This window comes from Lontra canadensis, unplaced genomic scaffold (assembly GCF_010015895.1).
Source record: "Lontra canadensis isolate GAN:19392208 unplaced genomic scaffold, GSC_riverotter_1.0 scaffold61, whole genome shotgun sequence".
Classification (NCBI taxonomy): domain Eukaryota; kingdom Metazoa; phylum Chordata; class Mammalia; order Carnivora; family Mustelidae; genus Lontra; species Lontra canadensis.
The window spans coordinates 2,504,355-2,626,250 of NW_022631055.1; the positions used below are offsets into that span (position 1 = coordinate 2,504,355).

A 121,896-nucleotide genomic window follows, 5' to 3' on the forward strand; every position below is an offset into this window, starting at 1 on the left:
ATAAAATCGTAAAAATAGAGAACAGTTTAGTAATTTCCAGGGATTAGAGACATGGAAAGGGTCAGGGAAGTGAATGTCAGTATAAGGGCAACAGGAGGGACCCTTGTGGTGTGGAAGTGCTAACATCTTGCCTGACTGCATCAGTGTAAATATCCTGATTATTATACTGTACTACAGATGGTCCCCATGCTGCAAGATGATACCAATTTTGGGAAACTGGGTAAAAGGTACAAGGGATATCTCTGTATTATTTCCTGCAACTACATGTGAATCTACAATTACTCAAAATAAAAAATGAACTTAAAAAACAAACAAGGCAACAACTTGAAAACTAAATTACTTAGGTTATGAGTCCAGAAAAGCAGCCCATTCCCTATGGATGGGGATGAGCTGACACTACTACCATCATTATCATCAATATGCATAGATACATGACTATTTGTAATCTGGTTTCAATTTATCTTCTTGTCTCCTCTCTTGCCTTATCCACATTTCCTGTGCTCCTACCATACTGTTACAATATTGAACAAAATTATAATTAAAATACCTGTAGAATGAGTTGTTTAATGTCTGTCCCACTAGACAGTGAGCTCCACAATACCAGCAATCACATAGAAAATGGATTTTTTAGGAAAAAACATTTATATTAAATTTTAAGTTGTTATTTCTAGTATGTAAATCCCTTTGTCTCCTTGAACTTGCTTACATCTCTCTCTCTCTCTCTCTCTCCTGTGTGCGACATACACACAGCCTTCTATGAATGATTCGTTGTATAGAAATTGTGGAAAATAAGGGAAAAAGCTACATTCCATGTTTAGATTAAAGCAGTACTGAAAGAGGAACAATAGAAGCCTCGGGACAAGATGATCACTTGACAGAACTAGCTTATCAGAAACAAAAGTTTAGAGGTGGGAGTTACTATAAAAACCTAATCTCCCATCCTCCAAAACTGGCAGAACAACTGGGTGAGGCACTGAATTTTTCAGTCTACAGAAGGCAGTTTCAATTAGTTTCATCTAGAGATTTTGAGAGGTAGGGAGATCCCAGCCGACATTTGGTTATAATTTTAATTTATCTACTTAACTAAATGTCAACCCACTAGATAAGTGAACTCCTTGAGGACAAGTACTGTGTCATTCATCTTATGATCTCAAACTTGGCACTCAGGAGGCATTCAACAATGTTTATTAAATTAATGAATATATAATTCACCCTGGAAAATTAGGGGTTTGATATATTACCCCTCTTACGAGTCTGTAAATTTCAAAAGAGATTCTGCTTAGTACAAAGAAACATTGCAAAGGGTAGCATTTCAAGCATAAACTATAGTGTGAGTGCCTTGCTGGTTATTCAAATTATTCATGCAGACAATTCCATTCTCTGCTTATGAGCAAGGCCTTTTCTATTTATATATATAAAAACTGGGGGTAGGTGGAAAAGAGTGTGTATCCTCTTTGTGCATTGGTTATTATCTCTCCACTGCCTCTAATTTCTTCAACCACTGTTAAAAAACACATCTCTACTGTATTTGATTAGAGAGAAGCTGTGGCCTCCTACATTATTCATAGTTTGTCAAAAAGAAGAAACACAAAGAGCTTCAGTTGTGCTGAAAAACTCTTTGCATTTAAATATCAAATAGGCATTTTCTAAATAATAATATAATAATTTTTTTAAAGATTTTATTTATTTATTTGACAGAGAGAGATCACAAGTAGGCAGAGAGAGAGAGACAGAGGGAAGCAGGCTCCCTGCTGAGCAGAGAGCCCGATACGGGGCTCGATCCCAGGACCCTGCGATCATGACCTGAGCCGAAGGCAGCGGCTTAACCCGCTGAGCCACCCAGGCGCCCCTAATATAATAATTTTTAATCCTTAAATAAATATAGCTTGGATAGGCATCACCAATGGCCATGTATGTGATATGAGGATTCTAAAAAAGCTCTTAATCATCCACAGTTACTCCCTTTTGCTCCAAATGATGTCTAATAATTTAGAGTTAGAAGTTCATTCCTTAAGGGTCTCCAGTTCCAGCAGTATAGCCGCCTGAGCTAATGCAGAAGCCCTAGATAGACACGCTGCATTAAACATAACAAGTGATAACAATAGATGAGCTCACACACAGAAAAGGAAAATCTCTAGATCCAGAAACAAAGAGGAAAGGAAAGCCAGAGCGATAACTGTGTGAGTTAATTCTGCATCAATTTTGGGGCAGTTTTATTTGATCTTGAAACAGCAAGTGACTTGGGTTTTAGTAACTACTCAGGGAAAGAAGGGAGTTGGAAATAAAATACTGGAAAAAACAAAACAAAACAGAATTCTCTAAGGGCTGAATTCCCAGGCCCGTAACTTATATAGGATAGAAATTCAAATTTACACTAGCTGAAAAACGAACATAAATATTGATTGGTACTGGGCCTGTGCTATTTCTGTGGATCTGGTGCAAGCAAACAAGCAAAATGCTCTGGGTCACAGGGGATTTACACAGAAACAGAAAGCCATGTGAAGATAGTATCATAATATAAAACATTGTAAAACACAACCAAATGAAATGCCATGAACAAAAGTCAACAAACACATAACACCCCTAAAAATCTAAAATAACAGAAAGGATTATCTAAATATTATTGTCTAGGGGTGCCTGGGTGGCTCAGTCCGATAGGTGTCTGCCTTTGCTCAGGTCATGATCCTGGGGTCCTGGGAGTGAGCCCCATGCTGGGCTCCCTGCTTGGTGGGGAGTCTGCTTCTCCCTCTCCCTCTACCCCTCCCCCCACTTACGCTCTCTCTTTCTCTCTCAAGTATATAAATAAAATAAAAATAAAAATAATTGTCTAAAACAGGGACGCCTGGGTGGCTCAGTTGGTTAAGCAGCTGCCTTCGGCTCAGGTCATGATCCCACCATCCTGGGATCGAGTCCCACATCGGGCTCCTTGCTTGGCGGGGAGCCTGCTTCTCCCTCTGCCTCTGTCTGCCTGTGCTCTCTCTCTCTCTCTCTCTGACAAATAAATAAATAAATAAAATCTTAAAAAAAAAAATAATTGTCTAAAACAATTAAATAAACACATCTAAAATCATTAAAGAAGTCATTGAAACCATAAAGAACAAAAGTCAATGAAAATAGAATAGCAGGTTTGAAAAGGAACAAAATAGAACTTCTAAAATTAAAAAAAATAATCATTAGAATTAGAAGCTCAATGGACAGGTTAAACAGATCAGATGCAGAGTAGCAAAGAATTCTGTGAATTAAAATAGGTCTCATAAAGTTATCCAGAATGAGGTAAAGAAATGAAGACTTGCAAAATGGAGGTAACAAATACAGAGATAAGAATGAGAAGCTATAACATATGTATAATGGGAATTCTACAAAGAGAGAAGAGAAACAGAAAAATTATGAACAGATAATAGCCAAAAATTTTGCATGATTGATGAATGATATGAATCTTTTCATTTAAGAAACATAAATCCCCTGCAAGATAAAAAATGTCTACATCTAGTTATGTCATAGTAAAATGGCAAAATGCCTAACAGAGACTGTACAGCAGTAATCATAGAAAAATTCATTGCTTTAGCTGTGATTTCCTCTTTAGTAAAAAATGAATTCTAAATATACTCTAATGAAGTAAAGTGGATGCCATGCTGCATAAGAAGGGCTTTTGGACGAAAACTCCAAAACTTAAAAATCATATAGGCGGGGCACCTGGGTGGCTCAGTTGGTTGAGCATCTGACCCTTGGTTTCAGGTCAGGTCATGATCTCAGGATCGTGAGATTGAGAATCTGCTTGAGATTCTTTCCGTCTCCTTCTGCCCCTCCCCTGCTTGAAAGTATTTCTCTCAAATAAATATAAATAAATAAATAAAAACAAATAAAGTCTCTCTCAAATAAATAAATAAATAAATAAAGTCTTTTTAAAAAATCATATAGGAACTATGGGGTGCCTGGTTGGATTGTTAGGTAGATCATGTAACTCTTGATCTCAGGGTTTTGAGTTCGAGCCCCATGTTGGGCATAGAGCCTATTTAAAAAAAATCATATAGGAACTAGGGTAAAAACCTCTTATTTCTCAGGTCCAATATTCTTGTGTCTTTAGTAACTGTAATACAGCAGGAGTTTGGACATTTGATTATATTAGAATGAATCATTCTAATACAACTCAAATACTTCTAAAGGCAGGAAACTAACAACCTGTCATTTTTTCTTACTACTAAGTGGATTATCAAGTAGTGAACCAAAGATGTAAATATTTGATTGGTAATTATCCCCAGCAGTTCCTCTAGCCTGAGGAGAAAGCTCTGTCTTCAGAATATTTTCCATGAAGGGCTACTGCACTTGCCAGGAATGGCGATTTTAGTCAGCCTTCTGGAGGGGTCTGATAAGATGCCAATGTCTCCCTCAGGGTCTGACTGAAAGTATAATGTGTTGTTATCTTTTGGTGGAGTATCCTGAGCTCTAAAAGATTTAAAAAAAAATGTTTGGGAGTTAGTCTGAGAAGAGAAAATTAACCCCAGGCTTTGGGTTACTATCTCCAATGATGAGTAGACTAGGCCCCCCAGAGAAACTTAAGTTCTCCCAACTTTCTCACCTGAAGAGATTTCACTAGTGTTTTCCATTAAGCCTCACAAAGAGACCTTGTCTTTCTTGTTCTGATAATGCTTTTGAACTTTCCAATTCCCACGTTCATTTCCAGGGGAACTGACATCATTGGAAGGGCCTCTTTGAAATCTTCAATCCAAATATTCCAGATCCCTTGCTCAAGCTAATCCTTTCACATTGCTCTTGTATGTCATCAGGATCTGAGTCCCTTGACTTCTCTATCAGCCCTCTTCTCTCTTCATTTAGACTTCAACCAATTTTGACAGTAACCACTCTCTTTTAAATATTTTCAACCCAGGGGCGACTGGGTGGCTCAGTGGGTTAAGCCGCTGCCTTCGGCTCAGGTCATGATCTCAGGGTCCTGGGATCGAGCCCCGCGTCGGGCTCTCTGCTCAGCAGGGAGCCTGCTTCCTCCTCTCTCTCTGCCTGCCTCTCTGCCTGCTTTGTGATCTCTCTCTGTCAAATAAATAAATAAAATATTTTAAAAATATATATATTTTTTCAACCCAGGGGCGCCTTGGTGGCTCAGTGAGTTAAAGCCTCTACCTTTGGCTGAGGGCATGATCGCAGGGTCCTGGGATTGAGCCCCACATCGGGCTCTCCGCTCAGCAGGGAGTCTGCTTCCCCCACCCCCTCTCTGCCTGCCTCTCTGCCCACTTGGGACCTCTTTTTTTATTAAAAATAAAATCTTTATAAAAAAATATTTTCAACCCAAATGATCTCTACTTAGAAAAGAGAATTCAGTGAGATATTGTAGGTAAAGCACTTGCTGAGAGAAGTGCTCAACAGTGGTAGCTAACACCATTACCTTCACTACCACCAACATATATTCTTATTCTTTTCTCAGTGTATTATACGAGACTGCATGGCATATAATCCTGGGCTGCTAAACATTATTGGGTTAAATCACGAAATTGTTCACACAGATGACAATAAAATTCATGCTTCCAGACTTAACTGATAAGTAATTGGTTCTCTAATGAGTTTTCTGAATTTTGAGACTACTCTACTCTAATTTGAGACTACTCTAAACCTTCTCCAATCTCCTCAAATCTCCTTTGCCCCACCTCCTCCCATCATTCTTATGCTCGTATTTGACAGAAAAAGAAATTAAGAAAGAGAGAAAGAATCAGAAAGAACTTCTCCAACCTCCAGTCACCAAATCTGCAAACCTTTCTGCCTTTGTGCTTTCCTCCCCTGCCTTTCTCCTCTGACAATGGAAGCACAGTCTGGTTTTTTGCTAGAGGCCAATTACTCCACATTCCCTCCCACTCTCTGTCATCCTCACCCACGTTATCTTCAACCTTACTCCATTGGCTCCTCCTCATTAATATTTAAAACATATCCCGTCTTCAAAATTTCCTTTTTATTCCAGCCTCCTCCTTACATCTTTTTCTTCCCACCCAAACTTAAAAAAAAAAAAAAAAAAAAAGATTGTCCGCTTTTACTGCCTGTAGTTATTTACTTTTTCCCATTGTCATTGTAATCTGGTTTCCAGTGTAGATCTCCTGAAACTGTTGTTATCTGTTTTATCAGTAACTCCCATAAATTCTCCTCAGGTCTCATCTCATTTGACTGGTCAACCACTTTTGGCACATTGATTATTTCCTCCATCTGAAACACTCCATCTTTAGGAATACCCACCTTCCTAGAATTCCTACTTCTCTTGACTGCTTCTCATGAGTATTCTTTGTGGTCTCTCCGCTCTCTATCCATCCTTGAATATGGTACTCCTGAGAGTTTGGTCAAGGGCCCTATTCTTTTTGTACTTTTAAACTAATTACATAAAGGCCCTTAGACTGAAGTGGCTCTAACGTCTTTGTCCAAAATCTGTGTCAAAACTTCAAGGTTATGAAATCTAAATACCAAAGTCAACCAGTCACAAACAGCCAATTGGGTTTAAAGCTATGGCCAATCCAGGGGGGCGCCTTGGTGACTCAGTGGGTTAAAGCCTCTGCCTTCAGCTCGGGTCATGATCCCAGGGTCCTGGGATTGAGCCCTGAGTGAGGCTCTCTGGTTGGAAGAGTCTGCTTCCTCCTCTCTCTCTGCCTTCTTCTCTGCCTACTTGTGATCTCTCTCTCTGTCAAATAAATAAATAAAATCTTAAAAAAAAAAATAGCTATGGCCAATCCAATAATCTCCTTTCTTTGTCTCCACACCTTCTCTACTTAAGTCTTTCCCTGGCTCCTGTCAGGGTTCCTAACCACTTCTGGTTTGGCCCTGCCCAATTCCAATAGATTTTTACTCAATAAACTCTTCAAATTGCTATTAAGTCTCAGTTATCTTTTAACAATAGTCTGTATCAGGGGAGCCTGGGTGGCTCAGTGGGTTAAGTCTCTGCCTTTGGCTCAGGTCATGATCTCAGGGTCCTGGGATCAATCTCCGCATCCCCTCTCTCTCTCTCTGCCTGCCTCTCTGCCTACTTGTGATCTCTCTCTCTCTGTCAAATTAAAAAAAAAAAAAAAAAAGACAATAGCCTGTATTTTCCTGATCCATATATCACTTTTCCATCCTTTAGGGATTCAGCCTCCAAATCTGTTTCTGCTATCTCCAAGAAGGACTTCATTATCTATCCAGCTTCTCAAACCAGAAATCTGAACTCATCCTGTTTCTTCCCATTGTCTCACTCTTCATGTTCAATCAGCTACGAAGCCTAGGCCATTCTTCTTACTGCAAGAGTTCTCAAATTATTTCAACTATCATCCATGCCATCGGTAGCTTCTTAAAGGGTCACAGCTTCTTAAAGGGTGCTCCAGTTTCCAACTCGAGTCTGTTTTAATTTACTCTCTACATAAAGTCAGAGTGATTCTTCGAAAATGTAAATTATATCATGCTGTTCCTATGCCTAAATTGTTTCAGAGGTTTTTGTTGCTTTTAGGTTTGAAGTTCTAAAAACGCCCTAGTATTCCTTTCTAGGTTTCAATCCTGTGCTCCTCTTCCAAGCAATATGCAGCCATTCAGAACTTTGAATTCCCAGAGTTCATGCTTGCAGCCTCTAAGATTTTCCTTCAGCTAAACTATACCTTTGCACTCAACTCCTTTTACCTCAACTTTATGTATCATGTCTAGGAAGCTACTTGACACCCCTCCAGTTTGAAATAAACCTTTAGGTGTTCCCAAGGCATCCTGTACTTATCCAGCAATTAAGACTATTGTCTTTTAACTGCTTATTCCCTGGACTAAAGCTCCAGTTGACTGCAAAACCCTGGAGGGCAGAAACCACTTGCTCTTCTCATCTCAAGGGCCAAAAAGGAGCGTCTGACACACAAAATAGTAGTTCACTTAGTATGTGTTAAATGATTAACTATTCACTTTTTTGGAATGAGGGCGGCCCGAAGAATACCAGAAAGTGGAGGGCTTAAAGGTGTCTGAGCAAACAAATCGATAAGTAACAAGTGAGATGGATACAGAGTACCTAGGTTTTTCCACACACTCAGGGTGGGGGACTAGGCCCACTGCCTTGTCGGAAAGCACCGCGACTACCGGCAGCCGCAGGGAGTGCGCGACCCCAAGCGAGAAAGGACAATAGCTTGGAATTCCGCCTCGTGTTTCCGGTGGGGCAGCCTCGCGCTCCGCGGGTGAGGCCCGGGGGTGGGGGCTCCGAGCCGGCCCCACCGCGAGGGAGGCGCGGCCCGCTGGGCTCCCACCGCCGCTCCCACCGCCGCTCCCACCGCCGCCGCCGCCGCAGCCGCCACCACCTCCTCCGACGCCGTCGCTCCGCCCCGCCCCGCCCCGGAAGTGACTTGAGGCTCGTCCGGAACCTGCGGGCACGGCTGCTGCAGCGTCACCAGCCGAGCCGGTGCGGGGCGGGCGGAGCGGCCGCTGCCGCCGCCAACGAACCGGGATCGCGCGGGGGCCAGCAGCGCGCAGGCCAGGGGAGGGGGCCCAGCGGTCGGGCCGAGGGCGACGGGCCGCCGGCGGGCGCGGGGCGACGACGACGCGGAGGAGGCGGAGCCCGGAGAGGGGTGGGGGTCGGGGTCGGGGAGGGTTAGGGTGGGAGGGGGTGGGGGGGGTGTCCCTAGGCTCATGGAGCCGGCCGAACGGGCGGACGGAAGGGATCCCCCGGAGCCCGGTGGGCGTCCCGGCCCGGACCCGCGGGGCTTCGTCCCTCAGAAGGAGATCGTCTACAACAAGCTGCTGCCCTATGCCGAGCGGCTGGACGCCGAGTCAGACTTGCAGCTGGCCCAGATCAAAAGCAACCTGGGCCGGGCCGTGCAGCTCCAAGAGCTGTGGCCCGGGGGCCTTTTCTGGACCAGGAAACTCTCCACGTAAGTATGTACGGGCCTGTAGGGTGGGCGGGGGTGGGGTGGGGAGCAAAGGCTCGGGGGTGGGGGGCGTCCGGGGTGGGGGGAGGTGGCTCTTTGTCCGTACCGGACCGCTGGACTCAACTCTTCCCTGACTCTAGCCAGTGGTCCGGGAGCATTAGTCTGAGAATCGCGACAAGAACCCTGCCACTTTCCTGCCGGACCTCCTCGGTCCTTACGAGCCCTCTACGTCCTCCTCAGCTGCCTTTCCCCCAAGGATTCGGGTTGTTTTCTTCCGACCTGCGGGGCCCTGGGGAGCCTGAGGGTACCGGGCTCCCAGGGAAAGAGGTGAGCGGTCCCCCAAAGGTCCTCCTTGGACCTTTAAAGATTTATGGGGGAGCAACTATTGACTTTTCCTGGTGCTTGCTCCGGCTTTTCCTCTACGGTCTCCGCCTCTTCGTATCCCTCAATTCATGTCTCGTAACTTTCTGAATGGGTAGGAGGCCGTAGGGAACTTGTAGGTTCTGCTTTTTTGGGCCTGCTCAGTCTTTGTGGCTTTGATTGAAATTGGTTTAAAATAAGCCCTTACCACATTCTCGGGCTGTATACGAGACGTTAATGTTAAGAATGTTGAGTCTTAGAACCTCCGGGAAGTGTGTTTCTCTAGTTGTGACATTTCCTTTGGAAATGTGCAACCCTAAGGAAAATAAAGAGAGCTGTCAGATTGTCTAGGGCATTATGAATACCTGGCTTGTGTTAGTTTTTGAGTCTCTCAGATGAATATAGATGACCTAAATCAGTTTCAGTTGTTGTATTATTCTTTTATTACTGTTACTGGTTTTTGTTTGTTTGTTTGTTTGTTTTTGCACAAACACCTGGCAGACTTTAGTGCCACTGAAAGTAAGGGGAAAAGAAGTAAAAATACAGTCTGGGAAGAAAGGTAGAGACTATATATATCCATTTATGTCCAAATAACCAGCAAGGTGGGCATCTTCACTGTGTCAGACGTACTTTTTAAGAAAGTTGTGCTATATCTTGTTTGGTTAACTGTACACAAAATCTGGTAACATTGTATGTTCATGCATGTGGGTATGGATGATAAACACACAAGACATAAGTTACCTCTCCAGTGTTTACCCAAATTTGCTGAGTGAACTGGGTGATGACTCAGGGTTTTGTAATGCAATAGTCTTCTCAACATTTCCTCACAGGATGATTCTTATCTGCCAGTCATTAGGGAGCCTCTGACAAATTTCTCATCTCCTCTTGACGGTGGTGGTGGGGGTAGTAATACCTTTTTAATGAAGACAAAACTAAAACACTTAATTTACCCTTTTCAAAGAGTGACATAAAATATCAAGGTTAACAGCTCTTCCCTGATTAGAGAATGGAGAAGTTTGTGTATTTAGGATTAATAGGAGACTTTGGGAAAAAAAGAAATGCAACCGGGGGAAGAACCACTTTCAGTCAAAACAGAAATGTTTTATAATTGATTAACATCAAATGATATTTCAAGTGAACCTCCTATGTGTTTGTGTTACTTAGGCACAATAAAAATAAAGTTATTTTGTTAGTTCCAGTAATTCCTGTATTTCAATCACTCTTGTTAGATTTACCAGAGAATAACCATTTTGGAGGACACAGCTTTTAAGATTTTTTTTTTTTTTTTGGACAGAGAGAGATAGAGCGGAGAGAGAGATCACAAGCAGGCAGAGAGGCAGGCAAAGAGAAAGGAGGGGCAGGCCACCCACTGAGCAGAGAGCCCAATGTGGGGCTCGATCCCAGGACCCCGAGATCATGACCCTAGCCGAAGGCAGAGGCTTAACCCATTGAGCCACCCAGGCGCCCCAGGACACAGCTTTTAAATGCACAGTGTATAAGTATACCAATGTGTGAATGCATATCTGGCTTGGATTTCTGAATCTGGAATCTACACAGATTTAAGCATTGTTTTCTGACATATTACTAAGCTTGGCAAATTAGCACCTAGAGTTGGATTATTTTTGGCTTATTAAGTATAAGTAGCTTTTACCTAGAAATGGCTAAAAATACAGTGGAGATAGTCCTTGGTGTTGAGGCTAGATTGCAGTTAATAAGTCTTATTAGCCTGTGAACCCCGAACCATTCAGTGCTGTCAGAATTTTATTTTGGAACAGTGGTTAAATGCTGCAAACTGGGGCACCTGGTTGGCTCAGTGGGTTAAGGCCTCTGCCTTCGGCTCGGCTCGGGTCGTGATCTCAGGGTCCGGGGATGGAGCCCCGTATTGGGCTCTCTGCTCGGCGGGGAGCCTGCTTCCCCTTCTCTCTCTGCCTGCTTGTGATCTTTGTCTGTCAAATAAATAAATAAACTTAAAAAAAAATGCTGCAAACTGATTCTCAGCATCGCACTATGAGACATTTTGAACTTAGTGGGACATGTTGTGATCTTGGTTGTATGGTTTTTTTTTTCCTAAGTCATGTTAAGGTGACCTGTTTATAGTTGCACTTGTTTTTTAATGAGCCTTGTGTGTTGCACAAGTTTACATCTAAATGATGCCAAAACATGTGATGACAGCTGTCAATTACCTGAGTAGTGATCATATTTAGCACTTTATAGAAGAATGGAAAGTAGTAATGAAAATAAAATCTAACTTCTACCAGTAGCTATGTGACTGTGGGAAGGTTCCTTTAATCGTGTGTTTCCATATTCTTGTGAAAGAAATGAGGGGGTTGGACTAAGTAATTCCTGAGAAACATTCCTGGTCTGTGACTTTATTTTTTATCCTGTAGAGCCTCAAATAGGCCAGTGTGTATCTTTCTGCAAGGACTATTTGAGCAGCTTGTAAGGAAATAGTTGTATATATAGATCAAGCCCGTTCCTAAAGAAGACCAGAGTGTAAATGCTGTTCAGAGGCACTGGGACTGGATCCGGACCAGAAGTGTACACCCCTATTCTGGGCATCACAGGTCTGTGTTGGGTAGAGTTCTGGTTTGGGGATACTCAGGCTCCACCTCCCTTTTTTTTTTACTTTTTACTTCACTTAGGGTACTTACATCATTCCGTTTTGATCCATTTCCGAGACAGTGGGTCTGTGTAACATCTCTGTGAAGAAAGGTTAATTCTGTATGCTTTAAAAATTGGCCCTGTGGTAAAATACAAGCTCTCTTGTATGGACAAGCTAAAGTATTAGAGACATTATGTGAGGTAATAACAGAGGAAATATTTTTAAGAAGCAGGGAAACAAATTGGGAGAAGAGAGGCACAAACCTAATGGTCTTTGGGAAACACAGTAAAGACAGTTTCCTGGACTCGAAGTGAAAGATGTTGATGGATAACTGGTATGGTCCATGTAGAGAATGACGGAGTTGAAGAAGGATAATCCTGAAACTTGCTTTTTTTCCCCTTGTCTCTCTGGACCTTTCATGTGAGGTAGTGAGGTCTAGTTTAAAGACCTCAGTTGTTTATACCTGGCTTTGCTGTGAACATTCTTACCATATTGGTCTTGTTTAACCTCTCTCAGCTTTAGGGTCCTCTTTTGAAAAGTGGGAGGAGTGTAGACTTTTTGTGGTTTTTCAAACTTAAAACTTATCCATGGATTGTTCTATAAAAGCAAAATCTTAAACCTGGTATTGGGCTCCTTGGACAGGATAAAGTTGCACTGATTTTTTTTCTTTCTTTCTTTTTAACAGTTCACTGATCATATAACTCCCTAAAGTCTGCTCAGGGCTCTGAAACATACTGTTTGAAAAATCATTGAGTTAGTCCCAAAGGGCCTTTCTACCTTTCTGTTCCTTTAAAATGATCTGGAGGAGGGAAAACAAGTGAATAGCCTACTATTTCCTACAAGTTTACCCCATCCATAATGCTTTCTTTCTTTCATGTTTCTTTCTTTCTTTCTTTCTTTCTTTCTTTTTTTTAAGCAGAATTTTGATTTTAGTGAAGGATGTGCACTTGGTATATTATGAAACAAATTTAAATGTCTTATTTGTTATAATGAAATGTTATATTCTGTGCTGTTTTATTACAATGAAATGACTCTATTATACTGACAAATCATTTCATTTGCTAATTAAACTGTAACTTCCTTGTTTAATTATTATTAAGAACATGATTAGCCTTCCTGGATAGGAATTGGATTATCCCAGTTGAAACCGCATAATGTTTTTAATTAGATTACATAACCACCGGAAACTTAAGTTTAGTCAAGATATGAATTATCAAATACACTGAACTTCTTTTGTGGAAAGTAATAATCTGACCACAAGAGCACCCATATTTGTATCATCTCTGTGTTGGGGGAGAAAGTAGAAAATGCTAACCACTGAATCTCAGCTATTAACATGATATACTTATTTGGATATCTAATGTTTAAGTGTTGAAAATGTGAAGTACACGATAAATAGAAGTGCTTTTTACTTGTAAAAAGTCTTGAAATCTTGACAGATTACCACATTGATCAGTGAGCACCAGTTAGGGAAAATAGTGGAAAAGTTTGCCCTTTGTTATTATATGACCCCACTCAAAACAGGAACTAGAATTTCTTTGTTGAATTGATTTGAAAGCTGATTTTCCATAGAAAAAGCAAAGTAAGTTAATTAAATTATTTTGGGGGACATAAATTTTTCTGACAGAGTTGTATAACAGCACAATAAACTGTCCTTCACATTTCTTTCTTTCTTTCTTTTAAAGATTTTATTTATTTATTTGACAGACAGATCACAAGTAGGCAGAGAGGCAGGCAGAGAGAGAGGGAGGGTGCGGGCTCCCTGCTGAGTAGAGAGTGCAATGTGGGGCTTGACTCCAGGACCCTGAGATCACCACCTGAGCTGAATGCAGAGGCTTTGACCCACTGAGCCACCCAGGCACCCCTATTTCTTTTTTTTTTTTTTTTTTTCTTTAAATTAACTAACTTTAGTTTTTAGAGCAGCTTTAGGTTCAGAGCAAAATTGAGCAGATAATACAGATATCCCCTGTACCTACATATGTACACATTTAATTTTTCATAGCAATGTCAAATTTAGATATTTTATATATGTATATTTGAGGCCCTTCCCATTTTTCAAACACCTTTTTAGTTTCTTTCTTGTCTTACTTTCATTCATTCTTTCTTTCTTTTTTTCTTTTTCAAGTAGTTGCCATGAATGATTTGGGGTTTGAACTCATGACTTAGATTAAGAGTCACATCCTCCATTGACTGAGCCAGTCAGACTTCCCTCAAGAACCACTCTTAGTCATTCTTTTAAAACACCTTGTCAATTTCTTCTCACTATAACTAGTGAGGATGTTTTTGGAGAATTTCATTTGTCAATATATATGATTTGAATAGTTTTTGAATACTTTTTAAATTTATTTTGCTTTAAACATTTTTTTTCATGGAACATAGCAAACATGTACAAGGGAAGACAGTAGTCTAGTATCTAGTTCAGGTACCCATAATCTGTCTTCAATTATCAACTCAAGACCAGTCATGTTCCTTCCACTCCCGTGCACCCCCCCCCCGCATTGTGTTTGAAGCATATTACTCCATTCATAAGTGCTTCCAGTATGTATCTGCAAAGGAAAAGGAATTAAACCAAAAAAGTCAATACTGATGCCATTCTCAGGCTTAGGAAAATGAACAATCCAACATCACTTTGATCAATCTCTTGAAATTCTACTTGCAGAATTTGTGGTTTTAATTCTGAGTTTCCATTTGCATTGTTTTGTCTAAGGTTTACTGCAGACAGACACCATGGACAATGATTTATAATACAGCTTATTAATGAACATTTGTGTATTTTGGCATCTTTCTTCTCCCCCTCTTAATTGTGGAGACATAGAAACCGTCCTGGGGCAACCAGGACTTCCTTGAATTCTCCCATTTTAAAAACAAAGATACTGAGGTTCTTATTAGGTTAATAATACATAGTTGGATGCAAAGGAGTAGCGGCAGGAGTCTTGAACAAGTATTTTCTGAGTGCTTTGTCAGGGGCAGGCACTGGTTTTGGCCCTTGGGATATGTTAGTGAAAGATTTCTGCCCTCTTGGGAAGTTCCAGTGCTTTTCTCTAAGCACACATTTTTGTTCTTTAAGGACAGCCTTGGCAAGTATTAGCTCCATCAAGAAACTTGAGGAAAGAAAATATGAATTCTAAGTGCATTACTTAAAAAAATTTTTTTCTGACCAGTATGTTTTAATGCCCTAAATGGAGGCACTGAGAAGGGCAGTTAGGGGAAAAAAATTAGTGAAACAGTACTGTTTCTTGTTCAGAAATGTGAATGCATCATTTGAAAACAATTTTCCCAAGTGGTCTTGCTCCAGTAAATTGTCTTTGAAGTACATGTTCTTGACTGAAGTAAAATGGGAGGCAGTTTCTTGGTTTTTTAAGGGATACTTATTTATTTATTAGTAAATAAGGGTACAACTTCTTCACCCATTTTCTCATTTTGAAACCTGGGTGTTAACTTTTCTGTTAAATGAAACATTTCTAGTGAATCTTCTCTCACTGCTCTCCTTTTCTCCTTTTTAATACAAAATCCAAATCTGTTTTTTTCTAACCTGTGTAGAAAATTAGATCAAAATCTCATACAGTGTGAATGGCAAGCTGAGAACAGGGTAATAAAAGCAACAACAAGCAAACAACAACCAAAAAAACCTTTAATATTCATTGACACGGCCACTGGAATGTTAAAAGCAGCACATACTATAAATATTCCCATTTGGAATCTTGAGGTTGGCTACTTCCATATTCGGCCTACACTCAGCATTTCTTCCCTTTTAGTGCACTCTCTTGATCCCTTGTTAGTGCTTTCGTAGTCTTTGTGTATTATCTTCCCTCTACTGGTGAGCCTTCTTGAGGTCAGTGTCCTTTATGTTTACTTCCTTTTCTCCTCTCCCGGTATTTACTACAGCAGTACAGCAGTGTGTATACATTCCTTTGTACTCAGTAATATTGTAATTAATTTTTTTGTTCTTTGTAAACTAAAGCGTTATGGAATTCTAAGAAATTACTACTTACACAGTCAAAATGGAGAAAACAAATATGGGATGAGATCTAGTTTAACATGGGATTCAAAAGAAAGTTACATATTTAGTAAAAGAAACGGAGGGAAGGAACACTTTGGTTAAAGAGGAGAATGGTGTGTTTCATAATCAAAAGTGGGAGTCTGGGGGAGTGGGTTTAGCAAAGTTAATTAGAGAAGAAAGCAGATTATATTGGTTGCATTGATGAGTTTGAGACTTTGTTTAAAAATAAATCTGTAATAATTGTTATGTTTAAATATTTAATACTAAATAATTTAGAGTGTAGTTAATACAGTTTTTGAATAGGTGAACCATACAGTTTTGGTAATGATCATCACCTTTTTATGCTAGTTTGACTTTTTTTTTTTCCCCCAAAATAATTAGACCCTACATTTTAGAATCTAAAAATAAAGAGGTGCCTGGCTGGTTCAATTAGAAGAGCCTGCAATTAATTCTTGATCTCAGGGTTGTGAGTTCGAGCCCCACATTAGGTGTAGAGATTACCTAAAAAGAAAAAAAAGCTTAAAAAAAATCAAAATATGGTAAATATTTTTCCCTTCCCATGAAAAAAAAGTAACACTATTGCAGCTGTGAAATGGGTTTGAGAATAGTATTGTAGTTCAAATAAATTGGAAACTGCTTAAGAATTATTAAAAATGCTTTCTAATCTCCTAATGGTAGGTACTCTAAAAGAAATGTGTTAGTCATCTTTGGGCTCTCAAGTATGAGTATTTCATCTTGTTTTGTGACATGCTTCTTTTTTAAACCAAAGATGAAATAGAAGCTTTTAGAGTAAGAAACTTTATGAATGCAATCTTTTTGCATTAGAGTGTTTATATTTTGGGCAGATTCCTAAAGAGTTTAGTTATGAAGGAAGGTGGGTTACTTCCAGACATCCCAGTAAGTAAAATATTGTCAAATTTCTGCCAACATATACCAAACAGAGGTCTCTATTTTGTGTGTGGCAGGAAAACAGTTATTTAACAAATTCTGGAATGATTTAAAATGTGATTTTTTTAAAAGATTTTACTTATTTATTTGACAGAGAGAGGGATCACAAGTAGGCAGAGAGGCAGGCAGAAAGAGGGGGAAGCAGGCTCCCCGCTGAGCAGAGAGCCCAATGCAGGGCTTGATCCCAGGACCCTGAGATCATGACCTGAGCCGAAGGCAGAGGCTTAACCCACTGAGCCACCCAGACATCCCTAAAATGTGTTTGTTTTTTTTTAATCATAATTAAAGGGGCACCTGGGTGGCTCAGTGGGTTAAAGCCTCTGCCTTCGGCTCAAGTCGTGATCCCAGGGTTCTGGGGTCGAGTCCCGCATCGGACTCCCTGCTCAGTGGGGAGACTGCTTCCTCCTCTCTCTCTGCCTGCCTCTCTGCCTACTTGTGATTTCTGTCAAATAAATAAATAAATAATCTAAAAAAAATAAAAATAAAAAATAAAATCATAATTAAATAGGCAAGTATCTTAAAACTTTTTTTTTTTTGTAGTTTGTATGGCCTCACAATTTTTCATTTGTATGTTCACTCATTAGTGCTTAATAGAGAATTTTTCATTTGTGGGTTATGACCAAAGGGTTGTGAAATCATTTTAGTTTTTTCTTTTGAGGGGTTTGTTTGTTAGTAAACTAAATTAGAATTATTAGAGTAAACTTAGAAGTAATAAGGGTGAATGTTTATGATCTTAATTTCAGGTTTTTATATGAGCTTTTTTTTTTTCCAGTTTTATACATGTTTATGTATGTACTGGTTTATATATTTATAACAGTGGATTGTGGCTCCCAAAATATGAAAGCTACTGATTTTACAGGTTTCTGTAATTCAGATCATCGGGTCAACACCTACACCTTGAGCCACAAAGATAAAAGGGGTAAAAATGAAAAGTTGCAACAGTTTTAAAAAATCAGTCAACTGGGAGATCTTATAGGAGAGCATTAGTTAATAGATTACTGAATGAGTGGCATAGATACGACCTACCATATGTTAAGGCCTCAGAGTGTGCCAGCACTAAGCTAATGACTTTACATTCATTATTTCACTTAATTTTCACAAACAACCCTATGAATTGTAGGTACGTTTGTTATCCCAGTTTTACCCTTGAAGAAATGAAACTTAGTGAGGTAATGTATTAGCTGATTTGTTTGATGACCACAGGGCTTTCTCTTAACCATGTGTCCCAGAGGAAGCAAACTCCCCAGGCTGTGTAGCCTGGGAAGACTACCTGGAGAAGAACTGCACCTGAGTCTTGAGGTGGAATTTGGTTAGGTAAGCAAGAATTTTGAGAAAGCCATTTAACATGGGGAACAGAGATTTGAACAAGTTGACCCCATAACTGTTAAAGTAGGTGCTTGGAGCATTATACTGAAAGACTGAAGTTATCTGTGTCCCTCTAGGCTTTATGCTCCAGGAGCATTTGTTACTTTCCATTCCCTTTTGCCATGTCTGGCTCTTAACTGACATTCAGTAAAGCATTTCAAGAGATGAGTGCCCCTTGTCCATGACTCCAGAGAGAAGCAACTGGGAAAAGAAGAGAGGGATCATTATTAGATATTAATAGTGAATGTCTGTATTACTCCAGAAATTGTCATGTCAGTTTTAATAAGTCATAAAGAATATAACTTGGAAATACAATATGCTGAAGCTCTGGTGAGAATGTTTAGCCTGTGGTATAGATCGGATAAAGAGAAGAGTGTGTACCTCAGACCTCCTTGTCTATTTAGAGCCTTCTATCAGAAATACTATACTTGGTAAAGATAATAGACCTGTTTTATAGTGTGTTTCGGAAACCTTACTCAATATTTTAAGGCCAGTTTGCTTAATTTGGTAAAATATTTATTGTTTAAAGATTTTTTTTTTCTTTTAAAGATAGAACTAGTTCTCCTGAGCTCTTTTTAATTACAAAAGCCAGTATATTTCTCAAGAAATACATTTGGTCAGCCAAAAAAATGTTTCTCAGAACACCCACCTTGTTTCAGTCTTTGGTTAGAGTTGAGGGTTACATATGTATGTAGGCATGTCCCTGTCATCCTTACCTGTCAGTCATCTAAAGAAATATAATAATGTATACATGTATAACTCCAGTAAGAAATAGAATGTGGAAAACACTCAAGTTTGGTATAAGCTATTAAAGGACAGAGAGGACAGAGATAGCAATTTTGGTTGGGAATGAAGGAAGACTCTGAGAAAGAGGAAGACTTAAAGGATAGCTAGGCTTCTAAGGATATGAACAACTAATTCACAAGAAAATATATAGTAAGCAAATATCTTAAGGTATATTTAGACTCATAACTAAAGAAATATTATTTGAAGCAGATTATATTTTTAATGATTTAAATCGTTTTTAAACTGTATCTGTACTCCAGTCAGTCTGCAAAGGTGCAGTGGTTCTCAAATGTAGTGAAACATCCGGGAAGCATACAAACAACTGGTCCTTGGGGCTCCACTGTAGATCAGTTAAATCAGAATGTCTTTCTTGTACATTAGTCAGTTATTCACCACCGTAGCCTTGTGAGGAAACCAAGGCTTTACAAATAGATTAAATGACTTGCCCAAGGGACTGGCCTAGAGCACTTTGAATTCTCTGCAAATTTGTAGAACCTTGCTGCTCCTGCTGGCTTGGCTGTTGTGTTGAAATCAATAAATATTCTGGCTTTTCAAAGTTGATTATAATGTTGGGAGTTGCAAAGTAATCTAGAGCATAGCAACATAAGATATTCTCCGCTTTAGATAAGTCCTAATTTGCCTTTCGTCCGTATCAGCAGGCACTTGGAATTGATATCCTTTATTGTTTTTTGTTTTGTTTTGTGATGGTGTATTCCTTTTCTTGATCCTCCTCTTGACCTCTTTGGAAGTGAAATGAAATAGTAAGGAACATTCTCTTGGTTGTGTCTTTTTGTCACAGAAGAATGCTGTTTTTGCTCTTCCTCTCCCTACACCTGTCTCCTGTGCCTGTTCCTGCCTCTTTCCTCAAATGGCTCAGATTTTCTTGACCCTCGGTTGCTTATTCAGAGTCATGACGGCTTTCTAATCTTTGAAGATTCAGTTCAGTGGACACTCATCTATGATGAAACATTGGTTTAAAAAAAAAATCACAAAACTCTACTTCATTTGTCTCCCTTATTTCTATATATTTCATTTTCCAGTACATATTTCGTCACATCTAGAAAGGCATTTTGAATACATGGGTTATTGAGTGAAAAGAGAAAGGGGGATTTATGAGAAAAGCCTACATTTTATCTGTTCATTCACTCTTCCTAGTAATGAGAAGCTGTATCTGCATTTTTAATATGTGTTACGATGAAGGAGTTAGTCCCGTAATCAAGTCAAGGTAATTAATTCCTGATCTTCTGGCTTTCTCCACACATTTTGCCTTTTTAAATTTTTTCATTGGTGATATCTTAGGAACAGAAGGGAAAGACAGTAAAGTGAGGAGGAAGATTGGTTTTGTTTTGTTTTGTTTTGTTTTGTTCTGGTTAGAGGGAAGAGTCTTTTTAGGTATCTCATTGACAAGTATTTTAAAGCAAATAAAATGACCATGACCATTGTCAGGTATGAAGACATAGTTTTAAAAATTCTTATGTCTCACCATTTATTCAGATATTTTTACATTTTAGTACAGTTTTATTGTTTTAAAATGTAATTCCTATACATTTCTCTTAGAGAAATTTCCTTTTTTTAAAGATTTTATTTATTTATCTGAGAGAGAGAATGAGCAGGGGGCTGGAGAAGAGGGACAGGGAGAAACAAACTCCCTACTGAGCAGGGAGCCCCATATAGGGCTCATTTCCAGGACCCTGAGACCATGACCTGAACCAGAGTCAGACACTTAACCAACTGAGCCACTCAGGGGCCCTCTTTCAGAGAAATTTCTAATTAATCTTTTTGTTGATATTATGAATGGACAGTTTACCTCCATTCACCACTATTTTTAATCTGGTTACTGTAAGGAAGGCTGTCGATTTCAAGAAACATAGTCCATGGCTTTTCTTATTCAGTCTAAAAGTGGGATTTTTTGTTGCTGATTTTAGATGTTTTAGGGAAAATCATAGCATTGATGACAGCATTGTTTTACCCTTCCTGAAACAGTTACCCCTATTTGTGTTTCCTAGTTTGCTCTTTAATCCCTAGATTCAGAATAATGCTAAGTAATAATAGTAAGAATAGTCATTATTGTCTTGAATCTGGTTTTAAAGGGTGTGCCTTTAAAGGTTTTTGGTTTTAAAAGGAAGTGCTTCTTAGAGGGGGAATGCCCTAAATCAGATATTGGCTATTGAATTTTTAAGACTGTGTGTTTTTAAATAATTTGGTTTCTTTTTGTTATACTGTGTTAATATTTTCTAATTTATATTTTATTATAATTAGACTTTTTGTCCAGAATAGTGTCCATATTAGAATTAAGTGAGTTTGTGACCAGTTTTCTAGGTATTCCATAGAAGATTAAAAAGAGGGCACCGTTTCTGTAATCTCAGTTTTTGTCTTTTAAAGTCAGCTTTATTAATTATATAATTTTAATTACTTTTAGTTGAAGTCTGATTGAAATGTTAGAGACATACAGTCATTGATTTTGTTGCTGCTATTCAGCACATAAAATTTCATTTTCTTTATCAAGACTAGTTATCAGGTATATGGTATACTTGTATCAGGAGACACATGATCCCTGGCTCTCTTTTGGTGATGTTAATAGCCATTGTACATTCTTTAGAGATTTCAAAATGGTTCTTTGCTTATTAGCTGAAATTCTCTAAAAAACTTTTATACCTGAACTATTGTTTACCTTGAGGTACAATTCCTGTAGAAGCCAGGATAAATGTTTCATTGGTTCTCTTTATTTACCAGTTGTGTGGGTTTTTTTTTTTAAGATTTATTAATTTTAGAGTGAGAGGGGGAGGAGAGCACGTGCCCATGCAAGCAGGGGGAGGGCAGAAGGAGAGAATCTCAAGCAGACTCCCAGCTGAGCATGGGCTCCTTGGAGGGAGTGCTGAATCTGACCGCTGAGATTACAACCTGAGCTGAAATCCAGAGTCCGAGGCTTAACGCATTGAGCCACCCAGGCACCCTGTTTACCAGTTTTTAAGATAATGACTTGGTTCGATACCATTCTTCAAGAGCATCACCTGTGGGGTTTTCTTTTGTTTGTATTTAATATTTTTTAGTTTCATTATGAACTCAGTGGATTTAAACATACATTACAGTCAGTTACCATGGTTCATGCTCTGATGTCATTTTTGGTTAGTGAGAACCATACAACTTGACTCCTGTGCTGTTTTAAGTAGGACTTTAGTAATCTTTGATAAGGGCTGTTTTTATTAAGGGAAACGTAGAAATGCAGAAATACTCATTACCTGATCTTAAACATTGTATTTTATAACAGAAATTTGATATGAAATGTTTTTACATGTTAATTCTAATTACAAAAATAATGCCTTCTTACTTTAGAAAGTTAGAATAAACAAAGTTATATAGGAGAACATGAAAATCATTCTGTTTTACCACATAGAGGTAATGTGTTACGGTGTTTATTTTATCTTTTAATCTTAATGTATGATTATGTATTTTTCTCTGGTTATATTCATATATGTTTTGTATCCTGCTTTTTTTAAAAAAAAAAAAAATAGTTTATTGGGGCACCAGGGTGGCTTAGTTAGTTAAGCGTCTGCCTTCAGCTCAGGTCATGATCCCAGGGTCCTAGGATTAATCCCCACATTGCTCTCCTTCCATGTTCTCTCTTTTAAATAAATAAATCAATCTTAAAAAACAAGAAAGATTTCATTTATTTGAGAGAGAGAATGTGAGCAGGGCAGAGGGAAAGGGAAAAGCAGGCTCCCTGCTCTCAGTGTTTGGTCCCAGGACCCCCAGATCATGACCTGACACAAAGGCAGACACTGAACCTGCTGAGCCACCCAGGTGCCCCTTGTGTCCTGCTTTTTTTCTTTATATGACATTTCATTTCATATCCACTAAAGTTCCTTAAAACCATAATTTTAAGTGACTACATTTTATCTAAAGGCATAAACTACAATTTAACAAACTATTCTCTTACGTCAGCTTCCTTTTCTTTTCCCCCAGGAGAATTTTACTGCACATGTGGGTTGGCATTATGACTTTGATTTTCTAGGTTATTACTTAGGACGTACTGCTAGATGTGGGTTATTTTGTTTTGTTTTGTTTTCCCTTAAGATTTATTTATTTATTAGAGAAGAGAGCACGAACAAGGCTGGGGGAGGGGCAGAGGAAGAGGGAGAGGATCTCAAGCAGACTCCCTACTGAGTGCGAAGCCAAAATCCAGAAGCAGATGCTCAACACTCAACTGACTGAGCCACCCAGGCAGCCCTAGATGTAGAATTTTTTAAAAGCGATTGAGTGCAGCATGGGGTTTCTTGCTCACTGGGGAGCCTGCTTCTCCCTCTGCTCCTCCCCCTGCTTGTGCTCTCTTTCTCTCTCTCTCTCTCTCTCTCTCTCAAATAAATAAAGTCTTTCAAAAAAATTTATAAGTGTTTTAAATGAATATAGTTAAACTCTGGTATTTAAATTTTATAGGTAAAATTTCTTTTTTTTTTTTTTGTCTTTTGACTAGGACTACCCAAAATAAAGCATTTACTTAAGATTAAATGTCATTACTAAATGTTGTACATGTTTTATAATTACAAATAGTCTTAAAGTTCTGAAATGATGTTAATTTTACTTGATTGATGGATACAGTTAGAACCTTAGAAACCCAGTGATTGCCTTGAAGAAAAATAACTGGTGAATGCCAGAGCTTGTATTGAAAACCAGTATTTTTAGCCTCTCGTCAAGCTCTAATTCTTAGTTCATTTCAGTAATGTATAATTTTATATTACTTTAAACTTCTTATAATGAATACTAAACTATGTTCAGGATGTATAGTAGAAAAAACCTTGACAGTATTCCATGCTTTATTAAATAACTTATTATTTATTAAATAACTACTGTTCCTGGTATGCTACTGCCTTTCTTTCCTTGAGATTAAAAATTAAAGCATTTGATTAATACACTGTAAGGTTGGGAGGAGGAAGGAAGCAGGTAAAAAGTGCTTTCGTATTATCTTTCATAGTTTTTCACTCCTGTGGGAGGATGGAACATAATAACATCATCTGTATATTTTGGATAATTTAAGAAATATTCTGTTTAAAAGATCAATCATGATTGTTACCAAGGTTTTCAAGTAATTTGAGATATCTAATAGTAATTTTTAGTTCTAAAACTTGAAGTGAAAATTAATTGGAAAAAGAAAAGATTATCTCTTAATATGGTTAAAAGTAGGATTTTTGAACATAAATATACAGAAAAACCAACTGGAGTAATTATTGAAAAATGAAGGTTCTTAGTCTCCACCCTGAGTATTTTTTTTAATTTCCTTTTTTTTTTTTTTTTAATTTTATTGCATTTCACGCTCCTGGTATTTTAATGGTCTAGATTTAAGATGGAACTCAGGGATATGCATTTTAAACAGTCTAATAGACATTTACTAGGTAATATCAAGGCACTTTTTCCAAAGTGGATATACGAGTTTATACACCCACATTCACATATGAAAGGTCCAGTTGTTCTACATTCTCACCCAAACCAGATACTATTAGGCTTTTTAGTTTTAGCCAGTCTGGTGGGTGTGAAGTGGTACCTTACTGTTGTTTTTAATTTGCTTTTACTGGTGAGTAAGGGTGTTGAGTATCTTTACATATGCTTATTAGTCATCTGTATGTTGTCTTCTCAGAAATGCCTACCTGTGGAGTCTTTTGTGTCTTTGGGGCGCCTGGGTGGCTCAGTGGGTTAAAGCCTCTGCCTTTGGCTCAGGTCGCGATCCCAGGGTCCTGGGTTCAAGCTCCGCATCGGGCTCTCTGCTCAGTGGGGAGCCTTCTTCCCCCGCACCCCCCCCCGCCTCTGCCTGCCTCTCTGCCTGCTTGTGATCTCTGTCAAATAAATAAATAAAATCTTTTAAAAAATAAAATTAAATGGGTTGTCTTTTACTGATTTGAAGGAGTCCTTATGTAATTGGGAGTTCTCAGGTGGTTGTATCTAAATATCAGATTGGGCTTTTCACTTTTTTTTTTTTTTTTTTAAGATTTTATTTAGGGCTCGCTTCAGCAGCACATACACTATGATTTTATTTATTTATTTGAGTGAGAGCTAGAGAGAGAGAACACACAGAGGGAGAGGGAGAAAGAGAAGCAGGCTCCCCACTGAGCAGGCAGCCAGTGTGGGACTTGATCCCAGTCCCCTGGGACCATGACCTGAGCCAAAAGCAGATGCTTAACTGACTGAGCCACCCAGGTGCCCCCTGAATTTCTCAATTTTTATGAAAAACAATTATTAATTTTCTTCTTGTACTTTTGTGCTCTTCAGAACGAATTTTTCTTGGACTGCATTTTGAGAAATGCTGAGACAAGAACCACTTTCTGGTTGACAAGAACTGTTTCCTGGTTGACAGGGAAAATAGGTTTCTTTCTGAGTAATCCCCTAACATCTCTAGTTTTGTCAGCAGTTCTACCTCCTCTAGGAATCCCCCTGTTGGTCTCTTCCTTTCATAATACTAAATTTGAGGCTCTGAATTTTGTGTTCCTAATGTTAAGCATATAGTTGTCTTTCTACTGCAATAAATGCAATGGACTGTAGCTAAGTTATTTCGGTGGCTTAGAGCCATGTTTCCCCACTTTTTCCCCCAGAAGTATCCTAGCCACAGAGGAGAGTAAGTACAGAACCCCAGGGGCATCCCCAGTCCTGGCTAGACCTGAAGTAGCCACTGAAAACAAAGGATGGCTCTTTGAACTCTGCTCCGTGTAGTTTTTAGGAGTAGTTTGCTTTCATTTGAAAGTAGCATAGATCCTTTTACTTCAGAATTTAGAGTGAACTTGAGGGGAGGCTGCACCACATTTATTCAGCATCTTCAAATACCTCTGGTAGCCCTGGGCTTAGGGTTTTTATATATTGCCTTCGCTATTCCATTTGCTTTACCAGCCCACTGTAGTTAAGAAACTTGCATGGTGATTACTGGCAGAAGCAAAACAGTATCTCGCTTTCATTGCTCTGCTGTCTGTACTATGGGGTCACAGGATACTAAGGTGAAATCATGGGATTGTATCTTGAAACAACAGAAAAGAGCTGAATGAATAAATAAATACACAACAGTGTGAGAAAATGAAAAAGTTTTTATGTTTTTAGTGGACCAAGAATTTTGAGGAATTTATGGAAAGGAAAAGCAGTTAGATATCCTAATTTTAGAAGTTAAGCATTCATTTTGATCCTAGCTATTGGAGAAGTGCTAAAGACCATATAAGGAATATTAATTTTCTGTTGGTTTATATATTTGTCTGTAAAATGATTATTTCTCAAGGGATTTTATGATTTTTAAGTGTCCACTAATTTGTTCTAAGTAAGTTTTTGGTTACTTAAGTTTTTGTTACTTATGTATCCTCAAAATAGTCTATAATTAGTCATTCTTTTTGGGACACCTTTTCCTTTACTTAAAGTTGATGTTTTTGATTACCTTGGTTATCTAAAGTTAAAAAAACTGAAAGCGTACAACTTCGAGGTAAAATACTATATGATTTTTGATAGTAACTTAATTTTACTATAACTATGAGTTAACTCGCAAACATATGGTATTATGAGTTATGTAACTTGGTGTATTGTTTGAGGATTCTAAGCAAACCATTCTTTCTTCAGAGATTCTGTGGTTAAACAGTAAACTTTTATATATCTGTACTCTCTTGTTCTCTTTTATTCTTTATATTGTGATATGCTGTTTTTAAGTAGTTTTAGGAGTTATATATAAACAGATCATTCTCTTGAATGAGCTCTTGCTTAATAAAAGGAAGGGAGCAGGGGAACACCTTTCAGGGTGACTAATGACCAAAAGAGAGTGAATACCAAACAGCAATAAGACAACAGTATTGTAATTGGTCATTGACTCTTGATGAGAATTCAGTTATAATTATAAGCCTTTTGTTAATTAAATTAATATTGGTAGTCTTAATTAAAATAGAATAATTTTTCCTACATAATGAGTAGATACATAAAATGCTTAACATCAAGGACATTTGAGATTAAGGTGTCACAGTACACATTTTTTATTGTGGCAAAAACATAAATTTACTCTTAACAGTGTTTTTTTAAATGTACAGTACAGTATTATTAGAGATATGTACATTGTTGTACTACAGATCTTCAGAACTTTTTCATCTTAACATGACTGAAATCCCATACTCCTTGAATAACTGGTTTCCTTGTGTCCCCCACCTCCACTTGTCCTTGGCAACTACTGTTCCACTTTTTGTTTCAGTGAGTTTGGTTATTTTTGATACTGCATATAAGTGGAATCATGCAGTATTTGTCTTTTGTGATTGGCTAATTTCACATGCATGTATATGCATATACAAATACACACTGCATTTTGTTTATTCATTTATCCATTGATGGACATCCATGTTGCTTTTATACTTTGGCTATTATGAATAATGCTGCAATGAATATGGGTATGTCACCATACTTATTTTTAAAGGCTATATTGGCTTTTTTTGTTGCAGATATATTCGACTTTATGGGAGAAAATTTAGCAAAGAAGATCATGTTCTTTTTATCAAGTTATTGTACGAGCTGGTATCAATTCCGAAACTGGAAATCAGCATGATGCAGGGATTTGCCCGCCTCTTGATCAACTTGTTAAAGTAAGTAAATTTCCTGTGATTTCTCCTAACAGTTTTTGGTTTGTTTCTTCAAGGTTTTAGGCAACACAAGCTAAGTGTTCTTTGGTAAGAAGACCGAAGTCCCAAATTGCCAGTTTGCAAAGAGGTTGTAGAAAATTTTATCATAAGTTTAAGCCATATGTGTTAATTAATTAAAATTCTGTCTCCTCTGTGAGGCCTTCTGTTTTGTAGCACACATGGAAACATACGTCACCTGTTGTTCGTTTCCACTAGTTCTCTTCCGTTTTATATGTGCTAAGATCCTAGAGGAGTCATGAATCATTTATTCTTTACTCCTAGGTACCCAGCACAATGCTGGAAACATTAAATGCTTCATAGATAACATGGGAGAATAGGAAATTCATTGGCACAAATTTAAATCCCCCTTTTACCTGGTGCTCTTTGAGGTTTCAGCAGCAATAAGAATTTGATGCATTATTTTTCCTACTGCTGCATTCTACCAGTGAGTTGCTGTGGGTAGGGGCAGCAAGGCCCACCAGGATGACAGTAGCATTTAACAACTGTCCTTGCTGTGTAGTAGGTGTAATATATAAGTATTGAGTATATAAGTATACTCATATATGTTTACTTTTTTTTTGATTAGGAAAAAGGAACTTCTTTCAAGAGATGATTTGGAGTTACCTTGGAGACCACTTTATGACATGGTAGAACGAATATTATATTCCAAGACAGAACATCTAGGATTAAATTGGTTTCCTAAGTAAGTTTCCTTTTATAGTACTTCTTTGGGAACACTTGGGGGCTTTTAGAATTTGGTCATAATTGAGAAATAATTGGGTTATTTGAGATAAGCAAATATACATTTCATTGTGCTCATTTCTTTGTAACTTGACTCTTAAAATAATTTATTGCCCTCTTTAAATTATACCTGAAATTTCACTTAAGAATTTCCTACCAGGATATCTGACGGTTAACATTACCATAGTGGCCAAAAACAGCAGATTTTTGTTTGAAATCTAGTGTTTTATCATTGAAAGTAATGCACATTTGGCGTTCATCATTACATATTCACATGTGTTTTAATTCTTTAAGTAAAATGAATGCCTCAAGGAGAGGAGCTTGGCATATTCCAGAGGGTGTCCACATACCAGATAAAGAAACATTAGTTTTAGTGACTGTTCATGGAATGCAAGCTATTCACATGCATGGCTTCTTGGTTTAGACACACTAGAATGTAATGTTTAGACATACTAGGATTGTGAATGTCTGGCTGATTATAACTTCTTTTATGTACATCCTAACTCTTCCAGATCTCTAATTCTGGTACGTCCTGTATTCTGAGTTTACAGAGTACAGTATGATGATCTGTCCTTTTTGGTAAATAGTGATTTTAGACTTGACTGCGAAGTATCATTTCTCCCTGTTAACAAGGCTTTATCTAGTTGTGATCTAGCTCTTAATTTTTAGTCTTAGCATATTTGTCTTAAAATACTTTTAAACTTTGACTCATCTGGTTAAGTGTCTGACTTTTGAACTTAGGGCCATGGTTTCAAGCCTTGCATTGGGCTACTTCAAGAAAACAAAAAAACCCATTTTTTCTTTTTTTTAACTTCAGACATGTTTATTATAATCTTACACAGTTTACATAAATTTGCACTTGTATTTATTTGGGTTCAGTTATAACATAGCGTAATAAAAATCTAAGCACTAGGGGCACCTGGGTGGCTCAGTGGGTTAAGTAAGCCTCTGCCTTCAGCTCAGGTCATGATCTCAGGGTCCTGGGATCGAGCCCCACATCAGGCTCTCTGCTCAGCAGGGAGCCTGCTTCCCCCCGCTCTCTCTGCCTGCCTCTCTGCCTACTTGTGATTCCTCTCTCTCTGTCAAATAAATACAATCTTTAAAAAAAAAAAATCCAAGCACTGGTCTTCTGAAATAAAGCAGCCACTCACCATTCAGCAAACACATGATTTATTTTGTATAAAAGGGTTAAGTTTACTAGCGTTTAAGTACATGATTACGCTTTCTTTGTATGCAGAAATATACATCTCTCCCACTATACAAGAAAACTCTAATTAAAGAGTTCACAGGCTTTTAACACACACACACACACACACACACACACACAGCATTCATTAGGCTTGCATCAAAACAAAAGGGTCATTTCTGGCCGAAAGACTTCATTTAAGTAACTGAACACTGGATTCTTCTGGTGTTCACGTTCCACCTTTGAAAAAAGGCAAAGTCTCTTTAAATTGGCAGATTCCTTAGGATTTTAGTGTTTTCACTCCCCATGGTGAAAATAGTATATAAAGAAAATCTTACAACTGCAGAAAGGGCATTTAAAAGTCTTTTTCATAAATAACTAATATCACAGTCCAGGTCAGAGAGTACCCTGGGGAAGATGGTCTTAGTTTTCTTTCCACTTTTAAAAAATGTCCATTCAACTTGTTGTTTTCACTGTGAAATGGTTGAAAAATAAGTTCAGGGGGTGCCTGGGTGGCTCATTCCGTTAAGCGTCTGCCCGCATCTGGTGTCACGATCTCAGCATCGTAATCTCTTAAGTCTGCTTCTCCTTCTGCCGCTTCCTGTCTCGTGTGCACAGATGGTCTCACTGTCTCCCTCTCTCTCTAAATAAATACATGAAATCTTAGAAAAATAAGTAGTTCAGTGTCTTAAAAGAATGAATCCTGTGGATTTGTTGTTATGCAAAGAAAAGGAAAGTCATGAACACCGTGTAATTCAGCCGCAGAGCGCTTTGCTGTCGTTTGACATTAATTCAGAAGGGAATTCAGAAGCATACAAGGACAGGATGCTGATGCCCATGTTTAGGGTGGTCATTGGTGCCCTGGATGCCTGGCTTTGCCCAGGTCACTAGTGGTATGGGCTGACAATAGTGGGGTGCAAGTACAGGGTAATGTGCAGGTCCAAGGTATCTTGTTGCAGGGTTTTCATCTTGCTCATCTTCTTGTTCTGGGGATGCTTGGGCACTAGCTCCATGAGTTTGGAATAGCAGTCATGTTGTACAGCAGGCTCAGCGTGTCCTCCACCAAGGCATTGCTCCAGGAGATGACCTGGCTGTGGTCTAAAAGACTTGTTTTTCTAATGGGCCTCACTGGACTAAAGGCTTTCATGCTGATGCGTGGGGAAGGAGAGCAGGAGGGAGCCAGCTGCCCAGGAGCTCATGCCTCAGCACCTGTGGAGCTTCCTGAGCTTCCTGTGCTCCGCACCAGGCTGGACTCAGAGTCTTCTTCCTTTCAGTAAGTAGGCTCTACAACTCGGTCCTTGAACCCACATCACTGAGATAACACCTGAGTTGAAATCAAGAGTCCGAGGCTTAACCGGCTGATCCACCCAGGCGCCCCTAAGAAAAATCTCCTAAACTATTTGTGATTGAGGTTTATGTTTAGGGAAGTTTCTACAATTTTCTTCAATTTACCTCTCCTCTCATTACCTAGAGTTGTTTGTCATACACACATGAACTCATTCCCTGAAGAGCACCATTTTATATACTTCCGTTATTTTCCTTTCTTTTTTATAAATTAAGTCCTTTAAGATTTATTTCTGTGATTTTTCTATCTCAATTCTAGGCATGTTTTCATTATTTCATGACTTCTTGTAGTCTCCTCAGTTCAATTCTTTTAATCCTGATCATTTCTCAGGCTTCACTGAAGTCAGCAGCCTTTGTTACACCCTTACCATTGAATTTTTTGAAAATGACTGCAGATGGCAGGGTGGCAGACTTCAAAAGATTCTTAGGTCATAAGTAAATAGTGAAATGATATAAATGAAAAGATTTTTTTTTTTAAAGATTTTATCTATCCATTTGACAGAGATCACAAGTAGGTGGAGAGGCAGGCAGAGAGGGAAGCAGACTCCCTACCGAGCAGAGAGCCTGACACGGGGCTCAGTCCCAGGACCCTGAGACCACGACCTGAGCCAAAGGCAGAGGCTTAACCCACTGAGCCACCCAGGTGCCCCTGAATGAAAAGAATTTTTAAAAAATGACTGTAGATCATTCTGAATTTAGCTCCTAATTGGTTTTTCCACAGTGATCACAAATAGAGTGGTAAGAGATCATTTCTTTCCTGAAGATTTTATGGGATTAGAACAAGGAAACCCATTTCAACCATAAAAAGAGCAAAATTCACCATGAAGCTAAAGGGTATATCTTCAAATATATTTTTACAAATATTTATTATGAAAACCCAAAATTTAGCATGAAAGTATTGTGGTGAAGCTTCCTTTTGAGTATTAATTCTGCTGGAGGAAACATGGCATGGACTAGATTGATTGGGCCTTCTTAAAATATGAGGCCATTTAGGCTTTGACTGGAATCACTGTCTTATAGATTTCAGGGACCTTTTAATTGTGTTCAAAATAAGTTATCTTTTTTTTTTAAGATTTTATTTATTTTTTTTTTAATTTATTTGATAGAGAAATCACAAGTAGGCAGAGAGACAGGCAGGGGCGGGGGAAAGCAGGCTCCCCGCTGAGCAGAGAGCCTGATGCGGGGATCAATCCCAGGACCCTGAGATCATGATCTGAGCTGAAAGCAGATGCATAACGCTAAGCCACCCAGGCGCCCCAATAAGTTATCTTTTTGAAATTTTCCTGGCTGATTTTGACTGCTTCAGAAAATCTTTGGTGAATGCTAGGAGAGAGAAGGCAGTTTCTTCAATAATTTCTTCTTCAGTAAGTCCTTTACTTGCTTTTTTATAATCACGTGTCTTACTTCCTGCCCTGAGGTGTACCTTTACAAGGCAACTGGTTCCTTTTAAGTCCTGCATGGTCACTAATACATATCTATGTCTTTCTTCTTTCCTGGAAATTTTTGTCAGAGCTTATCATTGTTAGTGTCAGTGCTTATAGTTCTCCCCTGCATCTTGATACTCTGCTTATTACCATGTCTTTTCCTGAAGCATGTCATCATTCTTGCTCTCATGGAAACCTTCTTCCTTAGAAGTTTCACTATGGCTGTTCCTGGTCTTTTGAAGAAACATCGTGTCTTTGCTGAAATCTTTGCTAGGTTTAAAGCAGGCATCACCCCCTTTTGTATTGTGTAGTTATTCTCAAATGAAATTTGTAAGTAATATAATTTACCTATATACTTTATCCACACTCAGTGACAAAAATAAATATAAATAATGTCTTTTTAAAATTTAAATTAAATTAATTAACATATAATTTGTTATGGGTTTCAGAGGTAGAGGTCAGTGATTCATCAGTGTTATATAATACCCAGTGCTCATTACATCATGTGCCCTCCTTAATGTCACATCACCCAGTTACCCCATCCCCCCACCCAGCTCCCCTCCAACAACTGTCACTTTGTTTTCAATGATTAAGAGTCTCTTATAGTTTGTCTCCCTGTCTGATTTCATTTTGTTTTTTTTTCCTTTCTTCCCCAATGATCCCCTGTTTTGTTTCTTAAATTCCACATATGAGTGAGATCATATGATAATTATCTTTCTCTGCTCAACTTATTCTGCTTAGCATAATACCCTCTAGTTCCATCCACATAATTGCAAATAGCAAGATTTCCCTTTTTTGATGGTTGAGTAGTATTCCATTATATACATATATATCACATCATCTTTATCCATTCTGTCAGTGGACATCTGGGCTCTTTCCATAGTTTGGCTATTGTGGACATTGCTGCTCTAAACATTGGGGTGCATATGCCCTTTCGGATCACTACATTTGTAACTTTAGGGTAAATATCCAGTAGCACAATTGCTGGGTCATAGGGTAGCTCTATTTAGCTCTATTTTCAACTTTGTGAAGGACTTCCATACTGTTTTCCAGAGCAGCTGCACCAGCTTGCATTCCCACCAACAGTGTAAGAGGGTTACCATTTTTCCATATCCTCGGCCACATCTGTTGTTTCCTGACTTGTTAATTTTAGCCATTTTGAATGTTGCAAGGTGGTATCTCATTGTGGTTTTGATTTGTATTTCCCTGATGACAGGTGATGTGGAGCATTTTTTCATGTGTCTGTTGGCCATCTGGATGTCTTCTTTGGAGAAATCTCAGTTCATGTCTTCTGCCCATTTCTTGATTGGATTATTTATTCTTTGGGTGTTGCGTTTGATGAGTTTTTTATAGATTTTTGGATACTAGCCCTTTATCTGATATGTCATTTGCAAGTATCTTCTTGCATTCTGTCGGTTGTCTTTTGGTTTTTCTGACTGTTTCCTTTACTGTGCAAAAGTTTTTTATCTTGATAAAGTCCCAGAAGTTCATTTTTGCCTTTGTAGATGAGACGTGTCTAGCAAGAAGTTGCTGCAGCTGACTTCACAAAGGTTGCTGCCTATGTTCTCCTCTAGGATTTTGATGGATTCCTATCTCACAGTTAGGTCTTTCATCCGTTGGTATGGTATAAAGAAATGGTCCAGTTTCATTTTTCTGCATGTGGCTGTCGAATTTTCCCAACACCCTTTGTTGAAGAGACTGTCTTTTTTACCATTGGACATTCTTTCCTGCTTTGTCGAAGATTAGTTGACCATAGAGTTGAGGGTCTATTTTTGGTTCCATTGATCTGTGTGTCTGTTTTCGTGTCAGTACCATACTGTCTTGATTGTTACAGCTTTGTAATAGAGCTTGAAGTCCAGAATTGTGATGCCAGTGGTTTTGGTTTTTCTTTTTCAACATTCCTGTGGCTACTTGGGGTCTTTTCTGGTTCTGTGCAAATTTTAGCATAATTTGTTCCAGTTCTGTGAAAAAAGTTGATGGTATTTTGATAGGGATTGCATTGAATGTGTAGATTACTGTAGGTAGCATACACATTTTAAGAATATTTGTTCTTCCAATCTATGAGTATGGAACATTTTTCCATTTCTTGGTGTCTTCATCAGTTAATTTCATGAGTTTCTATAGTTTTCTGAGTAAAGATTCTTTGCCTCTTTGGTTAGGTTTATTCATGGGTATCTTACGGTTTTGGGGACATTTGTAAATGGGATTGACTCTTTAATTTCTTTCTTCTGCCTCGTTGATGTGTAGAAATGCAAATGATTTCTGTGCCTTGATTTTATATCCTGCCAGTTTACTGGCTTCCTGTAAGAGTTCTAGCAATTTTGGGGTGGAGTCTTTTGGGGTTTCCACCTAAAGTATCATGTCATCTGGGAAGAGTGAGACTGACTTCTTTGCTGATTCAGATGCCTTTTATTTCTTTTTGTTGTCTGATTGCTGAGGCTAGGACTTCTAGTACTATGTTAACAATAGTGGTAATAGTGAACATCCCTGCCATGTTCCTAACATTAGGGGAAAAGCTCTCAGTTCCACTGAGAATATTTCCTGCGGGCTTTTCATATATGGCTTTTATGGTATTGAGGTATGTTCCCTCTGTCCCTGCACTAGTTTTCATCCTGAAAGGATACTGTACTTAGTAAAATGTTTTTTCTGCATCTGTTAAGAGGATCACATGGTTCTCATCCTTTCTTTTATTAATGTGTTGTATCACATTGATTGATTTGTGGCTGTTGAACCAACCTTGCAGCCCAGGAATAAATCCCACTGGGTTGTGGTGAATAATCCTTTTAATGTACTGTTGGATCCTATTGGCTAGAATTTTGGTGAGAATTTTTGCACTTATGTTCATCAGGGATATATTGGTCTATAATTCTTCTTTTTGGTGGGGTCTTTGTCTGGTTTTGGGATCAGGGTAATGCTGACCTCATAGAAAGAGTTTGGAAGTTTTCCTTCCATTTCTGTTTTCTGAAACAGCTTCAGAAGAATAGGCATTAGTTCTTTAAATGTTTAGTAGAATTCCCCTTGGAAGCCATGTGGCCCTGGGCTCTTGTTTGTTGGGAGATTTTTGACTACTTCTTCAGTTTTCTTGCTGGTTTTGGTCTGTTCAAGTTTTCTATTTCTTCCTGTTTCAGTTTTGATAGTTTATACATCTCTAGGAATACATCCATTTCTTCCAGGTGGCCTAATTTGTTGGCATATAGTTGCTCATAATATGTTCTTATAATTGTTTGTATTTCTTTGGTGTTGGTTGTGATCTCTCCTCTTTCTTTCATGATTTTATTTATTTGGGTCTCTTTTCTTTTTGTTAAGTCAGGCCAGAGGTTTATCAGTCTTAACTTATTCTTTCAAAGAACCAGCTTCTAGTTTCATAGATATGTTCTACTGTACTTTTGGTTTCTATATCATTGATTTCTGCTCTAATCTTTATTAATTCTCTTCTCCTGCTGGATTTAGGCTTTATTTGCTGTTCTTTGTCCAGCTCCTTTAGGTGTAAGGTTAAGTTGTGTATTTGAGACCTTTCTTATTTCCTTTTTTTTTTTTTTAAGATTTTTATTTATTTATTTGACAGACAGAGATCACAAGTAGGCAGAGAGGCAGGCAGAGAGAGAGAGAGGAGGAAACAGGCTCCCTGCTGAGCAGAGAGCCTGATGCGGGGCTCGATTCCAGGACCCTGGGATCATGACCCAAGCTGAAGGCAGAGGCTTTAACTCACTGAGCCACCCAGGCGCCCCGAGACCTTTCTTATTTCTTGAGAAAGGCTGTATTGCTATATACTTCCCTTTTGACCGCCTTTGTTGCATCCCAAAATTGAACAGTTGTGTTTTCCTTTTCATTTGTTCCCATGAATTTTTAAAAATTCCTTAATTTCCTGGTTTACCCATTCATTCTTTAGTAGGATACTCTTTAACCTCCATGTATTTGAGTTCTTTTCAAATTTCCTCTTGTGATTGAGTTCAAGTTTCAGAGCATTATGGTTCGAAAATATGCAGGGAATAATCCCAGTCACTTGGTACCGGTTGAGATCTGATTTGTGACCCATATGTGATCTATTATGGAGAATGTTCCATGTGTACTTGAGAAGAATGTATGTATTCTGTTGCTTTAGGATGGAATATTCTGAATATATCTGTGAAGTCTACCTTGTCCAGTGTGGCATTCACAGTCCTTGTTTCCTTGTTGATCTTCTGCTTAGATGATCTGTCCATTGCAGTGAATGGGGTGTTATGTTCCCTACTATTATTGTATTATTATTGATGTATTTCTTTATTTTTGTTATTAATTGGTTTATATAATTGACTGCTCCCATGTTAGGGGCATAAATATTTACAATTGTTAGATCTTCTTATTGGATAGACTCTTTATGATGTAGTGCCCGTCCTCATCTCTTATTACAGTCTTTGGTTTAAAAATCTAATTTGTCTGATATAAGAATTGCCACCCAAGGTTTCTTTTAATGTCCATTAGCATGGTACATGGTTTTCTACCCCTTCACTTTAAACCTGGAGGGGTTTGGGGGTCTAAAAGGAGTCTCTTGCAGACAGCATATTTTTTAACATTTTTTAAAGGTATTTTTTATTTATTTGACAGATAGAGATCACAAGTAGGCAGAGAGGCAGGCAGAGAGAGAGAGGAGGAAGCAGGCTCCCCGCTGAGCAGAGAGCCCAACGCGAGGCTCGATCCCAGGACCCTGGGACCATTACCTGAGCCAAAGGCAGACTCTTTAACCCACTGAGCCACCCAGGCACCCCATTGAAAACAGCTGGTGGTCCTGCTTTTTTATCTAGTCTGATTCCCTGTGTCCTTTGATTGTGCCGTTATAGACCATTTTTTAAATTAAATATTTTATTTACTTATTTGAGAGAGAGAGACACACACACACACACATAGTACCAGAGATAATGAGAGAGAACATGAGCATGGAAGAGAGGGAAAAGCAGGCTCCCCACTGGGCAGGGATCCTGACGTGGAGCTTGATCTCAGGACTCTGGGATCATGACCTGAGCTAAAGGCAGAGGCTTAACCAACTGAGCCACCTAGGTGCCACCATTTAGTCCATTTACATTCAGAGTAATTATTGAAAGATATGAATTTAGTGCCATTCTGTTATCTGTATCTCACTGTTTCTGTATGTTGTCTCTGTTCCTTTGTAGTCTATTTACTTTTGTGCTATCTCTACTTAGAGGATCCCTTTTAATATTTCCTATAGGGCTGGTTTAGTAACACAAATTGTTTCAGTTCTTATTTGTCTTGGAAGTTTTTTGTTTTTGTTTTTGTTTTAAAGATGTTATTTATTTATCAGAGGGAGAGAGAGAGTGAGCATGAGCAGAGGGAGAAGTAGGCTCCTCGCCGAGCTGGGAGCCTGGTACGGGACTCAATTCCATGACCCCGGGATCATGACCTGAGCTGAAGGCAGACGCTCAACCCACTGAGCCACCCGGGTGTCCCTGACCTGGAAGTTTTTTATCTCTCCTATTTTGAAAGACATCCTAGCTGGATAAAGTATTAGTTGTGCATTTTCTCATTTAGCATCTTGAATGTATGATACATGTCTTTTCTGGCTTGCCAGGTCTCTGTGGACAATTATGCTGGCAGTGTAATGTTTCTACCCTTATAGGTTATAGCCGTTTTGTCCCTGGGCTGCTTTTAGGATGTTCTCTTTGTCTCTGAGATTTGCGAGTTTCACTGTAATATCTTGATGTGTTGACCTATTTTATTGATTCTGAGGGGGTTTCTCTGTGCCTCCTGGATTTGTTTGCCTGTTTCCTTCCCCAGATTAGAGAAGGTCTTAGCTATAATTTTGCTCCAGTATGCCTTCTGTCTGCACCGCGCCCCCCACCATCTTCTGGGATCCCAGTTATTCTAATATTGTTTGCTTAATGGCATCACTTATCTCTCATTCTCTCCTCATAATCCAGTAGTTGTTTGTCTCTCTTTTTCTCAGCTTCTTTATTCTCCATCATTTGGTCTTCTATATCATTAATTCTTTCTTTGGCCTCATTTATCCTAGCAGGTAGAGCATCCATTTTTTTATTGCATCTCATTAGTAGCCTTTTTTATTTTGACTTGATTAGATTTTAGTTCTTTTATTTCTCCAAAAAGGGATTCTCTGGTGTCTTCTAGGCTTTTTTCAAGCCCGGCTAGTATCTTTATAATTGTTACTCTGAACTCTTGTTCTAACATCTTACTTATGTCGATACTGATTAGGTCCCTGGCAGTCAGCACTGACCCTTCTCCTTTTTGAGTTGAGTTTTTCCATCTTGTCATTCTGTCCACAGAAGAATAGATGAGTGAGAGAACAGAATACTAAAATGGCAAAACGACCCCAGAGAAATACAAGCTAAAGAAATCAGAAGAGATGCGAAACTGAAGAAAATAAAATAAACAACCAAAAAAGAGAATATTATCAGACAGGTGAACAGAGCAGTACACTGGATCCCATCTGTATTTTACAGGTCCCTTTGTTTGAAAACTAGATCCCAAAATTGTAAAGAAAGAAAACCTTATATTTATACAAATATAAGATTAAATACATTGAAGGGATTAGACCTTAACTCTAAAGATGAAAATTTAAAAACAACAAAACAGGAAAAAAAAAACGTAAATAAGAATACGATTAGACAGGTGAAGAGAACAGAGTTGTACACTAGATTTTGGGTATACTTTAATCTGTTAGAATAAACTGCATCCCAAAATTATAAAGAAAAAAACTTACATATATGCAAAAATAAAATTAAATATAATGAAAGGATTGAATGGAACTATAAAAATGAAAATTAATAAAGATTTTAACAAGAGTTGATAAAATAAGAAATTGATTGAAAAGGGAAAGAAATTGTGAAGGACTGAAGAATCGTGGGGGAAAAAACATGAATTCTATGTGCTGTATTCCCTTAGTGCTGGAGTTTTGCAGTTCTCATTGATTGGTAAACTTGGTCTTGGCTGGATGTTCTTGCTGACCTTCTGGGGGAGGGGCCTCTTGCCTTAATTCTCAGATGTCTTTCCCCGATGTGGAAGTGCACTGCGCTTGTCAGAGGGCCAGGCCAAATAATCTGCTCAGGTGTGCTCTATGTGTCTTTTGTTCCCTGAAGGCTTTCTACGCAGCTTCAGGGATGAGAATGAACATGACAACTTCCCGATCTCCAGCCTGGGGGCAGAGAGCTTGTGGCCCCACTTCTCATTGAGACCTTAGAGAAAAGCAGTCAGTCACTCCTATCTCCCTGGTCTCAGTCCACATCCATTCCCCCCCCCAGCCTGTGACCAAGCATTTCTAAGGCACATGACTCTGTTTTGAGTCGCCAAATCCTGTAGACTCCTGTGGTGTGCTCCCATGCTGCTGCTCCCAGGGAAGGAAGGGGGATCTCCCCAGTTGTGCTGCTTGTTGGGCCCCTGCTCAGAGAGCTGTGGCCCCACTGTGCGCAGTTCATGGTTTATGGCAACCCGAGTTGAGAGCCTCCTCTTGGGCTTACTCTCTGCAGCTGGCTTCCCAGCTCTGATACTTGGGAGCTCTAACTCAATAGGCACCCCCAATCTTTCTGTGACCCTGAGGGTCCTGAGACCACACTGTCCCACTTGGGATTCCACCCCCACTTTACTGCCTGACTGCTTTTCAGACTGGGATGTCCCTCATCAGAGCAGACTTCTCAAAGTTCTGATTTTGTGCTCTGCTGCTCTGTCACTTTCCAGTAGCTGGCTGTTGGAGACTCCCTCCCCCTGCATTTTATCTTGCCATATATCACCTCAGATTCACTTTTCCACACCTCCCACCTTGCAGAAAGTGGTTGCTTTTCTATTTGTAGAGTTACAGCTATTCTTTTCTTAGATCTCCAGTTGAGTTCACAGGTTGTTTAGAATGATTTGATAGCTATCTAGCTGAATTTCTGGGACCAAAGGAAACTAAGGTCTCCTCTGCCACTGCCATCTTGGACTCCATAAATATAAATAATGTCTAACCATAAAATGTTCCCATAATGGGATGGTAGTTTATTATAAAACAAATGTATTTCAAACATGCAGGCAGCATTACACTAAAGATTCAAAATGGTGTTCAGATTTTGCTTCTACTTATGAGTAAGTTTAAATTTTAAGATGGTCAAAATACATTTTGTGTAAGACATACAAAAAAATAAAAACATTATGAGTAGATATTAAAATAAAAACTTAGTAGGACTCCTGGGTGGCTCAGTCAGTCAAGCATCTGCCTTCAGCTCAGGTCATAATCCTAGGGTTCTAGGATCAAGTCCAACATCAGGTTTGTTGTTCAGTGGGGAGCCTGCTTCTCACTCTGCCTGCTGGTCCCCATGCTTGTGTGCTCTCGCTCTCTCTCTCTGACAAATAAATAAAATCTTTTTTTTTTTTTTTAAAGATTTTATTTGTTTATTTGACGGAGAGAGACACAGTGAGAGAGGGAACACAACAAGGGGGAGAGGGAGAGGGAGAAGCAGGCTTCATGTCAAGCAGGGAGCCTGATGCGGGGCTTGATCCCAGGACCCGGGGATCATGACCTGAGCTGAGGACAGATACTTAACCACTGAAGCACCCAGCCACCCCTACAATCTTTAAAAAAAAAACCCAGAAACCCAGTGCTAGGATAAAGAACAATAGGTATGACTTACTTAAATATGATAAAAAAGAGGGAAGTTTTAATTTTTAGAGTACTAAGCTGGAGGAAAGGAAGTATTATATTCTTGCAGATAAACTGACTTTATCTATAATATAGTGTCACAGTAATCTTTTATGAAATGATATGGAATGCAGTATTTACTTAGTATCACAGAACATTATTTTTGAACATTGTTACATGTGAAAGGAATAGAGGCAAAGGAAGAATTGGGGGGAAAAACATTGACATATCAAGTCAGAGAGAATTTGTGCAGTGGCCTTCTGGGGACAGAATCCATAAGATTGAAAACTAACAAGCAATAAATTAATAATGTCAGTGTCTAATTTTTGCAACATAAATTGCCTTTTGTGTCATACCAGGAAGGATGATAGTAACATGAAGCATTCTAACAACAAAATTACTAATGAAATTCTGTGATAGTGCTTGTTTTATGTCTGCTTATTGCCAGTGTAATGACAGTTGGTTCTAGACTATTGAAATAGTCTTCAGTCTTGGGGTGGTTGGGTGGCTCAGTTGGTTAAGTGTCTGCCTTTAGTTCAGGTCATGATCTCGGGTCATGAGATTGAGCCCCACATGGGTCTCCTGGCTCCCTGGCTCAACATCTGCTTGAGGTTCTCTCTCTCCCTCTGCCTCTCCAACCCCCTCAAACTACCTTGTATGTTTGGTCTTTCTCAAATAAATGAATAAATCTTTTTTTTAAAAACTGCAAAAAATACTTAATGGTAAAGCACTTCACTTTTAGTGTCAAAATTCTTTCACCTGTATGTAGTTGTACAGTTACATTTGAACATCTTGTACAATTTTTTGTTATGTGTGGCTATTCCATGAATTGTGGGATATCTAATATACTGGGATCACTAAAGTTTCATTGAGTCCTCCCCAATAATTACGATCATTAAAAATGTCCTATACAGGGGAGCCCGACTGGCTCAGTTGGTTGAGCGGCTGCCTTCAGCTCAGGTCATGATCCCAGGGTCCTGGAATCGAGCCCTGCACTGGGCTCCCTGCTCAGTGGGGAGCCTGCTTCTTCCTCTCCTCTGTCTCGTAGCTCGTGCTGTCACTCTCTCTCCATCTCAAATAAATAAATAAAATCTTAAAAAAAAAAAAAGTACCCCATACATTTCCAAAATGTTCCTCCATGTAGTTACAGCCACATAGATTTGCCACCACTTACCTTGTATCCCTGCAATCTAAAGTTGTCTGCCTCATTACTCAGTCCCTCATGTTTTCTTTCTATGCTCTTGTCTTTCCTTTTTTCCCCTGTTTTAAATTCTATAAGACCTGGGTCTTCTAGCTTCCAAATTAGTGTGTTTTTTTTCCTGTACTAATAACTATCAATCAAGCTGTCCACTTAATACCCCCTTCTCTTTCCTCAAGGCTCTCAAGTGTTTCTTTCTTTCTTTTTTTTTTTTTTTAAAGATTTTATTTATTTCTTTGACAGAGATCACAAGTAGGCAGAGAGGCAGGCGGTGGGGGTGGGCAGGCTCCCCGCTAAGTGGGAGAGCCTGAGGTGGGGCTCGATCCCAGGACCCCTGGGATCACAACGAGCGCCGAAGGCAGGCTTAACCCTGAGCCACCCAGGCGTCCCTCTCAAGTGTTTCTTAAAGCATTCTGGTGTGAGAAGTTTCTTGGAAATTTCACGTTATTTTAAACATTCATATCTTTATTGGGCTTATTAAGTAATGTTTTCATAAGTAAAAATTTTTCTTCTCTGTATCTGTTGACTAAAATTGTTGCTTCAGGAAGATGAACTCTATTGGGTCAGTGGCTTGGAGTGCTCACACCCAGGGCTGTGTGCCTCTGCTGGAGTACTCATTGTGAAGTGCAGCTCTGTTGATGCAGACTCTTTTTTAAAAACAATGTGTTGTTCAGTTTAAACGGATCACAAAGAATCCTGATGATCTAGAACCACTCTTGAAGGGGCTCTTGCTTGGTGAGAGACAGCCCTGTAGGACAAAGTTAGAAACTTAATGTCTCTGTAAAAAAAATTAAAAATTGTACTTAAAACATTTGTCAGGTTTGTAATTCTTTGTTCTTTTGTAATCTTTTTACTGTTATCAGATATTTACCACCTTTTGAAAGGAGTACCTGTTATCTTATTTCCATTCAGGTCAGGCTATGTATAGTTATAAAAATTCACCTTTGAAGGTTATCTGATTCTTTGGTTCTTGGAATTTTTTCATCACAGTTGCCTTGTTTTTAAAATCAGAGAAATCTAGTAGTCTTATTAGTTTTTATGCAGAAATCTTAGAGAGGGGTGCCTGGGTGGCTCATTTGGTTATGTGTTTACCTTTGGTTCAGGTTATGATCTCAGGGTCCTGGGATTGAGCCCCTTGTCAGGTTTCTGTTTAGCAGGGAGTTTACCTCTCCCTCTCAATCTCCCTCTGTGTGCGCTTTCTCTCTCTCTCAAATAAATAAAATCTTTAAGAAGAGAGAGAGAGGGCGAAAGAAAGAAAGAAAAACTTTAGAGAAATCAGTTGGCGAGTCAGCCATACATACAGCAATACTTCTTAGTTTTCGTTCCTCTGAGCTATTCTGTGTCCGCTGAATTTCTAATAGGGAATCATTTTGAACATTTTAAAATTTACTCTTCTACTTAAGTTTCTATTTAGTTAAAAAAAGGGGGGGGGAATGCCTGGGTGGCTCAGTGGGTTAAGTGTCTGCCTTCCGCTCAGGTTATGATCCTCATAAATAATAATAATAATAATAAATTTATTATTATAAATAATAAATATTTATTATTTACTATATAAATAATAAATATTAAATTTATTATTTATTTAAAATAATAAATATTTTTAAATAAATATTTATTTATTTAAAATAATAAATAAAAATAAAAATTTTAAGCGTTTCTATTTAGTGTACAAGTATAGCAAGTGTTTATAATCAAGGGATAAAGTTACAACTTCACAAACATTTTATTTCAGAAAACCCCTGAAAATCCTTCAATATGGCATGTTTTTGGCATTGGTATTTTGCTTTGAGTATTTTCATCTTAGATGTATTCTGACTCATTTTGAAACAGTTTTGTCAGCTGACTGCATGTGTTCATACTATTTTTAGATTACTATTTTTATAATCAAAAGTGAAAGGTTGCTTCATTTGTTAACTGTCTTTCAAGTCTTAAACTCATGTGCCTTATGTGTTTGTCTTTATTTGAAAGTACAGCTTAGGGTGCCTTGCATTTCAACATGATTTTAAAAGCTGTTTCTGTATCTTTGAGCAAGGATTATTTAACTTTCTTCTTTCCTTTCTCCTTTTCCCTTATCTTCCTCCCTCTTTTACTTCTTCTTTCTCCTTTTATGCCTCAGGGGCAAGAGACATTTTTCACTCTTCTCTTTTCCTGGGTTCTACTAGAGAAACAAACTTAGGGTTTTATTTTGTTTTGTTTTGTTTTTTTTGTAATAAAAAAGACAGTTGGAAAGGAGGTAGTTTGAACTTCATAACAACATAAGAATCACTTCTTGTTTATGTTAAGTAAGAAGCATTTAAATGTTAGGGGTCTAGTTTTATTTCCTAAAATGATGTCCTATCCACTTAAATTGGGGTGGCATATTCCAAGTTCCCAATGAAGACTGTTGATAATAACAATATGTGAAGGAATTATGCATAGATCAGCTTTTACAGATGGGCATGAACAATTCATATTTGAATTGGTATGTATATATTTGTTGAATTTTGTCACTGTCAGTTTGCCTTTTGTGAGTTGTTTGATGTTAACGGTTTACATATTTGCATCATGAGCAGTTTGGGCCTAGATAACTCAATTTACTTTTTTAAAAAATAATTTTTTAAGATCTGTTTTTCTCAATATATCGTTCTCTAAGGGGATCATAGAGTATTAAACATTTTCATTTATCATATTAATCTGCCTTTGGAGAAGCTTGATTATTTCCCTTTTCTGGTACTTGTTCTTGATGGTATTTGTTTCTCATTTGATCTGACAAAGGACTTTGATTTGGTATTCTTATCCCTAAGATATAGCTAATCCTTTGTTCCCCGTTTAACACATGAAAGTGACATGTTCTTACTCTGCTGGGGGTTCTTGACTCATGTGCCTACATTTCTAAGCTTAAGTTACATCAGCTCAAGAATGATCTCTAGCCACAGAATTTAACATAATGAAATGATGAAAGTGATTTCTCTGAGGATCTGTTGAAATTAAAATAGTTTATAGTTATTTTATTAATAACCCATGATTATTAATAAGGTAAATGGTGTGATTTTTTTTTAACATATAATGATTTGTTTGCCCCAGGGGTACAGGTTTGTGAATCATCAGTCTTACACAATTCACAGCACTCACCATAACATGTATCCTCCCCAGTGTCCATATCCCAGCCACTCTGTCCCTCCCCCCGCGTCCGCAACCTTCATTTTGTTTCCTGAGATTAAGAATTTTTTATGGTTTGTCTCCCTCCCTGGTCCCATCTTGTTTCATTTTTTTCCCTCTCTTCCCCCACTACCCCCTGCCCTGCCTCTCAAATTCCTCATATCAGAGAGATCATATAATAATTGTGTTTCTCTGACTTACTTCTCTTACCATAATACCCTCTAGTTCCATCCACATTATTGCAAATAGCAAGACTGAGTTTTTTTGGATGGCTGCATAGTATGCCATTGTGTATATGTACCACATCTTCTTTATCCATTCACCTGTTGATGGACATCTAGGTTCTTTCCGTAGTTTGACTGTTACGGACATTGCTGCTATAAACATTCAGGTGCACATGCCCCTTCGGATCACTACATTTGTATCTTCAGGGTGAATACCCAGTAGTGCAATTGCTGGGTCATAGGGTAGCTCTATTATCAACTTTTTTGAGGAAACTTCATGCTGTTTTCCAGACTGGCTGCACCAGCTTTGATGGAGTGATTTTTAACATGTTATCTGAGGGACATTCTATTTGCTCTTTTAAAAATGCCACTTTCACTTTTATTTGGAAATGTGAAAATAGGTAGTCAGTTTTTATTAATGACTTTGGTAGTGTTTCTCCCAAAAGTTGTATCTGTGTTATAATGATCTTTCTTTGGAAACTGCTCTGTTTTTGTTTTGTGTTTTTTTTTTAAAGATTTTATTTATTTATTTGACAGACAGAGATCACAAGTAGGCAGAGAGGCAGGCAGAGAGAGAGGAGGAAGCAGGCAGGCTCCCTGCTGAGCAGAGAGCCCGATATGGGGCTCGATTCCAGGACCCTGGGATCACGACCTGAGCCAAAGGCAGAGGCTTTAACCCACTGAGCCACCCAGGCGCCCCTAGAAACTGCTCTTTTTAAAGCTTTTTTTTTTTTTTTAAAGATTTTATTTATTTATTTAACAGAGAGATATCACAAGCAGGCCGGTGGCGGGGGGGAGGAAGCAGCCTCCTCGCTAAGCAGAGAGCCCAATGCAGGGCTCGATCCCAGGACCCTGAGATCATGACCTGAGCCGAAGGCAGAGGCTTAACCCACTGAGCCACCCAGGAGCCCCTTTTTATAGCATTTTTTAAAACTACTTAGTGCACACTTACCAGGCTTATTATCACTTTCAGCAGTTATGTATGTTCTTTTTACCTGAGTGATCAGGATTATTACAACTTCTTAACACTAGCCATGGATGCATACTTTTTCTGAAAGTAGTTATAATGAAAAATCAATGTTAATGCTACTTCAGTGATGAACGTATTATACTTTACTTAAACCTTTCTTATGGTAGAATTATCTTGACCCTAGTTTCTTATAAAGTGGCTGTGAAAAATAAGTACTGGCTGATTTAACTATGCAGTATTAGGTTGTGAAAAATTAGATACAAGGTGCATCGTGTTGGTGAACTGATGGTTGTGCTTGTTTAGATACAGAGAAAGCAGGTAAAACTGAGATTTGGGGATGAAATGAAGTACATTCTTAAGAAAGAAAATATCATGTAGGTAATTACCATGAAGTTACAAGGAAGTTAAGGCAGAGGTTATATAGAATATTTCACTGTTGTAGTTTCCCTGGTCATTTATAAAAAAAAGCAAATATAATTCTGAAGCTAAAACTTAGTTCAAGAGTTGTCAGGTGAAGCTGAAAGTACTTCTGGCAATGAGTGAGCAGTCCATACTACTTTCATTTCGAATATATCATTTGCTGTATATTTCTCTGGTTGAGAAGTGAATATTGCCCTGATAATTAGGTAAGACCAAGGAGGTAGCACGCATAAACCTCCAGGTTTATTTAAGTCTCCTATCTCAGTAACTGGTGTAACTGGAGGCTAAGGTTTTTGGCTTCCCTCAAACTTCTCTGCTACATATTTGGTATTTACTTATGTCATCATACAGCGTAAGGAAATTGTGGCCCAGAGAGGAAAAGTCCCACAAAGTCATTTGTTGAAACTGGGACAAGAGTTCAAGAGGTACAAGAACTTAGTTTCTGCCCTAATAAATGGGGTGGAAATTGGGGGAAGAATTTCCTATGTTGATGTGATTTCCTAAATCATAAATTAATAAGTGTTGAGAGACAGTAAAATAATTGTGAAAGCAAAATGAGCACAAAATATTAGTTCTTAAGGAGATTGAATTTGTTTTGGATAGTATGAAATAATAATTATAGTTAACAATTTTTATGCTTAATTCTGGGCCAGGTAACTGTTTTCCTTACATTATCTCATTTAATTTTTGTAACAGCCTTCTGAGAGGTAGGTACTATTACTATTACATAGATGGAAAAACTGAGGTTATAATGTTGAACTGAAAGTAAGTAGCAGAATTGGAAATCAAATTTATATCTATCTGACTCTAAGCCCAAGTTGTGAACTGTTGCATGATATACTTATGGCTTTCTTTTCAACTTAACATGCCTTTTCTAAGAGGAAGTAGGGTATGAGAAAACCCATCCAAAGCTTATTCCTTCTGTAGATCCCTTTTGATTTTTTTAAGTGTTTTGAATTGTAATCACTTTAGTATTGTAAATTTCCAACAATTGGGAAAGTACATAGTGATTATTCACTCCCTCTAAAAATTATTGAAATATAGTCCAGTAGCATCTAGCCTTAACCTTTTATTTTATTTTTAAACAGAAACATTGTTCCCTTCATCTTGAGAGATTACAAGAATCACAAAAGGTCACTATACAGATATCACAGGTTAGAGAGATTGTACCCTTTTCTGGATAAAGAGCATAAATCCATTGGCACAGGCCTTATATATAAGGAGGGGTTGAAATTGACTTTATTTAGATGAACTAAAGCACATTCCTACATGCCCTATTCCTCTAATGAGTGAAGTGACAGCTATGAAGTATTATAATTAACTTCCTGTTCTTTTGAAGAGTGAAGGGAACTGGAGAAGATAGTAGCTCTGCAGCCTTTTGACTGCTTCCTAGAATCATTTTTTACTTTATATGAAAGTTTGTTGGTAGAATAGAAAAGTTACCAGTGAAAACAGCAGGTTTTCTGTGTTGTACTCTCAAACGAGTTGCCACAGAAACAGTAAAATAAATGTAAAGTTCACATGGACACAGACTTTAGAAACTGGTAGAAGTACAGATCTTCTGCTTATTTCCTTGGACACAAAGTTTGCAATTTTAGACTTATCTTTTAAATCTGCATTTAAGTTGATCTATTATTTAGTTTGGAACTAGATGGTTCTTCAAACCTTGGCTATAAGTTGTTTCTAAATGGGGTTCTTCAGACCAAACGAAAAGAAGATCCAAAGATCTGTGCTCTTTGTTGCTCTGATAGAAAATGTTTATTGTGTATTATAAATTAATAAATATAAATATGCATAAATATATATATGAACATAGAGCCTTTTTTAAAAAAAGATTTTATTTATTTATTTGACAGACAGAGATCACAAGTAGGCAGAGAGGCAGGCATAGAGAGAGAGGGAAGCAGGCTCCCTGATGAGCAAAGAGCCCGATGCAGGGCTCGATCCCAGGACCCTGAGATCACAACCTGAGCCAAAGGCAGAGGCTTTAACCCACTGAGTCACCCAGGTGCCCCAACATAGAGCCTTTTAAAAGTACTTTGGAAATACCTGGAAGTAAAAATCATAGTTGTGGTCTTCAGGGAGTTTAAATGTAGTTGGAGAGAAGTTTACTCCTTTTTTAACCAGGCACTTAGATGTTCTCTAAACTAATTGTTTTTCAGTTGCTTAACTTTTTTATGAGAGAAGGTAGACTCGCTCCCTCATAATCAGAGAAAATGTCCCATGTCTGTCTGGCCATATGGTCATCTTTTTTATTTTAGAATTATCTCATGTGTTGTAGTCTGGCTTCCTCCTCAGTTAATTTTTTTCAGACTAGTTTTGAAATTAAAGAGGATTTCTCATAATAAAATCATAGTTTTTCCTCTTGGTTGTATAATCAATTACTTGTGCTGAGTTTGGTTTGTGTTATTCCTTGGAATTTCTTTACAGATAGTTCTTAAGTTTTCAGAGAAGTTGGATAGACTCTGGACTTAACAATTTCAAGAAGCTTAATGAGAAAGCATCAGGTGGAAGCACTGCCTGGAAGATACCCTTTTCTCTCATAATTTTTTTTCTTGAGATTTGGGGACTTATTTTATTTACTTGTATACATCATACTGTTAAGTAGTCACACATTTATCTTAAAATTCCAGTCCAAAATTACCTTATGCCCATTGTTTTACTTGCATTTTATCTCTTTTGACTGTGATCTAATTAATTTAAATATTCCATTCTGGCCATGTATGTTTAAACCAGTACACAATGGTCTTTTCATTTAGACAAACATTTATTTAAATCCATATACAAATACTTACATTGTTTTCTTTTTTTTTTAATCCTTTTTCTTTTTTAAGATTTTATTTATTTATTTGACAGAGAGAGAGCGCACAAGTAGGCAGAGGGGCAGGCAGAGGGAGAGGGAAAAACAGGCTCTCCACTGAGCAGGGAGCCCCATGTGGGGCTCAATCCCAGGACCCTGGGATCATGACCTGAGCCGAAGGCAGTTGCTTAACTGACTGCGCCACCCAGGCGCCCCCTTACATTACGTTGTTTTCTTAAATTCACTTGAACCACCTACAAAGTTGGAAAATAAGTTATAGCTTTTTAATGTTACTCAACTAACTTTCTAAGTAGCTGGTCAAAAAGATGGCTCTTGGTATTTTTGATAATTGTTGCTGGCAGGAAAGTAACCTTGTAGGGTTATAGAACTCTCACCATTGGTTACAGAAAACTAGTTTCTGGCAGTTGCTGATATAAGCACACCAGATTTTGTCTGCGGTTTGTGTTTCGATATAAATACACTTTAATAAAAATAAAAATTAGTTTTTGAAATTTTAAGTCACTGAGCATACTTCTTGATGTGCTGTTAAGTGTGATCATTGCTGCCTACTTTGTTAAGATTGAAAATGATTTGTCGTTTTCCCAGTCTTCTTTCCTTTAGTTTAGAACAGAGAATGAGCAAACCGAGGGCAAAGAAAAGGGTAGATTGAAGCGTTTAGGTAGTTAATCTTTAAAAGTTCTGTCTGTATGAAAGAGAAGGGTTAGTTATTGCATGTACACAGATAATCTTTAAATGTGTGAGTATTTCTTAGAGATATTTATTAATTGGATTAGGTGCATTTTCAAAATAAACCAACCTAATTTATCAAATGGCTTTTTCCCCTAGTTCTGTAGAAAATGTTCTCAAAACACTCGTGAAAAGCTGCCGACCGTAAGTAGCTTCTCAATTTATAAAACCTCTTTATTTCTCTGGGCTTTTCCCTATTCCTAGTATGCTTTGAAGAGGAAATTAAAGGTATAAATTGTTTCTAACATTGTGATGTTAGTCACTGGGCACAGTATATCATACTCTTGAACTGAATTATTCAGATTTCATTTATAAATTAAAAAATTTTTAAGTGGTGTGGGCGTCAGTTACTTATTATGAAGTTAGAATGCCATAATTTATATATAATTGTCTTTATTTGAAAGATTTTCCTGGAATATCATTAGATCAAAAATATTTTCCAAAATGAGCATTATAGGTATTGTAGTAAAATGTGAATAATAACAAGAAGGTGTGCAGACTTTTTAAAAAATATCTTCTCTTTCAGTAGAATATACAGAAATAGTCCATATTCTGATGTTTAAAGATAATATGGGTTGAATTTAGTTTTAATGACTTAAAGTCCAATTCTATGGACTTGAGGCACCTGGCTAGCTAAGTCAGTAGTGCATGGATTCTTGATCTTGAAATTAGGAATTTGAGCCCCATGTTGAGCATAGAGCTTAATGAAATAAATAAAAACCCAGTTCTATGGACTTGAGCTATTATTAGGCTGTTCTAAGACTGCTTATCCTGCTGTGTATGGATGCAGTGAATTCCTTTTGAATGGAGATTTCTATTTTATCATATTCTTATAATATGAGTTAAAATTATAAATGGTTTTATAAATCAAGTATTTGTTGCTGACCTACTATATTCTTGGGCAAATGTATTTTTAGGATATAGTTTCCCTTTTAAGATTGAGGCTTAAGACTTAACCTGAGTCATAAGCCACCAATGAGCCATGTCATTTCGTGCTGCGCAGTGACCTCTTGGCATGTGTTTCCTCACTGGAAACTGAAACTTCATCGTCACTGGGGTACTTAGTGGTTTTTAGGTTCTTGGGTAATTCATAGAACCCAAGGCTAACAGTTGACTCTGAAAAATTAGGAAGGAGAATTGATATATGAGATATTTAAAGTCTGTGTTTTTTTTTTTTTTAATTATTCCAGCTGGTGACTTAATGACCTGGTACATTGATGCTTGATGAATCCAAAGAAGTATTACTAGAAATGTAGTTTTATTTTTCACATTAATGAATGAAGTGTGATTCTAATTAATACAGATGGACAGAGATATAATTGTATTAATAATGTGACATGTAGCCCAAACCTACAGGTGTATTTGAAAGGGTTCCCTCACTTTTATTTGGCCATGCCCAAATCCGAATTTGTCATGTGCTTTTTTTGTTATTTTAAACCTCCTTAGTGGGTATTTGGTAATTATACATGGGTCCTCGTTTTCCATTTACTTCTGTTTTGTGTGTGGATGTACACTTCAGATTTCCATTTTGTGAATATTCTGCACCCCAGAATGTACTCTCCTGCCCATTTCATAGACTTACAGAATGTTTGCACCTGTAGGACCAGACTATCTAGACTAGTCAGTTCTTATATATAAGAGAGCTCTATGGTACAGTGAGAGTAAATGGTTGATCCAAATAAGCCTGGGCTAATGTTCTCTTTCTCATTTCACTGATTATCCCTTTCTTATATAGACTGGATTCTCTGTGACTAGATTTTTTTCATATTGCTATTATATAGCACACGGGAGAAAAAAAATACAACCACCATGTATAAATTTGTAGGTAATTTAAGTGATTTTGTATTTTATGAGTTATATCAGCTTTATAGCATTTTTCAAAGTCCTATAGACAAGAAGAAAATTTACATTTTAGTGTGACGGGTATTTATTTTTGAGTTGCACAAGTGTGTTTAAGTTTACTTGACATTTGTAGTGTAGATTGTACCTTATGAAATCCATTCCCTATCTCCCTTTTTTGGTCATATGTTGGTCATCTGTTGATGATGGAGACCTTTTAGCCAATGATCAGATAAATAAATACTTTCTTTTTTATTAGATACTTTCCAGCAGATGCCACAGCTGAGATGCTAGAAGAATGGCGGCCTTTGATGTGCCCTTTTGATGTAACAATGCAAAAGGCCATAACTTATTTTGAAATATTTCTTCCTACCTCCCTTCCTCCAGAACTTCATCATAAAGGTTTTAAGTAAGTATATCTATCTATCTCTCTATCTGTCTTGACAAATTATAGAATAGAACAAGAAGTGGAGATATGTAAGCCAACTCATAAAGCAATAAATAAGTAAACAAAAATTGACTAACTCAACCATTGTGTTGATTACACTTGAAGTGTGTGGAGGCTGAAAGTTAAACGTAAGATTGTAAATGAGGAGCGAATAATGCTTGCATGTCAAACCAAATATGAGGGCTTAATGGGGCACCTGGCTGGCTCAGTTGGTGAAGCATGTGGTTCTTCATCTTGGGTTTGTGAGTTTGAGCCCCTTGTTGGGTATAGAGATGACTTAAAAGAAAAAGACTTAAAAGCTAAAGGCTTTAATTTAAGAACTCAAGAGAGAAAAAATAAAAAATACAAAAAGAAGTAGAAAATATCAGTAAATAGGCAATGGTAAGAAATGTTAAATTGTGTGGCATTTAGGGAAAGGAAAAGTGTTTTCCGAAAACTTGGTTTTATTCATCACTTGTTTTTCTTAGGTCTTTTGTAGAATTCTTTTTCTCTACTCATTCTAGTCTTTGCACTGTTTTCAAGAACTGTTTTCTCTAGATGACTCTCTAGATGACTCTTAAGTATATAGCAAATCCTAGAATGAAAATATTTAGGGGATCCTGGGTATCTCAGTCAGTTAAACGTCTTGACTCTTGATTTGTGCTCAGGGTTGTGATCTCAGGGTGTGAGATTGAGCCCTGTGCTGGGTTCCACCCTGGGTTTGGAGCCTGCTTAAGATTCTTTCTCCCTCTGCCCCTCCTCCCCTGTGCTCTCTCTCTCAAAAAAAGAAAGGAAAAAATAAAGTAGGACTTCTTAAAAACACAAAAAGTGCCAGGACCATGCATGACCCAAGGAGAAACTAAGAGAAACTAAGAGTTGGGCACTAACCACTGAGCCACCCAAGTGCCTCTAACAATGAAGTGTAGAGGTTTGATGAGATGACTCTAGCATAAATATATAGCAAGGGGAATATTCAGACAGAAGTAGTCATTTGTTCCATTCAGTAACATTCAGTATTATTTTTTCTAGGTTGTGTAGTTATCAGTAAGAATAATAGATTAAAAAATGCAAAGGATACCTGGCTTTGAACCACTTTCTATAAATCACTTGCTATTCATAACAACATTTTTCTTCTTCAGACTTTGGTTTGATGAATTAATTGGCCTTTGGGTTTCAGTGCAAAATCTCCCACAGTGGGAGGGGGTGAGTATCCTATTTTTTCCTTCTTTGCTATCAGATCATTTGATAAGTAACCTCAGTTGCTTAGAATTGGCTTTTAGCAATGTTGTAATTGTTTTTTTAAAATTCGGTTTGCTGTTTCTAACAGAAATAGACACTTCTTTTGGTTTTATTGATACCTAGAAGCATGTGCATGTATTATGAAATGTATGAAATGTAAGACTGTTGTTTCCTATTATCACTAGCATGTTGCTAGACACATAGTAGATGTTTCCTAAATGCTTATTAGATTAAAATTTCTTCTGTTTTCTTTGTGGATGATGCTTTGTCATTTCCCTTTTAATAAGCATTTTAGCTGCATTTGATTTTAAATGGGTGACAAGAAATGAGAATTCAGAGATTTTTAAAAAATGAGTCATAAACCGTATATTAAGTTGTGCTAATGATGGCAGCTGAGAACCAGAAATGGATAGGGGATATGACTGTGACACTTAATAACAAGTGTATTTACTTAACTCTTTCTTTATTTGTTTACTTTCAGCAACTAGTAAATCTCTTTGCTCGATTGGCTACAGATAATATAGGGTACATAGATTGGGATCCGTATGTACCAAAGGTAATTAAGAACTTTTGAGCATACAACATACAGTAACACTGATAGCACTTACTGTGTCTTTAAGTAGTGTGTTTTGTATGCTAATCCCTATAGTATTTCTTGACCACTAGTAAAAACATAACAGTTTATCAGGGTAGATCATTTATTTTCAAAAACTAATTGCATCATGTAAAGGTAATTATAAATGTGTGATTTTTTTCTTGCCTATATAGGACATGAAATAGAAGTTTCAGAGTGAGTAATTTAGAAAGTACTAAGTATATTATTCAGGGTATCTTATATTCATACCTTTCAACAGAGTTTGGGTATTGTATTTGATTGCTATTCTAGAGTGTTCTCTACTTTTTAGATCACATTTTCCTAGAGTTAATAAAGCTAGGGTGTCTCTAGGTGCAGTGTTCTTAACATTGCAGCTTCCAGATTGTTTCTCCTGCAGTAGGTTCCGGAGGGCTGGCATGGGGCATCCAGGTGATTCTGATGCACATGCTGACAGTAGAGCAGGGCTGGAGAGCAGCAGCAAATACTCTGCTTACCTTTGCTGTGCTGTCCAGTAGAAACTAAGGAGGAAAAGTTATTTTCTTCCACTGTTGGGCTCCCTGTTACTAATGACAGATTTTAAATATAAATTCAATTATATTAAAATGCAATTATTAGGGGCGCCTGGGTGGCTCAGTCGGTTAAGCATCTGCCTTAGGCTCAGATCATGGTCTCCAGGATCCTGGGATGGAGCCCTGTGGCGGGCTCTCTGCTTGTGGGGGAGCCTATTTCCTCTTCTTCTGCCTGCTGCTCCATCTGCTTGTGCGCTCTCTCTCTCTCTCTCTCTCTCTCCCCCTCTCTAAGAAGTAAGTAAAATCTTAAAAAAAAAAAACAAAAACAACAAATAAATAAAAATAAAATACAGTTATTAAATGAGAGATGAAAATGCAAATTCCTGGGGAAACATCAGTGATAGAATTTTGAAAAGGAAAGTAATCCATTAGAAGATAGGTATTTGCATTTTGTATTTTCTTGGCATGGAATGAGAGTGTAGGAAAAATAGTTTTATATGCATTTAGAGAAACAGGGGTCAAAATATTTCATGTTTAACTGTACTTACCTACTTTTTACCTTTTTATGTTTAAACTGTATCTCAGTTGTTTGCTTGTGGGTACATGGATACAGCTGCTTCTCACCCACCCCTTTTTTACCTCAGTGTCGTTTGAAAGAAAGTAAATAGGGACGCCTGGCTGGCTCAGTCATTAGAGCATGCAGCTCTCGATACCTGGGTTTTGAGTTCGAGCCCCATGTTGGGTATAGATATTACTTAAATAAATAAATTTTTAAAAAATGAATAAAATTAAAAAATAAAAAAATTTTAAAAAGTAGGTATTTCTATGTAATTTTTATGGAATAAAGCTACCAAATGCTTAATTTTATTGGTAATTTTGCTTAAAACTTGATCCAGTGAGAATATATCCAATAATAATAATATGTATAACACTTCAGTTATTTAAAGAGTTACTTGATACTTATAAATATTTGTCCTTAGTTCTTTTTTTCTTTTTAAAGATATTTACGAGAATTCTGAGAAGCTTGAACCTCCCAGTGGGAAGCAGTCAAGTGTTAGTCCCAAGATTTTTAACAAATGCTTATGATATAGGACATGCTGTGATATGGATCACCGCTATGATGGTTTGTAACACCTTAGTTCATCTAAATTCTTTGTTAACTATACGGAAATTCTGTATAATCACATAAGGCTATATTAGTATCTTAGTTGGTCATTTGAGTCTTGGCTATTTTCTGATGTAGTAAGCTAATGTTTATCAGACCCAGCACGTAGAAAAACACACTATTTCTCTAGCCAGTGGTTCTTAACAATGGAGTCAAAGTTTAGAGTTTTGAGAGATTCAGAGTGGATAGCAGTCTTACAGGTCAAGAACCAGACTTACAAATGAAAGGTCAAATTGATAATGAAAATCGTGGAATTAGAATTTTGCATATGCTCGGTACGAATGCATTCAGTTTCGAAGATCACACTGAACACAAAGCTTATTAAACAAATGAAGTAATCTTGGTGATGGGAGAAGTATGGATGATTATTGACATCCTTGAAAGGAAGTAAAAATACACCTGCATGCTTGGGTTTCAGTGTCAACTTGCAGATAGGAATATTAGAACAATTTTATACTATGATTTTCTGGATTGTCATTTATTTTGTTTCTACTGCTGTCCCTTTTTAAAATTATTATTCTGTGTTTGGTATTTTCTCCCAGGTTATATTGTTTAGTTGGTTTTTTTTCTGTGGAAAAGGCAGGATGGTTGTGAGAAGTTCAGTTCTTAAATACTATTTTTAGATTAAAAAAAAAGAAATTCATTCTCCATTCTTCCTGTGTTTTTGCCCTTTCATTGTTAAACAGGGAAAATCACATTTTCTTTCTTATACCCCATAAGAGCAAAAACATTTGGATATTTACTGTCTTACATAAGCAATGAGTTGGAATTCATTTTTTAGAAGCCACAGAATTATATCATGATTAATATTAGCTTATTTTCGTTAATATTGCTGTTCTTTCTCACACAGTTTTTCCCATTGACAGTTTCATTTTGTATTAAATATGAATATTGAATATAATGAATTTTAATTATTTATAAATTTATAAATATACATTAAAATGCTAATTACTATGTTAAAATATTGACATTTTTGTTGGGTTTTTTTTGCTATGGAATTACTCTCTTTATTAGTCGACCTGTTCTCTACTGGGAATAGGTACATTGATTTCATTTGAGCAGGAAGACATGTTCTTAATGTAACTCAACAGTCTACTTTAGGTCTTTGCTCTTTCTTGAAAGATCATCCTGAAGGGCACCTGGGTGGCTCAGTTGTTAAAGCATTTGCCTGTGGCTCAGGTCATGATCCCAGAGACCTGGGATCGAGCCATGCATTGGGCTCCCTTGTCAGTGGAGAGCCTGCTTCTCCCATCCCTCTGCTGCTCCCCCTGCTTGTTCTCTTTCTCTCTGTCAAATAAATAAAATCCTTAAGAAAAAAAGAAAGATCATGAGAAATGGAAGATTTTAAAACTAAATTGTAGTTCTTTAGGGCTATCAAACTTGGTAAGATAAATGATAAATTTTTTTCTTCATTTTTTTCCACCAGGTTGTATTCTTGTTTGGTGTATTTGTTTTGGTAATAGATTAAGAAAAATTTTTCTTTTGAGTCAAAATGTGGACAAATATAACAGATTTAATAATTTGAAACATTTAGGAGTAAAAATAAAATATTTGAATGTATTTATGTAAATCTCACTTCTTCATTTCCTACATTAAGAAAGTCACTTCTTAAATCCTTTAAGGAATGTTTTTTATGCCTGATTTACCAGTCTTGGTTAACCATTTTAAAACAGTCTTAATGACAGAAGTTATTTCACTGCAGAAGACTAAAATATGCTGATACTCTAAACTGAAAGATCTCTTCACTTATCTAATTTGGTGTCAGTTGTCCTTATTTTTAGTAGAGTGTTTTAAATGGAAGATTGTAGGAAGTTCACTGGGGAATTGTTTTTGACTCTTACATTGGGGTAGAATTGGTTTTTGTCAGCAGAATGGATGTGTACCACATTAGGGAGGTATGTGTAGGCTTGGGCCTATTGATTCCTTCAGTTTTCCAGTGTACTGTGGGTACTGATATTTTGTACTTTTATTTGAATAGGGTGGACCAAGTAAACTAGTGCAAAAACACTTGTCTGGTTTGTTTAATAGCATCACATCTTTTTACCATCCCTCAAATAATGGGCGCTGGCTGGTGAGTATATTCATTTTTCATTGTAGAGTTTGGAAATTTTTAAAGATATGGTCACACATTTCTTTAAAAAAAAAAAAAAACGGTTACACATTACCTATTGTATAAAACCTATAATACATTTTTTGTTCTTCATATAAATTTGGCTATATATAGGTTCAAATTAAGTTACCATGTTCATAGAACATAAAAATAAATGGAGATAATACAGGTCCAATAACTGGTGACAAAATGTCACATTCTGGCAAAAGAAAGGAAAGTCAGTTGTGGTTTCTGTTTTTTTGTTTTTTTTCCACATTGCCTGGTTAAAATGGTTTTTCCTGTAATGGAAAATTCATCTGGTGTTGGAAATTAAAATTGATGTTTGAAACGCATTTTTATTATCCGTAATTTAATTGATAATAGCATTTTATTCTAGGTAGTTATGCCATTTATGTCTTTATAATAGATTGTAAGAGTGTTATTTTAAGAATCTTTATTTGGAGACTAGTAAGGAACCATAAATATCTGTGTGGGAAAGAGAACCTACCTTGGACTTTCTGCTTCTGTGTCCCCAGAACAAGTTAATGAAACTACTTCAGCGGTTGCCAAACAATGTTGTTAGAAGATTGCATCGTGAAAGATACAAGAAGCCTTCTTGGTTAACTCCTGTGCCTGATAGCCATAAGCTTACTGATCAAGATGTTACAGACTTTGTACGATGCATTATTCAACCTGTCCTCTTGGCTATGTTTAGCAAAACTGGTAGTTTAGAAGCAGCCCAGGCTCTGCAGAATCTTGCACTCATGAGACCTGAGTTAGTAATACCCCCTGTACTTGAAAGGTAAGTGGAGTTTTACATGTTTGGTTGAAGCCTCAGCTGTGGCTGCAGCTGTTCTGGTTATCCCTTCCTTCTACTCTTCTGTTCTGCATGGTTTTCTTTTGTGGCTTCTGTTTTGCTTTCTCAGTGCTTATTCTGGTTCCTTATAGGAGAAGCAAGGCATTTTAATGTACTGATTGGTAACTTGATAAAGGTTTACTGGAGATAAAAGAAAATTGACACAAAATGGATAAAATATTTTTGGATTATTTTTACTCATAAATTATGGGGGGCCTGGCAGGCTTACTCGGTGGAGCATGTAACTTTTGATCTTGGGGTTGTGAGTTTGAGCCCCATGTGGGGTGTAGAGATACTAAAAAATAAGATCTTAAAAAAAATAAGATCTTAAAAAATTAATTAATAAGCTAATTAATTAAGCTCTGGCTGCTTTTACATCAAAATGTATCACTAAATATTGAGAAGTGATTTTGGATGTCTTTTATTTCTTAGACGCAGTGATAGAGAAGAAAATTTGACTTTCTTTATTATTTTAATATATGCATAATCTCATTATTATTATTTCCAGAGTGAATTTTATTGCATTCATTTTGTTTCATATGTTGAACTAGTAACAAAGGTAATTTTCCCTTTGCCGAGTTACTGTCACAATATAGGCCTTCTGTGCTTATATAATATTACCTAAGCTTTCTGTTAACTCCTCTGCTGCCTGAACTTGAGCTTTATGATTTCTCTCTTAATGTCTTACTCAAAAATAGAAGAAGAATGTTAGTTTTTAGGGCCCGGAAGGGTCTAACAGTTTGAGTTCCATAAAACAGATTTGTCGAAGATCCTTAGTGACAATGTAAGTTGACAGCCTATTTTCTGACTTAAAATTAAAATGGGATAATTGGGCACATTTGCTTGCAGTTAGATATCCTGCCAAAGGTCTTGACCAAAATAGGGCTCCATTATTTATAAATTTGAGTTGCTCATCTTATCTTGCCCTGTCCTCATTGCCATAAATACTCAAGTTAAGCTGTACCTCATTTTCCAAACCTCTCCCTTTCTGTGTGCACTTTGTGGGCACAGAAACTTTTCCAGCACAGATAATTAGGAAATAAAATGGGGAAGTTAGGCAGTTTCTATGGTCTGAACCCCCAGTATTCTTTGCTCTTTGGCCTTCATGTGGTAGCAGAAGCTAACAGTTCAGTGGCAGGTCTGTTGATGTTGCTTGTTGAGGAGAGACTTGCCTCTAAGGAGAGACTTCATTTTCTTGCATAGCTAAAATTTTGAAGATTGGAGTGTTTTCATAATTCTTGGCTTTCCCAAAACATAATTGTTTTGCCTTATTTTAATGTTTTCCAGCTGATAAATTTTGAATAGAGAGATATTTTTTTTAGTAGAAGAAACAAAGCTTACAAATACAAGTAAATGATGAATCATGAACTCTACCTCTGACTAATAGTACACTGTATGTTAATTAATTGAATTTCAATGAAGTTAAATTTAAAAGAATAAATACAAGTAAAATTATCCATCATGTTTTTCTTTAGTTTTCAATTTGGGGACAAATTTAATAGCATATTAAATGATACATGCTTGGCCAAGAGAAGTATTTTGAAGGTTTTTTTTTTTCTTTTTATGAAAGCAAAAGTCCTTTGGGGGCACCAAGGTGGCTCCATCGTTTAAGAGTCTGACTCAGGTCACAATCTCAGGGTCATAAGATGGAGCCCTGCCTTAGGCTTCCTGCTTGGTGGGGAGTCTGCATATGATTCTCTCTGTCTCTCCTCTCTCTCTCTCTCGCTCTCGCTCTCTTTCTGTCCCTCCCTCTCCCCCTTTCCCTCACCATCTGCCTTTCCCCTATGTGCCTGTGCTCTCTCTCTTCTTTAAAAAAAAAAGCAAAAGTCCTTTAAAAAGTAAAAATGGAGAAAATAAATTTTAGGTCCTGAATATGTATCCCCTAAGGACAGCCTCTGTTAAAGAGCTGGTTTGCTTTCTTTACCTTCTAAAGCCTTGGTTGTTTTTTTTTTAATTGTGATTATAAATACTCTTTTTTTCCTACTTAAAATGAAATTTCTCTTATTTTTTCTGCATAAGAGAAAATTAAAATGACGACATTTTAGATTTTTTTTTCTTCCTATAGAACAGATTCTTAAAAATGAAATTGTGTGAATGTTCTTGTCTTGGTGATCAAAGATTGTATTTGTATTATTCTCCCTTGTTTATTAAATCAGGAATCTTTGCATATGTTTCTAGAGCTGATGTCTAATTTTAAAATACCAGTCCTTTTTAAAGTGTAAAATAGGAGAAATTTCAGCATTTTAGTAAAGATTGTTTTTCCTGTAAAAGGGAAGAATAGGATAGTTGTCACTTGTTATTCCTGAGTTCTAATTAATTGCTGACCATTAGAATCAGTCATTGGAATGTGGAGGTGGATTCAGATGGCTGAAATAATGCAAAATCTGCCAGTTCATGTTCTTTTTCACTGTGGAATTTGCATGGAGAAAGGTGGTGAGGGGATGGGGGTTAGGGAAACCCGTGCCTTTCCTTTATGTGTGTGATTCTGTTAACCTTGAGAAAACAGGTATTCATTCAAAATATTCTACTAGCTACCAGCCTTAAGCTAACAGTTTATGAATTTGGTAGATTTAATGTATTGTGCATGTTTATCTGTAATGGAACTGTCTTTTGTTTTTTTGTTTTTTAATTGTGTTTTAAACTGTAGAACGTATCCTGCACTAGAGACTTTAACAGAACCTCACCAGCTCACAGCTACTTTAAGTTGTGTAATTGGAGTAGCCCGAAGTTTGGTATCAGGGGGCAAGTGGTTTCCTGAAGGTCCAACACACATGCTACCTCTGTTGATGAGAGCATTGCCTGGGGTGGATCCAAATGACTTTAGTAAATGCATGGTAAGCATATTTATTATTCTGTTTTGTGTCTGAGTTTTAATTGTGTGAATAGGCATCCTTTCAAGTTCTGTTCAGACTTTTTAGAACATCATTCAATGTAAATTTGCTAAGTTTAGATCTGTGGATGGTTAGTTGATCTATATGTCATCCTTTGTAAAGTAATTTGCCATAACCTGGATACGTTTAATGATCGTAAGATATTTTTGAAGCTCGTTATGTATTGACTATTTTCCTTAAGCAAAAACCTTAAAAATCTTAGCGTATGATTATTCGTACTTCCCTCTGTCTACACTGGTGACAGGAGGCATGATAAAAGCTGCTGGGTGCAAAATGCCAGGTCCCATTTCATACACACATCTCTTGACTTAAGAGTTGCTCACCTTCCCTCTTGCCCAGTCTCTTGCTTTTGCTTCAGTGTATTCTGTTAATGTTACATTTTAAGGTGGGGTTGGGGGGAGTAACTTTTCCTTGACAAAAGGTTGGAGAACGTTGTGCTTAAACCTAATAAATAACTATGAAAATAAACTTAGTATAACTTAATTACTAAAGTAACAGCTACTTAATTATGAAGAACCTTAAAATATTCAATTTTAGGTGAAAAATTTCCAGAAAGTCTATTGTGGGATTTCCCTCAAAATAATTTATTTGGGGGTTGCCTGTGTGGCTCAGTGGGTTAAGCCTCTGCCTTCGGCTCAGGTCATGATTCCAGGGTCCTGGGATCGAGCCCCGCATTGGGCTCTCTGCTCAGCGGGGAGCCTGCTTCCCCCTCTCTCTCTGCCTGCCTCTCTGCCTCCTTGTGATCTCTCTCTCACTGCCAAATAAGTAAATACAATTAAGAAAAAAAAAGCTTTATAACAAAAATTAATAATTCATTTGGGCACTTTATTGTAGCTTATGGTATACTTGTATTTTTGAACTATAGTTAACATAATTAATGTTAAATTTTTTGCATTTTCCCACAGATCACATTCCAGTTTATAGCAACATTTTCCACTCTGGTGCCTTTAGTAGATTGTTCATCTGTACTACAAGAAAGAAATGACCTCACAGAAGTAAGGATGCTTTCTACTTGTAAAAGGATTGATTAACTGAGTTGTAACTCTTATTGTAAATGCATAGTAATATTTAATAATTTAAATACTAGTAGTTTAAAATGACTCTTTTGTGACTAAAATGATATAAGTAGAGGACCAGGTCATTGGTAAGGTAGTCTGGCAGAGCACCCACCAAAGGATATAGATCAAAAATAGGTTATTTTTGTAAACAAGTGATATCTAGAGGTGTATTTACATTTTTGTCACTTCTAATTTTTTGTTAAGTGGAGATAGTGGTGGTTTATTGTTTGTTGGTTGGTTGATTTGGTTTGGTTTCGGTTTTGGTTTTTCTGGTTTTTTGAATTTAGGAATAAATTCATTGAGGGGATTGATACCTAATGAACAGACATTTTCTTCATTACAGACTGGTTCTTTTAGAATTATTTTCTTTATTGTAAGCATGTTTCTATTTTTGTTATTTGGATGTTCAGATAGTAGGAGAGAATCCTGTATACATACACCAGAAACTTGGAAACTAGTTGATAAAGATGGCTCTGTGGCTTCTGGTTTTGGCCCTTATAAAATATGTTAATTACTTTGGTTCCTGGAAAGTAGTAGATTGAGTTATTCTAAATTGATGCACAGTTATGGTGCTATTTCTCACCATACTCAGTATAATAATAGAGTGTTAAATCTATTTTATAGACCATAATTGAGTTTTAATCGTCCTGAGAAAAATTCAAAGACTATTTTTAATTTTTTTCCACATTGAAATATCATAGGTGGAACGAGAACTTTGTTCAGCCACAGCTGAATTTGAGGATTTTGTCTTACAGTTTATGGACCGGTGAGTATGTACCCCAGACCTGCCCTTTGTTAGACATTCAGAGAGATGACTGTCCTGTCCCAGCAACTTATAGCCTGTACATAGCCACCGTCCCAGGACTGAACACCTCAAGTTATAAGACAATTGATAGTGAGCCATGCCCAAATGGTGGAATAGCTATCATTTGAATAGTCAGGACAGTGAAGACTTACGTAATCATCAAAAACATGAAACTAGTTTTTAGTTGCTAAACTTATACTTTCTTTGGATTGTTTAGATGTTTTGGACTTATAGAAAGTAGCACATTGGAGCAAACAAGAGAAGAGACGGAAACTGAGAAAATGACTCACTTGGAGAGTTTGGTTGAATTAGGTCTGTCTTCTACATTTAGTACAATCCTCACACAGTGTTCCAAAGAAATATTTATGGTAAGAGTCGCATTGCTACAAAAAATTAAATCCCAGTCTTGTAGGTTTATTTGTGTGTTTCAAAAACTGAAGTTTCTTTAGGTATTATACCATTTATCCTTTTTCTCATACTAAATTTTGAGAAAGATAAGCAGTGGATTCTCATTATATTCGCAAATTTTGTATTTGCAAATTCATCTGCTTGCTAAAATTTATTTGTAATCCCCAAATCAGTACTCGTGGTGCTCTTGTGTAGATGTGTAAATGTGGTAAAAAAATGTGAGGTACACATGTTCGGCTGAGGTGGAATAACGTAACGCTCTGCCTTCTTGTTTCAGCTCTGATGTAATCATGCTTTTGTGTCTATTTAGTGCCAGGCACTAAAGTAACCCAGGTGCCTGAAAGTAACGTGTTTTAGATAAGCTTTATTCAGGCATGAGTTATAGTGCTGTTGGCTGAGTTCCATGTTAATGAGTTAACAATATATATTAAATGCACATAAAACGAAATTATAAAATTTTATCAGTGGATGAAAATGTAAGCAGAGGGGCGCCTGGGTGGCTCAGTGGGTTGAGCCTCTGACTTCGGCTCAGGTCATGATCCCAGGATCCTGGGATCAAGCCCGCATCAGGCTCTCTGCTCGGCAGGGAGCCTGCTTCCTCTTCTCTCTCTCCGCCTGCCTCTCTGCCTACTTAAGATCTCTCTCTGTATGTCAAATAAATAAATAAAATCTTTTTAAAAATTGCTAATAAGACCTTTTCATTTCTTAAATATCTTAACAGGTGGCCCTTCAGAAGGTTTTTAATTTTTCTATTTCACATATATTTGAAACAAGAGTAGCAGGCCGCATGGTGGCAGACATGTGCCGTGCTGCTGTAAAGGTGAGTTTGGGGTTTTTGGACTGATGAATTAATGAGTCAGTAACCAACAGGTTTATGTGGTTAATTATTTTATACATGCTTGTTATACCTAAAATACATTGTTTCAATAGCAAATTATAACCCTTATTTGCCTCTGAAAATAGTGTCAGGGTATACTTTGTGACTGCTGAATGAATGTTCATGGCCTTCCAAAAACTTACTTAAACAAATGTGTTTTCAGTGCTGCCCAGAGGAGTCTTTGAAGTTATTTGTTCCTCATTGCTGCAGTGTTATAACTCAGCTTACAATGAGTAAGTCATAAGGTTATTATTCTAAATTTATAATTTTAGGTAAAAAAATTTTTTTCTTTGTTTCTAGAACTCTGTGGGTGAAAATAGATTCTATAAGCTATACAATGTTTTAATTTTGTAGTTTGTGGTGGGTATTATTTGAATTAAGGTATCATCTAGGTGACAGCTTAGAAATTTTACTTTATTAAGTTAGTAACTTCTTCATGCATGCAGGAACCATGTAGAGGTGCCATAAAAAAAAAAAATCAATTTGTGAGATGTGGAGGAGCAGGTGTCCTGATTTGATGTGTTTATTTTCTTGAAAATGGAATTTTTACCTCCTCTGGAGCAAGTTTAGCTTCATGAAAAAGGAATGAGACTTTTCTTAGCAATTAGAGATACTGAAGACAAATATTTGAAAATGATGCATTTAGTTGGATGTGTAGTTCTTTTTCCCTGATACTCTTTTGCCTTTTTTAGATGATGATGTATTAAATGAAGAAGAGCTAGATAAGGAGTTGCTGTGGAATCTTCAACTTTTGTCTGAGGTACTGTAAATCTTTGTAATAATGAAATATTACCATGAAGATGATTTGGTTTTAGAATTTTTTTAAATTGACTTTAAAAAAATATGAAAAGTCAGGTTTTTGTTTTTAAGATTTTTGTTTACCACTTATTTGGAGAGAGAGAAAGAGCATAAGAGAACACAAGTGGGATGGGGGTAAAGGGAGAGGGAGAAGCAGGGAGCATGACACAGTCACTCCCAAGACCCCGGGATCATGACCTGAGATGAAAGCAGACACTTAATCGACTGAGCCACCCAGGGCCCCATGTTTGTTTGTTTGTTTTTAAGTAGGCTCCATGCTCAGCGTGGAGCCCAGTGCAGGGCCTGAACTCTAACCCAGAGATCAAGAGTTTGGATGTTTAACCAACTGAGCCACCCAGGCACCCCAAAGATTTATTTATTTATTTATTTATTTGAGTGATCTCTCCACCTGGTGTGGGGCTTGAACTCATGACCCCAGGATTAAGAGTTGCATGCTCTTCTGACAGCCAACCAGGCACCCTGATACTGAAAAGTTCTAAGTTTTAGATTTTCTTGGTACAGCTACAAAAAGTCAGATAATGGCATTTTCTTGTTATCAAGAGAGTCTAATAATTGTTGATGGCTTCATGAGCAGCGAAGTACTTTTTACTGATTAATTCTGATATTAGTAACTCATTACTTGAAAATCTCATCAGATTTGGCAGTTCCTTTTTTTTCTCTCCCGATTTTCTCTCTCTCTCCATAAGTTGAGCTGTCAGTCAGACTTCATTTTCCTTTATGGGTTGGCTCACCAACCAATTAATTTTGTCTCTTTGAGGAAATAGATTCTTTGAAAAGGTTGGTACTGTGGCATATGAGGGCCTGAATTCAGAGAATTTGTTTTGATCTCAAGAAAGAATTATACGAATATAGTTAAAATGAAAATTCTAAAATTAATTGAAGTCATTTTAAGAGACACTGTTACTATTTTAGACTAGTAGCTAAACATTGTCTGTTGCATTGATTATTGATTCTTAATCTTTTCACCAAAATATCTTCAACCATTCATTTTCTTCCTCTTTTAGATTACTCGAGTGGACGGGAAGAAGTTGCTTCTTTATAAGGAGCAACTTGTAAAGATTCTCCAAAGAACCCTCCATCTAACCTGTAAGCAGGGTTACACTCTGTCCTGTAATCTTCTGCATCACCTCCTTCGCTCTACTACCCTTATCTACCCGACGGAGTACTGCAGTGTGCCGGGAGGCTTTGACAAGCCTCCTTCTGAATACTTTCCCATCAAGGCAAGCATTTTCAATAATTAAGAATCCAAGTACATACTGGGTTATTTTTCTAAGGATCCAGAGTGGGGGTTTTTTTCCTTCTTTGTTGTGTGTGAAGGTGTCACTTTTTTATTTTTGAAGTAGATCATTAAAATTACTGGAATGTTTTAAACTTGGCAATTGTAACACAGCACAGAAGCAGCCTAGTTTTTTTCTTTTCTGTTGGGCTATGAATCAGGTTGGTATGCTGTATGTAACTTGTATATTCCATATGATTTTGTTGGGAAACTCAGTAACTTTATAAGCTTATTGTTACTCTTAAGTAAACTCATATTTGAGTGGCTCTTCCAGGAGATTTTTCTGGAGTGATAATGAAGGGGTAATGAGTTTTGTGCCTCTTTTTTAGAGAGAGAGGGAGAAATGGTGGGGAGGATCAGAGAGGGAATCTTAAGCTGGCTCTTTGTCCAGCTCTGGGACTCGATCTCACAGCCCTGAGAGAGCACAACCAACTGAGCCACCCAGGCGCCCCTTCCTGGAAGACCTTTTAAGTTACATGTACATGTTTAGTTTTTTTTCTCCAGTTTCACAGCTTGCTGAACAAATGCTGTTCTTTTGTAGGACTGGGGTAAACCAGGGGACTTGTGGAATCTGGGCATCCAGTGGCATGTTCCTTCTTCAGAAGAAGTGGCTTTTGCCTTCTATCTATTGGACTCTTTTCTTCAGCCTGAGCTCATCAAACTCCAGCACTGTGGTGACGGAGAACTTGAAATGTCTAGGTTAGTTTTCTTTCATAAACACTTACTGTTTTGTGGTTGTAGACTGAGAAAAATCTTTTTGTGTCTTTCCCTTTCTCTTTGCCATATCTGATGTATTCATTTTCAGTGTGTGTTTATATCTGACATAGATATAATTTAAAAACCATTTAATATGGTGTGTAACAAATTTTGTCATAATATTTAAACCTTTCAGGGGCACCTGGGTGGCTCAGTGAGTTAAGCCTCTGCCTTCGGCTCAGGTCATGATCCCAGGGTCCTGGGATAGAGCCCCACATTGGGCTCTCTGCTCTGCAGGGAGCCTGCTTTCTCCTCTCTCTCTGCCTGCCTCTCTGCCTACTTGTGATCTCTCTCTGTCAAATAAATAAAATCTTTAAAAAATTTAAACCTTTTAAATAGAAAAACTCATTTTTTTAATAGTTTGCTTTTTGTGACTTTTGCTTAGCAGTTTGACTTGTGCATCTTTTGGGAGGTATATGGAAATGATTGTTTTTTAGATTCAGATTAGATTTTGGGGGGTTTTTTGTTTGTTTTTGTAATTCATATTATTGACATTAATGTTACTTAGTGAAATATTTCTGTGAGCTTTTTTATCTTTCCTAAGAAGCTTTAACAAAAAATAGTTATAAGATCATTAGACTTTTATAGTTTGAATCTTTGGACATTCCTAAAATAATAGTAAGAAAACTACAATGTGTGAAATACCACGAAATTTTAATAAGCAAAATCAGTAGGAATGGTTTGGAGAAGGAAAGAAGTATGACTGATGATGTCTGAACTGCTTTTTGGAGTAAATGTTTAACTAGTCCTTTATTTATTTATTTATTTATTTTATTTTATTTTGACAGAGAGAGATCACAAGTAGGCAGAGAGGCAGGCAGAGACAGAAGGGGAAGCAGGTTCCCCGCTGAGCAGAGAGCCCAATGTGGGGCCCAATCCCAGGACGCTGAGACCATGACCCGAGCTGAAGGCAGAGGCTTTAACCCACTGAGCCACCCAGGCCCCCCTAACTAGTCCATTTTTAAAAGTTGGAGTATGCTGGAAGAGCTTCTGTAATACTGTTTTCCCTTTTTGTTAGTGGTAGCGATCTTTGGGTACATAGGTGATGACATTCAGGATTGATTCACAGAGGGCAGTCAGTTGCCGTTGTTTCTAATTATTTAGGACCTATTTAATCCTAAGTAGGTCTATACTATATTACCAATACAAACACTGTTGATTACCTTGTATTATTAAGTGGGTAAACTGAAAACATTTGCCATTTCTTGGCCTTAATTTTGTGTATCCCCACTTAAGGTTCTTGTACTTCATCCTAGACTCTCCAAAGCCTTTTTTGAGACAGTGATTTGGAGTCTCCTAAGTTATGAAAATACCTTTATCTTTTCCAGAGATGATGTTCTACAGAGTCTAACTATAGTGCACAACTGTTTAATTGGCTCAGGAAACCTCCTACCTCCATTGAAAGGAGAGCCAGTTACTAATTTGTAAGTAGAAATAACTACTTTACATATTTTGCCATTTTGCCATTTGGCGTGTATTTTAAGTCTTAGTCACATAATGAGTCACTGGTTTTATTATTGGTATTGTTTCTGTATCACTTTAACCTTTTTGTCATTATTAGACCAAAAATACCTGAGACAGAATATAGGTCTATAAACTGTAAGGCTTTAATCAGATTTTCATATGGTACCAGGATAGGATAATTTTGAATGTTAATCAGTTTAAAAATATCAATACTAAGTTTATCCTCTAGTTTCTGAGTTAAGATAAATGCTCTTTTTTAAAAAAAGAAAAAAATCTATTTTTTTGGTCTGCAATCAGTGTTCATTAGGGATTTTATAGGAAAAAACTGCGTGTTTTTACATAAAAATTTGTTATTTTGAGCTTTAAAATGGTCCTAAGTTGTTTTTATGAATTTAAGTGCTTTCCAGACTATTACAGTTTTGAATGAATGCCTTGATTTAGTCCATTGTCAGTGCAGTCATTTAAGTTGGAAAAAATTGAGCTTAAATGAAATCAGCAATGTGCAATGTGAGCTCAACTTACTTAGTAGTGAGATGCTAGTTGCAGGCCTAGTTTCAGTATACTGCCTTAGATCGTTTTCTCTCAACATCAACATCTCATTGCTGAGCAAGTTCATGAAAATCACATAAAAACAAGTAAGTAACCCCTGCCCCCTCAAAAAACACAAAGGGAAGAATTATTTGTTGATTTTCAACAAAAATCTTAAAAACTTCAAGGAGTGGTTTTAAAATGTGGCTTGCTTGTCTTTTCCATATTTTGTATAATCATTGTTTGGGGTCATACTTTCTCTGGTTCCTACTTACTTCACTCTAAAACCTGTTTCTAGGCATTGAACTTTAGATTGTTTGTTAGATTTGAGAGGGAGAAGTAGGGTCATCACAGGTAAGGAAATCTGTTTTAAGTTTGTCTAGGAATTTGCTGAGTTCTTTGAAAGCACTTTTGGTTTTCATCAGGATTATAGTTTGATTTAGGGGCAATTTTACCAAAATTCATCTTTTTTAAGAGAGATTGATTTTAAACATTATTTAAAAATGAGAGACTCACAAAAATGGTTTTGATTTTCCTAATGATCTTAACAGTATATAGTATGGTGGGAATTGAATTCTTATGGCATGCTGAAAACCTCTTTCGTACGTAACAGATATATTACATCAGTAAATTTAGTTCTGCTTGAACATGTTGACAGTGGAGTTTTGGGAATTTAATCCATTAAGAGCCAAAGGATGTGTCTTCTGTATGTATGATTAGAAGATTTTTTAGTTTTAAGTGATCCTTAGGACGCACTGCTGCAGGGTCCCCTCAGGAGGCAGAGAGGTTTCTGGTGCAGTTCTTTACTGTGAACATACTTAATGTTTATGCCATGTGCCCTACACTAGCAAGTTGAAACAAGGTCTTTATCACTTTGAAATAAAAGTGCATCGGGACAAGGTTCCTTATAATTGGTTATGATGAAACCAGTTAGGTTTGTAAATAAGGAAAAGAATACGGTGTTACAAACATTTTATGAATGGACGTTATTAGCTTTAAAATTGATCCTGAGTATCCTTTGTAAGTTTTTTCCAGAAAAGTTGAGAAGGAAAGGTAATTTAGACTGAAAAGTTTTGTGTTTCAGAATTTTCACTTTTAGGGTGAAAATTTTATGTAATAAGACATAATGAGGTAATACAAAATTACATTCACTATAAATATATATATTAATATATTTTAATAACTTACAAGTATAAATATGAAATATTTTCTGGTATATTTAATAATACATAATAAATACAGAACGAAAACTTCAGTTGTTTTAATCATTGAACAATACACATTTTTAGGACTCTTTTTATATAGTTACACCTAGGCAGGGATAATGATTATATGAAGTAGAATCAAAGATTAATGAGCAGCCCTTTGCCTTTGAATCATCAAAGAGAGGGTTTAAAAAGTCTTTCCTGGACTTTTAAATAATTCTTACCAGAATTCTTTCCTTTAAAACCAGTTTCTAACTGATACCTCCTTGATCTGAAATCTTATTTTCACATTTTCTTTATATAAATCTCAACTTTTTTTGCAGGTAGCAAATTAGTTCTTACTAAAGTATCATAAAATAAAGTTAGCTTTTTAAATTAAATTCAGAAATGCTTTTTTTAATATAGGTTAAGATTTCTAAATGTAATTTGATTTGAAAAATCCAATCGGGGGTTCTTGGCTGGCTTAGTCAGAGGAGCATGCGACTCTTGATCCTTGGTGTCGTGAATTTAAGCCCCACATGGGTATAGAGATTACTTAAATAAATAAAACTTAAAAAAAAAAAAAGACAAAACTAATCAAATGATTTCAATCAGTGGTGCCACTGTTCTGTGATAATATATCATACATCCTAGTGTGAAGAAAGACTATCTGCAGCATAATTCTTGAAGATTATTAGCAGCAGTTCTCCATAAGAAATAGAGTAAAATATACCAGGTTGGGGAGAAAGGGAAACATACACTTGTGACAAGTTCACTAATTAGTGTAATGCCTGAGGTGCCTGAGGAAGTCACTCTTGTTAATAAGAAACAATTTGGCTGTGGTATTGTGGGATAGTATGTATTTTCTGAAATACCAGACTGGTTTTTGGAAGCACGTAGCAACTCCGTTTTCTTTACAATTAGTCTTATATTTTTCTTATATATAAATCTCAGTAACAACATTCTAGCTGTTTGATTTTTTTGGTCAGATCTTTCATTATTAACTTTGCCTTGCACATGTATTAGTAGTATTTGTCCTCTAGAAAATTGCAATAATGAGAAACTGGAAACTTGGTTCAGTTCTGAGTTTTCCTGTAAGAAAATCTAATTTAGTTCCTAGTAGAGTATATGGCATAGTCTTAGAATCCCATTGTTCAGGTAAATGGCTACTAAATGTGCAAACCAATTTTCTGTGCATTATATTAGAGACTGACAAAATATAAAAACTTAGATGAGTTGATTGTTGCAAGTAGAAAGTAATGATGAACCTTATGGTATCTTCATTGTATTTTTTTGGCCTTTGGCAATATAGGATTACTAAATATCTTGTATATATATTATAAATTTTACTGTTTCAGAGGATGGGTAAACTAGGGTCCCTTGAGGGTAATTAAGTATAAATTTCTTCAGTACAATTTGACTTTTTGGCAGTTTTGTCAGATACCAAGGTTGCTGAATTAATCTTAAAATGGAACCTCTCTGTTTTGCTGTTGGAACCTTTAGTTAATGACTTAATAGAAATATGTGTGGTATAGTTTACACTCCTAGTTCTACCTTTATAGATGTGGAAGTTGGATTATGTCTTTTCAGGGTCATACAGGAATTTTGGACACTTGCCTTTAATCCTGAAATCGTCATTAATTTCTCCTTTTGCAGTCCACTCTTTATAATCTTTTAGGTCTAACCAGCTATCACAAGATGCAAAAAACTAACATCTATAAAAACAGGGTTACTCAAGGTAGAGGAGTCATCATTTTTCATCTCCGATATTTCTTCTTTACTTTGTGCCCCTTTCCTCTGATAGATCTGTTAAGCCATTCTTAGTTAAAATCATTCTTAGGATCTCAGCTTATACTAACTTCTGAGGCAAAGAAAACTTCATAGTTAAGGTCTAAGAGTTGAGACCATTTCATTAATATGTGAAAGGATGTGTTGTTCTGCGATGAGGGGCAGGGCTAGCTAACCTCTCTTGGCACCTCCAGGAAACTACCCAGCTCTGCTGGGGGAGCTGCACACAGAAAAGGAAACAGTTACTACTCCACGGTGAGTAACCCTGTTTTCTCCTTATTTCACCTTCTGACTGTTTTCATTGATTTTTTAAAGCTTGTGTGTCAGACATGGAAATAGTTCTTATGCTCAGAGTTAATTTTAAACCTAGCAACCTTTTGTTCACACGGTAGAACAAGAGCCAGTTTTTCATTTGTGTTTATAGCTACTATTGATGCCTAAGATTGAATTGGATAACAGAACACAGAAATAGGCCAATTGTTTCTTGTGAAAACACTTGTAACCTTGATTGGAAAACAAAATCTGTTAGTATTAGTGGCTTGGTTTTATACCTTTTATGTTTGCTTTCTTCCGGGGGCGGGGTGTTAGTTATTGGGAAGTATAGGCTGTTCTTCCAGCTGTAGACAAGAAGTATTAATTACACTAGTTTCATGATAGTTCACTAGCCTTCGTTTGCATATTGGATTTGCATTGTATATTTTGTTTTTGTGTTATTAGTCATTTCTTCCTTTTTCACCATCCTTTCTCTCCCAGTGATTATTTTCATAGTTCGGCTCTAATCAAATCTGGAGAAGATTGCCATCTAGTGGTATAAATAACATAGCTGTCAAACTTCTAGGGCTTTTTTTTTTCTTTTCTTTTCTTTTTTTTCTTTTTCTTTTTTTTTTTTTTTTTTTGGTGGCACAAATATTGAACACACATTGTTATAAATTAGGTGTCCTGGTGCTGTCTAGTGCTTTGAAGCTGATATAACTTTGCTTTTGTATAAATGGAATTATTTAAATGTTGTGTAGGAATTGTTAGAATTTTTTTTAGTTCCTGATGTCAAATTATTACTGTTTGTAAAATGCACCAGGGAATGAGAAAAATGAATTTCAGTTATAGTGGGGCAGTGATGGTATTTGATTTAAATTCTACATATGGCTACTGTAGCTTTTAATCAGAACTCACATCTGTAAATGTTGATGGCACTTTAAATATGTTCAGTTAAGATTCTGTGCATAACTAAAAGTGACAATAAGCAGTTTTAAGTATCAAAGTGTAGGGCAGCACACATGTACTTAGTGTGGCCACAAAAAGATACAATCATAAAGTCTTACTTGGTTAATGGATACAGATTTCTTTTAGAAAATTATTCTTCTAAAGCCTAGAGGAAATATTTAATATATGTATTTAAGTTTGCTGAGAAACCTTTAGTGTAAAACCTGTCAGTCCAATGAGAGTTTAATTAAATTGTTAGAGAAGAAGTGATCTATTAAAACTGAGTCTTAGACAAATAAATATAAAAGGACTTTGTGATGGATAAGAACAAATAAAGCTGGAATATATGTCTAACCAGATGCCTGTTGTACACTTGAGATATGAAAGATGTGTTTTAGTTCACATTTCAAAAGGAAAACCAAAGCTGGGTTTATTTAAATGTACTTCTTAATACTTCAAAATCCCATATTGGTTGAGATATTTTAAAACACTTGTAAATTAGTGATAATTTTCAGATTTTCTAAGTAGGGAAACAATTCAGAACGACGTGAATTTTAAAAATAAGTATCAGGGCTCTTACATGAGACTCACTTCTAAATGTGATTACAGTATTAATAATAACTGGTATTACTAGAGTCAGAAAGGCATAGAAGCAAAACATTTCAAATTCCCAGCTGATAGTCTTTTTTTTGTTGGATAGTTAGGGTTTTATGTGTGTACACACACACACATACCCAGTAAAAATTCAAAATAGCTTAATGTAGTGGTTGTTTTTTTATGTTGTTTGTATGAATAGTTTTGTGACTAATTAAAATGCATGCTTGGTTCAATATTTTTTGGTACTAGGTACAGACTGGGTAAGGTACAATAGCATTCTTCACGCAACTACTGATGTTTACAGCCGCAGTGAGGAGACATCAACTCTCATGTGATAGCTCATGGCAAGCCTTTTCCTGTGCTATATAGGGAAGGAAGGATGAGTGGGTGGGGGTTAAAATCTTATGCTTTATGCTTGTTACTGTTTGAGCACAGTCTTTTCCTCTTTGGTGGCGAAATCTAATTTCAGTAGAGATGTTAGACTCCTTGAAGTTCATTGTAAAGGAATCTGATTTTATTTTTAACTGACTAGATTCTGGGTACTTATATATTAATTAATCATACACAGTTTTACAGAATGCTCAAGTTTGCAAGATGTTGCCAAAGGCTGAAGTTTTATAGAATGAAAACCAAATTTTACGAATTTGAATTTGAACTTCAAAGTCTCTGAAAAGCAGATCAGTATTTTATATTATAAAATATAACCATTCTTTGTTTATACTCTGTAGGCTTGGTTTGAAACATGAGACAGTATCGTTGCCATCCTAGGTCCTAGATTATGGTGAGGAACATAGTTAAATAATTGGCAGTTTAGTAATCTTAATATTATTACCCATTTAGAGAAATCCAAGAATTCATATCTACCGAATATTAAGATAGAGATAACATGCTTAATTCAACTTAAGAAAATATAATATAAATGGGGGTATGTTGATTTTAAAATAGTTTTTTCTTCATTACAAGTGCTATGTAGTTCATGAGTGATGAGTAACCAGTCACTATAAAATTTCTTTTTATAACTAATTAGCTTTGTATTAGGTAAGCTTACCCCATGTTTCCTTGGCATTTATGCCTATGTTCTTCCTCTTAGAAAAGTTGTTGAATTGATATTGTATCTTGAAATGTTGAAAATTATATTTTTCATTGAAGAAAATTTAGATTTCAGATATAAAGGTTCATATTCCCTAGTAAAATCTGTTCTTAGATACCTTAAAAGTGACTTTTGTTTAATGAGTTTAACTAGCTGGGTCTGGTTCTGTTAATATAATTCTTTGTGGCAGATCTTTAATTAGAAAATGCAGTGTTTTTATGTCTGATCATATTCAAAAGAAAGTAATGGCATTTTAACTGTAGGTGTTAGGAGAGATCAGTTTGGGTGGCTTTTAGAGGAGAGGTAATGATTATTTAAAGAAGTTTGTCTGCTATGTATTTTATAATAAAATTTGACTTGAGTTTTTGGTGTCCAGTTTTAACCTTTATTATACCGTTATAAAACTGACTTTTCTTTGTATAAATGTATATAAGAGTTTATCATCAGATTTAAGCTTTTACACTTGAATATTGAACATCATTATTATGTTTATTTAGCTGGTGAATTTTCCCCCATAAAGTCATTAAATTTAATTAACATTTTCTTTAAGATAAACAATACTGTTCTTACTGAAACATAACATTAACCTTCAGAAGGACAGAGTAGAGAGTTGAAGTATTGAAGATGAGAAATCTGTTTGTTAAAAGAACATCATCTTTGTTTTGATTTAAACAATCTAGCAATGACACTTCCCTTTAATCTTTCTTATTGATATTATTAATAAATGCAAGCACTCTTGTTTTTATACAGGGTACCAAGTATGGTGTCTTTGGAAGAGACAAAGTTGTATACTGGACTTGAATATGGTATGTAAATTATAATCTGAGTCAATCTTGTGTGGACAGTTTTTGTCAGTTACTCTATAAGGGTTAAAATGGTCAGAAAAAGATAAATACCATATGATTTCACTCATATGTGGAATTTAAGAAACAAAATAGATGAACATAGGGGAAGGGAAAGTAAAATAAAATAAGATGAAAATAGAGAGGGAGGCAAATCATAAGAGACCCTGAACTCCAGGAAACAAACTGAGGGTTGCTGGAGGGGTGGTAGGTGGGGAGAAGGGGTAATTGGGTGATGGGCATTAAGGAGGGCATTTGATATAATGAGTGGGGGATGTGATATGCAATTGATGAATCACTAAATTTTTTTTTTTAAGATTTTATTTATTTATTAGAGAGAAAGATCACAAGTAGGCAGAGAGGTGGGCAGAGGCAGAGAGAGAGGGAGAAGCAGGTTCCCCGCTGAGCAGAGAGAGCCCGATGCGGGGTTCTATCCCAGGACCCCGAGATCACAACCTGAGCCAAAGGCAGAGGCCTAACCCACAGCCACCCAGGCGCCCGAGTCATTAAATTCTACTCCGGTAACTAATGATATAGTATGTATCAACTAAATTGAATTTAAAATAAGGAATTAAAAAAAGTTAATACAGCCACTCTGGAAAACAGTATGGAGGTTCTTCGAAAAGTTAAAAATAGGGGCTCCTGGGGCACCTGAGTGGCTAAGTGGGTTAAAGCCTCTGCCTTCGGCTCAGGTCATGATCCCAGGGTCCTGGGATCCAGCTCTGCATCGGGCTCTCTGCTCAGCAGGGAGCCTGCTTCCTCCTCTCTCTCTGCCTGCCTCTCTGCCTACTTGTGACCTCTGTTTGTCAAATAAATAAATAAAATATTTAAAAAAATAGGGGTACGTGGGTGGCTCAGTCATTAAGCATCCTAGGGTCCTGGGATGGAGCCCCACATCAGGCGCCCTGCTCGGTGGGAAGCCTGCTTCCCCCTCTCCCACTCCTGATGCTTGTGTTTCTTCTCTCGCTGTGTCTCTCTCTGTCAAGTAAATAGATAAAATCTTTGGAAAAAAAAAAAAAAGTTGAAAACACGACTCAGCAATTGTACTACTAGGTATTTACCCCAAAGATACAAATGTAGTGATCCGAAGAGGCACCTGCACCCCAATTTTAGAGCAGCAGTGTCTACCATAGCCAAACTGGGGAAGGAGTCAAGATGTCCATCGACAGATGAATGAATAAGGAAGGCACACAATGGAATATTACTCAGCCACAAAATAGTGGAGTCCTGCCATTTGCAATGATGTGGATGGAACGAGAGGGTATTACGCTAAGCGCAACGACTCAAGAGAGAGGAATTATATGATTTCACTCATAAGTGGAATTTAAGAAACAAAGCAGGGGGTTATGGGGAAGGGAGGGAAAAATAAAATAATACAACATCAGAAAGGGAGACAAACTATAAGAGACTCTTAATTATAGGGAACAAAGAGGGCTGCTAGAGGAGGGTGGGTGATGGAGGGATGGAGTAACTGAGTGATGGACATTAAGGAGGGCACAGGGTGTAATGAGCATTGGGTGTTATATACAGCTGATGAATTACTGAACTTCACCTCTGAAACTAATAATATACTATATGTTAACTAATGAATTTAAATAATTTTTTTAAAAAGTTAAAATGGAGTAAGTAATATGTAGTTAGAATTTTCCTAGTCTCTTTTTCATATATAAAATGAATATTAATTAATTACACCATAGCTATCTTTGCTTTCCTTGGAGAAATTGGAAAATTATTTATATAAAGAATAGCCAAAGGCGCCTGGGTGGCTCAGTGGGTTAAGCCTCTGCCTTCAGCTCAGGTCATGATCTCAGGGTCCTGGGATCGAGTCCCACGTCGGGCTCAAGAAAAAGTAGAAATTGGACCAGGTAAATTAATATTTGGATGCTTTCTGTGTGCAGAGGCAGATTTTCATATATCATCATGTTCATTTATGTTTAGAATTGTTTTAGAACTGACACATTATACTTGATGTGAATGTGAAAATATTATAACCTGTATCTTTGTGTCTTCCTGTCATAGTGAATTAAATTTCATATAAATATATAAAACATTGTGTTAACTTAATGTTCTGAATCTAACATTAATAGAAACTTAGTACATTTCCTTATTGTTGGATTAACAGTAGAATTAATTGCATAGATAAATTGCTAAGGTATAACTTTTGTTGGCTTGTTTGGGTCACCCATAACCAATTAAAGAATCCTGTGCACTTAAGATCTCTAATTAGTGAATAGAACCTTTGAAATTTTGGCAAAGATTTTTTTTTCTCCCTCTTCCTTGCCTACCCAAGAAAGTTTTATAAGCAGGTCTTTGTAAATGTGAAGGTTTTTAAAAATTACTCTATCATGCCTGGAAACTAATCCAGCTATGATTAAGGCAGATCTACTTGGTTTTTTTCCTGGATACATGATATATTCTTTTTCTTTTTTTTAAGATTTTATTTATTTATTTGACAGAGAGAGAGACACAGTGAGAGAGGGAACACAAGCAGGGAGTGGGAGAGGGAGAAGCAGGCTTCCCACCGAGCAGGGAGCCTGATGTGGGGCTGGATCCCAGGACCCTGGGATCATGACCTGAGCTGAAGGCAGACAGTTAACAACTGAGCCACCCAGGTGCCCCTACATGATTTATTCTTGATATAAACTGTTGATATAAGTAAGCTTCAACAGCTGGGGAGCATTCAGTGTGTCTAAAATGCCTTTTCTCTTTTTTAAAAAATAGATCTATCCAGAGAAAACCACCGAGAAGCAATTGCTAGGGTCATAAGGAAACTTCTTAGTGAGTACATATAAGATTTAACTTATTTTTACTAATAAATATTTAGGAATTTTATAGCATATGTGCTTTTACTCAACTTTGTTTAAATTCTAAATAGAGCAGCGTTTTTTTCCTTAACTAAGAGATTCTTAACTGATATATCTAGAGTCCTGTAGTAACTCAAAGTATTTAACCAAAATCCATTTTTTTCTGTTGTAGACCACATACTTAACAATTCAGAAGATGATACTAAGTCTTTGTTTCTTATCATAAAGGTACAATTGTCCTTTAATAGTTACATAATTATTAATGTGACTGGTTTTGATATGATGGCTTGTAAATATATAATTTGAAATTCTTTGAAACAGATTATTGGAGACCTCTTGCAGTTCCAAGGATCTCACAAACATGAATTTGACTCCCGTTGGAAAAGCTTTAACCTAGTAAAGAAATCAATGGAAAACCGGGTCAGTATTTTCACCTAAAAAACTCTGAATTCGTTTTTTAAAATGTGTATAATACTGAAATAGTCACTTGATTTAAGGATTATTCAGCATACAGAAGTTTCCCTGTAAGTAAAATAGATTTTCAAATACTATATCACGGTATAATCAAAAGAATGCTGGGAAAATGTTTATTCCTACAAACTCTTCTGTGAGTTTCCATTCCAGGACAGTGTCTGAACTCTTACTGGGAATTTAGAGTGTGGTAATGTGGCAGGCTGCCGCGTAAGAACTTGAGGGGATACAAGATAGGAGGAGTTGTCCACATGCATGGATTTAAAGCATCTCACTTTATGGAGATCTTAGAAAAATTGCCTCTTACCATTATCTTTGTGTCCAAGAGAAGTGGGTACTTCTGTGGAGTATAGTATTCTCAGGAGCATAGAAGAAGAATACTTATGCCAGCCATTTGATTCTGATAGCAAGTGTTCTTTAGGAAACTTTTATGGAAGCTGAGTCTAAAAAGGTTGTAGGAGTTTATTGTTTAGGCAAGGGTCACTGCATATTTTAAAGGGAATGGCATGTAAAAGGGCAGGGAGACATACAAACATGGCATATGTTAGGGAACAGTGGCTATAGGGCAGAAACAGCAGGTGACAACTGGGTCATTTATAGTTTGTTTTTTTCGTTTTTTTTTTTTTTTATATATATATATATTTTATTTATTTATTTGACAGAGGGAGATCACAAGTAGGCAGAGAATTAGGCAGAGAGAGAGAGGAGGAAGCAGGCTCCCCGCTGAGCAGAGAGCCCAATGCGGGGCTCGATCCTAGGACCCCCGGGATCATGACCTGAGCCAAAAGCAGAGGCTTTAACCCACTGAGCCAACCAGGCACCCCTGGGTTTGTTTTTTTTTTTTAAAGTTCATTTGTTTATTTAAGGAATCTCTAACCCCAAATAGGGCTGGAACTCAATGACCCTTAGACCCTAAGATCAAGAGTCGCATGCCTTTCCAACTGAGCCAGCCAGATGCCCACAGGTTGTTTATAGTTGTATCCCCAGAAAGTGCTCCAGTTTTATATTCAGCATGGAGGAGTCATTAAAGGTTCTGAAGTAGATCTGATTTGAATATTGGCTTATGCAATATTCAGTGACTTTTGAAAAGCTCCATCACCACTGAGGAAGAAAACAGCAGTAGGAGTTTGAGACTGGAAGCAGGGGAGGGTAGTTAAACTATCACAATAGTCTAGATAGAAAAACACAACCTGAATCAAGTCACTGGTGTTGGGATGGAAATAGATGTTTTGAAAAAGAAGACTTTGTAGAGACTTGATGGCTAGTGAGATAAAGGTGTGAAAGAGGAACAGTCTCTTAGTTCCAGGTATCTGCCTTCAGCGACTGGGTATAAGATTGGGTGGAAGGGGAGACCATTAAAGATAATTTTTAGAAAAGTAAAAGGTATATATTCTACAGTAAACATACACAGTTACCTGGAAAGGCTATTTATAAATATAACAGAGTCAAGCAATTTTCTTAGTTGTCTCTTTTTGTACTTTCGGTATTTGACGGAATAAGGACCAGCTCTGTTCCTCTCCCATGCATAGATACATTAATAAATTACCAGAGGAAAACGCGGTGTTGGTTGAGCTATTTAAAGGGGCTACTTCTACTATTAGCCATAAAATTAATTGAAATAGTATCTTTTAACGTAAGCCTGATCACTTTAGAATAAATGAAATACCTCCAGTACTCACCAGCCCAGTGTGAACCTCTATAGTTCAGTAAAAATTTGTCAGTAAGGATTCAGGGGAACCCATGGGTGCGGTCAATTAGGAACAATGTTGAGTGTCTTTGTTTTTTACTTTGTTTTTTAGCTCCATGGGAAAAAACAACATATCAGAGCCCTACTGATTGACAGAGTAATGTTGCAGCATGAGGTAAATCATGATGACTTTTTTAAATGACAGTTATCAAGATGAATATGTAATTATTTGTGTTACATCAGTTGAATGAACTTTTCAGTAAAAACTTAGAGATTTGATTTTTACATTGTTTTCTTTTTGTAGCTACGAACACTGACTGTTGAGGGTTGTGAATACAAACGGGTACATCAAGATATGATCCGAGATCTTCTTCGTTTATCTACAAGTTCATACAGTCAGGTAAGTCACATCCCCTCTGCACCCCTCCCCAGCCCCACTTCCCCATTTTACTACAGTGCAATCTAAATAGTCCCATTTCAAATACAAGGAAGTTTAAATAATTTATTGGAGGGGTGCCTGGGTGGCTCATTTGGTTGAGCGTCGAACTCCTGATTTCACCTCAGGTCTTGATCTTGGAGTCGTGAGTTCAAGCTTTGCATGGAACCTACTTAAAATAATAATAATAATAATTATTATTATTATTATTTATTGGCATAGAATGCACTTTTTAAATTACACATATTTTCAAGCTAATTTTAGTAGTCATTTTAAAACAATGTTTATTTTTACTGTTTGTTGTTCCTTCTCAAGTTTTTTTTTTTAAATGTAAAGTTGATAGGGGCGCCTTGATGGCTCAGTCATTAAGGGGCTGTCTTTGGCTCAGGTCATGATCCCAGGGTCCGGAATGGAGCCCACATCAGGCTCCCTGCTCAGCAGGAAGCCTGCTTCTCCCTCTGCCCACCTCCCTGCTTGTGTTCCCTCTTTCTTTGTCTTTCTCTCTGTCAAATAAATAAATAAAATCTTTTTAAAAAAATGCAAAGTTGATAGATAGCACAAGTGCAGTGTTGCTACAACTTAATCAGATCACATTGTGAAAGCCAGTCTGTGAAGGCTGTATGATTCTTTCTAGATGTTATGGTTGGATTTCAGCAACCTGCTACCATATGAATTATGGGGTCCATCCTTTAAGGAAGCAAAGGACCAAGAGATGATCTCTTCAAGCACAGAGAACTGGAAAAGCAAAATTCATGAATAGCTAATTATTCTGTCTTTAATAAATAATGTTAAGTTAGGACACAGTCTCTAACTCAAAGATTTCACCTAAAGGGTGTGAAATACGTACAGTGTGTTACTTTTACTATTTTTGGTTATTATGCATTATAATTTAGTTCATGGTTTATAATCTTATACTGAATCTTTTGTTTGGGTTCAAAACATATGGGCTCTGCTTACGGTTTGCATTGAAAAGGTGAAGTTCTGTGTTTTAGAAAGTCTTTGATTTTCTTTGCATAAATACAAGAGAAAATCTAACTCTTCTCATCAAACGTAATTTAGAATAGAAAGCTAAATAGTCTGATGATTATGTTACAGGACAAATGGATATCAGTTCTTTTCAGTCTCTCCTTTATCAAAATATTTGAACCTCTGTAACCTAAACCATGGTTGTGGTTGGTGGTAATATGCTTTTCCTTTTGGTAAAAAGATAATTATTTACTTATTTTTCTTAAGGTATGTACTTTAATATATTTTTCTGTTATAGCAATATTTAAATTATTTTATTTTTGGTAATTTCTTTAGAAACTTTTTGTTGTCTACTATATAATAAAAGTTCTTTGTTAATAATACTTTCTTCAGGTCAGAAATAAGGCTCAGCAAACATTTTTTGCTGCCTTGGGTGCATATAACTTCTGTTGCAGAGATATCATTCCCTTGGTTTTGGAGTTCTTACGGCCTGATAGACAAGATGTCACACAACAGCAGTTCAAGGTATAGGGTTCTTTGTTTTTTTGTTTTTGTTTTTGTTTTTTAATTATGAAAATTTTCAGATATACAGAAAGTTGAAAGGCTTTTACAGTAAATATCCATATATCTACCACTCAGATTCTGTATTTAATATTTTTATATATTTGTACATATAAATAAATACATTTGGATATATTTATCTACATCCATCTCATTTTTTTATGTATTTCAAAACAAATTGAAGACATCAGTGTCCTACACCTTTAAACATAGTCTTTTTTCCTCCCTATTATTTATTCTTCCTATGTATATGATTGACATTATGATGGGGAGAATATGTAGGCTGCAGTTTGACTTGAGCACCAGTGGATAAAGAGCCTAGCTGGCCTGTAGGAAAGGGGGCTGCAAAACCAAAAGGTTTAGAGTAATGAGAACAGCATATTGGAAGGCCTGAGACAGGAAGAAATATGTAAGTTTGAGCAACTGAATGAGAGCTTGTATGAGTAGAGCAGAGGAGGAAGGAGATGAATAAGATAAGGAAAATAATATATCTCACAGGGGTGTAGGAGGGTATAGGTGAAACATAATGCTTTTGCTATCAGATAGAAGTGGATTGATTGAAAGTGATTTAGGAGGGAGAATTGATGAGATTTTGTGGTTGAGTATGAATGAACTGAAAAAAGGAGGTATCAAAATTATTAAGGTTCTGGATTGTACAGTGGTTATTGGGTACATCAGAGGGAGAGAAAAGGGAGAATAGATGATGAATTTGTTTGGGTAAGTAATATATGAAGTATTTCCTATAAACTAAGAGGGGATGTCAAGTAGGTAGTTAGATACCATTTCACTCAACACCATTTCAGTGTGTGTTGATAATAATTGAAATCTTTGGGCACTGTAAGAGAGCCTAGGAGGAGAGTAAGAGGAGAAAGAGGACCGGGAGGCAAGTGTTGAGAAAACTCCATTAGGATCCCATGAAGAAGTAACCAAAAAGGGAAAGATCAGAAAGATACCAAGATACGAGGAGTATCTTCTGTAGAAGCCAAGGAGAGATCATTCCCTGAAAGAAGGGAGACTTAGCAGTATCATTTGATTTCTGGAGAGAGTTAAGATGACAACTAAACATGTTCTTGGAAGTTGTCTCGTAAGACAAGTCAGTAAACTATAGCTTGGGCTCAGTTGCTTGCTTTAGTGAGTAAAGTTGTGTCGGAACACAGCCACGTCCATTCATTTCTGTATTTGGTCTATGGCTGCTTTCGTGCTACAAGAGCGTTGATAAGGAGTTGGAACAGAGACCATATGGCCAACTATTTACTATTTGACCCTTTATAGAAAAAATTTTGGCCTCTGATGTAGATGTGTAATTCAAGAGTATTGTGGAATGTCTGACTCTTAGGGTAGTATGTTGTTGATCATGTTGGGAATGGTTTAAATGGACACAATCAAATTGGCCAAGTAAGATCAAAATTGAAAAAAAAAAAAAAGATCAAAATTGAAAAACGTCTGTTAGGTCAGTAAAATTGAAGTTACCAGTGATCTTATGAGAACCTGTAAAGAGAAGTAGAGAACACAATGGGTAATAAGCCAGATCAGAATTGAGTTATGGTGAATGTTTAAAAAATAACAAAATAGCTCTTTTCATTAAAATGGGGTGTCGTTCTGATTAATTGAGCCTTTATGAGTAAAAAGCATACGATATAGTTAAGTTAGCTAGTTTAAGAAAAACTTAAGAACACAATCAGATTTTAGAAATTATCCCAGATGCCCCTAAGATGCTAAAAGTGGCAAATGTTTGTGGCCCTTTTATTAACAATTGTAGTAGAAGAGAGTTGGAATGGAAGCTATATCCTTAAAAACAACAGCCTTAAATTTCTGTATTATTGTATTCATATTATTGTATTCATGCTCTTTGAGCTAACTCTTCATTAGATGACTTAGGGAAAATATTACTGGATGACAGTTAAATGTCGAGTTCAAGTTTCTGAAAGTAACCTGTTAAATGTGTGAGCCTATTTTACTAACCAGTATCAAGCACTTAAAGAATCAGTGTTTAGTACATTTAAAAAGATGTAAGTGAATTGGCTACAACTATACAGTGCCTCTTATCCCCTACATTAATTATTTTTACCTGCAGGGTGCCTTGTATTGTCTCCTTGGAAATCACAGTGGTGTATGTTTGGCAAACCTTCATGACTGGGACTGTATTGTACAGACGTGGCCAGCAATTGTTTCTTCCGGACTTAGCAAAGCGATGTCCCTGGAAAAGCCGTCAATCGTGAGACTGTTTGATGATCTTGCAGAAAAGATTCATCGGCAGTATGAAACAATTGGCTTGGATTTCGCAGTGAGCAAAACCATTTTTTTTTTTAATTCAAATTTTAGTGGAAATTAGTAATAGCTTTCTGTTTCCTATTTGTTCTTTAGTAATCACTGAATTTGGAGCATGGCCAGGAGAGAGCTGGGTTGTTTTCTACTAAGAGGCAAAAAAGGGCTACTACAGTGTTGCATTTACCATGATTATCTATATATCCATGGCTTCATTTTTCAAAGAGTTGATAATATTTTAGGAGGTCACTCTTACTAGCCAAAGTCATAAAAGTTTGACCATAAGGTTCATAATTTGTAGTGACAAAAATTAAAATTGGGTGATTTGACAAATGAGAAAGTGAAGAATACCTGTGTCAGTGATCCTTGTTTGGAGAGATGTAGCAGATGTGTATGTCCACATCTGTCACAACAGGATGGGTGAAAGTGGTATGAGTGCAAGTGAATTGCCCTCCTCTCTAAGGTAATTGTGTTTGACACCCATCCTTTGGTTTTAAAATAACTGCTCTAAACATACTCCTTTTCTATAAAACACAGTCCTGCTGTTTACAGCTGTCATTAGATAATGCTTTTTTTTGTTTGTTTTAGATTTTTATTAAGTAATCTCTACCTCCAAAGTGGGGCTCAAACTCACAACCCCAACCAAGATCAGGAGTCACATGCTTTTTGACTAGCCTGACAGGTGCCCCGTATTATGCTTTCTTTAAAAAAGATTTTTTGGGGGTGCCTGGGTGCCACAGTCAGTTAAGTGTCTTCCTTTGCCCAGGTTATGGTCCTGGGATTGAGCCCCACGTTGGGCTCCTGCTTAGTGGGGAGTCTGCTTTTCCCTCTCCCTCTGCACTCTCCCCCACCCCCACTCAGGTTCTGTCTCTATCATGCTCACTCGCTCTCTCTCACATAAGTGAATAAAATTTTTTTTTAAGGTTTTTTGGTGGGGAGCCTGGCTGAGAGCATGTGACTCTTGACCTTGAGGTTGTGAGTTTGAGCCCCATATTGGGTGTAGAGATTACTTTAAAAATTTTTTTTAAAAAATGTTTTTAACTAAACGTTTTTTTTTTAATGAGTTCATAATTCACATGACAAAAATCTCACCCTTACATAACACAGTAGTATATTGTATATTCACAATAGTATATGCCCTGGGCTCTGTAACCATTGCTCGGAAAGAAAGCCTGTACTGGGGAACAGTGACTCCCATTCCCCCAGCATCCCTAGACCCTGGAGATCACAAATCTACTTCCCTTATCTGTGAATTTGCCTATTATGGACATTTCGTATAAATGGAATCACGCAATAGGTGGTCTTTATATCTGGCTCCTCTCACACAACATAACGTTGTCAAGATTTCTCCATGTTCTGGCATGTGCCAGTACTTCATTTTGTGTCCTCTCTTTTCTTTTTTATAAGATTCCAAAGTCCTGTGTTGAAATAGCAGAATTACTTCAACAATCAAAAAACCCCTCCGCCAACCAGACAATGCTTAGTTCAGAAGAAATTAAAGAAGGACTTAAACGCCAACAAGAAAAGAATGCTGATGCCCTAAGGTAATTATGAATGCCTGCTTCTCAAGATAGATAGCATTATGGTTAGCAGGTTTTGAATATCTCTGAGATATAGATGTGCCATATTTACCTCATGAAATTTACACGTTGATTCTGAAAAAATATAAAACGTTAGGAGATCATTATTGTGAAGGTCCTGGATTGTCACTTTCAGCTACAGAAGTGGAATATACCATCTTAAAACTTGTCTTTTTTTTTTTTTTTTTTAAAGAGTTTATTTATTTATTTGACAGAGAGAGAGACCACAAGTAGGCAGAGGCAGGCAGAGAGAGAGGGGGAAGCAGGCTCCCTGCTGAGCAGAGAGCCCGATGCGGGGCTCGATCCCAGGACCCTGAGATCATGACCTGAGCCGAAGGCAGAGGCTTAACCCACTGAGCCACCCAGGTGCCCTTAAAACTTGTCTTAACAAAACTGGTTTTAGGGGCACCTGGGTGGCTCAGTTAGTTAAGAATCTGCCGTCAGCTCAGGCCATGATCCCAGGCTGCTGGGATGGAGCTCCTAGTGAGACTGACTGCTCAGCGGGGAGTCTGCTTCTTCCTCTCCCTCTGCCCTTAACACCCTGCGCTCTCTGTTCCCTGTGTGTGTGTCTCTCTTCTCAAATAAATAAATAAAATCTTTAAAAAAAAAGGAAGACTGACAACAACAACTGGTTTTAGGTTTTTGGAACCCAAGAAATTCCGTGCTTCAGTGATCGCACTCAAGCAGAAAGCCTTCCTAGCTTGCTTTTGTCTTTGCCTTGTGAATATACTTACTATTTTTTCCTAACATGTCTAGGTTAATTAATCTAGTTAATCTAGATTAAATCACAGATTTAATCTGTGAGTAGTACTTAATTAGTTAGAAGTGGTCTTACAGTTGATTACTTCTATAGACATGTTAGGAAAAAAATAATAAGCATATTCATAAGGCAAAAACAAAATCAAGCTAGGAAGCCTCCTGCTTGGGGCCAGTTGAGGTGCTCAGTGTATCTAGCAGTTTTTTTGTCTTCTCTCTGCCCTTCATGTTCTTTTCCCCACATCTCTCTTCACCAGTCTGCTCTCACTCATTAGAGGTGGAGTGCAAGATGGGGCTTGGTTCTCTCCAGGCCTTTTATAGTCTGGTGATGATGCATAAGAGGGGGGGTGAATTTGACTAGAATTTGAATTTCTGTTACATTATTTGGTGATCATCTTAACTACTGTATTAAAACAATACCTCACCTAAAGTGTTTGTTTTTATTGTGTGTTTTTTTTTTTAAGGAACTATGAAAATTTGGTAAACACTTTATTAGATGGTGTGGAGCAGAGAAATCTGTAAGTGCAATTTTTTTAAAATTCTCAAAGCTTTTACTTTAAATACTGTAGGAGGTTTCTACCCTGAAAGCCATGCATGGCTATATCTCAAAAAATTGTTGTCTGATTCATGAGTTTAGAAGAATGAGAGGTAAACTTTTGGGCTAATGGTAGGAGTGGTGCTCATCAGTAAACCTATATTAATTCTTAGAAAACTTTTAATATTTCAAATACAGTTTTCTTCTAAAAGTGGTTTTATAAGTGATACGTTTTGTGATTTTTTTTTTTTTTCTCCCTCCCCTTTTCAGGCCTTGGAAATTTGAACATATAGGCATTGGGCTTCTATCTCTACTTTTGAGAGATGACCGAGTGTTACCTCTTCGTGCCATACGTTTTTTTGTTGAGAATCTCAACCATGATGCAATTGTAGTTCGAAAGGTAGATACTTTATTGTAGCTATGGTCTTGAGTTCGAGAATTTCTGCCCACCTGAAGCCTTTAAAGTCTTCACAGGATATATTTAATAAATGCATTGAAGTGTGTTGATTCAGAATCTATCACTTGTTGGTTCAGAGATAATAATAATTCAGCAACCGGTATATGAGGACATGTTCAGGCACTATGCATTTCAACACTGGGGATACAGCAAGGAGCATGTTTATAGACTCAGGGGAAATCCTGACTTTGAAAAATTAAGGACAATTATGAAGTGTTACAGGAAGGGAAAGATACGTGAGGATACAACTTTTGGGTTTTATTCACAAAGTATTAGAGGTGGAGTGCAAGATGGGGCTAACCTAGCCTGGTGCATTAGAGAAAGACCTTTAAGATTCTAGGCTGAGATTTGAAGAATGAGCAGAATAAAGAAAGGATCAAAGTTTCTAGGCAGACTAGTTTGGATGAAAGTAAGAACTTGAATCAGTGACTTTCCAAGTTAGATTTAGCACTCACAAGGCTATGCTGCCAAATGTCAGCAGGTGAGGTAGTTAATGTGCTTTTAAAAGAAGTAGAATCCAGCTTCTGCTTTGTTCAAGGCAGGCAACAGCCATTCAAGAATTTTACATTGTTGACACATGTACTTTACGTGTTTCTTTTCTAGATGGCAATCTCAGCAGTGGCTGGTATTCTTAAACAGCTCAAAAGAACCCACAAAAAGTTGACCATCAGCCCCTATGAAATGAGTAAGTACTACCAAATGTGATTACTATGCTTCTCAGTCAAACTTGGAAAGCTTCTTTGAAATGTATAAATTTATAGTTCTGGAGCTCAAATATTTTTCTGTACCAAGTTTAGAAGTATAGAAGGATCTCAGCACACAAAGCATGAATATTATGAGGAAAAATAATTGACTCAGTGAAAACTAGTGATAAAAAGTATTTATACAACTAGATGGACTCTGAGACACCTGACTGGCTTAGAAGGAAGAGCATGCGACTCTTGGTCTTGCAGGTGTGTGTTCAAACTCCACATTAGGTGTAGAGATTACTAAAAATATAAATTAAAAAGAGGGACTGTGTCTTTATTATACATGTACCTTTTGCACACTCTCCACAAATATGTCTTCTACTTATCTCACCAACCAAGCAATTATAGTAGTTATTTATCAGATTGACTTTCAGAGACTTAAAATTCACAATAATTACCAGAGATCTTTATCATTAATACATCAGTATGTTAAGTGTTTCTCTCTGGGTGTAGGTTTAGAGGCAAGGTTAATTTTCTTCTTTATACCTTATTGTGTTATCAGATTTTCTGAATAGTAATCTAATCAGAATAGTGGTCAGAAAAAATAATGAACTAACTTGATTGGGGGGGCATGTCATTTTTATTCCTCTGGCTTCCACATTTTTTATCTCTGATAACTTCTGTGATACTCAAACAGCTATTTTCAGTCCACCCCTACCTCATACTCCCTTTGGGAGGGGAGTATAGCTATGCAACACCATCTTTATCTGGGAACACTATAAAATGGTGTTAACAAAATGTGGGAAAGCCTTTCATTATACGCCCTACCACTAATCTTATTTGCCTTTTTAGAGAGAGGAATCTCAAGCAGGCTCCACACCTGGTGCAGAACTGCATCTCAGGGCTCTGTTGGTCGCACAACCTGAGGTCGTGACCTGAGCCAAAATCGAGTCGGATGCTTAACCAACTGAGCCACTCACGTGCCCCTAATCCTGCTTTATCCTCACTGGAGACTCATTTGTAGTTCCCATATTAAATGAATGTTTAATGATTCCCCAAAAACATACATTATGTAGAAAGAATGTCAAAGTACATATGGTAAAATGTTAAAGTTTGGGGCTTCTGGGTGAAGAATATATGGGAATTCTTTGAGCTCTTTAAGCCTGAAATTAATTCAAATCTTAAGAGTTTTAACAAAATTAATCCTTTTAATTTTGGTGAAAGGAATGAAGTGTGGATCATACTTTTTTTTTTTTTTTTGCCCCAAATAATTATCCCATTCAAGAATTTTACATTGTTGATACATGTACTTTACGTGTTTCTTTTCTAGATGGCAATCTCAGCAGTGGCTGGTATTCTTTTTTTTTTTTTTTAAGATTTTATTTATTTATTTGACAGAGAGAGGGGGAAGCAGCCTCCCCACTGAGCAGAGAGCCCGATGTGGGACTCGATCCCAGGACCCTGAGATCATGACCCGAGCCGAAGGCAGCGGCTCAACCCACTGAGCCACCCAGGCGCCCCAATGTGGCTGGTATTCTTAAACAGCTCAAAAGAAGTCATACATATGGGTCTTGCCTTGAACAGATTTTGATAAACTTGTTATAAAGACAAAGTCAAACCAATACTATTGATTGAAAGTTGAGAGCAATTATTGCATGCATATTTTTAAGTTTATCAAATGTAATTGTCTTTTCCTTAAGGTGGATATTCTAAACCTACCCAAATTCTTGCTGGGGATAGGCCTGATAATCATTGGTTGCATTATGATAGCAAAAGTATACCAAGAACCAAAAAAGAATGGGAGTCAAGCTGCTTTGTGGAAAAAACTCACTGGGGATACTACACCTGGCCTCGGTAAGTTGCAAATTGCATCTTCTTATTAAACAGCTTATCTTTGATGTAATTTGTTTTATCATTTTGGATTTGTGGAGAGGTTCAGAGACACTCGAAGCAGATGTGGAGGACCCTGCCACCAAAAACCCACAATCTGTAGCTTTTTTCTTCTTCCTCTTCCTCTTTTTCTTCTGTTCCTGCCAGTGCTACACCTCAGTCTTACCTCATTCTTTGTATTTCCACTGAAACCCTTAGACTTTTTATTTCCACCATTACACATTTAAGGAGTTTGTGAATAGCTGCTCTAAATTATATGCTTACCTATCAGTATTGCCTATGCCTACACCAGCCCAGAAAAATGCTTGCTTGTCTCACTGTTGACTCCAATCACTTACGTCACTAGGACACAGCAGCTGATTAGAGTTCATTAAAAGTGCCTTCTAATGCTTTCTCTCCATGAGGCTCTCCTTTTTTTTTTTATATATATATTATAAATATAAACTCTTTGTAGGAATATGGTTGTTTACGCTGGTGTGGAAGAGCAGCCTAAGCTTGGCAGAAGCAGGGAGGATTTGACAGAGGTAAGCATTCCATTTTCGCTATCTGTAAACACTTAATCATGGTTCACATGCATCTTACTTTTGGCCTCTGATTTATTTCAAACAGAAGTCATGGTTTTTCCCCCAGTCAGTATATTTCAGGATAGCACTGGGTAAATACTGGTAAATGTGTACTCCCTTTCTCCACCCCCTTTATCTGCCTACCCCCTGAATTCTGTTTGGTCCAATTGGCACAGGTCTTTGTATTTAAGGTTGCTCATGTACTGCCCCACTTTTCCTGGGTCCTGCTTTATATAGTCATCTGCATGTTTCTCGTATGCGTTCTATATGGTAACAAGCTTCTTGAGGGCAGAGATTGGGTTTTGTTGCTTGTTGTTGCTGTTGGCTTTTAGTTTTTTATTGCATATAAACGATGAGCACTCAGTAAACAGATGTTTGAAGATTAAAGTCGAAACTCCTTAGTTGTCAATAAAGTTTATTTCTTTACCATTTTAAAAGTTAAGGACTTTTAGTGTCTTTCTCAGTAAACTTAGTAACATAGCTTTTTATTTTATTTATGTGTGTATTAACTTTTAAGTAAGCTCTATGCCGTATGTGGGCCTTGAACTTATGACCCTGAGATCAAAAGTCATATGCTGTACTGACTGAACCAGCCAGGTACCCCTAGCACTTATTTTCTAATTCAACAAAGTTTACCTTTTAACTTCTGATGTTTTATAAATATAGAAATAATTTGTTGGGGTTTACAGTTTAGATTATTTTCCTCAATTATACACCAGATGGCACAATGGTACTGTCTTTATGTACCATCTTCAAGCAGACTGTTTGTGGGTTTTAATTCAGTTTGAGAAAGGGAATTCAAACTTGAAGATCTGAAGGAAAACTTTCAACTGTTATGGATTTAGCATTTTTAGGAGAAATTTTTGTTGTCAAAAGCCTCTATGAGAAGTAAAAATTCTTATAACACCCTACTGTTGATAATCAAAACTTCACAGTAGAATTTTGATGTTTCAGAATCATGTTTTTAAATAGATCTTAAACCCTGAATGTTGTTTTTTTTTTTAACTTTATAGGCTGAACAGATTATATTTGATCATTTTTCTGATCCTAAATTTGTTGAACAGTTAATTACTTTTCTATCTTTAGAAGACAGAAAAGGAAAAGATAAGTTTAATCCTCGCCGTTTTTGCCTCTTTAAGGTAAATATGTTATTTAATATTCCTCTTCATAAAGCTTACTGACTATCAGTTTGTTGGTGCATAAGTTTTAAAGTCAAAGTTTGAGTTTGGTTAAGTGTTGTCTTCATCTAAAATGGCTGTGAAAGTTATGCCAATCAGATTGATCTTAGCTTAAGATCTAGGACTTTTTAAGAAAAAGAAGCTTTTTTTTTTTTAAGATTTTATTTATTTATTTGACACAGATAGAGAGATCACAAGTAGGCAGGAGAGGCAGGCAAAGAGAGAGGGGAAGCAGGATCCCGGCTGAGCAGAGAGCCCAATGCTCGATCCCAGGACCCTGAGATCATGACCTGAGCCGAAGGCAGAGGCTTTAACCCACTGCGCCACCCAGGCACCCCAAGAAAAAGAAGCTTTTTCGTATTTAGCTCTAATATTTATAATTAGCAATAGAAGAAAACCCAACAAGACTATATGCATTTGAGTTTTTTGAGGTGTGTGAAATTTAAGGTCAAAAAGATTATTAATTGTGATCTCATTGATTATATTTTACTGTGATATAACAGTATTTTTATTTTAACTTACAGACATTGTTAAAGCATTTCTAAAGGGTAGAACTCTTGGGGTTTTGTGAGCATAGTAGTAATGTAAATGAACACAAGCATATTAGAACTATAATGGAGATGATAGTCATTTGAGTACTGAAGAACTTTCTTTTTTATATGTATATATATAGGGCATATTCAGAAATTTCGATGATGCGTTTCTGCCAGTTCTGAAGCCCCATTTAGAACGTTTGGTTGCAGATTCACATGAAAGCACCCAGCGATGTGTTGCAGAAATTATAGCTGGTTTAATCAGAGGTTCTAAGCATTGGACGTTTGAAAAGGTGATGTATTTGTACAGCACGTTCCCTGTTAAAGCTGTAATACCCATTTATGTAGCAATTCCCAACACAGTAAATAGTAATACTTGAAATAGGAAATGTTCAAATTCCATATTGCTTTTGAGTGTAGGTCACAGACTAATGCATAATCAACATTCAGTATCTTTCAAAATTTGAATTATTTGCCAACATTAGGGGAAGAACCCTAAGAAAAGATTTCATTTTCTCTTGATCAGTGGAAAGATCCTGGAACTGGTCCTCATTATTGCCCTGTGTCAGTTGACTAGCATGCTGTGCATGGGCTTCTCCCTTCCTGAGTCACTCTCTGGCTTCTCATTAAATCTTTCTCTTTGCCTCCTTGTTCATCTACATGACTCATTTTGTCTCACAGATAGTTTGAGTTTGACATCCTTTTTTTTTTTAAGTATCCCTCTTAATTGTAAAACTTAGTTTTAACACACCTACCCTAAGGTTAGTTTCTTAGCAAAATGCAATAGATTGAAAATAACTGGACTAAAAAATACCCAGAATGCCAAAGTACAAGGTAGGCCACCATTTCGTGAAAGAAAAGACACAGACACTGGTTTTGGCAGACTTCGTTACACATTTTTTTTGGACTATGAACACTTTTTAATACATTGATTTAGTTATACGTATTCTTTTCTTTTCTTTTCTTTGCTTTTCTTTTTTTTTTAAGATTTTACTTATTTATGTGACAGAGACACAAAGAGAGAAGGAATACAAGCAGGGGGAGTGGGAGAAGGAGAAGCATTCTTCCTGCCGATCAGGGAGCCCGATAAGGGGCTCAATCCCAGGATACTGGGATCATGACCTGAGCGGAAGGCAGTCTTAACCCACTGAGCCACCCAGGCGCTCCTAGTTATACATATTCAAATCACTTATTAGATTAAAGTATTTGTTGATGTGTAATATTACCTTTTTCTTCCTCACATAACACGAACAGTTTGGTTTAAACAAGTCACACATATCCTTGTCATCTAGTCTCTGTCATTTTTTAGTTAACTCTTTTCCAGAATACCTCTCCTTTCTTTATATGTTGTTTAAGATATAGCTTTTCTGCTCTCCTCCCTTTCCCTCTCCTCTCCCTTCTTTCCTTCCTCCTCCTCCTCAACGCCTGGTGCTACCACTGGAAATTTTATCCCAAGTCCTATATAAGTCCTTTTGACTAAAGTGCAGTCCATGGACCTCCAGCATGGGCATCACTTGGGAGCTTGTTAGAAAAATAGGATCTCAGGTCCCACCTTGATCAAATGAATCAGAATCTGCATTTTATTAATCTTAATAAAATCTCAAGATGATTTGTATTCTCAATAAACTGTGAGAAGCATCTATACACATAGATTCACATCTCTGTATAAGTGATCACTTTTAAAAGGCTATTTATAGTAATCCAAAACTTGGAATTTGGGGGGTATAGCTCAGTGGTAGAGCATTTGACTGCAGAACTTGGAATTTGAAGATTATGCTTCAGGCTAATACTAAATTGTATTAAAAAGTCATTGCTTCCTATATTAGGCTTCAAGTGACCTCAATAAGTATGTGAAACTTACAAAATGAGGTTTTGTTTGACTCCAGTGTACTTTATTACTCAGCATTTTCATAATTTTTTTCAGTAGTATGAGATTTTGTAAGTCACCATATATGGTGTTTCCTCTCTTCTGAATAATTTTTTGGGAAAAAAATTCACTTTTATATGTGGGTATGATAATATGGTGAAGTTATTTTCCTGGATTATTTGGGTGTTCTAAGAAATAATTTGAGTAAGTATCGGGTTGTGTGTTTGTATATGTGTATTTCTAGGGAAAGGCAGTTGAAGAAAAATGTGAGTATCATTAACTTTTCCCCATATATTTTGTTTTGAGTAGGTGGAGAAGCTTTGGGAGCTTCTTTGCCCACTGCTTAGAACAGCGCTATCCAACATTACGGTAGAAACTTACAACGACTGGGGAACTTGTATAGCAACATCCTGTGTAAGTTCTGTTTCTTTTTTGTGTTTACTCATCTACTTAAACTGTTTCATAACCTTTCTCTAAATCTGTGAAATCTCATTATACCTCTTGAGTCTTTTCTTCTTCATAGCAATTTTCTTCATAGTTTTGTCATCTTATATAATTGAAGTTGGTTCTGTTCAGCCTTTCAAATAAGCCTTGAGTGGTACCTCTTAAGTGATTGTTACATCTTCTCTGTCATGGTAATGCATTCTTAGATTAAATGGCAAATCATGTATGTATCTGGAAATGTAACCTACATATAGTAAAAGCCAGATGATATAAGGTAGGTGTTTTTTTCTACACTAAATGTGTCTATAGCTTGTATACTTTGATTTAAAGATAATCCCTTTAGCTAACAAAGTTTCTTACTATCTACCTTTCTCACATGAACTGTAAAACTTGGATTTGACTAAAGTACGAGGTTTTTTTGTTTTCTTCACTTGCATTTATTTATAATACTAAAATAACAGGATCTGATTTATATACAGAATTATAGGACCCCTGTTTTAATTGTTATTTTGTATTTTCAACACAGGAAAGCAGAGATCCCCGAAAACTTCATTGGCTTTTTGAGCTGCTGTTAGAATCACCACTGAGTGGTGAAGGAGGATCCTTTGTAGATGCATGGTAAATAAAAAGAAAACTTAGAAGGTTAAGGAAAGATTTTGCAACAAAAGATAACAGCTTTGCTCTTGATGTGTAAATGGAAGTGAACTGTCTATACTCCTAAAGGCCTGATAATGTAACTGTTTTCTTCTGAGAGATGAGTGATCCAATTCAGTACACTTTATGATACTAAGTAGAGTTATTTCTTAGTGGGGAAGCAGTAGAAATGGAGAAAACTGAGCAAGTCAAACGTAATTTAGATTTGACCTTCTTCCTCTTGGAGCGGCTTTTTTTATACCATGACAGTACTAACTTTCTCATCACATCATCTCTTTTTTCACTCTTCCTTATTAGGAAAAAACCAGTAATCCATTCAAGGATAAACATTCTTGCTGGGATAAAAAGAGTTGGAAAGAATTAGTAGGCTAGAGAAGGGAATCTAGGTAATCCTGTTAACAATAATAAGTTAGTGTTACTGTGAAATAGTGGAGAAGTTTCTGATGCTTTGAAATCAATGAGTATTCTCAAGTCAGTATTTCCCTTGATTGTATGGGAATGGAGAGAATGAGAATACAGCGAAAATGAAGATCTTCATAAAGGTGCTGTTTTGAATTGTCAGTTTTAATATTTATTGGGTGAGAAAATGTAGCAGTTGTTTTTTATTAAAGATTTTATTTATTTATTTGACACAGAGAGAGAGAGAGAGAGATCACAAGTAGGCAGAGAGAAAGGGGGAAGCAGTCTACCTGCTGAGCAAAGGCCCGATGCGGGGCTCAAAATGTAGCAGTTTTAAGTGGAATACAGACTCCATTAGTCTACACTGTCATATGTAAAGGCAGGGAAGGGCTCTAACTTTGCTGTGCTTTCATTCTAGTCGACTCTATGTACTGCAAGGTGGCCTTGCTCAGCAAGAGTGGAGAGTACCTGAGCTGTTGCACAGACTACTGAAGTACTTGGAACCCAAACTCACCCAGGTTTACAAAAATGTCAGGGAAAGAATAGGGAGGTAGGTATTCTTTTCCCTGTGGTATGGTACAATTCTTGAGTTCTTTTATATTAAATTTTAATACTTAGTAGTACATACTGGTTATGTTACTATTGGGTTTGTGGATTCTCGTCTTCAAATTTTGTTTTATATTGTGTTTGGGACACTAGTCCATGAGGCTCTAATGTAAAACAGGACAGCAGTGAGCTCACGAACCAGAGGTGCACATTTGGCCGGTTCTCAGTGTCTCCGAATTATGGGCACAGCACAAGAGACTCTCTCTAGGAGTCATTGTTCAAATATTTACTTTGGTTGGGTCATTGCTTTTGAACCTTAGTTTTATTGATAACATGGCATCTCTTCTCACTCCTATATGTATTTCATTTTACAGCGTGCTCACCTACATATTTATGATCGATGTTTCTTTGCCAAACACTGCGCCAACAGCATCCCCACGAGTCCCTGAGTTTACTGCTCGAATTCTAGAGAGATTGAAACCCCTTATGGATGTAGATGAAGAAATTCAGAACCATGTTATGGAAGAAAATGGAATTGGTGAAGAAGATGAACGAACTCAGGGCATTAAACTCTTAAAAACTAGTGAGTGGCTAAAATTAATAGAAACTTGCTTAAAAACATTTATTACCAGGGGAAAACAAAACAAAATAGACATTTACTTAGATTATCCTTTGGGGTGTTTTGTTCCTGTTTTTTTTATTGTGGTAACATGCACATAATACGGAGTTTATAGTTGGGTGACATTAAATTCACATTGTTGTACAACCGTCACCGTCGTACATCTCCAGCACTCTTCAAATTGCAACACTGAAGATCTGTAATGACCTTGTTCTACACTTCCCTCGCCCCTGCAGCCACCATTCTACCTAGCCTCAGAATTTGCCAGTTTTAAGTATTTCATATAAGTGGGATCATACATTTGTCCTTTTAAGTTGGACGTTTTAACTTTGCATTGTGTTTTCAGTATTTATCCATTTATCTGTTGATGGACATTTAGGTCGTTTCTGCCTCTAGGCTGCTGTGTCTAGTGCTGCTGTAAGCAGTGATGTAGACATTACGTTTTTGAGTCCCCTGTTTTCACTTCTTTGGGCTATGGGAAGTAGACTTGCTGGACCATGTGGTAATTCTACGTTTAATTTTTTTAAAAGCCACCAAACTATTTTCCTCAGTAGCTGCCCCATTTTACCTTCCAACCAGCAGTACAAGGAGGTTGCCATTTTTTCATACTCATGCCAATACTTTTTTCTGTTTTTATGACTTACAACTATCCAAATGAGTGTGAAGAGGGTATCTGTGGTTTTGATTTGCATTTCCCTAATGATTAGTGGTTAAACATTTTTTCATTTGTTTATTTGCCCTTTTTTTTTTTTTTTAATCTTCTTTGGAGAATTGTCTCTTCACATCCCCTGCCAATTTTTGAGTTAGGTTTTAGTGTTGTTTTTGAGTGACAGTTCTTTTGTATTCTGGATATCAGCCCCTTGTCTAATAAATGGTTTGCAAATATTTTCTTATTTGGTGGGTTGTCTTTTTCACTGTCTTGTTAGTATCTTTGATGCATAAAAGTTTTAATTTTGATGAAATCGAGTTTATTTTTTCTTTTGTTGCCTTTGCTTTTCATGTCATATCCAAGAAATTATTGCCAAATCCAGCGTCATGAAGTTTTTCCCTTAAGTTTTTTTCTAAGAGTTTTATACTTTTATTTATTTACTTTTTAAAAGATTTTTACTTATTTATTTATTTGACAGAGAGATCACAAGTAGGCAGAGAGGCAGGCAGAGAGAGAGGGGAAGCAGGCACCCTGCCGAGCAGAGAGCCCTATGCATGGCCGGATCCCAGGACCCTGAGATCATGACCCAAGCGGAAAGCAGAGGCTTAACCCACTGAGCCACCCAGGCATCCCAGAATTTCACACTTTTAGTTCAGAAGTTTAGGTCTTTAATTCCCTAAGTTAATTTTTATATATAATGTAAGTAAAGGGTCATCTTCATTTTTTTGCCCGAGCATGTCCAGTTTCCCAGCACCATTTGTTGAAAAGGCTTATTTCTTCATTGAATAGTCTTGTCAGTCTTCTGAAAATTACTTGGCCATATGTGTGAGGGCTTATTTCTGGACTCCAGTGTACGCCATTGGTCTGTATGTCTGTCCTTATGTCAGTGCCACACTATTAGGATTACTGTAGTTTGTAATAAGTTTTGAAATCAGGAAGTGTGAGTCCCCCAACTTTGTTCTTTTTCAAAATTGTTTTGATTATTGGGGGTGTCCTGTTAGAAATTTAAAATTTTTTCAAGCATTCTAAGTATAAACAGCTTAACTTAGTTATCATTTTTGCTACATTAGGATTATTGTAGGTTAATTCATAGTTGGTGTTGATATTTAGTAGGCTGTTAATTTGTTGATTCATTTTTTGAGTGACTTCAGTACCCTAGTTGGTTGATGCCCTTTATTGTGGTTCCTGTCATAATGCTGTTTAGTGTCAAATCTATGAAGTAACATCATGATCTCTTTCTTAACATTGAAGAGTTAGTTAGCAGAGCTATCATAATGGCTCTCTGACACTAGTACTATAGTATTACTCTAGTTTGTGCTCTAACTGTATAGCAAAACTGATTCCACCTGTTTATTTTCAATTAGTATTGAAATGGCTGATGGCTAGTGCAGGAAGATCCTTCTCTACAGCGGTCACAGAGCAACTTCAGCTTCTACCGTTGTTTTTTAAGGTAAGTTTATGGCTGAAACTAAGAATGTGCCTCCCTGTGTTAACTAACTGGAATTTACTTATTTGTTTTAAGATCTTATTCATTTATTTGACAGAAAGACTGCAAGAGAGGGAACACAAGCAGGAAAAGTAGGAGAAGGAGAAGCAGGTTTCCTGTGGAGCAGGGAGTCAGACACTTACTGACTGAGCCACCCGGGCACCCCAGCTAACTGGAATTTAAATGCAAACCTGGAAAGAAAAAAAGAATTCATCCCCTTCTGACCTTCACAGGGAATTTATATTTATCATCTGATAGTGGATAGTTTTTCAGACTCTGTGTGACTTGGTTGGTTCGCTAAGGAGAATAGTCATAGTAGAATCATGAGGTGATAGCAGTTTAATATTTGTTGAAATAATCTTTTCAGTATTAGGTAAGGCTAGTATCTTAACAGATATATGAAAAGTTTAGAGACAAAGCATTGTTATACCGATAATCAGTTTCCAAGCATAGTTAAGGAAAATATTGACAGCTAAAAAAATAAAGCCATAGTGACATTTTTTTAATATAGCTATTTCTGATTTGTTTTATTCAGTATATGTGAAATCTAAAGCTGTATTATATTTACACATACAATATTTGTATTTATGGTGTCAAATGGGACTGTAACTGCTTTTAACAAACACCTGCAGAAGTAGCCTGTTTCTGGCAGTCAGTCCTGCAAAGACACTGATGTCTGATTTGATTGGATGGAAGGTGTAGCCTTCGTGGGTCTAATTACTCATCTAGGCAGGTGATGAAGCTGATAAAACTAAGGTCACAGATCAGTATATTGGTTGCCGCAGTTCTAGTTTGCAGTCGTGCTATGGTTAGCAAAACAGTCTGGTCTTATGGCACATTTGGAACAAATGGCACAAACATCCCTGCTGCTTGAGAGTTACTGTTCAGTGCAGATATCATTTTGGAAGGAACACCCTTGGTCCTGTGTCTCAGCAAATCATCTGCTAAACTTTGGATTTGCTACAGTATACTATGTCTTCAAGAAATCTCAAAAAGATAACTCTAGTTGGCACCTGGGTGGGTCAGTCGTTAAGCGTTTACCTTTGGCTCAGGTCGTGATCCCCTGGGGGGGAGGGGTGTCCACTTCTCACCCTGCTGGTGCTCGCACGCGCGTGCTCTCTCTCAAAAAAAAAAAAAAAAAAAAAAAGATTACTGGTAATATTCAAAGGATCCACCACTAAAATACTTTTAGGAATGCTATGTGGGGCCTGATACCCATGAGTACCTCTGGGATCTTTCAGGATATAAGAGTAGACAGTAGTTATTAGTGTATAGAGATCCTTGTTACTTGTAGGTCCTTGGTGTAGGTAGGGTTTGTCTTTAGGGCAGTGGTGCTTAACTTTTCCACTGCCACATATGCAGTGGATACAGAACATGATCTCATATGTCCATAAATGGGTGATGTGAAATGAGTGTTGGTATAGTTGGAGTTTTATACCCTTCTTCCACTCATGCTCACGCCCCCGAGATCAAGAGTCACACACCCTTTTGACTAAGCCAGCCAGGCGCCCCTATTTTTTTCTTTTCTTTTGAGTGAAATAGAGATTACCTAAAAATAAAATCTTTTATTTTTTTTAAAGACTTTATTTACTTATTTGTGAGAGAGAGAGCGAGCACAGGCAGACAGAGTGGCAGGTAGAGGCAGAGGGAGAAGCAGGCTCCCCGCCGAGCAAGTAGCCCGATGTGGGACTCGATCCCAGAACATTGGGAGCATGACCTGAGCCAAAGGCAGCCGCCCAACCAACTGAGCCACCCAGATGTCCCAAGATAAAATCTTTTAAAAAAAATCAGGGACACCTGGGTGGCTCAGTGGGTTAAGCCTCTGCCTTCAGCTCAGGTCATGATCTCAGGGTCCCTGGGATCAAGCCCCCCATCAGGCTCTCTGCTTAGCGGGGAGTCTGCTTCCTCCTCTCTCTCTGCCTGCCTCTCTGCCTACCTGTGATCTCTGTCCGTCAAATAAGTAAATAAAATCTTAAAAAAAACAAACCAGAAAGCAGGTAAATGATAGTGAGGTTGACAGAAGGAGGTTTTGAATCCACATGAAATTTATAAAAACTTTAATCATTAGAAAGCTGTATTGTGTGAATTGCTTGTGACAGGCCTAACATTTCACCTGGATCTACAGATAGTGAGGTTGAGAATCTGCTTTAGGCCATCATGGTGAATGGAGTGTGGGGTACAAAGACACCATAGCACAGATGAACAGTTACTTTCCAGGCAGTCAGCTGTGTAGAGTAAGAATAAAGAAAGGAGTCTAAAAGCAAGTTGTTGCTTATTAAACTGTGGAACGCACTCAGAAATAGTTGGAGATGAGATCAGAAATATGTTCCAGACACTTGAGGTGCTTCATAAATTCTAAATGAAGTTATTATATCCTATCACATAAAAAGCAGTTTTATATCAATTAAAAAAAAAACCCACCCTGACATCTATATCAAAGTGAAAGTTGCAGTTTATTTGCCTTTTCTAGTCAAAGAGTCCCTCACCAAGCTTTTGCAAGGATGAAGTGAGATAATGTCTGTAAAGCAGATAGCACAGTGTAAAATACTTATATATATTATAATTATTGCATATTGCTTTTGTTACTAGTCTTTAACTGCATTTTAATTTGGAATAGTAAAGAGTTCAGATGCCAGTGATCAGGGAGGAGGAAAAAAGGGCGTGTTGTATCCTAAGTTTCAGACTTCCCAGAGTGCTCATCAGAAGTCACTGCTGTAGGATAGTAGTTTGTATATGTCTGACTCAGAGAAAAACTTACAGATGTTGTTACAACTGGTACAGAATTACATACCATTGATAGGATTTCTGCAGAAAAACTACTTTTCTTAATAATTAGAGGAAGCAGGGACACCTGGGTGGCTTGGTCATTAAGCATCTGCCTTTGGCTCAGGTCATGTGGGATAGAGCCCTGCATGAGGCTCCCTGCTCAGCGGGAAGCCTGCTTCTCCCTCTCCCATTCCCCCTGCTTCTGTTCCCCCTCTCACTGTCAAATAAATAAAGAAATGACATCTTAAAAAAAAATATTAGAGGAGAGGACAACCCTGTAGAGTGTTCTTTTGCTAACTAAATTTTTGTTCAGATTAACACAGAGCAGCATTTTGTACAGGTTAACACAGTTTAATGTCAGTTAAATCTTAACTGTGAAGTACCAATATTAATAAATTTATGTGAAAACAAAGCAAAAGAAAGACTAAGATCTCCTTTTTTTATATCACAGTATTAGTTAAGGATATTTAATTGCAAGCACTGAAAACTAAATGTCTGCGACAGTGGAAGGAGGAAATTAATTAGATTACGTAGAAGTATCTAGGCAGTTTGCTGCCTAGGGACACAGGTAACAGAAGCTAAACAGCCTCAGCAGGTGCCGTCTCCCCGCATTTCTCTCTTCGAGATTTCAGATGTCCAAAAATACACTTTGGCTCAATAATATGATCCCTTGGTTGACGGACCCACCAGAATGACAGAAAAGAATGATTTTCTAAAAGTTAATCAAAATGTCTGTTTTCAGCAAGAGGGATGGATATTAGCAAGGAAATGCTACAAACAGACATTAAAACACCCTTATTACTTCAAATCTTAAGGAAAACCCAGATCACTGTATGTCAGTCTCCCCTGTGGTATGGCCAGAAAGCCAAAGATAAGAATAGGCAGTACTTGAAGAAAGCCTCCAGGTTTTGTTGGCATAGACTTTTTTCCCCAAACTTTTTTTTTTTTTTTTAAGATTTTTTATTTATTTATTTGACAGACAGAGATCACAAGTAGGCAGAGAGGCAGGCAGAGAGAGAGGAGGAAGCAGGCTCCCCGCTAAGCAGAGAGCCCGATGCGGGGCTCGACCCTGGGATCATGACCTGAGCGGAAGGCAGAGGCTTTAACCCACTGAGCCACCCAGGCGCTCCCCCAAACTTTTTATTTTGAATTAGAAAGTCTTCACAGGAGTTGCAAGGTACTACAGAGCAGTCTCATGTACCCTTCATTTATTTTTCTCTAATAGTTACATTTTCAAAACCAAAAAATTAAAATCAGTACAACATGTGTAGAATTCTATGTCATTCTATCACACAAATAGATTCCTACAACCACCAACACAATCATGATACAGAAGTACTCCCATTATCACCAAAATTACTTTGTGTTACCCCGTGACAGTCAACCTTCCTCCTCTCCCTCAGCACCACTATCCTCTGGCAACCACTGATTATTCTCCATCTCTATAATTGTCATTTCAAGAATGTCATATAGATGGATTACAGCTTGTCTTTTTATGAAAAGACTATAATCTACCCCCCCTTAATGCCAGTTGAACATTCCCATACTTTAAGGTTGTCTGAATCTTAATTTTTCTGTAACTACTGTGATAGTTGGAACATTATGACAGTGTACAAATGTGTTCTTTTAAAAGTTGTATCTGGAGGGCTCAGTGGGTTAAAGCCTCTGCCTTCAGCTCAGGTCATGATCCCAGGGTCCTGGGATCGAGCCCTACATCAGGCTCTTTGCTCAGCAGGGAGCCTGCCCCCCCCACCACCTGCCTTCTGCCTACTTGTGATCTCTGTCAAATAAATAAATAAAATCTTTAAAAAAAAAAAGTTGTATCTGGGAAGAAAAATAATGCTTTTGAGAAAATATTAAAAGTTGAAAATTAAAAAGTTTAAGTGAGTTGATAAGATTCAGATAAACTAGACTACAGAGTAATTGCTGATGAAGAAATACCGATGTTATTCCTTGAGATGAACTAAAGAAAGTACTTTTCCAAACTTAGAAGCTTTGCTTTGTAACAGAAAAGGTTTTCGTTCCACAAACAGTAATGTTGTTAATAGATAAAATCACTGCAAAGTAAAATATCTCCCGAGATTTTGGGGCACTGGGCTGGCTCAGTCAGAAGAGTGTGCAACTCTTGATCTCAGGGTTATGGGGTGTAGAGATTACTTAACCAAATCAATAAAAACTTAAAAGTATCTAAGAGATTTTGATTTTACTTAATAATATCTAAGAGATTTTGATTTTACTGGCATATAAAAGTAGTCTAGCCCAAACAAATTGTTGTCCTGTGCTAGTAATTAGTAATGGTTAATTTGCTGCTTTGGAACACGCTGTTCCTTACTGTGAAGTTTACCTATTGGATTTCAGGATTTTGCTGGTTTTAGTAGAACATTTTAACCTCTTCTTAACATGAGAACATTATGTCCTAATTTCATTCATAAAACACATTTTTTTCATGAATGGTAGGAAGAAAGACTGCTAATTCAACAGGTGAGTGAGTCACCTTAAATTTTCTTGGTGGTAATGGTAGGCCTGCCAGCAAATGAATATCTTATTTTCTTTTTTTTTTTTTTTTTAAGATTTTATTTATTATATGACAGACAGAGATCACAAGTAGGCAGAGAGGCAGGCAGAGAGAGAGAGATGGGGAAGCAGGCTCCCTGCTGAGCAGAGAGCCCGATGCGGGTCTCGTTGCGGGGCTTGATCCCAGCACCCTGGGATCATGACCTGAGCCGAAGGCAGAGGCTTTAACCCACTGAGCCACCCAGGTGCCCTGAATATCTTCTTTTTTTATACTAGAGTTCAACTAGCCAAACTCTAAATCACCTCATTTTTATTATGGGTGAATTAAATGACAAAACAATTCCATGTACATTGCCTGGAGATTTGGACTATTCAGTATTTGTAATAATTTTTATCTTCAGTTTCTTTGGTTGTGTCTTTTTTTATATCTTTCTGAGTGCATCTGTGCCACATGCTGCATTAGTGTAGGTGTCGGATTGTATAAAAAATAATTGTTTCATTCTACAAATTGATTCTTTTTTTAATTTTTTTTTAAAGATTATTCATTTATTTATTTGACAGACAGAGATCACAGGTAGGCAGAGAGGCAGGCAGAGAGAGAAGGGGAAGCAGGCTTCCTGCTGAGCAGAGAGCCTGATGCGGGGCTCCATCCCAGGACCCTAGAATCATGACCTGAGCCGAAGGCAGAGGCTTAACCCACTGAGCCACCCAGGCACCCCTGATTTTTTTTTTTTAGAGTCTGATAAGGACCATCTTCTCACATAACTGCCTCTCCCTCTTTACTGACTGCATTGTATTATCATTTATTCAGTCCATTTTGTATGGGTAATCACTGGTTATTCCCGGTTTTTGGCTGTTAAAAACTAATAGTCTTCTGCAACTATGCATATATTTGTAGGGCAAATACTGTATATAAAATTACCATATAAAAGACCTGCTTGCATTTGTAATTTTAGTAGATACTGCCCTCCAAAGAGCCTGTCTTACGTTATCTCTTTCCCATTAACCCTGACATTTCTTAAATCTTTGATGGTTAAATAAAATTTTTTTTTTAAAGATTATTATACTTGCGATGCTTAGCTGGCTCACTGAGTAGAGCATGCAGCCCTTAATCTCAAGAGTTGTAAATTCAAGCCCCACACTGGGCTTGGCATTTCCTTATGATAGATAAATAAGTAAATAAAAATATAAGACAAAATTATTATATTTCTTTAGTGAGGTTGTCTCCTTATACATTGGCTATTTGTATTTTTTTGCCAGCTATCTGTATTTTGCAAGTTTTCTGTTGTGTTATAAATGAGTTCCATTTTTATGATTTTCTTTATTTTTAAGTGATGTTATGAAGTATTTTTTCTCCATTGATTTGAGATGAAATCTCATATACTTGTTTCAATAAAGTCTGCTAAGAGTTATTATTTCCATCAAACTTGGACAGATTATCACAGTGAATTAGTATATTGAACTTGGAGGTTTAGTTGCTAAAGAAAAAATTATTCTCACACATGTCAGTTGTGAGGAAGACTTCGTTTGGAACTATTGGATAGGTATCAAGACTGAATACAGCAAAGACAGCTGGGGATATTTAGCAAATGAGCGGAACCGTGGGGAGGTGTTAGTGCGAAGAAAATGACTAATAGGAGAGACATCAAGTATAGGGGATTCTTGGTAAACTGACTTGACAGGACTCTTCTAAAAGCATTCCATGTTGATCCCATACGAAAAGTGGAGGTGAGGAATTGGATCTCATACAGAGGTGAGAGAGATTCTCTCAGATGTCAGGATTTTTGATAAAACTGGACTCAGTAGGTCCAGATGAAAAGAGGGCTCAGAGGAGCCTGGCTAATGTTTGGTAAACAAGGATGGTTAAAGTAAAGGCCTGGTTTAAAAAAAAAAAAAAAAAAAAAGTAAATTCAAAGTTAAGTTCCCATTGGTTATGGGTATGCAAAGAAATTTGGTAATACTAAGCTTTGGTGAATATTTCACCTCCGTTGATACAATCCTTAGTGTTTTAAGAGAAAAATAATTTCCTTCCATATTAAAACTATAACTTTGGTTGGGGGCGAGGGCACTGTTGCTTGTTTTTCAATAGGCTCTGTTCCCAGCATGGAGTCCAACACAGGGCTTGAATTCACAAACCTGAGATCAACCTGAGCTGAAATCAAAAGTTGGATGCTTAACCTACTGAGCCACCCAGGGACCCCCATATTAAAACTATACTTTAAAAAGAAATAAGAAAATATATTTAGACTGTTTTAGAAGAGGGGCACCTGGATGGCTCCGTGGGTTGAGCCTCTGCCTTTGGCTTGGGTTGTGGTCCCGGGGTCCTGGGATTGAGCCCTGCATCAGGCTCTCTGCTCAGCGAGGAGCCTGCTTCCCCTGCCCTCTCTGCCTGCTTCTCTGCCAACTTGTGATCTCTCTCTCTCTCTGTCAAATAAATAAAATCTTAAAAAAAAACAAAAACAAAAAAAAAAACAGACTGTTTTAGAGGACACTTACTTATTAAGGGCTGGGGACAAAGAAGGCTGAGCATACTTTATTTTACCAATTTGTCTTTAGAGCCCTAAAAATACTTTTTATGATCATAAAACAAAATTAAATGAAGACTCCCCCCCCACACACACACACACACATACTTTTTAAAGTATTTATAAACTTTACACCCAGTGTTGGGCTCGAACTCATGATCCTGAGATCAAGAATGGCATGCTCCATCGACTAAACCAGCCAAGGCACCTCTGCCTTTAAAAAAAAAAGCAAAATGAAACAAATGAACTTCACCTTACTGTGTTTCTGGTTTTAGGGATAAATATATGAAGCACTGACTTTTAAAACAGGAAATCACTCATGCCTATGGGGACTGTATCCCGTAATATTGGAATAAAGCTATTATGTCTATTATATAATAATAAAGAGCAAATAAATAATAATTGTCAATAGTGTTAAAAAAAAAACAAAATTCATCAGAGTAAATTCAAAGATCTTACTGACTTTGTTCAGGATTCATGAATCAGGCAGTACCATGTAAAAAATGGAAAGGACTCCAGGGATCTGTACCAAATGGAACGTGTATATAAATATAGTGGGGGTGGGGGGAGAGCATTAGCAGGGCGAGGAGGGGCAGAGGGAGAAGGAGAAGCAGACTTCACCACTGAGCAGGGAGCCCAATACAGGGCTCAGTTCCAGAACGCTGGGATCACAACCTGAGCCAGAGGGAGACACTTAACTGACTGAGCCACCCAGGTGCCTCCCAAAATGGAAGGTCTTTAAAGGCAGAAATGGGGTGGGACAAGAAAGGCCAAACAAAAGATTATTTCAGACAAGGCAGGGGTCTACCATGTGGTATACTTTACTATTACTAATCAGTTAATTCCTAATTAACTGGTTGGAAGTCATACTCTTTCAGAACCATAATGACTGAAACTACAGTTAAGTCTTAGTTTGCAGTGTTGGGGGCAAGTGACTTCATTTTGGCCCTATTCCTTTTTTAACATTAGGAACCAAAATTTTTAGCATGAGTGACAGGATATAAAAATCCAGCTTTTGGGGTGCCTGGGTGGCTCAGTCAGTTGATCTGCTTGATTTCAGCTCAAGTAATGGTGGTGGGGTTTTAGGATCGCCAGTGTCAGGCTCCGAATTCATCTTGGGAGTCTGCTTGAAGAGTCTGCCCCTCTGCCCTTACCCCTACTTGTGCATGCATGTGTGTTCTCTCTAAATCTTTTTTAAAAATCCAGCTGTTTAGTAAAACCTCAGTAATCCTAAATTTGAAAATACCAGTATGATCTCATGATCTGCTTTTCTTTAGAAAATAGGCTTAGGGGCTCCTGGGTGGCTCAGTGGGTTAAAGCCTCTGCCTTCGGCTCAGGTCATGATCCCGGGGTCCTGGGATCGAGCACCACACCGGGCTCTCTGCTTAGCAGGGAGCCTGCCTCCCCGTCTCTCTGTCTGCCTGCCTCTCTGCCTACTTGTGATCTCTGTCTATCAAATAAATAAATAAAATCTTTTTAAAAAATAGTCTTATTTCCTAGCTCTGGCCACAAAAAACCCATAACCAGTAATCAGCTTAATAGTGATCAGTGCTTGTAGTGCCCAGATGACAGTTTCTAAAAAGGTATCATTTCCTGCTAGAAGAACCAGGGCTCCATGGAGAAAAAGTTGATTTCAGGTTAGGACCAAGAAATGTACAAGGTAAACCTAATTCATATTGTCCTACCAGAAACCAAGAATGCAACAGTTGTGTTAAAGAAATCAGGAGCCATTTTGAGCACCAGTAAGACTAAAACCATTAAGTTTTTTCAAATTCATTAGCTCATAATGACCATTGTTTTAAAAATGCATTGTTTACTTTTGGAGGATAGGAAGGAAACCACTATCAGAGGAAGGAAACCCTCTGAGGGATAGAAGGCTTTTCTGTATGAACTGTTCCATGTAATAATGAAGAAGAAATGAGTGTCACCATTTTGCAAACCTTTTTTTGTAATGGTTCATCACAGAAAGAGAAAACTGACATAAGTGAAGGAAGTACACACCACTTACGTTGTGCTCAAAGAATTAGACTTCAATAAAATCAAGGCTCTAGATTTAATGCTACTTTACAGGACATACTGGAGCCAATGAATGCTGCCACAGGGATGCAGTCAGAGAAGGAAGGCCACTGTAGAGGACACTACAAAACCAAGTAGCCAGGCCCTCCCCCTCTCTCTCTTTTTTTTTTTTTTTTTCTTTTAAAGGGTAAGGAATTTAAAAAGAGGATAGGGAGAATTTAGAGATTTTTTAAAAATACATCTTTCACAGAACCTTTTACACTTGAGAGCCACATGAACCAAATGTAGTGTGAGATCATCACGTTCAACCAGATTTCAAACAACCATTTTACAAAATAATAGGGGAAATTTGAACACTACTGTATATTTTATATCTTAACTGCAATGAATTTTTATGGCTGATTTCATTCCAGGTTTTTAAAGTAAGAGACTTTATCTTTTAGAGATACGTAATAAGATAATCATGGGTGAAATGGCGTCTGGGATTTGCTTCAAATAATTTAATTAGGGGATGGGGAAACATGGGCAAGAAACGGGAGGATTTTGCTGGGAGAAGTGGTGATTGTTTCATGGGGACTCCTTGTCCTTTCCCTAGTTTTGTACATATCTGAAAATTCCCATAGAAGTTGTTAAAAGTAAAAATGTGATTTATTTTATGTAAGGATGCCTTTGTACTTACTGGCTGTTGTTTCAATAATGTGTTTGATTTGTTTTATTGTTCTCTAGATTGCCCCAGTGGAAAATGACAATAGCTATGACGAACTGAAAAGAGATGCAAAGTTATGTTTATCGCTAATGTCTCAGGGCTTGCTTTACCCTCATCAAGTGCCTTTGGTACTTCAGGTGCTAAAACAAGTAAGAGTGTCTAACGGATATTTTTGTGTTTTGGCTAGAATTTGGTTGCCCTAAGAATTTCACAAAGTCAGCTGTAGTGCACACAGTACTGGAAATTTATTTTTCATTTTGACTTTTATTTTAGTCTGAGAAAAGATATCTGTTGACCAAAGAAACAGACCTAGATTCTGTACCTGCCTCTGCCACCAACTTCTGTGAGCTTGGGGAGATCATTCAACCCCCCAAATTCCCTAAATACACAAAGAGCTAATTATTGAAGCATCTTGGGTGCAAAGTGCTTATGAACAAAGAGGGGTAGTCATTCCCTTTAACCATTTCCCCTTTATTTTATTCACTTCTGTTTCCCAATCTCTGGTTTAAAAAAGAAAAAAGGAAAAAAGACCTAAGTGATTATATATTTTCTGGCTGCATTTTTAGTATACCATATGCTTAGCCTTTACCCAGGTCATACATGTGTTACATAAAAAGTAGACTGTTCCCATGGTCTTCAGATTTTTAAGTTGAATTGTCACTGAAAAATGTGTTTTAACAACCCAGTTTGTTTGTTTTTCTGTGATCGAATTTAGCAATTCTCAGTCATTGCTTTCAGTCTACTATGCTACCTGCTGTGAAGTAAAAAGAAATAATGTGCAACTCTTAGAGGAGTCAGAGTATGACTTATAATTTTCTCTGAAGTTGACTTTTGTCTGTCTGTTCCTTACCCTTTATTTCCAACCATTCTGAAGAACTAACTGTACCTGAACTTGTTCATGCAACCTTCTATTTAGAAGGAACTGTAACACGAGCTTGCTCTGACCATACCTGTGAAGTAGAGGTGTCAGAGAAGATGATAGCATTTGTGTGTCCTTCCTGTCTGTCACCTCCTGCTCTGGGCAGCACTCTTCCCAGTGTTTCTACTTCTTCTCATTCACAGACAGCAAGAAGCAGTTCTTGGCATGCTAGATATACAGTGCTGACCTACCTCCAGACCATGGTATTTTATAACCTCTTTATTTTCCTAAACAATGAAGATGCAGTTAAAGACATCAGGTGGCTGGTTATAAGTCTTTTGGAGGATGAACAACTAGAGGTAAAATTTACGATCTAGCAAATCAAAATTTAATTTAGAGAAAGCATCATGTTCTCCCCCCCTTTAAAAAGTATTTATGCATTGATGAGTTTTTTAAAGCATAAATTACTAAAAGTAACTTTAATTTTAACATTAACCTGTGTTATTCATTTTGATACCCTAATGGTGATTTCCTTTCCTACAAATGAAACAAACACTGGGCATGTTCTTGTTCTGGTGTCTCTTTGCAGTTGGGAAGGTAATGTTTGTAAACCAAAATGTTCTTATATGTGAAATTGCAGGTGATAATATTTTACTTACCTTACCAGTTTCCAAAGGACTAATAGGAATGGGCATGTTGGCAGTTTCAGTTTTAAGAGAATAAAAATCTAGGGGCACCTCTGTCACTCATTTGGTCAAGCATCTGACTCTTGATTTCATCTCAGGTTATAATCTCGGGGTTGTGAGATTGAGCCTCACATCAGTCTCTGAGCTGGGTGTGGAGCCTGCTGGAGATTCTCTTTCTCCCTCATCCTCTGCCCCACCCCCTCCACTCTTATACACACTTGTGCTCTCTGAATAAAAGTCTACCCACAGATGCTATTATCCAGTTAAGTTAGAATTTTTGCCCCTTTTTATTTTCCTTGGTAGAGAAATTAAAGGCAACTTTGTGGTGAGGTTACATTGATATTTTGTACAAAAAGATAGATCTCTTAGTCAATATAGCATAATGTAAGAAAAGTGTATTATAATAAATAAGGAATAAGTCACAACTTTTGAAATTGGCCTTAGGTAAAGAAAATGTAATTGAAATTTTTGTGAAATTTGTACTTTTTTAATTGTATGGGTTTTCTGTGTAGTGGAGCACTCCCAGTGATTATATATTCTGTTTGAGAGCACTAAAAATAGATTGCATCCATAGGAAACTGAGAATGGAAATTTTTCCAGCTCCCTAATGAGCCTATTCATTTTGGAATCCAGCTTGCTTGTGTTCTAGGAGTAGATATTGCTAGCCCCTTAGGTACTCACACACAGTTGGTTATAACAGCTTGAAAAGGTTTACAATATTTACAGCTATCTGTAATTGTTTTTAACTTGTATTTTTTCATAACTAAAGGAATAGAAATGAAGAGGTGGAAATCTTGAAAATCAGTGTTTCCTAATTTTACAATTACAGCAGTGACATTAAATTGCATTTATTGTTTGCTGGACCTTGTTGTAGAACTTTTTCATGAATTATATTATAGTGGGCTTAAGCATAACTGTTACTATAAATAAAACCATGACATCCATTAAAGCTGTCATTTTTTTTTAAGATTTTTTTAATTTTTTTAGGTAATCTCTGTACCCAACGTAGGGCTCAGACTCACAACCCTAAGATCAAGAGTACCTTGTTCTACCATTTGAGCCAGCCAGGCACCTCTGTCATATTTTTAAAACAGAATACTGTGGGGGCGCCTGGGTGGCTCAGTGGGTTAAAGCCTCTGCCTTCTGCTCAGGTCATGATCTCAGGGTCCTGGGATCGAGCCCCACATCGGGCTCTCTGCTCAGCAGGGAGCCTGCTTCCCTTCTCTCTCTCTGCCTGCCTCTCTGCCTACTGTGATCTCTGTCTGTCAAATAAATAAATAAAATCTTTAACAAAAAAAAACCCAGAATATTATGTATCAGTAATAATTAGCAAGAGCTACTCATAATACTGAAACACTGTAATAATCTAAATGAGATATGTTTAAAGAAAACTGTTAGGTTTAAAGAAAACTGTTAGGTTTAAAGGAAAATGTTTAGGGGTGCCTGGCTGACTTAGCAGAGCATGTGACTCAGTCTCAGGGCCGTGAGTTCAAGCCCCACATTGGGCGTAGAGCCTACTTAAAATGTATAATGATGATAACAGAGTTGGCAAGGTATGTAGCAAGTATTACACTTAGTCTTGTGTCATAGTCTGTTTGCACTGGCTCTTGAAAAGCAACTGATAGCCACAAAGTTAACAGTGAAGTTGTTCATACATTAAAATTTAGTAATTCTTTAGTAATTCTTAGAATCTGTTCTTAAAAAATATATTGCAATATGGGAAGAAATATATATATAAATTAAGAGTATTCTCATGGTAGTGAGAAGATGAAAGCACTCTAATCAGTAGTTGACTATAAGAAAGAATCGTGGTATGAAAGGAAATAATGCAACCAAGTATGATGTAGTAAAACAGTTTATGATGTAATTCATTTAATAGTATAATGAAAATGTTAAGTACCCCCAAAACTGTCAAAACATTTAAGAAAAAACCTTTCAAAGCAATAAACAGCAAAATATTTAGGTGGAGTTTTTTCCCCCCAAATTATTATTGCCTATCTTTATGAAAGGTTAGCAGGAATTTTGTGATGTCTATAAGATGACAACATTTTATTGGGGTCTTTTTGTTTTCCCAAAATTTGAGTTCCCATTCCATTTTGAAGTGGACTCTGTTCCACTCTGCATTTGGTATTTCGGTAAACTGAGTTTGTAGTCTGACAGCAGCCTGGGAAATTCCTAAGAAGTAAACTGGATATAAATCTCTACAACATATGCCAGTTATACAGTTTGCTCTGTATTTGTGTTCCCCACGAAAACGACAGCAGCAGTTATCAGAGGTGTAGAGTCCGGGAAAAATTCATTTTAATGCTGGGCTCTGGCACTGCGCTTACAGTTCCAGCCCTGAGAAGGACAGCTGCCGGTCAGTGGGAAAATAATTTATGGAGAAATTTAATTTTGTATGAAATAGTTAAGCATTTACTTGGTGCAGCCCTAATATAGTGGCTTTCATCCATTTTGAGGTCACAGACCTGTTGAGAATCTGATGAATCCTCCCGGAAGAACCAGCATGAGCGTGTTCACAGTTTGCACATAGAAGTCTGGGGAAGTCCCCTAGCCTGTGCCCACCACTCTCCCAGCCTCTAGTATTCCCCTGACGGTTAGGATCTCTGCTGTAAATTAAGAAGTGATTATCTCTACAGGTTCGAGAGATGGCTGCTACCACCTTAAGCGGTCTATTACAGTGTAACTTCCTTACCATGGACAGCCCTATGCAGATTCATTTTGAGCAACTTTGCAAAACGAAACTACCGAAGAAAAGAAAGCGAGACCCTGGTTCTGTAGGAGATACGATTCCTTCTGCAGGTAACAGTGCTGGTGTAAAGTACGCACGTCCTTTTGGGAATTAACCCAGGCTTACTCATCAAATATTTATTGAATACTTGTGTGTACCTGGGTCTTTGCTAGGTCCTAGGAATAGTTATCACTGCTTTCAATAAACTTTGCCTACAGCAGGCCAGACCTGGAGGAGAAGAGCGAAAACTGAGAGGCACAGAGGAACCTGTGCACTGTGGCATACACCTGTGAAATGAATCAGATTTGCCTGCCACATGAAATCACTTTCTATAAAGAGAGGTGTAGAATGAGTTATTTTGGAGAGTATAAAATACTTGTTTTTAGATTTTATAGCTTCGGTGTAAATGTACAAGGAAAATACTAAGAAAACAAAACAAGCTTTTCTTTTGTTTGGAGGGGGTACTGTTCACTACTCCTTCCTTGGGCATTTGGAGAGAGGGTGAGAGAAGTCCTCGCAGGAGCTTCTGCTCTCATTAAGCAGAAGATAAACAGGAAAATCAGACCTGACTACGATGTCACTTTTTTTTTTTTTTTAAAGATTTTATTTATTTATTTGAGAGAGAGAGAGAGAGAAAGAGCATGAGAGAGGAGGTCAGAGGGAGAAGCAGGCTCCCTGCAGAGCTGGGAGCCTGATGTGGGACTCGACCCCGGGACTCTGGGATCATGACCTGAGCCGAAGACAGTGACTTAACCAACTGAGCCACCCAGGCACCCTACTATGTCATATTTAAAGAGACGTTTAAATGTGGGGCACCTTGCTGACTCGGTTAGTGGAGAATACAACTCTTGATCTCAAGGTTGTAAGTTCAAGCCCCATGTTGGGTACATAGATTACTTAAAAATAAAATCTTTTTTAAAAAATAGGGGCACCTGGGTGGCTCAGTGGGTTAAAGCCTCTGCCTTTGGCTCGGGTCATGATCCTAGGGTCCTGGGATCGAGCCCCGTGTTGGGCTCTTTCCTCAGCAGGGAGCCTGCTTCCTCCTCTCTCTCGGCCTGCTACTCTGCCTACTTGTGATCTTTGTCTGTCAAATAAATAAAAATCTTAAAAATAAATAAATAAATAAATAAATAAATAAATAAGTAGGGCCATCTGGGTGGCTCAGTTGGTTAAGTGTCTTCAGTCAGCTCAGGTCATGATCCCAGGGCCCCAGGATTGAGCCTGGCATCAAGGTGGGGAGTCTGCTTCTCCCTCTCCCTCTACCCTCTACCTCTAATCCTCCCACCTGCTCCTGCTCTCTCTCATTAATAAATAAAATCTTTAAAAAATAATAACAAACAGTTGCAAAGAGCCATTTGACCTTGCCACTGCTACCTATAGTCACAGGAAGAATGGGAAATATATAGAACAACTCTTAATAGGAAGCTGACTGGATTTGCAGGAAGTGCTTGGAATGTGAAGCTCTTCAGTGCTGATTACAAAAGGGTTTTAATTAAGTCATACAATGACCTAATACAATGAATGTTCTAGTTGCTTTGCTTGAGAACTGTTTTTTAATAATTTAATACTGAAGTACCAGAATAGTTTTTTATTTTTAGACCTTTGTTATCCCAAATGGCATTATTTACAATTCTGTTTTGTATTCCTTTTTTATTAACTTCAATTCCCTAGGCACCATATTTCATGTATACACATGTAATACACACATACAACTTTAATGAGAAGCAGGAGAATTTGAAAGCAGTAACTTCTATCACTAGAGAAAGAATAGATCTTTTAAAAAAGAAAGAAAGAAAGAAAAGAAAGGATACTCTGTAGAATACAGACACACTGCAGCTCTGAGAAACACAGACATTCCTCATATACAGTATGTTTACCTCATGAATCTATCCATTCTGTGGATCTATCCAGAAAAGTGGGATCTGATTTTAATTGATTATTTTAAGATCAGGGATTGCACTTTTGCATGTGATACAAATTGATTGAAACTATAATTGTGTAAGTCCTAACAAATGTGTGTTGCATTTCCGACTTAGATGTGATTCCACTGTCACTGAAGGACAGCTATAGGATGTCTTTAGTTCAGCCTGAAAATCATGTCCTTTGGTGTGTGTACACACAGATGCATTTTAAATGCAGAAATTCACATATCAATAACAGCTTCATCGAAAACTAATTTTATTTCACTGTGACATGTGCAATAGAGTCCTGTAAATATTTGCACATATATTGGTGGGGTTTTGTTGTTTTTGTTTTTGTTTTTTTCAGAGTTGGTCAAACGTCATGCTGGGGTGCTAGGACTTGGTGCATGTGTTCTTTCTAGTCCCTACGATGTTCCCACCTGGATGCCCCAGCTCCTTATGAATCTTAGTGCACACCTGAATGATCCGCAGCCAATTGAGGTAAAATTCTTCTTTGTTAATTTCTTTGCACACATATTATATCAGTGATGTTTTTGAGAAAGCTGCTGCTACTAGTATGTCGGCCAGGGCTAAGCCTACTCAACAGTGATTAGTAAGATCTTGTGGAGGCCTTGCTTTCATGTATATTTGAGATCTTTTGGTAGCAAGGAAATTAATAAAGCTTCTGTCTCTCCCAGCCCAGTGGAAGTAAAATATTGTCAGTGTTGTCAGGATAGTTAACCTTTATACTTTTATTTTACTAATATTTTGTATCTAGGAAGTATCTAACTGTGAGCTAATACTAAATAGGAAATTGTGATGGTATTAGAGAACAGCTGTGTCTAAACGACTGCAAAGACCAATGGCTTTGTCCTTCTCACTTGGGAAATAGACATGGCTGTGTATTGAAACTGGTTTACTAACACGGTGCAAATGCCAGGAGCTTGTCCTGAAGTGCAGCCCGTCATTTTAAAGTGAGCTCGGTGGCTTTGCGAAGTTGCAGTTGGCTTGTTGGTTTTGCGGCACCCGATGAAGTGTGAGATCTGAGTCTAGAGAGATTTTTACATAGCTCAGTTTATCCTAAATATAATCTTAATCTTGCAGAGGTTAAAATAAAATGTATATGGGTTGCCTACCCTACAGATGACTGTAAAAAAGACCTTATCCAATTTCCGAAGGACGCACCATGACAACTGGCAGGAACACAAACAGCAATTCACAGATGACCAGCTGCTTGTTCTCACCGATCTCCTTGTGTCCCCATGCTATTATGCATAGAAGGGTAAGTTGGCAAAATGCTGAGTTTAAAGAAGTCTGACATCCTCAGGCAGATAGATATCTTTGGTTTGATGACTGAGAAGTGGGTGTTCATAAGTTTTTTCTTTTTGCTGACATTATTAGATGTCCTTATTTAGATGATTTTTTAAAAATGTTAATATGATTTTTGCTATGGCCAGTGCAAATAAGTTTCCAGAGAATTTTTCCCTGCTTCTCTGCTTCAGGTAATAATGCAGAGAATTGATGTGACTGCTTTTGGACCTTTATAAATGAGAGTGCTTATTAGCCTGGGAGTGGTTAGTTAAAAGAAATCTGACTCTTCTTTGCCTCCAGTGTGGGGCCTGGGCATTTTAGTTGCCCTAAGGACCTTAGGTTGTATACAGTTGTGAGAACATTTTATCTGGATTCTTGAGTATTTCTTTTCCATCCTGAGCTAAAGAGAACCCAGAAACCTTTCCACTAGGTGAAGAAGAGGAAAGGAAATTTCACTTACTGAGCTTTAGAGTTGCATGTCTTTTTGTCTAACGGAGACTTTTTTCCCTCCCTGATACAGATGAGTAGTCCTCACTTCAAGCTCTTTTCATCAAAAATTCCAGATCCTCAGGTGCCATCTGTGGCGGCTCTCTGCAGGTTTTAAAACTCTGCCTCCGCTGAGCTCTCATCATTTTGGTGGCTTCTGTGTTTGGTCTCATTAGTCTCCGTTCCACAGGTTCTCAGCTGCCATTTGATTACCTAACTTGTATGGAAGTGTCTCCAGAGTATTGATCACTTTTTCTTTGAGGCATCTGATAAAGCCACAATGTCTCAGACTAGAAATAATTACCCAATATGATCATGGCATCCAAGACCAAACAGAGTCTAGGAACTCATTAAGAAACAGTTCACTTGTAATGGAAAATACCTATCTGTAACACAGGTCCCGTCATTTCATTCATCTCAAATTATTTTGAATTTTTTCCAAATGGCTGTTGGGTGTAGATGGTAGTAGGGCTGTGAGCCGTAAATTGAAGCCTTTGAGAGCCTTGGGTCTGGAGAGCCATGAAGAGGGAAGGAAAAGAGGGCGAATCTCGAATGTAACCAAGGACCTGATGGAGTGCTCCACCAAGACACAGAAGTGAAGGCTGTGTCCACGTGCTTCCCACAGACTGGAGTTTTTGGTGCTGATTAGAAAGAGCAGTTGCTGAAAAACTGGGGGTTTGGTGAATAAATTTTTGATTGATTGTTGTGTGTGTATACAATGTGTGATTTTGAAAATAAACAACAACAATAAAAACCCTGACTGGTTGATTTTTACCTGTATTCGTTACATATACTGTTTGAATCAACCCTCTTTGAAAACTGTTATATTTCACCTAATGGAAGGCTGCTGTGTTTGTGGAAATTCTGTAAGTTTTTTTCTTTTTTAGTTCTTTTTTCTTTTTTTCTTTTCTTTTTTTTTGCCTGCAGAATCGTTGAGAGACTAATAAGTCTTTATATTTAATTGACTTGTTTATTAATAAATGTTATATAGATGTAAAAGACTGTATAAACTGTAGAGATAGCACTGGCAAGACTTTGTACAGATGCAACCTTTTACACAGCAGCATTGTGTAATTAATTTGTAAAGATTCACATGTAGCTCTTTATTATAGTGACTTTTTGGCTTTTGTACCAATTGAATGCATTTTTTGTGTTTTTAAATTATTTTCCCTATCTTTTCATGTTACAAAAGCTGAGGTGTGGGGGTTTTGTTTGAATTCATTTATCTTTAGAATGTCTGGATTTTTATGTAACATTTTGTGTGCATCCCTAAATGCAAACACCACATGTTTGCCTATGACAAGTTTATAGAATGCAAGGTATCTTCTAGGTTAAAGTAATTCACAAGCTGGTGAATGTCATCTTGCAGCACACCCTGTACAGTCTTCCTTAAAGGAACACTACAGTATATTTTTTAGTATCTACTTGCTAATGACTCCATACAGACCTAAGCACAGCAGAGGTCCTGGTACAGTATTGAATTGTCAGCGTACACAGGCGTAATCCCTGTATAGAGTAGTGCCAAACTGATGATTTCAATTGTGTAACTAGTTTAAAACCCAATAAATGGATTGTTTTTAACACCTGGCTTTTGTCTTCATTAAGAAGAGAAGACAGTTCTGTAGGCAGTGATTCTCATGCATTCCTTTTGCATCCGTAGACCTGGATCCATATATGCATGCCCTCCAACCAAACCAGATTACCTAGATCAGACCTGTCCAGTACAGTAGCCAATAGCTACTATTTACTATTTACATATAAATTAAAATCTCATCTCCTCAGCCTCAGTAGCCACATTTCAAGTGCTCATTAGCTACTTATGGCTAGTGGTACGGCTACTTACTGAGTAGCACAGACAAATGCTTTTATTACGGAAAGTTCTGTTGGATAGCACTGGTCTTGACCATTGATTCTCAAATTTTTAAACTTTGTTAAAATGTGAATTTAAATTCATGCTGCTAGTTCATGATATTGATGCCTGGCCCTGAGATCACAGTTTAAGTTGTGAGGCTCTACATTATATATTAACCACAGATTTTTCTAAAATAAGCTGTATTGAACTATGCCTTAGCAAGTTCCTCAAGTAGGAACTTTATTTATTTATTTATTTATTTATTTATTTATTTATTTATTTATTTTTAAATATTTTATTTATTTATTAGCAGAGGGAGAAACAGGCTCCCCGCTGAGCAGGGAGCCCCAAGTGGGAACTTTAAAAAATAAAAGATACTGGGCACCTGCTGTGACGTCTTGCGCTCAGAATTTCTCTGGGTGGGGTTCAGGTGTCAGTCCTTTTTGTTGTTGTTTGAAGATTGTATTTATGAGAGAGGGGCACCTGGGTGGCTCAGTGGGTTAAGCCTCCGGCTCGGGTCATAATCTCAGGGTCCTGGGATTGAGCCCCATGTCAGGCTCTCTGCTTGGCAGGGAGCCTGCTTTCCCCTCTCTCTGGCTGCCTCTGCTTGTGATCTCTCTCTCCGTCAAATAAATAAAATCTTTAAAAAAAAAAAAAAGTGTATTTATGAGGGAAAGAGAGCGCTGAGCAGGGAGCCTGATGCAGGACTCGATCCTAGGACTACAGGGTCATGACCCAAGCCAAAGGCAGATGCCCAACCAACTGAACCACCCAGGTGCCCCCAGATGTCAGTATCTTTTTAAAAAGATTTTTAGTGCATGCTTGTGTGAGGTGGGGGAGGGGCACAGTGAGAAGAGAATCCCAAGAAG

At 37.3% G+C, this 121,896-nt stretch overlaps 1 protein-coding gene and 1 pseudogene across 2 annotated transcripts; one reads left to right on the forward strand and one right to left on the reverse strand.

The window, feature by feature from the left end:
• Positions 1–8,581: 8,581 nt before the first annotated feature.
• On the forward strand, positions 8,582–120,756 carry PSME4 (proteasome activator subunit 4). Of its 2 annotated transcripts, XM_032877782.1 has the most exons (48): positions 8,582–8,855; positions 27,352–27,492; positions 28,115–28,231; positions 47,879–47,944; positions 50,437–50,481; positions 52,436–52,585; positions 53,743–53,806; positions 54,324–54,398; positions 55,947–56,069; positions 58,090–58,182; positions 58,737–59,002; positions 61,704–61,890; positions 62,853–62,942; positions 63,707–63,771; positions 64,028–64,178; positions 64,940–65,038; positions 65,259–65,328; positions 65,788–65,855; positions 66,919–67,134; positions 67,732–67,889; positions 69,275–69,370; positions 76,548–76,603; positions 79,361–79,417; positions 79,616–79,671; positions 79,765–79,863; positions 81,714–81,776; positions 81,906–82,001; positions 83,397–83,528; positions 85,639–85,848; positions 87,237–87,373; positions 88,630–88,683; positions 88,971–89,100; positions 89,761–89,842; positions 91,547–91,700; positions 92,191–92,260; positions 93,313–93,438; positions 94,151–94,303; positions 96,187–96,291; positions 96,848–96,939; positions 97,793–97,924; positions 98,295–98,503; positions 100,553–100,638; positions 111,222–111,350; positions 112,264–112,419; positions 115,386–115,548; positions 117,746–117,879; positions 118,522–118,660; positions 119,210–120,756. In XM_032877782.1, the coding sequence occupies exons 1-47, from the start codon at positions 8,614–8,616 to the stop codon at positions 118,654–118,656; spliced, it is 5,598 nt and encodes a 1,865-aa protein (XP_032733673.1). In that variant the 5' UTR covers positions 8,582–8,613; the 3' UTR covers positions 118,657–118,660; positions 119,210–120,756. The 2 variants fall into 2 exon arrangements, with proteins under 2 accessions (XP_032733673.1, XP_032733674.1); XM_032877783.1 differs by lacking the exon at positions 47,879–47,944.
• LOC116879507 lies at positions 30,211–30,602 on the reverse strand (annotated as a pseudogene).
• Positions 120,757–121,896: the final 1,140 nt, after the last annotated feature.

Excerpts from the sequence above, each read along its gene's own strand:
- PSME4 (XM_032877782.1), top strand. The coding sequence starts at position 8,614 with ATGGAGCCGGCCGAACGGGCGGACGGAAGGGATCCCCCGGAGCCCGGT. Across the intron at positions 53,807-54,323 it reads ATCTCCCACAGTGGGAGGGG|CAACTAGTAAATCTCTTTGC; the intron begins GTGAGTATCCTA and ends GTTTACTTTCAG. Across the intron at positions 79,864-81,713 it reads AGAAATCAATGGAAAACCGG|CTCCATGGGAAAAAACAACA; the intron begins GTCAGTATTTTC and ends TTTGTTTTTTAG.